Source organism: Ovis aries, chromosome 18 (genome assembly GCF_016772045.2).
Source record: "Ovis aries strain OAR_USU_Benz2616 breed Rambouillet chromosome 18, ARS-UI_Ramb_v3.0, whole genome shotgun sequence".
In the NCBI taxonomy this organism is placed as follows: Eukaryota; Metazoa; Chordata; class Mammalia; order Artiodactyla; family Bovidae; genus Ovis; species Ovis aries.
Window position 1 is genome coordinate 28441093 of NC_056071.1, and position 103095 is coordinate 28544187.

Here is a 103095-nt window from a genome sequence, read left to right on the forward strand (position 1 = left end):
CTGAGCTCATCTCCCACAACACCTCCCACCTGCCTCTCTTCCCTTCCCTGCTGCCCATGTTCTACCTCCTGCCCACAGATTTTGGACAGGTTGTTCCCTCAGCCTGGGACACACTGTCCCCACGTATCGTCTAACTCCCTCTACATCCCTTCAGTGTTCACTCAGATAATCACCTTCTCAGTGAGACCTTCCTCAACCACTGCAGCTAAACCTATACCCCCACCCGGCACCCCACTCTCTTTCTGTTTATTTTTTCTCCATGCCTTCACCATCACCTCATTTCAGGATACTCTGCGCGTCAACATCTATCTGTCCCCTAGGCTGCAGGCTCCTACAAGGTAGCAATTCTGTCTCTTTAGTTCCTTTCTTAAGAACAATGCCTAGTATTACTATCTATAAAATAAGAACTTCCTGCATAGCACGGGCAACTCTACTCAATACTCTATAATCACCTATATGGGAATATAATCTAAAAACGAGTGGATAAATGTACACTGATCCACTTTGCTATGCACAGAAGCTAACAGGGCATTGTAAATTAGCTATACTCCAATAAAAATTAACTGAAAAAAATAATTATACAACTGCTTAAAACTGGGTTCCTAAAAAGAAGGCCTGTGAGGTCATTTTGGAAAATAAAATGTAACCTTTCCACTTCTAAAAAAGAGAAAACAAAACAGTGCCTGGGAGAGGGTCAGTGCTAACTAAATGGCGGTCAAATGAATAACTTTTCAAAAAAAGCTTGGAGTAGAGCTGCTTTGCGATGTTGTGTTAGTCTCTGCTGTACCACAAAGTGAATCAACCATATGCATCTGTGAAAGTGAAAAGTGTTAGTTGCTCAGTCGTGTCTGACTCTTTGCGACCCCATAGACTGTAGCCTGCCAGGGTCCTCTGTCCGCGGAATTCTCCAGGCAAAAATACTGGAGTGGATTGCCATTCCCTTCTCCAGAGGATATTCCCGACCCAGGTCTCCCACAATGCAGGAGGATTCTTTACTGTCTGAGCCACCATGGAAGCCCCAAGAATACTGGAGTGGGTAGCCTATCCCTTCTCCAGGGGAACTTCCTGACCCTGGAATAGAACTGGGATCTCCTGCATTGCAAATGGATTCTTTACCAGCTGAGCTACCCAGGGAAGCCCGTATATGTCTATCCCAATCTCTCAGTACATCCCACTCCCCCTTTCCCTGCTTAGTGTCCATACATTTGTTCTCTATGTCTGTATCTCTATTTCTACTTTGCAAATAGGTTCGTCTTTACCATTTTCTAGATTCCACATATCAGTTCAGTTCAGTCGCTCGGTCGTGTCCGACTCTTTGCAACCCCATGTATCACAGCACGCCAGGCCTCCCTGTCCATCACCAACTCCCGGAGTTCACTCAGACTCATGTCCATCGAGTCAGTGATGCCATCCAGCCATCTCATCCTCTGTCGTCCCCTTCTCCTCCTGCCCCCAATCCCTCCCAGCATCAGAGTCTTTTCCAATGAGTCAACTCTTCACAAGAGGTGGCCAAAGTACTGGAGTTTCAGCTTCAGCATCATTCCCTCCAAAGAAATCCCAGGGCTGATCTCCTTTAGAATGGACTGGTTGGATCTCCTTGCAGTCCAAGGGACTCTCAGAAGTCTTCTCCAACACCACAGTTCAAAAGCATCAATTCTTTGGCACTCAGCTTTCTTCACAGTCCAACTCTCACATCCATACATGACCATTGGAAAAACCATAGCCTTGACTAGATGGACCTTAGTCAGCAAAGTAATGTCTCTGCTTTTGAATATGCTATCTAAGTTGGTCGTAACTTTTCTTCCAAGGAGTAAGCGTCTTTTAATTTCATGGCTGAAGTCACCATCTGCAGTGATTTTGGAGCTCCAAAAAATAAAGTCTGCCACTGTTTCCACTGTTTCCCCATCTATTTCCCATGAAGTGATGGGACCAGATGCCATGATCTTCGTTTTCTGAATGTTAAGCTTTAAGCCAACTTTTTCACTCTCCACTTTCACTTTCATCAAGAGGCTTTTTAGTTCCTCTTCACTTTCTGCCATAAGGGTGGTGTCATCTGCATATCTGAGGTTATTGATATTTCTCCCAGCAATCTTGATTCCAGCTTGTGCTTCATCCAGCCCAGCATTTCTCATGAGGTACCCTGCATAGAAGTTAAATAAGCAGGGTGACAATATACAGCCTTGATGTACTCCTTTTCCTATTTGGAACCAGTCTGTTGTTCCATGTCCAGTTCTAACTGTTGCTTCCTGACCTGCATACAGGTTTCTCAAGAGGCAGGGCAGGTGGTCTGGTATGCCCATCTCTTTCAGAATTTTCCACAGTTTATTGTGATCCACACAGTCAAAGGCTTTGGCATGGTCGATAAAGCAGAAATAGATGTTTTTCTGGAACTCTCTTGCTTTTTCCATGATCCAGCGGATGTTGGCAATTTGATCTCTGGTTCCTCTGCCTTTTCTAAAACCAGCTTGAACATCAGGAAGTTCACGGTTCACTTATTGCTGAAGCCTGGCTTGGAGAATTTTGAGCATTACTTTACTAGCATGTGAGATGAGTGCAATTGTGCGGTAGTTTGAGCATTCTTTGGCATTGTCTTTCTTTGGGATTGGAATGAAAACTGACTTTTCCAGTCCTGTGGCCACTGCTGAGTTTTCCAAATGTGCTGGCATATTGAGTGCAGCACTTCCACAGCATCATCTTTCAGGATTTGAATGCATTAGTAAATGGTATCTGTGGTTTTGTTTTTTTTTTTTCTGACTTCTCTCTGTGTGACAGTCTCTAGGTCCATCCATGTCTCTGCAAATGGCTCAATTTCATTCCTTATGGCTGAGTAATAATCCATTGTATATACATACGTACTGTATCTTCTTTATCCAATCCTCTGTTGATGGACATTTAGGTTGCTTCCTGGCTATTGTAAATAGTGCTGCTAATAAACATTGGGGTTCATATATCTTTAGGAATTATGGTTTTCTCTAGGTATAGTCCCAGAAGTGGGATTGCTTGGTCATACGTTAGTCCCGTTTTTTGTTTTTTAAGGAACCTCGATACTGTTCTCCATAGTGGCTGTATCAGTTTACATTCCCACACCCTCTTCAGCATTTATTCTTTGTAGATTTTGTTGGTGATGGTCCTCCTGACCAGTGTGAGGTGAAATCTCATTGTAGTTTTTTTTATTTGCATTTCCCTAATAATGGGTGACATTGTTGTGTATCTTTTCATGTAACACTTGGGCATCTGTCTTCTTTGGATATTTAAAGATATTAAATTAAAATTTTTAATAGATAGAAATTTAAAGGTATTAAAGATATTAAAAAGAGATTTATCTTTTTAGGTCTTCTGCCCATTTTTTGGGGGGTGTTGTTTGTTTTTTTGATATTGAGCTGCATGGACTGTTTGTATATTTTGGAGATTAATCCCTTGTCAATTGCCTCATTTGCAAATATTTTCTTCCATTCTGAAGGTTGTCTTTTTGTCTTGCTTATGGTTTCTTTTGCTATGCAAAAGGTTGTAAGTTTAATTAGGCCCCATTTACTTATTTTTGTTTTTATTTTCACTGCTCTATCAGTGGGCCAAAAAAGATCTTGCTGCAATTTATGTCAAACACCATTCTACCTACGTTTTCCTTTAAGGGCTTCCCTGGTGGCTCGGCTGGCAAAGAATCTGCCTGCAATACAGGAGACCTGAGTTCAATACCTGGGTTGGAAAGATCCCCTGCAGAAGGGAGTGGCTACCCACTCCAGTATTCTGGCCTAGAGAATTCCATGGAAAGTATAGTCCACGGGGTCACAAATAGACATGACTGAGTGACTTTCACTCTCACTTTTCGAGAGTTTTATAGTGTCCAGCCTAGTTCTTTAATCCATTTTGAGTTTCTTTTGTGTATGGTGTAGTTGTTAGGGAGTGTCCTAATTTCATTCTTCTTTTTTTTTTTCTCAGCTGGGTCTTGGTTGCAGCATACAGGGTCTAGTTTCCTAACCAGGTAATCTAACCCAGGCCCCCTGCTCTGGGAGTTCAGAGTCTTAACCACTGGACAAACAAGGAAGTCCCTCTAATTTTATTCTTTTACCTGTAATTCTCCAGTTTTCCCAGGACCATTTACTGAAGACTGTCTTTTCTCCATTGTTTATTCCTGCCTCTTTATCATAGATTAGGTGACGGTAGGTGCATGGGTTTATCTTTGGGCTTTCTACTCTGTTCCATTGATCTATATGTCTGTTTTTGTGCCAGTAACATACTGTCTTGATTAATGTAGCTTTATAGTATAGTTTGAAGTTTGGGAGCCGAATTCCTCCAGTTCTGTTTTTCTTTCTCAAAATTGCTTTGACTATTCAGGGTCTTTTGGGTTTCCACACATACTGTAAAATTCTTTATCCTAATTCTATGAAGAATGCCGTTGGTGATTTGATAGGAATTGCATTAAATCTGTAGATTGCTTTGGGAAGTATAGTTATTTTCACAATATTGTTTCTTCTAATCCAAGAACACGGTATATCTCTCCATCTGTGATGTCTTTGATTTCTTTCATCTGCATCTTATGGTTTTCTGAGTACAGGTCTTTTGCCTTCTTAGGTAAATTTACTCCTGGGTATTTTTTCTTTTTGTTAAATGATAAATGGGATTGTCTTCTTAATTTCTCTTTCTGATCTTTTGTTGTTGGTGTATAAGAATGCAAGAGATTTATTTGCATTAATTTTGTATTCTGCAACTTTACCAAATTCGTTGATTAATATTGGTAGCTTTCTGGTGGCGTTTTTAGGGTTTTTCTTTATACAGTATCATGTCACGTGCAAACAGTGACAGTTTTACTTCTTTTCCAGTTTGGATTCCTTTTTCCCCTTTTCTTCTCTGATTGCCATGGCCAGGAATGCCAAAACTATGTTGAATAATAGTAGTGATGTGGACTTTCTTCTTTTGTTACTGACCTTGGAAGAAATGCTTTCCATTTTTCACCATTGAGAATGATGCTTGGCATACGTGGCTTTTACTATGCTGAAGTGGGTTCCGTCCTATGCCCACTTTCTAGAGTTGTTTTTTTTTTTTTTTTATCATAAATCAGTGTAGAATTTTGTCAAAAGCTGTTTCTGCATCTATTGAGATAGTTTTTATTCTCCAATTTGTTAATATGGTGTACCACATTGGTTGATTTGTACATGTTAAAGAATCCTTGTATCTCTGGGATAAATCCCACTTGATCATGGTGTATGGTCATTTTCATATGTTGTTGGATTCTGTTTGTTAGCATTTTGTGTCTATGTTCATCAGTAATATTGGTCTATAATTTTCTCTTTTTGTGATATCTTTGTCTGGTTTTGGTATGAGGGTGATGGTGGCCTTGTAGAATGAGCTTGGGAATATTCCTTCCTTCACAATTTTTGCAAGAGTTTGAGAAGGATGGATGTTAGTTCTTCTCTAAATGTTTGATAGGATTCATCTGTGAAGCCATCTGGTCCTGGACTTCTGTTTGTTGGAAGACTTTTTAATCACAGTTTCAACTACATTACTTATGTTTGGTCTGTTCATATTATCTGTTTCTCCCTCGTTCAGTCTTGGAAGGTTGTACTTTTATAAGAATTTGTCCATTATTCCAGGTTGCCTATTTTCTTGGCATATAGTTGTTTGTAATAATCTCTTAAGATCCTTTGTGTTTCTGCAGTGTCAGTTGTAATTTCTCCTTTTTTATTTCTAATTTTTATTGATTTGCATCCTCTCCTTTTTTTCTTGATGAGTCTAGCTAAAATTTTATCAATTTTGTTTATCTTCTCAAAGAACCAGCTTCTAGTTTTATTAATCTTTGCTGTTGTTTTCTTTGTTTCTCTTTCATTTACTTCTGCTCTGCTTTTTGTGATTTCTTTCCTTCTACTAACTTTGAGTTTTGTTTATTCTTATTTAGGTGTAAGGTTAGGTTGTTTATTTGAGATTTTTCTTGCATTTTTTTGAGGTAGAACTGTATTGATGTAAAGTTACGTCTTAGAACTGCTTTGCTGCACCCCATGAGTTTGGGGTCACTGGGCTTTCATTGTCATTTGTTTTGATGTATTATTTCCTCTTCAATTTCTTTAGTGATCTCTTGATTATTTAGTAGCATATTGTTTAGCTTCTATGTGTCTGTGTTTTTTTTGTTTTTTTGTTTTTTTTTTACAGTTTTCTTCCTATGATTGATTTCTAACCCCATAGCATTGTGGTCAAAAAAGATGCTTGATACGATTTCAATTTTCTTAAATCTACTGAGGCTAGATTTGTGACCCAAGATGTGATCTATCCTGGATAATATTCTATGTGCACTTGAGAAGAAAGTGTGTTCTGCTGCTTTCGGATGGAATTTCCTATAAATATCCATTAAGTATACCTGGTCTAATGTGTCATTTAAAGCTTGTGTTTCCTTATTACTTTTCTGACTGGATGATCTGCCTGTTGGTATGAGTGGGGTGTTAAACTTCCTAACTAGTATTGTGTTACTGTCAATTTCCCCTTTAATGGTCATTAACATTTGCCTTATGGGTTGAGATGCTTCTATGTTGGGTGAATAAATATTTACAATTGTTATATCTTCTTCTTGGAATGATTCCTTGATTATTATGTAGTATCTTTCCTTGTCTCTTCTGACAGTCTTTATTTTAAAGTCATACTGTCTGATATGAGCATTGCTACTCCAGCTTCCTTTTGATCTCCATTTGCATGGAATATCTTTTCCCATCTCCTCACTTTCAGTCTGTATGTGTCCCTAGGTCTGAAGCGGATCTCTTATAGACAACATATATATGGTCTTATTTTTGTATCCATTCAGCCAATCTGTGTCTTTTGGTTGGAGCATTTAATCCATTTACATTCAAGGTAATTATCAATATGTATGCCCCTGTTGGCTCTAGGTCAGTGATCACACCATCATGATTATCTGGGTCATGAAGATCTTTTTTGCACAGTTCTGTGTATTCTTGCCACCTCTTCTTAATATCTTCTGCTTCTGTTAGGTCCGTACCACTTCTGTCCTTTATTGAGCCTATCTTTGCATGAAATGTTCCCTTGGTATCTCTAGTTTTCTTGAAGAGAGCTCCGCTCTTTCCCGTTCTATTGTTTTCCTCTATTTCTTTGCACTGATCACTGAGGAAGGCTTTCTTATCTCTCCTTGCTATTCTTTGGAACTCTGCATTCAAATGAGTGTATCTTTCCTTTTCTCCTTTGCTTTTTGCTTCTCTACTATTCACAGCTATTTGTAAGGCCCTCTCAGACAGCCATTTTGCTTTTTTTGCATTTCTTTTTCTTGGGGATGGTCTTGATCACTGCCTCCTGTACCATGTCATGAACCTCATTCCATAGTTCATCAGGCACTCTGTCTATCAGATCTAGTCCCTTAAATCTATTTCTCACTTCCGCTGTATAATTATAAGGGATTTAATTTAGGTCATACCTGAATGGTCTAGTGGTTTTCCCTACTTTCTTCAATTTAAGTCTGAATTTGGCAATAAGAAGTTCATGATCTGAGCGACAGTCCACTCCTGGTCTTATTTTTGCTGACTCTATAGAGCTTCTCCATCTTTGGCTGCAAAGAATATAATCAATCTGATTTCAGTGTTGACCATCTGGTATGTCCATGTGTAGAGTCTTCTCTTGTGTTGTTGGAAGAGGGTGTTTGCTATGACCAGTGCATTCTCTTGGCAAAACTCTATTAGCTTTTGCCCTGCTTCATTTTGTACTTCAAGGCCAAATTTGCCTGTTACCCCAGGTGTTTCTGGACTTCCAACTTTTGCATCCTGGTCCCCTATAATGAAAAGGTCATTTTTTGGGGGGTGTTAGTTCTAAAAGGTCTTGTAGGTCTTCATAGAACCATTCAACTTCAGCTTCTTCAGCATTACTGGTCAGGGCATAGACTTGGATTACCATGATATTGAATGGTTTGCCTTGGAAATGAACAGAGATCATTCTGTCGTTTTTGAGATTGCCTCCAAGTACTGCATTTTGGACTCTTGTTGACTATGATGGCTACTTCATTTCTTCTAAGGGATTCTTTACCACAGTAGTAGATATAATGGTCTGCTGCTGCTGCTAAGTTGCTTCAGTTGTGTCCGACTCTGTGCGACCCCCTAGACGGCAGCCCATGAGGCTCCCATGTTCCTGGGATTCTCCAGGCAAGAACACTGGAGTGGGTTGCCATTTCCTTCTCCAATGCATCAAAGTGAAAATTCAAAGTGAAGTCGCTCAGTCGTGTCCAACTCTTAGCGACCCCATGGACTGCAGCCTTCCAGGCTCCTCTGTCCATGGGGTTTTCCAGGCAAGAGTGCTGGAGTAGGGTGCCATTGCCTTCTCCAGATATAACGGTCATCTGAGTTAAATTCACCCATTCCAGTCCATTTTAGTTTGCTGATTCCTAGAATGTCGATGTTCACTCTTGCCATCTCTTGTTTGACCACTTCCAATTTGCCTTGATTTATGGACCTAACATTCCAGGTTCCCATACAATATTGCTCTTTACAGCCTCAGACTTTGTTTCCATGACCAGTCACATCCACAACTGGGTGTTGTTTTTGGTTTGGCTCCGCCTCTTCATTCTTTCTGGAGTTATTTCTCCACTTATCTCCAGTAGCATATTGGGCACTTACCAACGTGGGGAGTTCATCTTTCACTGTCCTAACTTTTTGCCGTTTCATACTGTTCATGGGGTTCTCAAGGCAGGAATACTGAAGTTGTTGGCCATTCCCTTCTCCAGTGGACCGTGTTTTGTCAGAACTCTCCGACATGACCCGTCCGTCTTGGGTGGCCCTACATGGCATGGCTTATAGTTTCACTGAGTTAGACAAGGCTGTGGTCCATGTGATTGGATTGGTTAGTTTTCTGTGATTGTGGTTTTCAGTCTGTCTGCCCTCTGATGGAGAAGGATAAGAGGCTTATGGAAGCTCCCTGGTGGGAGAGACTGACTGAGGGGGAAACTGAGTCTTGTTCTGATGGGAGGGCCATGCTCAGTAAATCTTTAATCCAATTTTCTGTTGATGGGTGGGGCTGTGTTCCCTTCCTGCTATTTACCTGGGGCGAAACTGTGGTGGAGGTGATGAAGATAATGGCGACCTCCTTCAAAACATCCCATGTGTGTACTGCTGCACTCACTGCCCCCAACCCTGCATCAGGCCACCACCAACCCACGCCTCCGCCGGAGACTCCTGGACACTCATGAGCAAGTCTGGGTCAGTCTCTTGTGGGATCACTGCTCCTTTCTCCTGGGTCCTGGTGCACAAGGTTCTGTCTGAGCCCTCCCAGAGTCTATTTCCCAGTCCTGTGTAAGTTCTGGGAGCTCTATGGTGGGTTAATGGTGACCTCCTCCAAGAGGTTGTATGCCATACCCAGGTCTGCTGCAGCCAGAGCCCCTGTCCCTATGGCAGGCCCCTGCTGACCCGTACCTCGAGATGCTCAGACACAGTTCTGTCCCAGTCTCTGTGGGGCCCCTGGACCCTGCTGCGCACAAGGTTTGTGTGAGCCCTCTTAGTGTCTCTGGTGGGAATGGGGTTTGATTCTAAACACAGATTTGCACCTCCTACTGTCATGCTGGGGCTACTCCCTTGCCCTTGGATGTGGAGTATCTCCTCTCAGCCATTCTAGCACTGCACAGCTGCTGCTCTCCACTCCAGTGCTACGCAGGATGTGAAGAATCTTGGAATATGAAGTCAAGTGAGCCTTTGGAAGCGTCACTACGAACAAAGTTAGTGGAGGTGATAAAATTCCAGTTGAGCTACTTCAAATCCTAAAAGATGATGCTGTGAAAGTGCTGCACTCGATATGTCAGCAAATTTGGAAAACTCAGCAGTGGCCAAAGGACTGGAAAAGGTCAGTTTTCACTCCAATCCCAAAGAAAGGCAATGCCAAAGAATGCTCAAACTGCCGCACAATTGCATTCATCTCACACGCTAGTAAAGTAATGCTCAAAATGCTCCAAATTCTCCAAGCCAGGCTTCAATAATATGTGAACCATGAACTACCAGATGTTCAAGCTGGTTTTAGAAAAGGCAGAGGAACCAGAGAACCAATATCCGCTGGATCATCAAAAAAGCAAGAGAGTTCCAGAAAAACATCTATTTCTGCTTTATTGACTATGCCAAAGCCTTTGACTGTGTGGATCACAATAAACTGTGGAAAATTCTGAAAGAGATGGGAATACCAGACCACCTGACCTGCCTCTTGAGAAACCTGTATGCAGGTCAGGAAGCAACAGTTAGAACTGGACATGGAACAACAGACTGGTTCCAAATAGGAAAAGGAGTACATCAAGGCTGTATATTGTCACCCTGCTTATTTAACTTCTATACAGGGTACATCATGAGAAATGCTGGGCTGGATGAAGCACAGGCTGGAATCAAGATTGCTGAGAGAAATATCAATAACCTCAGATATACAGATGACACCACCCTTATGGCAGAAAGTGAAGAACTAAAGAGCCTCTTGATGAAAGCGAAAGAGGAAAGTGAAAAAGTTGGCTTAAAGCTCAACATTCAGAAAACAAAGATCATGGCATCTGGTCCCATCACTTCATGGGAATTAGATGGGGAAACAGCGGAAACAGTGTCAGACCTTATTTTGAGGGGCTCCAAAATCACTGCAGATGGTGACTGCAGCCATGAAATTAAAAGATGCTTACTCCTTGGAAGGAAAGTTATGACCAACCTAGATAGCATATTAAAAAGCAGAGACTATTTTGCCAACAAAGGTCTGTCTAGTCAAGGCTATGGTTTTTCCAATGGTCATGTATGGATGTGAGAGTTAGACTATAAAGACAGCTGAGTGCCAAAGAATTGATGCTTTTGAACTGTGGTGTTGGAGAAGACTCTTGAGAGTCCCTTGGACTTCAAGGAGATCCAGCCAGTCCATCGTAAGGGAGATCAGTCCTGGGTGTTCATTGGAAGGACTGATGTTGAGGCTGAAACTCCAATACTTTGGTCATCTAATGTGAAGGACTGACTCATTTGAAAAGACCCTGATGCTGGGAAAGATTGAAGGCGAGGAGAAGGGGATGACAGAGGATGAGATGGTTGGATGGCATCACTGGCTCAATGGATATGAGTTTGGGTAAACTCTGGGATTTGGTGATGGACAGGGAAACCTGGCGTGCTGCAGTTCATGGGTTGCAAAGAGTCAGACACGACTGAGGGACTGAACTGAACAGAACTGATGTCCCTGTTACCATTTTCCTGATTGTTTTGGGTTTGTTTTTTTTAGGTCTTTTTTCTTCTCTTGTGTTTCCTGCCTAGAGAAATTCCTTTAGTATTTATTGTAAAGCTGGATTGGTGGTGCTGAATTCTGTTAAATTTTGCTTGGCTATAAAGCTTTTGATTTTTCCACTGAATCTGAATGAAATCCTTGCTCGGTAGAGTAATCTTCATTTTAGGATTTTCCCTTTTATCACTTTAAATATATCCTGCCACTCCCTTCTGGACTACAGAGTTTCTGCTGAAAAGTCAGCTCATAACCTTACAGGATTCCCTTATATGTTATTTGTTACTTTCCCCTGATGCTTTTAATATTTTTTCTTTATATTTAATTTTTATTAATGTCCTTAATATGTGCCTGGTATGTTTCTTCTTGGGTTTATTTTATATGAGACTCTGCACTTCATCTACTTGGGTGGATATTTCCTTTCCCATGTTTGGGAAGTTTTCAACTATAATCTCTGCAAATATTTTCTCAGATTCTTTCTCTTTCTTCTTCTAGGACCCCTATAATTTGAATGTTGGTACATTTAATGTTGTCTCAGAGGTTTCTGAGACTGTCTTCATTTTTCTTTTTTCCATTCTTTTTCCTTTATGCTGCTCTGCAGCAGTTATTTCTACCATTCGATCTTCCAGCTCACTTACCCATTCTGTCTCAGTTTTTCTGCTGTAAATTCCTTCTAGTATATATTTTTAATTTTAGTTATGGCATTGTTCATCACTATTTGTTTGTTCTTCTCAGTTCAGTTCAGTTCAGTCCTCAGTCGTACCCAACTCTTTGCGACCCCATGAATTGCAGCATGCCAGACTTCCCTGTCCATCACCAACTCCTGGAGTTCACTCAAACTCACGTCCATCGAGTCAGTGATGCCCTCCAGCCATCTCATCCTCTGTCGTCCTCTTTTCCTCCTACCCCCAATCCCTTCCAGCATCAGGGTCTTTTCCAATGAGTCAGCTCTTCGCATGATGTGGCCAAAGGACTGGAGTTTCAGCTTTAGTATCATTCCTTCCAAAGAACACTCAGGACTGATCTCCCTTACGATGGACTGGCTGGATCTCCTTGCAGCCTAAGGGACTCTCAAGAGTCTTCTCCAACACCATAGTTCAAAAGCATCAGTTCTTTGGCACTCAGCTTTCTTCACAGTCCAACTCTCACATCCATACATGAACACTGGAAAAACCATAGCCTTGACTAGACAGACCTTTGTTGGCAAAGTAATGTCTCTGCTTTTGAATATGCTATCTAGGTTGGTCACAACTTTTCTTCTAAGATGTAAGCGTCTTTTAATTTCATGGCTGCAGTCACAATCTGCAATGATTTTGGAGCTCCAAAAAATAAAGTCTGCCACTGTTTCCACTGTTTTCCCATCTATTTCCCATGAAGTGATGGGACCAGATGGCCATGATCTTCGTTTTCTGAATGTTGAGCTTTAAGCCAACTTTTTCGCTCTCCTTTTCACTTTCATCAAGAGGCTTTTTAGTTTCTGCCATAATGGTGGTGTCATCTGTATATCTGAGGTTATTGATATTTCTCCCGGCAATCCTGGTTCCAGCTTGTGCTTCTTCCAGCCCAGCGTTTCTCATGATGTACTTTGCATAGAAGTTAAATAAGCAGGTCCCTGTTAAACATTATTTTCTCAGCCCATACTCTTCATTCTATTTCTAAGATTTTGAATCATATTTACGTTTATTTCTCTGAATTCTTTTTCAGGTAAGTTACTTATTTCCTCTTCATTTACTTGGCCTAGTAAGTTTTTACTTTACTTCTTCATCTGTGACATATTTTTCTGTTGTTTCATACTTTGGCAATGGATGGGGCTGTTTTCCTGTCTTGCTGATTGCTAGGTCAGAGGCATCCAGCACTGGATCTTGTAGGCAGTTGGGAGGAACCTGGTGCTGAGATGAGGACCTTCAGGAGAGCTCACACTGATTACTATTCCTTGGAGTCTGAAGTTCTCTGGTGGTCCAGTGGCTTGGATTGGCACTATCATGGGGGCTCAGGCCTCACCCCTGCCCTGGGAACCAAGACCCTCCAAGTCATGGGTTTGCACAAAAAACAAATAACAAAAACAAAACCTCCCAAAACAAACAAAGGCCAAAACAAATGATTAAAATGTAACAGAACAAAAAATAAAAACAAACACACAAACAGAAAAGAACACAAACAGACAAATGCAATCCTAGACAAACAGCAAAAACAAATCCAAGCAGCCAAAAAGCAAACCAACAAGTGAAAAAAAAAGGAAAGCAAAAACAGGCAACCCAAAGAAACATGAGCTCCCAAATCAAGACCAGTAACTAACCTAAACAGAAAACAAAATTTTAAAAACTGAAAGAAAAGCTAAGAGGACAAAAGACAAACACATAAAAATGACAAAAACAAAAATAAAAAATAAAATAGATAAAAGCAAGATTAAACAACACAAAAATATCAAATGAACAGATAACAACAAAAAACAAAAACAGACAACGGACAGAAAAGAGCAGAATAACAGAATAAAAGATAAAGTTAGAAAAATAAAAATATATCAGAAAAAAATGAAGCACCAAAGCAAAACACAATAGCAAAAAAAAAAAAAGAAAACAAAAGAAAATAAAAAATAAGATTTTGTATATGTAAGAAAATTAAAAGTTCCCTGATGCCTCCACTATTGGTGTTCTTATCCCCATGGAGTGCTGCATCTAACCCTGCCTCCCTAGGAGGCCCTCCAAGACCTTGAGGTAGGTCCCTGGACCCACTGTGTCTGCCCCATCTCTGCAAGTGTTCCTTTCGCTTGCATCCTGAAGCACACATGCCCACACAGGCCAGCTGGGGCACAGGCTCCCACAAGCTGGAGGAGGCCTGTGGTGGGGGGTGGGGGGGGTGGCAGATCAACTGAACGACTTCTGATCTGTGAGTGTAGATGTGGCCTCTAACCACTGCAACATAATCAACATTTCTTGGGTATCTCCAGGCAAAAAGGGCCCCTCCACGTAACCAGTGGGATGACTGAGACAATGATTAAATCTGAAGATGTGCTGTTTGAGACAAAAAAAAAAAAAGAAGGGTGATTACACTGAGAGAAACAACTTGCAGAAATAAATGGTGCAACAACGAAAGTGAAACACTTGGAAACAATTAAGTGGAAGAAGACAGGGCTGATAGGTGGGTTGGGCTGCATCCTGCAGGTCTGCAAGACGGCTACTTGCCCAGCCTTGAGACTGAAGAAAGAGCCTGAAGTTTGTGGCAGAGACATCGATGGTCTATTAGGCAAGGGATCTTGTATGTCTCAAAGAGTCCTGGGACAGCTTCACTCTGTGGGCTGCACCTGGCAAGCAGGAAGTGGCAGCCCTCTTTGTTACACTGGGGAGAAGAGGCTACCATTTATAGGGGGAACAGATATCAGCTGGGCTAATTAGTTACCAGGGACTGAGTAAGGCCTATAATTAAGAGGATTGGATAGTCACGTGAATGAAGCAGGGACGAGTCTAGCAGGGGATGTACAGAGAGCAAGAGAACAGCCATCTTGAATGACCTGACCATACAGTGTTCTCAGTGCTGGCACATTGCTTCTTGAGAAGCAACGGTGTCCCTAGGCTCCGGGACACCCGATTACAGGAGGAAACATCATTGCGGTTTGCGGCTAGGCTCAGCAGAGGAGAAGTACTGTCATAGCAAAGCAATTGCTGTGCCAGCTATTAATCGTTTTTGAATTTGAGAATCAAAACCAGTTTTCCAATCAATCTCTTAGCCCTTTTATGATTTTTCCTACATCTGCATGCCTTGGGTGTTTACCATCATTTAATATTTTTCTTCACCTTAACTCAGTTTTAACATTTAGGAATTGACTCTAGCTTCATCCTAAGCAATTAGATTTGTGAAAACACATACCGAAGGACTCATTATATACATGCATACATAATGCATATTAAAATAAATGTAAAACAGTTTTGTAAAGTATTTGTCCATGTACCACACGCTCACAATGCAGGGAGCCCAGGTTCGATTTATAATATTTGATATATAGGATATATATAATAATATATATATATATATAATATTTGCTCATGGGATACTTTTGGAAACTGCTATAGAAAAAGCTTGGAAATTTGAATTTTGTTTTCATTAAAGAATGTAAATGTTATTCATCTGAACAAAGTCAGAGTTAAGGGCCAGCTGACAGAAGTCACAGGATAGATGGGATTAGGGTTCTCTCAGACTTTCATCTTACACTGAGAGTTTTGAGATACTGTGGCAGGGGGATGGAACAAGAGATAGAGAGATAAGATGCTGTTTGCTGCTGCTGCTGCTAAGTTGCTTCAGTTGTGTCCTACTCTGTGCGACCCCACAGACAGCAGCCCACCAGGCTCCCCCGTCCCTGGGATTCTCCAGGCAAGAACACTGGAGTGGGTTGTCATTTCCTTCTCCAATGCAGGAAAGTGAAAAGTGAAAGTGAAGTCGCTCAGTAGTGTCCGACTCTTTGTGACCCCATGGACTGCAGCCCACCAGGCTCCTCTGTCCGTGGGATTTTCCAGGCAAGAGTACTGAAGTGGGGTGCCACTGCCTTGTTTAGAGCTACAGAAATGAATAGCAGAACCAAAAATTGGAGTCAGTGATCAAGCACTGGAAGGAAGTGTGGAGGGGAGCTAAGTATATGAGTGTAATCATTGTTCACAGGTGTCCTTTGTGAATACAAATCGAACTCTAGAGAGATAAGCACATCCTAGAAATGAGTGAGTGAGTGTCACAGTCATGTCTGAATTTTTGCAACACCATGGACTGTAGTCTGCCAGGTTCCTCTGTCCATGTAATTCTCCAGGCAAGAATACTGGAGTGAGTTGCCATTCCCTTCTCCAGGGGCTCTTTCCAACCCAGGGATCGAACTCAGGTCTTCTGCATTGCAAGCTGATTCTTTACCATCCGAGCCACCAGGAAGCCCTAAACCTAGAAATCTTTATAGATAAGCAACAAGGATTTACTGTATAGTACAATGATATTTATATTTTGTATTTATATCTATAATAACTTGTAATAACATATAATGGAAAAGAATCTGAAAAAGAATTATATATAACTGAATCACTATGCCATATACCTCAAAGAACTAACACAACATTGTAAATCAACTATAATTCAACTTTTTAAAAAGCTTAAAAAAAGTTTAAAGAAACAGCTAGAAAAAAAGAAGAAAAACAGCTTTAAAAAAGCCCAAACGGTTTGTCTCTGCTAACCCCATGCCTCTCATTTGTTTCTCCCCACTCCCAGTCTCCTTTGGCAACCATAAATTTGTTTGTGAGTCTGTTACCATTTCGTCTACACATTCGTGTTATTTTTTAGATTCCACATATGAGAGATATCATACAGTATCACCACATGTTAAATCAACATACTTCAGTAAAAATAAATGAATAAATTCCCTGGTGGCTCAGACTGTAAAGCGTCTGCCTACAATGCGGGAAACTCGGGTTTGATCCCGGGGTGGTGAAGATCCTCTGGAGAGGTAAATGGCAACCCACTGCAGTACTCTTGCCTGGAAAATCCCATGGGAGGAGCCTGATAGGCTACAGTCCATGGGGTCGCAAAGAATCCTACAGGACTGAGGCGCTTGACTTCGCTTCAATGCAGAACACCTCCCACACCCACCCCACCAGGTGGCTCTGGGCTTGGGGAGGGGGAGCATCGCTGTATATTTTCTGTATCAGTTCTTCTGGGCTCCTTTTTTGTTACCATGTATATGTATTTCATATGTAATTTTTTTTTTTTTTGAAATGCTGCATCCTGGGGCTCTGGCTTGAGGCTTCATGGGCCCAGGGCTTGGAAGGGCAGGAGACCTTCGGGCCTCTGCTGACCCCTGCTGGCCACAGTGCCTCCCAACTTCTCTTTTCTCGAGATCCATGGATCTTGCCATCACCACCCCCACCCATAGAAACTGTCTTCCTCCATCCCCGCGGGATACCTGTGTCAGCCACCGCAGTGTGCCCTGGACATCGGGCCCCAAGGCCTCCGCTGTGAGACCCCTGTACACCGGAGAGCGCCGTGGCCCCGGGCTGCAGCCACATCCTCTCGGGTGGGTCCCTGTCTGTGATGAATGGGGGAGGGGGTGCAGAGGTCGGTCCTGGAATCAGAGCTGAGTTTCCTCCAGCTGCAGACAGAAGACAGGGATTTCTGAGGTTCAGTCTCCTCTCCAGGGACTCAGCTTCTCAGAGACTCAGGCCACCAGGGTAGAACTTTTCTGAAGGCAAGAGCAGAGGAACATAGGAGCACAGACAACTCTATAGATAACAAGTGGGAGAAGACTGGAAGGGGTGACAGGGCCACCTAGGATCAAGTCCTTTGGTGGAAGAAGTTAGGGCAGAGAGGAAGGAAGGGAGCAAACTCAGATGCCTGCCCCACGTCTGCAGAGGACACATCTTCTCCCCTTACCCTGATCCTCCCTCACCTAGAGAGGCCTGGATGGAGGGCCGCGTGACCCTCATGCTCAGGGTCTGGATGGGACAGGCCAAGTTTGAGCACACTGGTTTCTGGATTAGCTATGTGACCCAGGCTGAGTCATCTTCCACTCGGAGTCTCAGTCTGCTCATCTGTAAAATGGGGACTCTTGGTTGCCAGGGACCAGAAACCCTGAATGAAACCAACTGAAGCAAGAAGGACAGCAAAATGACCTACACAATCCAAGACAAGGTTAACAACCAAACACGGGAGGATGCAGGGTGCTGGCTGGGACCCGGCTCCGGTCTGCCACATGGATGGCTGGCTCTCACCGCTCCTGTCCTTTCTCCTTCCTGGTCACCACACGCCTCACTCTGCATGGGCTCCTTCTTCTGGACACACAGGAGAAAGCTTGCAGTGAGTCCCCTCCCTTCCTCCCCTCAACGGAATGTTCCCAGGAGCAGAGCACAGGGCCTGTCCAGACGTCCTCCATGATGTAGCAAAGAGCTGTGTTCTCCTGTGGGATGGTGTCTAGCTCAGAAATGCTCTACCTACCTTGTATTTGCTTTCCTCCCTTGTCTTCCTTCCTTCTTTCCCCTCTCCTTACTTTTGTGCCCTACAATGCACTCCCAGCAAAGCCTTAGAGCATAAGCTTTGCTTTAGGCTCTGTTCTCTAGGGAACATGGGGATAAGACAGCTGCTTACAAGCTGTGTGACTTAGGCACATCACTTAACCTCTCTGTGCTTCAATGTGAATGCATGCTAAGTCGCTTCAGTTGTGTCCGACTCTTTGTGACCCTCCAAGCCTGCATAACCCTCCAGGCTTCTCTGTCCATGGAATTCTTCAGGCAAGAATACTGGAGTGGGTTGCCATGCCCTCCTCCAGGGGACCTTCCCTATCCAGGGATCAAATCCGGGTATTTTACATTTCCTAGTATTGGCAGGCAGATTCTTTATCACTGGTGCCACCTGGGAAGCCCGTGGCTCAGTGTTCTTATCTGTAAAATGGAGTCACAATAATTCCTAACTCTTAGGGTCATACTGAGTTAATACACAGAAAGCACCAACAACAGAGTGGAAGCTTTCAGTAAGAACGAATGTTTATTATTTTTGTTACCCTAAAGCCCAGGGAAACTGTAAATTGGGACAGAGTCAGGCCATCATGAGAAAAACAGAGGTTTGGACAACTTTCTTCAGGGTCTCTCATCAGTTACAACCTCAGGGCTGAGGTTGTGGCCTGGGCTGCACCCCACTGGGCTGGTGCCCCTGAGGGTGGGAGAGTGGGCCGCGATGGGCAAGGGGCTGAGAGCCAGCATGACTTGCTTTCAGCTTGTGTGACCCTGGACACGGCCGTCACGTCTCAGAACCTCCGTTTCCTCACCTGACAGTGACTATAACGTATACACAACTGTTTCTGAGGCTCCTCCCCTGGGCAGGAGCCAAGGGTGCTCCAAAAGTTCAACCCAGAAACCCAGTGAGCACTCGGGTGAGGTCCGTAACTTCAGACCTGAAAGGCCGGGAGTCGACGTCTTCTAGCCTTCTGCCTCCATTTCGCAGATGAGGAAACTGAGGTCCAGAGAGGGGAAATAACCTGGCTGACATAAGGGAGAGGGGCTGTGGCGTTGGACAGGGACAGAGGTGTGCCCTGGGGGAGGGGCACACAGGTCCTCCTCTCTGAGCCTGAGCGCTGGCCTGGGAAGACCCTTCTCTGGGGCACACCCCAACATAAGGGAGTGAGCAGCGGGGTCTCCTCTGAGCCTGGGGCCTCACCATTGTCTGCCTGGACTGGCTGTGTCTGTGACCTCCCCAGGGGATGGCCAGGAGTGGGAACAACAGACAATCGGCCAAGGCTTCAGCATCCCGGCGAGTGGCCCGGGCAGCCAGGAGTCAGGCCCAGGCAGGCTGGGACAGGTCGGCGCTGCTCCCCAGGAGGGCTGAACACCCAAGCGTGGAGAATCTGCTCCCGGATCAGACCCAGTGTCCTGCTAAATGACAAACCTCCAAGGCCAGGCTGTGGGGGGTGAAGAGCCCTTTGTGGGGGATGAAGAGTCTTTGGCTGAGCCGGGCTGTGTCTCTCTCCTGTCAGGGTTGGGGTGACCCTCTTCTCTCCCAGGACCTGCTCCTTGATCTCCAGAGGGCCCTAGCTGCACCAGAGAAGCTCACAGTCAGGTGCGAGTGATGGCTTTCTAATGGTGCTGGGAGCCCCAGCCTTCTGAAACAAGGGCAGAAGGCAGGTTACCCCGGTGCTGTGTTTGCCCAGAGCCATGCCAAGCACCCTCATCCAAGGCTCATGTGTGCCTCATGACAGCCCTGCCAGGAGGCATTATTACCCATCCTCCAGGGAGGGACACTCTGAGGGGTGGAACATGTCGAGGCCCACAGCTAGCTCTCACGGACGTGGGATCAGACCCCAAGCAGCGTGACCTTCAATCCAGGCCTTGGTCTCCAGTGCCGAGGGCCAGCCGGGCTGTGGTGGGAGCCCAGAGGAGGCCTCTGCAGCCACAGCATGGGGAGCAGGTGCAGTGACCCAGGAACGGGATCTTCCCTGCTTGTTCTCTGAAAGCCCAGAGGCACTCACAGTGCAGGGCAGGGTTTCAGGTGAGTGAGCTTGGGCCTCTTTTCTGTAATGTTGCCCAAGTGTCCAGAAAATGATTTTTTTTTCTTTTCCCAAATAGGAATCTGGTCACCCCAATAAACCACTCTTGCCCTGGTAGAATCTTAGGAGCTCTTTTCTTCAGGGGGTCTTTCTGAGGCAGAGCCCTGACAGACCTTGACTCTCCTCCCCTGCCACCAAGAAGGCCTGGAGGAAACAGCCCCCAACCCTGGCTGAGCGGGAACAGCCTTGATCAGCCTTCCGTGGACCCCTGGTCCCAAAAAAGCCATCTCAACCCCAGGGACCCTCTCAGCACCTATAAACCAGCTTCTCTTGGGCTTTGCCACTGTTTGAAAGAATATTTGCACTGCAGGGCCTGGGAGGCTGGAGAAGGTGATATAAAACGGCAGACAGACAGGGAGGGCCCAGGGAGAGAGGCCAGCTGGCCCCTTGCCTCGCTTCACTCCAAGCTTCCCACACTCACCTTCTCTGGGAAGCTCTCCAGATACCCCTACATTCTCCAGCTTTCTTTGATACGTTCCGTGGAGACGCCTGTCTGCCCCTGACAGCTAAGCTGCCACTTCTGCTCAGCCTGGGGCCATAGGAGCCTGCTTCTCCTGCTGGCTCCAAGGGTCTGATCACACTCAGCTAGATAATGGCAAATAAAGTGGCCACGCATCCATCCCTTCATCCCTCTCATGCAGATCACCCAGCATCTGTGACTGTGCCAGGGGGCCCCTTGGGGGCACAGGGATGAGTAGCACTGGTCTGCTTATGAGTTACAGCCTTGCACACCAGTAACAATGGAAATAGGACTTCCTTTCTTCCTTTTAAATAATGCAAGTATTTTTAAAAATTAATTTTTATTATATTTTGGCTGCACTGTGCAGTATGCAGGATCTTCATTCCCCAACCAGGGAATGAACCCACAACCCCTGCAGTGCAAGTGCCGAGTCTTAACCAGCGGACAGCCAGGGAAGTCCCCAGGACTATTTTTTAAATCAAGTTTTTATTGCATACCAGGCTCTGTGCTGAAGCATCTTGTGTACATTGCCTCATTTAACCCTTATACAATCTTATAAAAGCACCACTATTATTCATTAAATTTTTTTCTAAATTATAGATGTTATATATGAAGAGACACTAAGACACACAGACGTTAACTTGCCTGAGGTCACACAGGCAGCAAATGACAGAGCCAGGCTTTGAACCTGACCAATGCCACCTGTCAGAGCCATCGCCCAGGTGTGACCCAGGAGGGGGGGGGCCACTCTCATCTGGGGGATCAGGAATGGCTTCCTGGGAAGCTGAATTTTCAGTGGGGGCTTGAAGGAGAGACTGGGTGAGAGGCACTGGGTTCTGGGGTGTGAGAATTCTAGGAACAAAGGTGTGGGAGGCAGAAAAGTGCCACATATGCAGAGTGACCAGGGAGGAGCATGTGGGCCAGGAGAAGAGGGTGTGGGTGTGGACTGACCAGAAGAAAATGCAAGTTCTTAGGTTTGCAGCCCTGACTGGCAGGCTAAGGGTTTGGGGCTTGCGGCTGGCAGTATCATGGCTGTTGAAGATGTCCATGTCCTAATACCCCAAACCTGCAAATATGTTACATGTTAAAGGCACTTTGCAGATGTGAGTAAGTGAAGGGTTTTGAGACAGGAAGTTTATCCTGGATTATTCAGGAAAGCCCACTCTAATCACAAGGGTCCTTATAAGAGGGAGACAGGAAGGCCAGAATGAGAGGAGGGGATGTGATGATAGAAAAAGATGAAAAGAGATTTGAAGACGCTGTGCTGCTGCCTTTGAAGGTGGAGGAGTGGGTCATGAGCCAATGCAAGCGGTTTCTAGAAACTGGAAAAGATGAAGAAATGGATCCTTCCCCTAGAGCCTCTAGGAGGATGCAGTCCTGCCAGTATCTTGATTTAGTTCAGCAAGACTGGAGGTTTCTGACCTCCAGAACTGGAAGAGAATAAATATGTGTGGTTTGAAGCCACTGGATCTGTGGCGATTTGTTACAGCAGCTGTAGGAAACAGACACAGAGCTGAGGCTGAGCATAGCACAGGTTACCAGGACTTTCAGCCGCATCACCCCATTGTCATTTTAGAAAGCTGGATCCAATCCCACAAAAGTTTATGAGCACCTCCCACGTACCATGATGAGCCGCAGGCAGATAATGGCAAGAGGAACTCTGCAGTCCCTGCCCTGGGAGGAGCTACAGTTGTTCCAGCCCCCATATCGGGGTAGAGGCTGGTGTAAGATGAGCTGTGGTTATCACCAACTGGCAGGCTGAACAGGACTGGTTCCCGACTGGCAACTGCAGGGCCTTTGCTTAAAAGGAGTTATCTGAAGAGCTCTGAGGAGAGCACTTCTCAGCAGATGTGCCAGAGCCAGCCAGGGAGTTGGGGGTGTGAGAATTCTAGGAATAAAGGTGTGAGAGGTAGAAAAGGTATGGCTGCATTGCAGCAAATTTGTGTCCAAGCCTCCACAGCGCAGCCTGAGGGTCTCATGGGCAACAGGGGATGTGTGTGGGCAGGGCCCACAGGGGATTTCTCAAAGCAACAAGTAGGAGTCTCTATTGTGTGTGTGTGTTGGGTTGGGGGGCGGTTGCAGGGGGAAGGCAAGAGGAGCAAGCCACCCCCAGCCCACTAGCAATTTCACTCCTAGGGGTGTACCTAACACAAGTATGAACATACATGCACCAAAACATGTACACTGGAAGGCTCATGGCAGGACGGCAATGACCTCTGGTGCCCCCAGACGTCCATCAGTAGTGGGGCAGATGGCTGCTGTAGTAGAATGGACCACACACTGGATGGCGGTGAGAATGAACAAATTACTGCTCAACCCAGTAACACTGATGATTCTCACCAACCTAATATTGAGCAAAAGAAGCAAGGCACAGAAGAATACCTATGACCTGACTCTGTTGATACTGGGTTTACAAAGAGGCAAAACGGATCTGTTTTAGACATCTGAATAGTGGTTCGTTCCCCTGGGGGCTGGGGGAATGGGAAGGCATAGTGATTGAGAGGCACCACAAGGGCGCTTCAGGAGAGCTGGCAATGTTCCAATTCTAGACAGGGGTAAAACACAAGTGCTCACTTTGTGATAATTCACTGGACTGCACACTTGTGACTTTTGTATTTTCTACCGGTATATTATGGGGTTTCCCAGGTGCTCACAGTGGTAAAGAAACTGCTTGCCAAGCAGGAGATGGGAGTTCAATCCCTGGGTTGGGAAGATCTTCTGGAGAAGGAAATGGCAACCCACTCCAGTATTCTTGCCTGGGAAATCCCTTGGACAGAGGAGCCTGGTGGGCTACAGTCCATGGGTTTGCAAAGAGTCGGACATGACTGAGCGACTAAATAGCAGCGGCAGCATGGATGTATTATATTGCAATGAGAAGTTTGGTTTTTAAATTATTCATGAGCATACTATAGTAATTAGGGTATTCTGGTGGCTGGGAATTACAAGGCTCAGGTTCTAGACTACCTTCCTGAACGAAGATGGTGTGTGACCCTGCAAGCTATGGCCTCTTTTCAGGTCTCGGCTCCTTATTCCAAAATTAGGAATGTATGTGAATTATACAATTTTTTCAGAAACTCAGCAAAATGCTTGAACTATGGTTAACCTGACTCCTCATTTAAAAAAAGAAAGAAAAGAATCTAAGGTTTGGTCGGAGCTGGAGCTGTTTTTCTGTTCCCTTGTTAGAGTGGTCATGTGAAGATTTGGCTCTGTTACTTACAGCCCAGCTATCTGACCTTGGCCACAGAAGCAGGTGTGAGGTGGCCTGGAAAGAGCATGGTGGGCTTGGGATCATTTAGTCTGGGTTAGAGTTCTGGCAGTGCTCCTGTCTTAGTTGTGTGTGAGCTTGGACAAGCTACTGAACCTCTCTGAGTCTGTTTCCTCACTGGTGAAATGAAGTGAGTGTCCCCTCTCTTCTGGACAGGTATGAAGGTTAAGTAAAAGGTGCCTGGGGGTGTCCCTGGTGGTCCGGTGGTTAGGACCACGCTTCCACTGCATGGGACACAAGTTCGATCCCTGGTTGGGGAACTAAAATTCCACATGCCGTATGGTACAGCCAAAAAAAAAAAAAAGTACCCAGCCCTTAGTAGGCGTATCTGCTTTCCCTATACTCCATGAATTCCCTGGGTTAGCTAGGTGTCCTGCTGGGACCAGGCCAAAGAAGATGTCTATCTGACCATTCAGACACGTTGTTAATCCAGACTAAACAAAGCATATATAAAATGGACTGGGAGCCGTTGGAGAGCAGAGCCTCCAATGGTGGTGCAGAGACTGTGTCCTGGGGTCCTTCTACCCAGGGGCCTGCCCATGAGGCCTTGGGAGGCTGGGGCTTGGACAGGGATCAGAGCAGAGGGAGGGGCACAGGCCAGTGTCCTGGGGCCTGCGTTTGTGGACTTCCCAGTGCCTCGTCGATGTGCTAACCACAGGTGCCAGGAGGTCAAGCCTTTCACAATGTGTTCAGCTCGGCCCTGCTCTGAGTGGCTGTTGACAAACAGGACTCTGAGGAAGGGTCCTGGGGGGCATGGAAGGATCTTGACACATGAGGGACAGCTGAAGGAACTGCTGGGGTGGGGGCAGTGTAGCTCAGGAAAGATTCTAGAGCCTAGGGTCATGATTCTAGAGCCTAGGGTCATGACTTTGCTAACCCAATGGGCTCTCTGAAGCTCCTGGCCAGATATGTTTTATCAGTCAGAGTTTTTGATGGTAGGCAACAGAAACTGGCTTTGGTGGTCTCTATCAGTTAGGATATAGTTAGCTGCTGTATTAGGAAAGTCCCCAAATTGCAATAGTCTTACATAGCATAGATTTACTTATTGCACATATAAAGCCCCAAATGGCTGTTCCTGAGAAGTATGGGTATGTGTGTTGGTGGGGAGCGGCGGTGGGGGGGGGGCAGGGGAACTCTGCTTCACACAGCCATATAGATGCCCAGGCCTAAGGTGGTTCCACAATTCCACAGGTGGCTTCCGAGGAGGTCAGCGGTCAATTAGCAGCCTGCAGAGAGAGAAAGAGAGTGGAGGATTATGCAGGAGGATTTTGTGGGCCTGAAGTTGTGTCTGTACCTTCCCTTAACTTTCCATTAGCCAGGAATCAGTAATGTTGCCCCACTCAACAGGAAGGCTATAGAAGGCCTTACAGAACTGACAGGATGAGGGGGCCCCAGCCTTGAGAATGAGGTTTTTCAAGATGCTCCAGGGAGCAAAGAAGCAGGGAGCAATAGATACGCTGACTACTTCATAGCCAGGCAGGCTGGCCACTGTCACCCTACCATGGCTGCCAAGAATTGCCTCCCTTGGCTCCTGGGATCACTGCATAGAAGCAAAAGGGACAGAAAAGAAAATCCACTCCTCAATTTGGAGGTGTTTTGCCCTCAGGGGATCTCACTCCATTATTTTCTGCGTCCTTGATCTATCTGCCCCTGTAAATTCTGAAACAGTAAGTACATAAAAAGTTGCTCAGCATTTTTAGTTCTCAGGGAAATGAAGATTAAAACCATGATGTATGACTACACATTCACCAAAAAAGGATTAAAGTTAAAAACATTGACAAAACGTAGTGCTGACAAAGACAAAGGCAACTGGAACTCATACACTTTGCTGGTGGGCGTATATCATGGGGGTTGCTGTTGTTTATCACTCAGTCGCCTACAACTCTTTGCAACCCCATGGACTGTATAGCCCCCCAGGCTCCTTTGTCCAAGGGATTTCCCAGGCAAGAACACTGGAGTGGATTGCCATTTCCTTCTCCAAGGGAATCTTCCCGACCCAGGAACTGAACCCTTGTCTCATGCACTGGCAGAATTCTTTACTGCTGAGACAACAGGGAAGCCCCAGAAAGGAGTAACTAGGAAACACTGTTTAGCAATTAAATATACACCTATGCTATGACCGAGTAAGCCCACTCCTGGGTATTTGCTGATCAGAAATGAAGCCATGTGCATGTGTGTGCGTGCGCTAAGTCACTTCAGTCATGTCTGACCCTTCATGACGCTATGGACGGTCGCCTGCCAAGCTCCTCTGTCCACAGGGATTCTCCAGGCAAGAATACTGGAGTGCTTAGTGAAAGTGAAAAAGGCAAATGTGTACAGTAAGGAATTTTAAGAGAGATGACATTCACATAAATTTTACTACAGTGTGTTGTAGCCATTCCCTCCTCCAGGGAATCTTCGCGACGCAGGGATTGAATCTATGTCTCCCGCATTGGCAGTTGGGTTCTTTACCCCTAGGGCACTTGGGAAGCCCTGAAAGGAAGACATATGTTTAAACAAAGATTTGTACAGCAGCTTTATTCATGACAGACTACAATAGGAAACATCGCAAAAGTCCATCATCAGGATAATGGATAAACAACTCTTGCCTGGAAAATCCCATGGACAGAGGAGCCTGGTGGGCTGCAGTCCATGGGGTCGCTGAGAGTCGGACACGACTGAGCGACTTCACTTTCACTATTCACTTTCATGCATTGGAGAAGGAAATGGCAACCCACTCCAGTGTTCTTGCCTGGAGAATCCCAGGGACGGGGGAGCCTGGTGGGCTGCCGTCTGTGGGGTTGCACAGAGTTGGACACGACTAAAGCGACTTAGCAGTAGCAGCATTCTATCCAAACAACAGAATACTTCTCATCAGTGCAGATGAACTACTGATACATATATAGCCATAGATAAATCTCAAATATACAATGAGCAAAAGTAACCAGACCAAAAAATATACATACGGTATGGCCCCATGGATGTGGAGTTCAACAGTAAGAGCTGACTCCATTTGCGGTGACAGCTCAGGATACAGTGCTTGCCTCTTATCTGTAGGCACATTCGTTCCAAGATCCCCAGTGGATGCCTGAGACCAGAGACAATACTGAGCCACACATATACTATTTTTTCCCATGCATATATAACTGTGATAGTTTAATTTATAAACTAGGCACATTAAGAGATTGATAATAACAATAATAAAATACAATTAAGGTGAGCATTTCCATAGTGTAGTTGTTATCCTTTGTCTCACAAGCAAAAGGTCCCCAGCTTGAAACTGGATGGAAATGTGTAAGGCTTCCTCGGTGGCTCAGATGGTAAAGAATCCACCTGCAGTGCAGGAGACCTGGGTTTGATCCCTGGGTCAGGAAGATCCTCTGGAGAAGGAAATGGCTACAACACACTATAGTAAAATTTTTGTGAACGTCCTCTCTCTCAAAATTCCTTATTGTACAAATTTCATGCCTTTTCCACCTGCACTAAGACTTGTCGTGTATGGTGACCATTAAGTCTTTTTTTAAAAATAATTCTTTTAAAAGGATATTTATTATTCTTATTAAAATAATAAATATTTATTATTTTATTGACCGTGCTGCAATGCATGTGGGATCTTAGTTCCCGGATGAGGGATCAAAGCTGTGCCCGCTGCAGTGGGCACTCAGAGCCTTAACCACTGGGCCACCAGGGAAATCTCAGCCATAACTCTTGCAGTTTGAGAGGTGACGGCAAATCTAGCTCAAATTTCTTTTTCCTTCTTCACAATTTCACTGATAAAAGATTCCTTCTTATCTTAGATCTCAGCAACCTCAGCATACAATTTGTTTTCTTTCCTGATTGAGACCTTTCCCTTTTCCCTTTCAGGAGGCACTTTATGGCCTCTCTTTGGTGTTATCTCAACTGTCAGCATCACTATACTTTGGCCACCTGTTCCAAAGAGCTGACTCATTGGAAGAGACCCTGGTAAGATTGAGGGCAGGAGAAGGGGACAACAGAGGATGAGATGGTTGGGTGGCATCACCAACTTGATGGACATGAGTTTGGGTGAACTCCGGGAGTTGGTGATGGACAGGGAGGCCTGGCGTGCTGCGGTTCATGGGTCGCAGAGTCGGACATGACAGAGTGACTGAACTGAACTCTTGGGCTTTGGGGCCATTAAGTAAAATAGGGGTTACCTGTACACAAGCATTGCGATACTATGGCAATTGATCTGATAACAGACATCGTTACTAAGTGACTAGCAGGTGGGATACACAGGATGGTGTGAGAATTCATTATGCTACTCAAAATGGCATGCAATTTAAAATTTTTGAGTTATTTTTGGAATTTTTTGAACATTAAAACTTTGACCTTAGGTTAACTGAAATGGTGGAAAGTGAAACCATGGGTAAGGCGTGACTACTGTCATGAAACCTTCTAGGGTGATGAAAATGTTCTCTCTCCATCTGGATGGTGGTCACTGATCAGATGACTGAGAATTTTACTATGTATAATGTATATTTTAATAAAGTACACAAAACTCTTAATATGATAAAAGTTTGGCCTTTTGAGGGGTTATGATGGTCCCTCTCAGGTTAACGGGGGGATTTTCTGAGCTCTGCCTCCTGTCTCTGGGTGTATAGTGGGATGTGCTTCTTGTGAATGCTGCAAGTGGGACATGGACCCAAGTTCAAGACACCTGTCACCTGGCCTCATGGCACTTTCTCGCTCCACTGCACAGCGACCAGAGGTTTCTGCAGAGATTCAGCCTCTCCTGGCCCTTGCTGGCAAACAATATGCCTTGCTGCTGTTTAAACTTCCATTTCTTTGATGAGTGGTGAGGCTGAACTTCTGAAGGATGGTTACTGGCCATTTTCATTTCTTTGTTCAGAGCCTGATGTTTTCTAGGGCCCTCTTCCACAAACCACTTGTCAGCTAACCAGAAAAGAAAAATATATTTCTGACAAGCAAGCATTTCTAAAGGATCTCTTTTTGCAGCAAAATTGTTTTTTCTTCTGTGTTTCTCCCAGGAGGTTTTTAGAGGGTATTTTTTTGGTAATGACAAAAATAACAATTATAAATGAAACTAAATGATCATTAAAGCAGGTAAAATAGGCTCAAATCCCCCAAAATGGACAGCCTGTAGTATTCTAGAGCTCTCCTGAAAACTTTTATGCTTCCCAGAGGCTAAGGGTCCCTGTATAATATGCTCAACCCCTTCTTCCAGATCTACCCTACACACACACACACACACACACACACACACACACACACACACCCTTGCACACATGCATTAATGTTACTCACTCACAACCCCCCTGCCCACATTTGTGAGTTTAGAGGCTAAAGATGGGTGGGTGCGGAGGAGGTCAGGAGACAGAGGTGCTGACAGCCCCTATCATTCAAGCCGCTCTTCGTCTTACCAGCTCTCTGCCCTCTTCTCTTCTCCACACTCCTTCCTCAGGATGTAAAAAGTCTTCCTGTGTGTCATGCCAGGTGATTTGCCATTGTCTTTTAAGGCCTTGCCCAGAAAATCTCAAACTCCTCTCTAATGTGTTTCCTGACATATTTTTTTCAAAGATGGTGTCCGTTCTGAGAACAGCTCAAAGCCAGGTACTGAGATGTCCATGTTTCTTTAAATGTTATGTCCCCGTCATCATAATAGAACTGCAGCGTCTCTCTGCTTCTGAACAAATTCCAGGCTTGTTCTCCCAAGTCCTGAGCTGGGGAACAGCACTGCGCTATCCTGACAGTACAAATAAGGGTTCTGAGCTTGGAGCCAAGAAGGGTGAGCCGGGTTAAGACCATGGAGAGACTTCAATGCCAAGGGAAAGGATTTGGATTTGATTATCCTGTTCAAGGATCCATCAGACGATTTAGACCTGGGCTGTGACTGGAACAGAACTGAGCTTCTGGAATTTCACCATTTGGCTGCTGCATAAGTAGCTGGCAAGGAAGGAGAACGCTTAGAGGGGGCAAGGCAAGGAGGACAGGGCTTGCCTTAAGCCAGAGGACAGACCTGGGAGACTTCTCTGAGCAGCAGCCACAGCCTCTGGTAATGGGGAGAGAGAGAGGGGAACTGATGACAGCCTGAGTGTCTAGGGGAGACGCCAGCTCCTCCTCCTGGTCTGGGAGAGTCTGTAATTTGCTAGGCACCATACTTAACCTGAGATAGGACCAGCCCAGGACATGCACAGATCTGAAGAAACTATTAAGTAAGAGTGGCATTAACTAGACACACACGGTATCCGACAACAGCATCATCATTTGGTGAGTGTCTCAGTTCAATTCCCTTGGAGAAGGGAGACAGATTTCAGCTTTCCATCCTACGAGGCTTTTTGTATTCCCCCATGTGATACTTCTAGGCAAATGCATTTACACAGCTCTCTGCATCAAACAGCAAGGGCCAATATTTATTGCATTCTGTGCCAAGTACTAGCTTAAGGGCTTTTCATTTGGATAATTTATATATGTGCATGTATCATCATATATATAATCTTAGATATGCCTCACAGACCATCTTTCACGATGAGAGACCGAGGCAGTGAAATTAAGTAGCTTGCCCAAGGTCACACAGCTCGAGAATGCTAGAGCAAGCATCACACCCAAGGGTGCTAATGGGTTTCTTTCCTGAAGAGAACAAAGTCAGGACACAGCAGAACAGGCTTCTGGGCCCAGCTGAGCAGCTGACTAGTGCAAGGGGGCAGGTCATCTTTTAAGTGTATGCTCTCATGACGGTGGACAGTGATGAATGTTCACGACCTTAAGGCTGATAGTTTCATAGATATGCACATATATCAAACCTTACAAATGGTACACTTTACTACATGCCTGTCATTATGTGTCAATTACACCTCAATAAAGCTGCTTTAAAAATCTGGTAACTGTATGATAGAATTAAAATATTTGTAGTTTCTACAGGAACTCTTATGTGACCCCACTGCAATGTTTGAGTATGATGCATAAAATTTGTGATTCACTTCTGAATCTAAGTGCTGCTTTGCTCAGAAGAGCAAAGTGTCTCCAAATTAAAACTTGGAGCCACAATGACTCAAGAAATGTTTTGTCATCTGGCATTACTGAAAATAGAACACAAAGTATGCAGTGAGGCTGTTTATAACAATATAGCAATTTTGTTGCAGTAAAGGAAAACAATAAATATGATGGAATAAATATACAACAGTTTCTTAAAGTGCACCACTTAAAGCCCTGTGGGGGCTTTAACACCCCACTCCATCTCTGCTCCAGAAACACTGATTATTTGAAAAGGTCAAATTCTTACACCTTGAAGCTTCACCTGGGCCGTTGTCTATGCCTGGAACTCTTTACCAGTGGACCACAGGGCAGTCTCCTTCTCAACCTCTAGGTCTCAACATGATCATCACATCATATACACACACACACATACACACACGACCTCCATGATCACTCAGATCTCAAGAGAATACACACACACACACACACACACCCCCCTCCATGATCACTCAGATCTCAGATCTCAAGAGAATACTCCTCCTTCGTAGCTCTCATCACAACTCGGATGTGGAGGTTTAGCTCCCGGCTGGCCCCTGTGGGCTCTGAGTCTCTTGGATTTTCTTGCACTCCTCCCCAGTGCTGGGAGGCAGAACGTACTGTCCTGACATGTGAAAGCATGGATACACGTCCTCTCTGGGCTCTGCGACCACACGAGATGGGGTGCCCTGGTGGGAACACTGTAAAGTATAAATATGGAGCAGGCTGACCACTCCCTCACTTTCTTTCTTTCTCCGCCACAATGGGAGGCCCCCCCTAACCTCTGGGGGCAGTCGCTCTGTGTGCGGGCTGAGTTCCAGGAGGAAGTGGGCTCTTGGAGACCATGCCCTCAAACACAAACATCACAGGAGCTTGGGTTTTGTTTGTTAAAGCACAATGGCAGTGGATACCTATCTCAATATGAGTTCTTGGAAAAACTCTAGGAGTGCTGGCAAAACGGGCCCATGCTGGGGGTTACCCAGAGTGCTTAGGTTCAGGTGCTCAGGCCTGGCCAGTCTGTGAGCTCCTCCAGGGCAGACCCGGCCTGTGCTGTACTGCTGCTGCCCAGCACAGAGCTAGGCACACAGTGCGTGCACATCAACCATCTGTTTTGGTGTAACCAAGAAATCCCATCTTGAGAGCACTGGCTCTCTTCTAGGAACACATTAAGTACTTTATATATACTTGTCCCTATGACTCTTTACAATAAACCCATGAAGTCGGTGTTCTTACCCTCATTTTACAGAGGAGGGAATTGAGGTTCAGAGAGAGGTAGTTTGCCCAAAGGCACACGCCCAAAGGCTTGGAGAGGCAGACTCTCTCCAAGCAGAAGTCCCTAGGGATAGTCAAACAATGGCCTAGAGTGACAACTGCTGGTTTCAGTTCAGTTCAGTCGCTCAGTCAAGTCCAACTCTTTGCAACCCCATGAGTCACAGCACGCCAGGCCTCCCTGTCCATCACCAACCCCCGGAGTTCACTCAAACTCATGTCCATTGAGTCAGTGATGCCATCCAGCCATCTCATCCTCTGTCGTCCCCTTCTCCTCCTGTTCCCAAACCCTCCCAGCATCAGGGTCTTTTCCAGTGAGTCAACTCTTCGCATAAGGTGGCCAAAGTATTGGAGTTTCAGCTTCAGCATCAGTCCTTCCAATGAACACCCAGGACTGATCTCCTTCAGAATGGACTGGTTGGATCTCCTTGCAGTCCAAGGGACTCTCAAGAGTCTTCTCCAACACCACAGTTCAAAAGCATCAATTCTTCAGCGCTCAGCTTTCTTCACAGTCCAACTCTCACATCTATAAATGACCACTGGAAAAACCATAGCCTTGACTAGGCGTACCTTTGTTGGCAAAGTAATATCTCTGCTTTTCAATATACTATCTAGGTTGGTCATAACTTTCCTTTCAAGGAGTAAGCGTCTTTTAATTCCATGGCTGCAGTCACCATCTGCACTGATTTTGGAGCCCACCAAAATAAAGTCTGACACTGTTTAGGGGCCAACAAATTACTATCCTGCCAGTGAGGAAACCCTGCGACCCCCTGCCCCCACCCACACCAAGCACCAGCTTCACGGTTCCTGGCCTGGCACCACCTGGGCACTGGCCCTCTGCCCCTTTCATCCCTCCGGCTCTCACGCTGCAGCTCCACTCCACACGCAGGTTTCTCCTTTCGCTCTCTGATGGCTGTTCTTCCTCCTCCCACTTCCTAAAGGCAGGTGTTCCTCACGGCTTCTCCTTGACACCATCTTCTTCCCTCTACACATCCTCTCTAGGCCAGCCCTTGTCAGCTCCATAACTGCATGTCCAGCTCAGACCTCTTCCAGCCCCTGGTGACAGCTACTGCTTATTCCTCCCAGAAGGCTGCCCCTGCTCTGAAACCTTCAGTGGCTCCAAGGAGCTATTAGAAGAGGAACAAACTCACAAACTGCTCCCCGAGGCACTCAGGGCTCGATGGCACCCATCTCCACTTCTCTCCAAAATCAGAGGCCTTCATCCAGGCCACTGTGCTCTCTGCCTTTATTCTACTGTCCCTTCAGCACGAACCCCTCCCTCCCACCTCTGTGCCAGGCGGCTCTCACTCCCTGGTCTAAGCCTCAGACCCTCCCCCAGAAGTCCTTCCAGCCCCCTTCCCCATTCATGGATGGCTTTCCCCCTTCAGCTGACTCTACGGAGAACCTGTTCCAGGCAGCTTTGGCGAGAGCTACTTCTCTGCCTGCTTTGGCTCTCCTGCCACCCTGGGTCACAAGGGGACTCTGATACTGGAAGTCGGGGAGATGCCCAGTCTATGCCTTTCAGTTTTGCCTCTTCATCTAGAAGTCTCCTCAGCTGCAAAGTGACGGGGGTGCAATTGGATCGGCATTTCCCTAGTTTCCAAGTACCACAATTCTTGCTTTCTTCTGCGCCACCCGCCCTATCATATACTTACTTATAAGTTATTACTTACCTTACATATTTATCTACATTTTTAACCTGAATTAAAAAAAATAAAGAGGAAACTTTACATTGCTTTCTGTGACTCCAAAACCAATGTCATTTTCAATAAAGGTTGCAATGAAGAAAAAGTGAATCCTGAAAACAAACAGAATGGATAGAGTAAGTAATGTCTATACACAGCCTCAAATCCTCCCATGCATAGGAGGCAACAAATGTCCTAGAACTTCAAAGGCTTTGTAAAAGGTAAACAAACCTGGATGCTAGCTGAAGTGGTAGAGAGAGACTGTAATCAGTAGTAACTACTGCAATAAGGAAAAGAGACCAGCATGAACTGAACTCTGCTTTAATCTGCACAGAAATAGCTGGCTATTTTAAAGTGAAAATGAAGGAGAAGGGAGGGAGGCAAGGGGGGCGGTGCTCAGGAGAGTCAGAGACGTGAAAAATTACCACAGGTCAAGTGTAAATTCAACTAGGCCAACAGCGTCTGCTAGCTGATATTACTGAAGTTAGAATTCAACTGTCCCACGGAGATCAGAAGAGTTAGAATTCAACTGTCCCACGGAGATCAGAAGACAGAGGCCCCGCCCTCAGGGGCTGGCTGGAACAGACAATAAAAATCTTTGGCAGCCCTGAGTTTTCCTCAGGCAAGCAGTCTGGGGCAGTGTTGGTGTCATCTTAGGGAGGCAGTCTTGAGCAGTTAGAAACTACGTTAGTACGTGTTTGAGTCTTTACAGGTCAAGGTTGAGGCCAAGGTGGAGAAAAGGGCTCCGAGGAGCCTGGCTAGAGTTTCATAAAGGAAAGAATCTTTGTCAGCTTCTTCAGCTTAGATAGGGCTTCCCTGGTGCCTCAGTCGGTAAAGAATCTGCCTTCAATGTGGGAGATTCAGTTTCAACCCCTGGATCAGGAAGATCCCCTGGAGAAGGAAATGGCAACCCACTCCAGATTCTTGCTTGGAGAGTTCCATAGACAGAGAAACTGGTGGGCTACAGTCCATGGGTCACAAAGAGCTGGACATGAGTGACTAACACTTTTCAGCTTAGATAAAAGCAAAAAGAACAAAATGCATCATGGTGCGATGAGACCATGTGCCAGCTGCTTGAGGAGGTCGTGAGGCAGATACTGTTAATATTATCCCTATTAAAAGGCTGAGGAATCTAAGGCTCAGTTAAATCGCCTGCCCAAGGGCAGGCAGCCTGATGTAGCAACTGGAACCTAGGTCTCACTGATTCCAGAGTTCACAGTCCCATTCTATGCATCTGGGCTCTGACCACTCACATAGGCCCTTCCTGCCAGTCGCTGGTTCAGACTACTGAATCTGGGTAAATGTGTGGTGTAGGGCAGTGGCTCTCAGCTCTGGCTGCACGCTGGAATCACCTGGAGAACTTGAAAAGGACTGACACTTGGGTTCCACCAAGAGAAGTTTGGATGCGATTAGTCTGGGGTGCAGCCTGGACACAGGGATTTTTAGACGCGCCCAAGTGATCCCCATGAACAGCCAGGTTTGAGATCCACTGTCTTAGAAGCCTTCAGTCATCATCCCATTTGATCCCTGCAAGAGCCCCGTGGGGGTGGCAGGCAAGTGGCAATAACCATGTCCTGCTGATGAAGAAACAAGTTCAGAGAGGCTAAGGCTTATCTAGTTAATAACATCTGGATATGGAATCAAGCTTGTTGACTTCCAGCTCTGAGCATTCTCTGCTCTCCAGTGGTCTAATTGAGAGGGGAAAAGCAATGTTTCCAAGAACAAAAATGAGCAGCTTAATTTCTCTCGGAAGTTAAAAGTCATTTCTCACCCCCACTGACTACCTGGAGGAGGGTATGGTGCTCGCCTCAGCCACAGGACCCAAAACGAGGCCAAGGGATCCCAGGAAGGTGAGCAGCGGCCTCCCCTTCCTGACAGCGCTCCACCCGCAAAGTCAAGGCTGGGCTGGAGCAGAAGGCCTGCAATTCTCTGATAGTGCTGCCTGCCACGCCCACGTCACTACAGTGAGTAGCGATCCTGGTTCCCAGGCACCCACCGGGAGCTGGGCACAGCGGAAGAAGTCAGGGTCTTGTTACCGCACCAGGCAGGGAGGGTCCTGCTGCAGTCTCCAGAACCACTCTCCTACCCGACTCCCCACGCCCATTGCGCCCACCAGCCTGGACCAACCTGGGTGGTTCGGAGGAGGAGGGGTCTCTGCCCACCTTTGGGAGACATAGGGGATGTCACTGCTCCTATCTAACGGGCGTCATCTGGGGGACGTCACTGCTTACTCTTGGGAGACTTCAGGGGTTCCCAGTTGTGGGTAGTTGAGAGACCACCATCCACAGCTGGGGCCAGCAAAGCACCACTGTACGCACCTGGAAGGGCTTTGGCTCACCTCAGCCTTGAAGATGCCCCAGGGGAGGTGCCAGCAGCTGCAGGGCCTCGGGAAATGCGGCCCTAGCACAGTAGAGGGCCCCTACCCACTCAAAACCCCTAAAAAAATGCAACAATACGAGGCAGGCCTCAGGGCGCATCCCAGCCATGACCAAACAAGAGGACGGCCACACCCCCAGGGAGAGGCCGGGTGGGGAACGCGGGGCGCAGCCCTCCCAGTCCAACCCCTTGGGGCAGGGTTCCCGCCGACGCTGCCCTCCAGACCACCCGATCCTCGAGCCGGCCAGACCCACGGACCCGCGGAAGGGAAAGGGGACGGCCTCGCGTCGGCGGGACGGCCGTCGGAAGGCGCCCTCCACGCCGAAGCCGTCTTCCAAACACCCCAACATGGCCCGGGGCGGCAGTCAGAACTGGAGCTCCGGGGAGTCAGACGGGCGGCCGGAGGAGCAGACGACCGAGGATACCGGGTGAGCCGGGGGGTGTCGCGCCGGGCCGGGGCGTCGGGAGTCCCGGCCGAGAACCTGTCGCCGCGCCCCAGCCCACCAGGTCCAGGCGCCGCCGGAACCTCCGCGAAGGTTCTGGGCCTTTGTGGCGTCACTGTCTCCTTGCGGAACCTTCCGCCGGCGCCGGATAAAACCCGCCGCGGAGGAGCCGGCGGCTCGAGTGCGGCGGTGCCGGGCGCGGAGGTCGGCCCGGCGCGGGCGGGCGGGAGGGCGGCGGCGGCGGCCGTGACCGTGACGCGCGGGCGGGCGGCGGGGGCGCGGGCCGGGGGCCCGGCGGGGGCGTCCGGGGCGCGCTGACCGTCCTGCCCGCCCCACCCCGCAGAGACAAGATGGTGAAGGAGACCCAGTACTATGACATCCTGGGGGTGAAGCCCAGCGCCTCCCCGGAGGAGATCAAGAAGGCCTATCGGAAGCTGGCGCTCAAGTACCACCCAGACAAGAACCCGGATGAGGGCGAGAAGGTGCTGGCCGGGCTCGGGGCGGCGCGGGCCGGGCTCGCGCGGGGCCCGCCGTCAATTATTCAGCCCGCAGCTCGGGGGCTGTGAATTATTGAAGGCGGCGGGGAACCCGAGCCACGCTTGCTGAGGAGGCGGTCGCCAGGTGCCGCGAGCACCCCGCCGCGGGGCCGGGCCGGGCCGGGCCCTGGGGTGGCCCGAGGCCGAGGGGGCGCGGCGCGGTCAGATGGAGGGCACTTCGCCGAGCCCCAGGCTCGCCGGGCGGAGTATCAGGACTGGTGACCCCTGGCGACTCCCCGCTCGGCCCATTCATTCCTCTGGTCGCTCCACAAGTGTTTAGGGGGCGCCTCTGAATGCGGGGGAGGGCCGGGACGGAAACGTGAGGGCCCCCGTTCTCCTAGGGTTTACGGACATTCCTCTAGGAAAGGCTGCCAGCACGCAGGGAAACTGAGGCACACGCGATCAGAAGTTGTGTTCCTGCTGGGAACGACTGGATTTGAGTTAGTCTTGTTCTGTTTTTCTCTGTTGATGCACAAGCCTTGGAGATGAATTTCTTTAATCTGAGCTAGTACCTTGGACATCCCGGTGTCCCTCTGGAGAATAGCTGACTTTGTCCTGTGTGCCTATGTCCTGCCCGATCAAGGTTGTCAGACACTGACTAATCACCTTTTCTTTATTAGACAGAGACATGGAGATCTTTAACCTGACATCATTTTATATGAACATTCTGGGTTTTCTGTGACCGATGACCCGCAGTTGACCTTAAGGACCAATAATAGGCTAAACAATGCTCTGCATACATAAATGAAAGGCCTAAGTGAAACTTTTTCATCCTGTTCATAGGAGAGAAGAATCAACCTGCTTTTTATGCCCGAGGCTTGTTACCCACCAGAGCAGGTGTTTAGAAGGATGAGGCATTTATCCTTGGGAAAGCTTATTGGCCTTCTCACTCCTCCTCTGACTTCTTGCTGTTGTCTTATAAAACTTGGGATGTCCTGGATGGTTGTTGGGAGGTGGGGTTTTGTAGTAGGTGATAGCGATGACACTTGGACCACTTTTGAAGCTGTAGTTCACTCCTCTAACACTTAGACTTGCCCGAAACAGCGCCAGGATCAAAATACCTGTCTGTGGGAGCGTTTGCAAGCTGGAGAAAGCTGCCTAAGAAGGTTGGCTGGGTGGCAACAGTGATAGAATGTTTATATTTAGCCACATGTGCCGAGTGTGGCTGTCACAAGTTTAAAATGCTTTCCTGTAAGACCATTTGTCTGTTACTTGTGTTCTTTCTCATCTATATTTAGGTGGCTTACTGTAGCTTTGAAAGTCACTGGCTTTTTATGTAGTGTTGGTGATTCATAGATTTGCTCCCTCTATTCATTGTAGGCTGTTTCTGAGAACATCCTTTAAGGAGAGCACAGCCAGGCTTCTAATTTCACGTTTCAGGGGCAGCGTGTGGGACAGCCTCTGACCCCGGTTCAGGTCAGATCTCAAAGCTCTGTTCAAGCGTAAATCATGGCTGTGTGCCTGCAGTTGGAGTGAGTCGGCTGCTGGTGTTCTGAAGCTTTTTTTAAAATTAGACTTGACCAGTAATACATTTCTGTAGGTGTTGCCTTGCATATCTGAGCAGAGATGGTTGATTTGTTTTAAACTAATATTTATAACCAGGTATTGAATTAGTGAGACTCTTGAAGTGTCTGGCAGGTCCCTTTCAGCTTAGAGGGAGGTAGGGGAGGGGTTCTATGATGTTTCAGGAATACAGTACTTCTCTCTCCCCACCGTCCATGAAGGGGATAAAGCCCTTTAATTTAGTTCTCAGCTAAAACTTCTTCCAGGGGACTGCCTCTGACCATAGTGAGAACCACTTGTCCTCAACCTCCTTTAATTATGCTGCCCATATTCCCCAGAAACGAAAGGGGTTGAGGAGACTGGGGACAGAGTTTGTAGAAACTCTACTATAGGTTGCCTAGAGAGGACTCATGTGTTCATTCACCAGATGACTCCTTTCTGGTCCTTCTATGTACTGGGCACAATGTGTCAGCCTTTGCTTCTTTGTGCGAGCCTATTTGGTTCTTGTCTACTTTATTTGCCATAGGCGGGACCTTCTTTATTTTTTTCCTGCTAAGTTAGTCACTGTACTAACGTCTCTTCAACAATAGACTAACCCAGTCCCTTGCTCCTTGCTCCGGGGCCACTGAGAAGGCTGCTGGGGTGTTGGCCTTTGTTTTGGGCCCTGTTGTCCTGTGTTGCTAAGCACTGGGTGCCTGTGCTTGTTGTCAGATGCTCTGTGTGGAGTCTCTACTTTTCTGCAGCTGGTTTTCTGAAAGACACACAGGCAGTGTGTCGGTAAGCGAGTCCCTTTCAGGGGCTGTGACTGGGGTGGGTAGAGTCGTGGCTGTTAAACCCAGCCAGCTTTGGAGATGAGTTTGCTCGTTTGGGCAATTTCATTGTAACTTTCAGTTTGAATGACAGACGTTCAAATTCAAAAATATGAAGAGGGCAGCACTGTACAGGAAATGTCAGGATATTGAGGAAAACCCACTATTACACATGACCCTCACTGCTGTGGCTGTGCTTCCTTCCAGCCTTTTTCCAGAGTGACTATATACGGGCATCTGGGCACATAGGTCTTTTTCCCCTCACCAGTTAATATTTTACCATCAGTGCTTTCCCAAGTTGCTGCATAGTCTCCAAAGCCATTTTTCCAGCTGCATAATAATCTTATTAAAAGTCTTGTGGCAGGGACTTCGCTGGTGGCCCAGTAGTTAAGAATCTGCCTTCCAGTGCAGGGCATGAAGGTTGTTGGATCCTTGGTCGGGGGACTAAGATCCCACATGCCACAAGGCTGTGAAGCCCACACGCTGCAGCAGAGACCAAAGGAAAAAAAAAACCAAAGCAGTCCTATGGCAGATTATTACTGTCTGAAAGGTGAGCTGGACAGAGTACTAATCTCCTGCTGTGAGAGTGGGGTCAGGCACGGACCTGAATTAGACTCTGGAGTGCTGAGACCCCCGGGGTTGTGGGAGCCCCATGCCCTCCTGAGATCTGGCTTCTGGTTGAATGCCACAAGGAAAAGGGCATTCCTTTTCCTTTGTAGATTAATCACCTGTTCTGTTAAGTGCAAGTGTCTTTTCAAGTATCCATAATATTTGGTGAGTGTTTCTAGCGGACATGAAGTGTATTTACCTAGTGACTATTTACCTCGTGAATATACTTCCCTAGTATATTTACCTAGTGAATATACTTCATGAAGTATATTTACCCAGTGCAGACCCCAGGGACTCTCTCGGGGCAGCCTGGCCTGATTGCTTTCTGATCTTCCGTGCCTTGCACCTCATCCCTAAACCTTCTTTTTCTGCTGTGGAAAGGAGTAGTAGTGAATGCTGCCTCTTTCTTTACAGAAATGGGTGCAAGAATCAATATATCAAAAGACCTAACTACCTTGAGTATGACTCTGATATCTCTGAGACAGTTTTTTAAATTACTCAGTTGTTAGCTATTACTTATTAGCTATCATTGATTATTTATTATTACTTATTAGATCTCCATCCAGGATCTGCAGTACAGGAGAAAACCTAGTGTCTCTGTCATTTCCATATTTATATATTCAGAGCACTTTTTTCCCTGTATGCTTTCTGGAGCCATCTACAATAGGATGTTTATATAGACATCTGTCTCACAGACTAAACCATACCTCTGAAGAACCAAGACTCTATTTCATTTATTCATTTCTCAATTCCCAGAATCGAGCCATTCATGTAACAAGTATTTCCCAAGTGCCTTCTACATGCTCGGCAGCGTTTTAGGCTTGGATGTGCTAGTGGACACAGCTGACCTAACTCCCTGTCCTCGGGGAACTGACATTGCAGTGGGGGACACAAACCCCTACAGTAAGTGCTCAGGTGTTGGGGAACAGTGAGGAGGCCGGTAGAGCCCAAGCAGAATTTCAGGGAGCTGGAGGCAGTGGTGTCAAGTTGAGCTTGTAGATGAGGATAAGAATTAGGTTTTACTCCAAGTGAAATGGGCCCCTTGAAAGGCTTGAGGCAGAGGGTTGACATGATTAGCTGGCAAGTTCTGGCTGCTGGGCGCAGAAGACTGAAAGCTGGGCTGAGGGTGGAAGGTAGGAATCCACTAGGAAGTCACTGCTGTTATCCAGGCCAAAGAGGGTGGCCTGTGCCTGGGCAGGCAGTGGTGGTGAGAAGGGATGGATTTTGGATGTTTTATAGTGATTTATGTTAAAAACTTCTCTGTATCTACAGAGAAGACAAGAATGGTACAACAAACATGTGTTTCTTTCACCCACTTTCACTGATTATAAGTATGTCGCCACATTTGCTTTCCCCATCTCTATTACTATTATCTGCTAAAGCTTTTGAAAGTAAGTTGCACACATCATAACCTGTCAGCCCTAAATGTTTCTCCTGGGGAAAACAATATCTTTTACATAACCGTAGTTATGTAAACCATAGCCAGACTCCGCTATCCATGGGATTTTCTGGGCAGGAATACTGGAGTGCCATTTACTCCTCCAGGGGATCTTCCCAACCCAGGGATAGAACCGGCATCTCCTGCATCGGCAGACGGATTCTTTACTACTAGCACCACCTGAGAAGCCCCACATAACCATATTACAGTTATCAAATTAACATTGAAAAATTATCCAATTAACATTGAGAAAAAATTCCTGTTTTTCCAGTTGTTCCAATGTCCTTTGTAGCCATTTTTTTCTCCAGTGTAAGATTCAATACAGAATCCAATTCAGGGTCACATGTTACATTTAGTTTTCCTGCCTTTTAGTTTTGCAGTGTGTGTGTGCATGCATGCTAGTCACTTCAGTCGTGTCTGATTCTTAGCGACCCCATGGACTGTAGCCTGCCAGGCTCCTTAGTCCATGGGATTCTCCAGGCAAGAATACTGGAGTGGGTTGCCATGCCCTCCCCTAGGGGATCTTCCCCACCCAGGGGTTGAAACCAGGTCTCTTATGTCTCCTGCATTGGCAGGCAAGGTCCTTACCACTAGTGCCACCTGGAGTTTTGCTACTTCAGTTTGGGTTCTCTGATTCTTTTCTTACAGTTGGATTACAAAATACATTTTTGGCAGACTTGGGTGTTTTGTCTGTCTTAGGGCACTGGAAATAGACCTTTGAAGGTAGCATCAGAAGGATTTGTTGACAGATGAGATGTGAGGGAGAGGAAATGAGGTTTTGGCATTGCCAATAAGTGAGATAGGAGGGAGACTGCAAGAGGGGAGGGACTTTGAGGGGCCATCAGGACAGTATTATGCATGCTGTCTGCAGCCCGAATGCAGAGTGTTGCTCACAAGATGTTTGTAGTTGAATTTCATGCTAGTGAACTAGGAAAGCAGCCCTCCTGAGCTGGAAAGCCAGCAGTATGCTGGGAGCTCTGGGCCTTTTCTGGCTGTAGGTTAAGCCCTGGCCTGGTCTTGTGGCATCTTAATTCTGCTCCACTTCTTCCTGTCTGGTGTAGCCTGAGGAGGCAGAAGGTCCTTCCTACGCTCTGTATCCTTACCCTCTGCAGAGAGGCAGTGGTCCTGCCTCTCATCCTGTAGTAATGCATGCCCTATGTATCCCACGCTACAAGGGGATTGATTGGCAAAGTCAGGTTCCAAATAACATATAGACCCACCAGTTTTGGGGGGTTGGATGCAGAATCCCTTTGTTACTGCATTCGTATGGTGAGTTTGCTTCATAAACAACTCAAACCTTCTCTCTCTCTCTTTAATCTTTTTTTTTCTTTCTTTTAAAGTTTAAGCTTATATCCCAGGCATATGAAGTGCTTTCAGATCCAAAGAAAAGGGACATTTATGACCAGGGTGGTGAACAGGCCATTAAGGAAGGAGGCTCGGGCAGCCCCAGCTTCTCTTCTCCCATGGACATCTTTGACATGTTCTTTGGTGGCGGAGGACGGATGGCTCGAGAGAGAAGAGGTAAATAAAGACGTTAAGCAAGTTTTAGTTTCCAAATTGTATGTGTTACTGGAATCAAGAGGGATCTTGCCTTAGAAGGGTGTAGTTACCGTGTTTGGGAAATCATTAACTTTAAGTAGTTCATCACTTGCCTAGTATCCAGGCTACCCAGAGTCTCTTAGTACAGCTAGTAGTTAATTGCCTGACACTCTCCAAACCCCACATATAAAGGAGCAGATGGTGAATTCCCTGGTGGTCCAGTGCTAAGGATTCCTCCCTTTTACTTTTGGGGCCTGGGTTCAATTCCTAGTTGGGGAACTAAGGTCCCCCAAGTGGTGTGCTCCACCCCACTCCGCCCCCACAAAGGGGCAAATGGTGGTGAGGAGGAAGGAGGAGGGTCAAGATTACCTTGCCCTCCTGTTCTCTCCTGTTGGGGTCAGACTCCCAGTGTCTAAGAGCCGTGATGCCAGCTCCTGTGGTTAGTGCCGATGACTCTGCTGAGTGCGCGCCTCCTCCCTGAGGCTCCTGACCCGGGTGGGGCCGGCAGGCTGTTTCTGGCTGGTGTTCTGCCATGCAGAGTGCAGCCTCATTTCCTCAGCCTCCTCAGGAGATCCTCTGGTAACAAAATTTACCTCTTGATGTTTGAACATCTTTGTGAAAGAAACTACCTTGCCCATCTCTTCAGAATGCATTAGGACTAGCAGCTTCATCCCCAGAGGTGAAAGAGGAATGTAGCTCTTGGTGGAATGGCCCCAGGGCTCTGTTTTTGAATTCTGGGGTTTGTTCTTCCTAATTTTTCTATCTCTTACCTCCTGACAGGCTCTAGCTGTCACCTCTGACTATTACCAGTGGTCTCTTATAGCCCCCTTCCCCTGTCCAGCTTGCAGCTGGTACTCTGCTTTAGACCTCAAAACCAGATAGATAGCCAAGCTTATTACAATCCTAAATGAAATCAAAATAAACAAGCTCTGTATTGAGGTTTAAGAAGGGTGGTTTGGTGTCAACAAGAGGCCCCTGGATGAAGAAGGCTATACCGATTCTCACATTATAATTGACTTTGGGCTTTGAAAACCTTGGCTGTCAATTCTGTGAATATAGCGTGCTAAAAATCACAAAGTGTTTATTAGGCAAAAATCTTTACCCTGTTGTCTGGGTGCATTGCCTGCTCATATAATTGACGGTGTGGATGTGATTAAAACCTTTGGGTATCCTCTTGCCCAGCTCTCACTGTCTTGAGATGAACAGCTTCACACCCTTAATTAAGTCCTCTCTCAAGGTTGACAGCGAATAACCAAGGACAGCATCTCAGTCCTTGACATGAGGACTCCTCTCAGTCCATCTTTCAGACCTCGAGAGCCCTGTGGGCACCAGAGGGGGACCTGATGCTATGGGTCCTGAGAGGCTGGGATGGCACCAGAGCAGACAGATGCCCTCCCTAAAGATGAAAGGCCCACTGTCCTGGGTGAACAGACAGGACTTCCATGGATGAAAGAGTTTGCAGTCAGTCACAAGTCACAGAAGGGCTCAAAAAGTAAAGGGCATTATGTTCAAGAAAGAGTTTCAGTTGAAGGTCCAGAGACTGACTGCGTGTGTCATCTGTAAGGAAAGGTCTCTTTTCATGGGGAGCCTACTTCACCAGTCTCACTGGTTAACATAATGGGTTTCCTCATTGATCTCTCATTCTCAGATTTGTTCTTAGAAAATAAAGATGAAACGTCTTTGTTGACATCTATAAATGATTGAATAATTAGCCCATAGCTGGAAAAGGTATTAGTTCTCATATTGGCAGAGGGCCAGAAGGTGGGCCAGGTGTAACTGAAGCTTTGCCTCCCCCAGCGAAGGGAATGAATGACAACGGGCACAGTCCGAGTCTCTGGAGACTTCATAAAACTAAAGGTCATATACGTGGTATTTAATACAGTGATATATTTGATACAGTAATGCTAATTGGTTTCTTTCTCCTCCGTAAGGCAAGAATGTGGTACATCAGTTGTCTGTAACTCTTGAAGATTTATATAATGGAGTCACAAAGAAACTGGCTCTCCAGAAAAATGTAATTTGTGAGAAATGTGAAGGTAAGGATTCATTTCTGAATGAATCTCATAGTTCTGGTTCCTCGGATCTGAAAACAATTCTTATTGTTTTACAGTTCAGAGAAAAACAATTGATCTTTTCAAATGTGAAGGTCAGAAATTAGAAACAGATGGCCTGAGGGCCAAACCCATTTTATTTGGTCCTGTACATTTTTTATTTGGATTGCACATTTATTTAATGTGTTGTCAATTATTTTAAAAATATAAAGATGAAGATAGTTCACCCAGCCCTAGGGGTCAGCACACTTTTGCTGTAAAGGGCCAGATAGTAGATATTTTGGGCTCTGTGAGCCATACTGTGTCTGTCGTAACTATTGAACTCTTAATGCAAAAGCAGCCATAGACAGGAAATAAACAGATAAACAAATAAACAGATGATGCACCTGTCTAATAAAGATTTATTTACAAAACCATGTAGCCGGCCATAGTTTACTGTCCTCGACTTAAATGTAAATGTAATTAGCGTGGGTTTTTAAAATCTAATTTTGCAAGAAAAGTCAGATCCAGTGACTTCATCACACGCTGTCCCACAGAGAAGTGGCTGGGCTGGGTAGCTGTTCCTGTGGGCAGGGATGTGTTCTCCAGCCTCCGTGGTCACGTGTAGGCACGGGGGTTTTTCCACGCTGGGGTGGAAGAAAATCGTTGGTGACATTACAGTGATGAATTTGCCTTGGCACAGCCAAAACCACAAATATTTGTGATCGCATGTTAATATCTGGATATTGTCTGCTTGGCTAGAATCATCCAGACTCTCCCACATGGCTTTTTATGACTGTGAATAGAATTCAAACCACAGTGTCCAGTTTCATGGCTTATCACCCTTCTGTGGTGGCATCCAGCAGAGCCTCTTTTAAGGGAAGAGTACAGCCTTGTTCCTGTCTCCCCGCAGGCGTTGGTGGGAAGAAGGGGTCTGTGGAGAAGTGCCCGGTGTGCAAGGGGCGAGGGATGCAGATTCACATCCAGCAGATTGGGCCGGGCATGGTGCAGCAGATCCAGACCGTGTGCATCGAGTGCAAGGGCCAGGGGGAGCGCATCAACCCCAAGGACCGCTGCGAAAGCTGCAACGGTGCCAAGGTCGTCCGAGAGAAGAAGATTATCGAGGTGCATGTGGAGAAAGGTGAGGCAGCACCGCACGAGCACCCCAGGCTGGCAGAAGTGCCCCTCAGGTGCTGAGTATGGAGCACGCAGGTTAGGCATCAGGGAGAGGAGCCACAGCACAGCTGGTGTTTAGATACCCTTAGTGTGTGCCATCAACTCTTCCAATCCAAAGAAATTTCTTTTTAAGGTTTTCTGATGCTCCGAAAGTCACTTGACCTTGATTTTGGAAAATTGGCCTCCCTGGCAACTTCTTTTAAAGGTTTTCTGATGCTCCGGAAGTCACTTGACCTTGATTTTGGTTAATTGCCCTTCCTTGCAATTCTCAAACCATCCTGTAGAGTCATTTGGAGTGCTCTTGCTAATGGCTTTTGTTGTGCATTGGTTGTGAGAGCTCACGTACGTCTGCATAGCTGTGCATCCCTTTCCTCCACACATTTCCCCTCTGTTGCAACAGATTCTGCCAAATGCAGCACCTTACCCCTGCTATTCATTTTGCCAGGGGCATCATTTTAAGGGCTTTTCCCCTCTTAGCTACTCCCCTGATTATTTTGTGTCTTTCTAATCCAGAGAATATATTTTAGGTGAGAGATGAGACCAAAGTACACAGTTCAGTACCCAAACCGACACATAGGTTGAGGGACTTGGCCCTGTGCCTGGGTGCACACAAGACTTGTTAGAGCGCTGCTTGAGCGTCAGGAAGGGGACGTGTGTTCACAGCCCGCTGCCAGCTGTGGTGTCGGGGCCTGGCAGACAGTGCACGGCTGCACCGTGCTCGAGGTGGCAGCCTCGTTTCCCATTCTCCCTGCTGTATGCTTGGCTGAGGACGCGGGATATGTGGAGGGGAGTGGGCCTCTTTGTCAGTGGTATTCCAGCCACCACTCCCAGCCCCAGGCCTGCGCAAAGTTGGGAGGTTTGACGAGTAAAGAAGCCCCCAAAGGGCTCTGTGAAGCCTTCTTCAAAAGCTTTGTTGAAAGTATGGTTTTTAAGAGAAATGGCTAATCAGAAAGGGATGATGTTCCATAGGTATGAAAGATGGGCAAAAGATACTATTTCATGGAGAAGGAGATCAGGAGCCCGAGCTGGAGCCCGGTGATGTCATAATTGTGCTTGATCAGAAGGATCATAGTGTCTTTCAGAGACGAGGCCATGACTTGATCATGAAAATGAAAATTCAGCTTTCTGAAGCCCTTTGTGGCTTCAAGAAGACGATAAAAACACTGGATGATCGAGTCCTTGTTATTACATCCAAATCAGGTAATGTTTCAAATGTGTGTTTCGTTGTAGTTCCTCTGTTTGGCCCGATGATCCTGGTAACTTAACCTTGGTTTCACATTCAAGTTAGTGTGACTTGATTTTTTGTAAATTTGAAGTCATCAGTAGAGACTCGTGAATTTTGTGAATTTCTTTTATAGTCTGCTTGAAAAAAACTTCAGAATTGGAATCTCTGGGGATCTAAAATTCTACCTGGAACCTGCCAATCTGACTTAAAATTTTTTAAAAATTAACTTTTGTGTAATAAAACACAGCTAATAATAGGTGGTTTTTTTCCCTATCACGTGGTGATCTGTGCTGAATCATCCACATTCCTCTAGCCTCTCTGTTGTTGATTACATATGAGACATTTTAAAATAGAATATTCCTGAAAAATGCCATCGCCTGCCAGCTTACCGTTGGTGGCATCTAGAGAACTGCTTATCTGCACACATGCACAGGAGCCGGAGGGAGCTACCTCTGAACCAGAAGGATTCTCACGGGCCTGAGAGCTCAGCCTGCCAGCACGTGTCTAGATGTCAGGCTCCCAGCTCCCAGGAGGGCTAGTGCTCACTGCAGCTAGGGCCTCAGAGCACCTCCCTGGAAGGGGCTGCGGGGAGAGGGGAGAGTGACCAGGCTGGGACCCTTGACTTGAAGCTGCCTGTGAACAGCACTTCAGGTCAGTTGTCCATGTCAAAGAATGTCCAGATGGGTGCAGTGGTGGCTGAGCCACCCGGATGCTCGCGACCCCATCACTGGCCATGAGCAGTGCTGTTCTGGTCCCCTCACTGCTGGGGAGTCTAACTTTTCATGTGGGCATCTGAGATTTAAAGCTCGATGGGATGGGTTCAGGGCTGAGCTTGGAAGTAACCAGCCAGTGAGCCTGTCCAACAGCAGTGGAAATAATCAAGACCCTGCAGTCCAGTGGGGTGAGCCACCTGGTCTCCCCAACCACCTTCCGGGCCTTTCCTTCCTCTGTATCCATTTCTCTCTTTCCTTTTCTGGCCTGTTCTCTTTCTCTGCCACTTTCCTTTTTGGCTCTTTCTGTTTCTTCTTTCTCTGGGTTATAAATGAAATGGAATTATATGCCCCAGTCTTGATCAGAGGTTTTCTTTTGTCTTTTACATTTTATTTGGAAACAATTTCCAACTTATCAAAAAGTTGTGAAAATAAAAGTAGCATGATGCCCACCAACACATGATTTGCCTATTGTTAAAATTTTACCAGTTGATTTTTTGTTCTGTGTTTGCACATAGATCTACTTAAGGATTGAGGGAAAGCACTGCACTATAATACAAATATGCATGAAAAGCTTAAATACAACATCTTCCTTTAGATTCCATTTGTAAGCCTCCCAAGGTACCCAGTTCTTCCTCTCACTTGTGTAGGAGAGTTTGAGGATTGTAGTTTGCACAAAGCCCTAGGTTGTGAGTGGGTGTGTGCCCAAGACCCCTGGTATCATGTCCAGTGTCCCCTAACATTACCTCAACCCTGATTCCAGCCCTTCTGGAAATAGGAGCTGGGTGACATCTTTGGGATGCTGTGTGACTTCTTTGGGAAAGCTCCCGGGAGCTGGGGCCCGTGCCATGGGATGGGAGCTCAGGGCTCCTTGCTGCCTCCCAACTAATCCCAGCCACAGGGACAGGAGAGAGGAGGCGAGCCCCAGAGGGAAAGAAGTGGTAAACCCTGAGAAACCCATTTCTTTGCTTAGTTACAAGGGGGGCAGGGTGTCCAGAAAACCTCCTGCTGGAGATTTCGCTTGTTTTTTCCTTTTGACCATTTGTGGGTTTTTTTTTTGAGTCCTCCCCTTTTCTTTTCAGCTCTTCCCCTGTTGTCTTGGCTTATTTCTCTTTCCTTCGTGCATTTCCTCTTCCTTCCTGTGCTATTGTATTGCCTTCCTCGCTAGAGCCCCTTAGGCTGTCTTGAAAACGGCTGAGAATCTGGAGGTTAGAGAAAAAAGTGCCTTAAGAGCTTCAGCAGGTTGTGATCCCCCTGCCTGAAGGTGGAGCTGTACCTCACAGAAGAGCCAAGTCATCCTCTTCTCCCTGTCTTATATGTGGTTGTCCATACTTGGCCCCAGGGTTTCCTTGCCCTCAGTGAATTAAAGCAGAAGCCTGAGGAGCTGTGCTGAGAGCAATAAGAAGTGACACCTGATAGGAAGAGACAGAAAGCTATTTAAAAACAAAATGAAAACCATGACAAGCCCAGCAGCATGGGGCTGTTTGGCTAAGGCTGCCATCAGCAGCTCTAAGGGCCCTGAGTGAGCCATACAGCCCTGTGCTGAATGACCCCCAAGGAGAGAGTTCTCCGCACGCTTTATTTTGAAAAATTCCCATGAGATACTTCAAAAGATCTCCTCTGCAGAGCATTCATCCAGGAGAGTGGGATGCTGAATAAATAAGTGTTCGCCCCCCGCCGTTCATATTTTTTCCTGGGTATTTATTTCTTTACCCATTTTCACTACTGAGCTGAAAGGCATACTTTAAAAAAAGAAACCCTTTTATCTCTCTTCATATTTGGAAGGAAAAAATATTTTTAAATTTGGAGTGAACCAAGTGCTCTGGTGGAGAAGGAAATGGCAGCCCACTCTAGTACTCTTGCCTGGAGAATCCCAGGGACAGGGGAGCCTGGTGGCCTGCCATCTCTGGGGTTGCACAGAGTCGGACACAACTGAAGCGATTTAACAGCAGCAGCAGCAGCAAGTGCTCTGGGGGTGCTGAGCTCCCATGATACCTTCTGAAAAAGTGTAGAAATGTAAGACCCAGCGAGTGCAAGCCAGGCCAGCTCTGGCCCACGGGTGTGTGAGGAGACCTCTGTGCCTTTTGAGCTCTCCTCCCAGGCTCCTTCGAGGCCACTTCCTGCTCCAAGCTCTGCTCGAGTCTGTGAGGAGGAGAATCTCCTCCCATTCGTGGGAAAGTCATTTTGCAATATCTGAAGAGGCAGGCTAACATAATAGCCCTGTTTTCCCAAACTGAAGGTTGATTCCTAGTTCCCGTCTTTATACCCGCTTTATGATGGAGGCTGCAGCCCCTCTCCTTGCATACACTGCAGGAGCCCGGCGCATGGACCAGAGGGTCCCACTCCCACCCTCCTCTCACTGCCTTCACCCAGCCAGTTCCTCTGACAGGGACCATTCTGCCTGGGACCAGCTTTCTAGTCAGATGCTCCATGACCCCTGCCTTAGCCTGCTGCGCTAAGGGGGCTCGGGCCTGCCCCAGGCTCCAGGCCGCTGTCCATCTTCCTATTTCATAAGTAAGCCTTTTTTGTGTGTGTGTGTGACAGGTGAGGTGATAAAGCATGGGGACCTGAAATGTGTACGTAATGAAGGAATGCCGATCTACAAATCACCTCTGGAGAAAGGGATTCTGATCATACAGTTTTTAGTAAGTGCCTGTATGTGTGTGTGTGTTATTTCCATGGGGCATAAAATTAAATGCCTTACTTGGGAAGGGAAGAAACAACTACTTTTTTCCACCTCACCCTTCACAGGTTATTTTCCCTGAAAAACACTGGCTTCCCCAAGACAAGCTTTCCCAGCTGGAAGCTCTGCTGCCTCCTCGACAGAAAGTCAGGGTTACAGAGGACATGGATCAGGTGGAGCTGAAGGAGTTTAATCCCAGTGAGCAGAACTGGCGCCAGCACAGGGAGGCCTACGAAGAGGACGACGACGGGCCGCGGGCCGGAGTGCAGTGCCAGACGGCATGACGCGGCCCTGTGCAGCGTGGCCTGGCGGGACTAGCACATCATGAATGTAAAGTTGGCACAATGAAAAATGGCATCGCTTTAATGGCCTCGTGTTTGGGGAGTCCTGTGTATATGTTCAGCATTCTCAACTGCTGAGTGTCTTTTGGTTTTTGTTTTTCTTTTGGTTGTAACTTAAGTTATAGCTTAATTTATATTTAAATGTTTTAAGTGTAAATCACCTCTAGTCTGCATATGGAATCTGTTTATTTACATTTTCAGGATACTTTTGAGATGCCAGTGAACGCACTGACACTTTGTGCTTCTAGTGGCTTTGCCATAATTCAGTTCCACCAATAAAGCACAGCCCAGACAGTAGCACTCAGCCCCCGCGCAAACCTCCAGGCGCACAGTGGGTGACCTGGCCCATGTCCAGCTCTGCAGTTTCTTCCCCTCTGCACCTGCCTCCCAAGGCAAAGTTACGGAGGACATGATCTCAGGGCTGCTAATGTGACATTTCTGAATCTAGATTCTAGATGGTTCTCAAGAATAAAAGCACATCTGTGGGCTGGATTTGGCGGCAGTGCCTGGCTCACACTGAGTGGGCTGCAGGGCCAGCTTGGTTCCCACTGTCTTATGCCCTTGAGTGTTTGAGTGGGGTGGGTCTGATCATCTCTCTTGGAAGCTTCCTGAGCGTTCCAAGCCTTGTGGTGAGAACAAACGAGTGTTTTAAATGAAACACTGATGAAAACTATTTGCCTGTGACCCCTGCACCTTGCCTTTTGTTGTTTTCTGTTGACAGCATTTGCAGTGCTGTCCCACCAAAGTGCTTACTTGTAAAAATGAAACCATCCACATCCCCAGCAGCCTTAGTGCAGCGACTGAAGCCGTGGGAGATGCTGGTGACTCAGCCCTATGGCACGGCCAGTTTCCCTGCCTGACCAGTGATCCTGGATGACTTGAGGCTCTGGGAAGGCAGGGGACATCTCAGTGTTTTCCACCTCATTCTCCCAGATTCAGCTCCCTTCCAAAGGATGGATGGTTCATCTCCTTGTACAGCCATATCACAAAGGGCTTCCTGCTCAAGGGATAAAGTTTCAGTGAGAACTTAAAAGTTCTACTCTGGACTGCAGTCTGTATGGACTACCACTGTAAATGATAACTTGTTCGGAAAGATACTAGTTACTTGTTTACTCCTGGCAGGTAGACAATATAAATTTAGATTCCTCAGCCTTCAGCCGTTACTGCTCCTTTCCTTCACACAACAGTCACAAAGAAAAACTGCTGCCTTCTCAGCTGCTGGGTTAAAGCAGAGGCCACTTTTCAGATCCACCCTTACTTACCTGCCCTACCTGCAAGTCTGACTCAGACCAGGGACCTCCCCAGGAGGGCCAAACGGCAGATCAGACCCCCGGCAGGTAGGTTCAGCGGATGGACCACTCTAGCAGAACACTGCTGGCTGGTGGGTGGGCATGATTTACCCAAGATAGGTACAGGAGCAGCCTGCCTGTCCCACTTTGACCACTAGTCAAGAAAGAAAGAAAATCTATTCTTCCAGCTAAGCCTGTATGAAAATCAGTTTACAGATGGACCACAACTCTAGGGTGTTCTGTTTCTGTGCTGTGACTTCCTAAAGAATTATTGCCAGAAAACTACTGTAGTTGATAAGGCAAAATTGCATTCAGCTCCTTGTCATGTAAATGGGATCTGGAGGGTGTTGCTTAAAATTTATTCCACCTGTACATTTGTCACTTTAAAATTAAAATTGAGCTGGTATGAGACAGATGGTTTTGTTTTTATTTACTTTCATTTCCAATAACCAGTGCTAAGGTGCAAGTTTGCCTCACATTGGTTGATAAAATGGAATGAAGTTTCTACTCTTACGGGGCTTATATTTGGGGTGGGGATAAATACATCAGGCAATGATGACTGCAGTGCCGAATGAGAATAATGGGAAAGGGACCAGGGGAAGGCCTCTTATTGGGAGCAGACACCTGAGAACAACCTGAAAGCAGTGAGACCTATGAAAGTCTGAGGAAGGGACGTCTGAGGAAGGCAGAGGAAATGGCCAGGGCTATGTGGATGTGATCTCGCGTGGCCTCAGGCTGCAGCATCTTGAAGTAGGGCCTGGGTTCCCAGAGACTGAGGTCAGGTCATGGCAGGGAGAGCACCAAATCCTAACCACTGGACCAGAGTTCAGTGAAAGGGGCCCTGGCCCTTTGGCTTTGCAGAAAAGAATTTCCACAAAGGCAAAAAACAGTAAAGCAAGTAAAAGGCTGGGGGGCGGGGCAGGGTGGGGGAAGAATAGCACGTGTAGATAGATACATGGGCAGACTCAGAGAAGAGTCCCTGAGTCACACTCTCCTGCAGTCTGAATGCCTTTTAAGGGGCACTTTTTCTGGGTTTCCTCTGGCCAGTCATTTAGAGTTGCCCGGTTCACAGTCCATATTTGGTGTATCTCAGGATCTTCCTCTATGTGTGTGCACACATCTCTTAGCCAAGATGGATTCTACTAAAGAGGCCTATGGGTACAACATCCCTTGACATCCCTCCCCTTTGACCTCCAAGGAGCCTTTCTGTGCATGTGTGGTCAGGGAGGTCTCCTGACTTTGAGAATGAGAAATATGTGGTATGACCAGGGCCCAGCTTCCTCCCTTAATTATCCTGCTCTTCTTGTCTTGCAGTTTCAGTCCACAGGGAATGAATCTCCAACTGCTTTACTCTGGTTGGGGGCCTATCTACTTCCTGCTTCAGTTATAGGAGGGTGAACAAGGCAGAGAGCGGCAGGAGAGGGAAGAGAGGCTGGGCTGGATTTAAGGGTTATGGGGAGTCTGGAGGAAAAGCACGGGGCCTGACATGAAGCATATGAAGTTACAATCAGGAAAAAGCAACAGACTTCGGAGTGTTAGCTACTTACACCTTTCCTGTTACATGCAGACCATGTTTCAAGTGGGCCACTGAGAAAACTGAGGTATAGAGCTCAGGGATAACTGAAGTAGGGCTGGAAGTCAACCAGAGTAGGTACAGGCTTGAGCCTGTAAACATTAAGGCAGCAATACCCACCAGCAGGTTACAGGTTTCTCTGAAATTAACAGGGTGAAAAACAGTGTGGCATGGAGCATTTTTAATCTACCAAACAGAAGAATGCTCAGACAGGACTAAAGAATATTCCCACCCAGTCAAATAACCTGTTTCTTTCAGGATCACATTCTAAAATAGATCAGCTTCCTATCACAGCCTCTGCATGGCTCATCCCCGGGAAGAGTGAGCCTAAATTTCTATACTGGAAAGTTAGTACATGCCTGGATGTCCTCATTTCTGAGGCAATACTCGCTGTCACAGAATGATGACAACTCCTCTTACTGCTCTATCAGTAACGGGGCAAATGAGAAAGAAGCATGTTGAAGAACATGAGTGTTTGCATTAAGAACACTTTATGTTAAACTATGAATGGCATTTCCAATAAAACATGAAAAGATTCATACGTATCTACAAAATTTAAGTTTTTGATAAACTTTTTAATAAATGCTATATTAACAAGCTAGAAAGGTAAGGAATGTCATAATCAATCTATACGTTCTCTGTAGCATTAGCCTGGAAGATGTTGATGTTCAAATGGGGCAATCATAGATGTGAATTTCCTGGTCATCTCCAACAGACACAATTTTTGAGCCATTTCCATTGTATTTTACTCCCCAGACCTGTAAATAAAAAGAAAAAGTTCTACTAACACCTTTATTCTTTATGAACAAATACCCTTACCCTACTCTCATTATACTGAATCCAGAAAAACAGTAGGATGAGGATGTTCTCATGCTTTCTCAACAGTGAGAATGGGGCTTTTCCTTTAATCAGGCAGCTTCTATTACTACTGTTTAATTATCATCACACTCACCTCCCAACTCCAGATAATTCATTTCTAAACATTTAAATCAAGGTATTCACAAACCTTTCAAAGATTCACAATCGAGGAAGTGGCCTAATGTGAAGATGGAGCCCACGAGGGACCAGCACGGGTTCCCAGGTCTCCAGGAAGGAAAAGGCCTCACAGCTACCCTGAGGTCACTGCCTACAGGGGTAACTGCAAACTGTGCTCCTCGTCCACCTCCTTGTGCCCACAACCCACCTCAGCAACTCTCTCTCTCTTATTAGAGGCCTATAGCACCTGCCCGTCCCCAGGAGCTAGGTAACTTGGTGTTGCAAGTCATTGATTCCATTTCCTACATGTTCAATTAACAGATTCACACCTCCTTCCCAGACAGAACTGATGTGGTAGGAGTTTTATCATGTCAAGCCTGTCACTCTATCCCTGAGGTGGGTGTTCTAGCCCTAACTTCAATGCTGTGAACAGGCCAGGTGATGGCTTTATTTCCACTCCAAATGTCTTCCTCTGAGGACTGCACCACACACTGACTCTCTCACACAGGCAACATAGCCAGCCAGGACTTCCTTCCTGAGTACAATGTTTAAATCCAGGAGTGAAATGTCAAGATTAAATCTTCTCAACTTCACTGGCAACAATGTAAGATTAAGTGTAAAAAAGCATGAACATTTGTTAACTTTAAAATGCATTCCAAAGAGATTCTATGAGATCATCTTAAGAACATACAAAATACATAATTAATAAAAGATGACTTTATACTGCCATGGGTATTTTATTTTTTATACTGCTTCCCCAAGACCCTTGCTATTCAAAGTGGTTGGAACTAGCAGTGCTAGTCTCACCTGAAGCTTGGGACAGAAACTCAGGCACAGGCCAGACCTACTGAATCTGTATTGTTACCAGATCCCCAGGGTACATTAAAGATGGAGAAGCCCTGCCCGAATGCCTTAACATTTCACATTCATCTCACCAGAAGACTCCTGTGAGAATAGAGCCTCTTTTTCCTAATTTAAAGGCTGAAATAAAACTTAGCAATATCTTTAAAGTCAAACAACCTGTTAAGGATTTCTGGCTTCAAGTATATTCAAAGGAAAAAAAATCACATCACTTCTTTGGGCAGCTCCAAAAGAGAGAGTGACGGCTGTGGGATGGAATGGAAACTCCTGAGGAAGCGAGTCCTTCCCGAGACAGCCATGGCCCAGCTGCACCCAGAAAAAGGCCCAGGCATGCCCTAGGCGTTGCTGCAACATGTTTCAAAGAAGTCATTTAAAGGCTGTGCAGCCAGTGCAAGTTTTCCGGTCTACCCATATCATGGGTAGACATACCATGCCCTGTGGGTTTCCAGGCTACCAACACATCCCCAGCCTCTGCACCCCAGAGGAACACAGGCTGGATGGACATCCAAGCAATCAGAGCAGCTCAGCTCTGAAGGTCACCAATCTTGACAACCTCAACAGGGAGGTTAGGAAAATGAATGAGTTTTGGCATAGCAGTCAGACAATGCTAGCAATCCAAAGACAAAGAAATTTAAGTGTTAATTGTGCCATACCTGATCCTGGTGATCAAAGAAGGTGTGAACACAAGTCCTCGTTCCAACATCCCAAACTTTAACACTTTTGTCAGATGAACTATTTTAAAAAAGGAAACATCAGTATCAGAAAAGTTTTCAGACCGGTGCGAAGTTGGAAAGAATCTGACCAAAAATTCCACACTCCTTGACTCAACCTACCTAGAGGCCCCCTTGGTGCGTGTGTGCACAAGCGGCTGACCTGGTCCCCAAAAGGTGGTCAAGAATGTTGGCACAACTGGCTGGCATTCCCCACTCACAGAGCAGCTATTTCCCCAAACTTCTGATCTGCTTGGCCCTCATATTAAATATTCTTGTCAGGAGTCTCGGATGAGAGGCTCCCTCTGGATGGGAGGGAGACTGGTTAAAGCTTCAAAATAAAGGCTCTCAGAGTCTTCTATAAACCTCTGTGCAGTGCTATTAAGCTATCCACCTCCTGGTTTTCAACTGTGTTGGCCATCCTGGGCCTAAACAACATTGGGGTCTCAAAGCATAACATTTTACAGATTTTCATATCTATAGTTACTATCAGAACACAGGTATCCTTATAATGGATACCTAGCTACTGTAGGTAGAGGCCTAGATTTATAAGGAAGAAATAAGAACTGAGTTGCTCAAAAGAATCCATCTTTGTTCCAGCTAAGAACAATTAACTTGACAATTTAAGAAACACTGAAGAAAACAAAGGCTACCTGAATAAGAAAAGGGTCACACCATCTTCAAATTTTAAGGCAATTCATACAAGATGACCATCTTCATCTTCCTAACATTTTAGGAACTGATAAGAGTCATAAGTACCTGGAAACAAAGTGTGTGTCATCAGGACAAAATGCAACGTTCAGCACCCAGGATGCGTGGCCACTCAATGTGCCAGCCAAGTTGGCATGTTGTCTGAAATGGGAAAGTTTCAAATAAAATGGAGATGTTAACTTTTAGAATATAATCACTGAAATGGAAGGTATACTGTGTCCATTTAATTGGACCAATTCTGCTATCCTTGAAATGACAGTATTAACACAGAAATTCTCTTTTCACTGAAGTGCAGTTTCAGCGTTAATTTTTTCATCATTCTCTTTTCACATACTGCAGAAACAAAATTTTCAATAGCATTAACCCCAAATATGTCAGAGCCTACAAGAGCCAAAAATAGGACCCTAAACAAGCAGAGCTTAGAAGTTCAAAATAAAGAAGGCTCAACAAGCCAATTCCTAAGGTGAGGAAATAGAACCAGCAGGCAAATAGCCATCTCAGAGTAACTGCAGGTTCTGACCCCTGCCCACCTAGCATCTTTTCCATGTGGAGCCAGTGCCTGTGTCTATGGAAGGTATCAAAATGTATTCTTTACAATAGGTGTGACTTGGACAGACTATTTTTAACTTAACCAAGAATAAGACAGGTCTAATGACTATAGTCATTTTCACTTCTAAAAAAAGTGAAATCAAATCACCCTGGCAGGAGAACAATCCTAAGAGCTGACTAAGGTCAGCAGTTTCACCCCTGAAGCCAGCAGAGTAGAGCAGACCCCAGTTAAGAGGAGAGGTGACCTCAGTAGAAAGCTGGAGGACCATGAGAAGGTAAAAGTCCCAAGTGTTCATTCAGTATCAGCACCTTGGCCAAACCACCACCTCAGCTTGGGTTCCTCGCCTGCAATATGACTGGGACCTTAACCTGTGCTACCTCACCGTTAGTTGGGAAGATGATGAAACTGTAACAGTGAAAGCCTTATTAAAGAGAGCTGAACACTTAAGAAGTTGCTAGTATTTATACTGGCCCTGCTGTTGACAAGCAAGCACAACTTGAGACAGGCATCTTTTCTTGGACCCTAATAGCTCATTCAGCTGTAACTCTAGAAACTGCAGTTCTAATTCCATGTCTACTTGACAACTTCCTGTTGTCCAAACGCTCCCAAGTTTAAACTCCTGCAAAACTCTCATAGGCCCACAAAGTAACATGCATGTGGATGGTCATGGTGTGGCACCCATCGCTGCGGCACAGAGAAGGGTGACGGATGCACCCAATGGATTAGAATGCCACATTCAGAAGCTAGAAACCAGGCACACTGACTGCAGTACTGAGTTAAAGAATCAGGGACACACGTCAAACACCTTATAGGGGAGACCTCAGTGGGGAACAGGGTGGGGACTGAGAAATATAGGAGAAAAGGAAAAGAGAAAGGGCCCATGCACAGGCTTACAATGAAAGTGAGCTGTCAACTGAAGATTAACTAACTCACTTTTACACCTGCGGTCAAAAACCAACAACAAAAAAGCTCCCTTATCTAGACTTGCTGTAAGCTGGCTTATAAACAGACAACTCCCTAACTAGGGCAGAGGAATCCCTTCTAGAACGTCACACCCTCAGAAAACAAATGTTCTAATTTTTTCATCATTACTTCAAGCTAGCTACAGCCCATGGCTCTATCTGTTCATCTGTACACTACTCACCTGTCCAGAAGAATTTAAAATCAGCATGCCCCACAAGAGACAGGATGTGGAAAAGAAGTAGCAAGTAAGCTGATCCTAGTTGGTAACCCACGTACGTCCTCCTCTGTAACATCCTAAGCGCAAAGCAGGGATACTGACAGGGGAGGAATGACTGGGGAGACTACAGAGTCTAACAGCCTGAACACATGTCTTTCCTAGACATAAAGAGGGAGCAGCTCACTTGCTAGGGCTCCTGCTAGTGATAAGAGACAAAACAGGCATTGATATTAAGAGAGAAGTGCTGAATCCCAACAGGTAACTTACACATCATAGATCTTGATGTAGCCATCATCTGAAGCAGTGACAAGGAGCTGTGAATCCGGGGAAAAGGTCAAGGAGCGAATGGGCATAGCATGGCCTGAAATTCACAAAGACTCTTGTTAAACTGAAGAATTACTGTCTCCTATCTCTTCATACAGGTTTCCACAAACTATGTCATCTTTAACGGCTGTTAAGTCACTGAGTTGCACTGCTCAGGTGCTTCAGTCAGAGGCGAGCCACAGACTGTACCCTTCTTCCTAATGCTCCAGAAACATGCACGAAACGCAGGTCCCTCCTCCTGGGAGCCATTTCTCCTCAGATCCCTTCCCAGACCAACTGGACTTCAGGATACATTGCTTAGACAAAACTCCTCTGCCCCTACAGATATGGCCAGACATGGAAACATGCATTGTTTCTGATTTGTATGTTGAACAGATAGGATGCTAGTTCCCTACCAAATCCTTTGTTGTAGGGTAAAGGATGCACTGGAGAGGTCTCCTCCCAACCCTTCCCCTGTCCTAGTACCCCATCCTCCTGCCCAGAGGTCACCAGCACAGAGTGGGCACAGAACTTTCATTTACCTTCAAACTACCGACAAAAAGGGGCTATTTTCCAATCACAAAATTCTTTAGAGCCAAACAGGACAGAAATAAGACACTCATGTAGCTAGGATATATTAACACATAAATAAAAAGTAAGCCTGGTCATCAAAATAAGCATTTAAAACACTGGTACAGAAACTAATATGTCTAGGTTATAACCACAGTGACAAACGGAGAAGGCAGTGGCACCCCACTCCAGTACTCTTGCCTGGAAAATCCCATGGACGGAGGAGCCTGGTGGGCTGCCGTCCACGGGGTCGCACAGAGTCGGACACGACTGAGCGACTCAGCAGCAGCAGCAGCGCAGTGAACCTTAGAGGCATTTCCGATTTCCAACTGAGAGTGATGTTTTGCAAACCTAAGGCTCATTTACCATTTAGTAGCATTTTAAAGAAAGAGTAAGTCTTCCTTTGTGATCTGATAACCCAGTTTGCACAAAATGATGAACCACACCTTCCAGCGTATGCAGAAGTTTCCCAGTTGCAATATCAAAAATATTGATGATTCCGTCTATGGCTCCACTGGCCAGGTATTTCCCATCAGGACTCTGTAGAGAATGTACAAAAATCATTTCAAACTCTATGTTGTTAAGCCATCCCCCCTCAAACACAAGTAATCTGCTGGTTCCAGGTCTAATTGGCTGACTGGCAAATCAAGCCAGCAGCTTCCTAGTGAGACCAATGCAGAATGTTTATCAAGGAATACAACAGGCTACAAGAGTAAACTGAAAGAATCAGACAGAAACAAAGCAATATTTCCTTACATATGCAATACTAAGAATGAATTTTCCTCTTGTGTCCAAAGAATATTCCTTTTTCCCACTTTCCACACCAAAAATGTTCACTTTTCCCACGTGAGTTCCTGTGGCCAGATACTGAGAATCAGGAGAAAAGGCCAAAGTCCAGGCATCCACTGAACAGAAAAAAAGGGAAAACCATAGTGAGAAAAGATCTGACCCTAATTTTAAAAATTTTAAAGCTTTACCAAAAGATACATGTTTTAAAATTGGAGGAATAGTGTCCTGATTCAAAACAGGACATTGTAAAGACATTAATTGTATTAATATGGGCATAGCATGGCCTGAAATTCACAAAGACCCTTGTTAAGCTGGAGAATCACTGTCTCCTATCTCCTCATACAGGTTTCCATGAACTATGTCATCTTTAACGGCTATTAAGTCACTGAGTTGCACTGCTCAGGTGCTTCGATCAGAAGTCCAACATTAATATGCCCAATATTAACATGTTGTAAAGATATTAATTCTATACCAATTTAATGTAAGGGTTTCTTAACTTTTCACTAAAAATGTAGACAGACAGAACAATACCAAGTGTTAACAAGGGTGTCAGTTCAGTTTAGTCACTCAGTCATGTCTGACTCTTTGCGACCCCATCAATCACAGCATGCCAGGCCTCCCTGTCCATCACCAACTCCCAGAGTCCACCCAAACCCATGTCCATTGAGTCGATAATGCCATCCAACCATCTCATCCTCTGTCGTCCCCTTCTCCTGCCCTCAATCCTTCCCAGCATCAGGGTCTTTTCCAATGAGTCAGCTCTTCACATCAGGTGGCCAAAGTATTGGAGTTTCAGCCTCAACATCAGTCCTTCCAATGAACACTCAGGACTGATTTCCTTTAGAATGGACTGGCTGGATCTCCTTGAAGTCCAAGGGACTCTCCAGAGTCTTCTCCAACACCACAGTTCAAAAGCATCAATTCTTCGGCAGTCAGCTTTCTTTATAGTCCAACTCTCACATTCACACATGACTACTGGAAAAACCATAGCCTTGATTAGATGGACCTTTGTTGGCAAAGTAATGTCTCTGCTTTTGAATATGCTGTCTAGGTTGGTCACAACTTTCCTTCCAAGAAGTAAGCGTTTTTTAATTTCATTGCTGCAATAGCCATCTACAGTGATTTTGGAGCCCAGAAAAATAAAGTCAGCCACTGTCTCCCCATCTATCTGCCATGAAGTGATAGGACCGGATGCCATGATCTTAGTTTTCTGATGTTGAGCTTAAGCCAACTTTTTCACTCTCCTCTTTCACTTTCACCAAGAGGCTCCTTAGTTCTTCTTCACTTTCTTCCGTAAGGGTGGTGTCATCTGCATATCTGAGATTATTGATATTTCTTCCAGCAATCTTGATTCCAGGTTGAGCTACCCCACATCCAAGGTAAGGAGCAGCGGCTGAGCTTTGCTAGAGCAGTGGTGAAGAGAGACCCCGCGTCCAAGGTAAGAGAAACCCAGGTAAGATGGTAGGCACTGAGAGAGGGGATCAGGGGGCAGACAGACTGAAACTACAGTCATGGACAACTAGCCAATCTGATCACACGGACCACAGCCTTGTCTAACTCAGTGAAACTAACCCATGCCATATGGGGCCACCCAAGACGGGCGGGTCATGGTGGAGAGGTCTGACAGGATGTGGTCCACTGGAGAAGGGAATGGCAAACCACTTCAGTATTCTTGCCTTGAGAACCCCATGAACAGTATGAAAAAACAAAAAGATAGGACACTGAAAGATGAACTCCCCAGGTCAGTAGGTGCCCAATATGCTACTGCAGATCAGTGGAGAAATAACTCCAGAAAGAATGAAGGGATGGAGCCAAAGCAAAAACAACACCCAGCTGTGGATGTGACTGGTGATAGAAGCAAGACTCGATGCTGTAAAGAGCAATATTGCATAGGAACCTGGAATGTTAGGTCCATGAGTCAAGGCAAATTGGAAGTGGTCAAATAGGAGATGACAAGAGTGAACATCAACATTCTAGGAATCAGTGAACTAAGATGGACTGGAATGGGTGAATTTAACTCAGATGACCATTATATCTACTACTGTGGGCAGGAATCCCTTAGAAGAAATAGAGTAGCCATCATAGTCAACAAGAGTCCAAAATGCAGTACTTGGGTGCAATCTCAAAAACGATAGAATGATCTCTGTTCCAAGGCAAACCATTCAATATCACAGTAATCCAAGTCTATGTCCCGATCAGTAACACCAAAGGGCTGAAGTTGAACAGTTCTATGAAGACCTATAAGACATTCTAGAACTAAAACCCAAAAAAGATGTACTTTTTATTATAGGGGACTGGAATGGAAAATTAGGAAGTCAAGAAACACCTGGAGTAACAGGCAAATTTGGCCTTGGAGTACAGAATGAAGCAGGGCAAAGGCTAATAGTGTTCTGCCAAGAGAACGCACTGGTCATAGCAAACACCCTCTTCCAACAACACAAGAGAAGACTCTACACATGGACATCACCAGATGGTTGATGCCAAAATCAGATTGATTATATTCTTTGCAGCCAAAGATGGAGAAGCTCTATACAGTCAGCAAAAACAAGACTGGGAGCTGACTGTTGCTTGGATCATGAACTCCTTATTGCCAAATTCAGACTGAAATTGAAGAAAGCGGAGAAAACCACTAGACCATTCAGGTATGACCTAAATCAAATCCCTTGTGACTATACAGAGGAAGTGAGAAATAGATTTAAGAGACTAGATCTGCCAGACAGAGTGCCTGATGAACTACGGATGGAGGTTCATGACACTGTACAGGAGATAGGAATCAAGACCAACCCCAAGAAAAAGAAATGCAAAAAAACAAAAGCAAGAGTGTAGTGAAACCAAAATCCTCATACACTGGTGGGAATATAAAATGGTATGGCTACTTTGAAGAACAGTTTTGATAGCTTAAGTGAAAACACACACCATAATACCTAGCAATTCCACTTCTAGAGAAATGGAAACACATCTTCATTAACAGAACTGAACCTAGATGCTCATAGCAGCATTATTAAGAATACTCAAAAACTGGAGAGAATCCAAATATCCATCAGTTGATGAATGAATGAACAAAATGTGGAATACCCCTATAACGGAATACTTACTAATAAGCAATAAAAAGGAACAGACTACCAATACATACTACAACATGGATAAACCTCAAAAACATTATGCTAAAGAAAGATATGTAAGACAATACAATTTCACTTATGTGAAATCTTTCAGAACGGCGAAACTACAGAGACAGAAAGCTGATCAGTGGTTGTCTGAGGCTGAGGGTGGGAGCACAGGTTAACTATATATGGGCATGAGGGAACATTTGGGGGACATGGAAGTGTTCTAAAACTGAATTGGAATGATGGCTACACAACTATGGAAATTTACTAAAACTTGTTAAACTGTATAATGGGTTAATTTCAGAGTGTAATTATAGAGGTGAAAGTCTGCCTCACCAAGCTGCAAATAAATGAAGAGGTACCAGAAATATTCTCATATAAAACTATAATATGACAAAGTATTTATCACAAATTGGCAAGAGAATAAGGACTGGAAAGAGGCACTGTTGTTTTTTTTAAATCAACTGGTTTTTAAGTTATATCACACAATCTGATTTCAAAGCTTCTATTCAGATGCTATTTCTGTATTACAGTGCTTCTGTGTAAAGGTCTCCAGACTCCTGGGCAGCCTGGGTAAGCACATGTGCTTTACACTTCCATCTGGACCACTGATGATATTTCAGCACTTCTTTTCTCAGTTATGTGGGAAACTCTTCATGGGCAATCTCAAAGAGCTTTAGGAGCCTCTGGGGTCAGAGCCTAGAGAGCAAGAAACAGTCCAGTTGCCTGGTGCTGGTCGAGGTCCCTTTGCCCATGCCCAGTCTTATACGGGAATGTTCCCTAAGTCCTGCCCTTCCTGTACGTGCCCAGAAACAGTGCTTGTAAGATCAAAGGGAGAAGAAAGGCTGCTTCCCCAGTCACTCTCCTTACTCCTAGGGGAGGGCTCGAAGAGGTCAAGCCCTTCTCAGCCCACAGGAGAGAGGTCTCCCTGAACGTGACTCATGGCAGATAGGGGCTCCCAGCACAGATGGGTCAGTACCATATACCAGGGTGAGTTTTAAAATAAAAATCTCTTGCAAATTTTAACACACATACTCAAAGTAGTAACTAATTTACCTCTATCACTTAAGAAATACTTGTTTCAGAAAAGAAATAAACTTCAAAAGTGCTCAACCAAGAAGATCTAAAAAAGCTTTTGTTATAATCAATCTCTCACAAGGCTGCTTTTTAGTGTCTATCTAATGACTACACCATTTATTCCAACAGGATTATGTTCTCTTATTCCTATTATAATTAGTTGTTTACAGGAATAATGGTTATTAGAAAATCTGATTATGATTCCTTGAAGTTCAGTAAAATAACTTTGGAATTACTTTTACATTTCCCTTATTAGCCGTTTGATAATATAAAACTTTTAGTGGTGAATGTCCTTTTCCTCGAAATTGAAGGAATGTTTATTCCTCAATTTAAACTTGCACTCTAAAATTTACTTTAACATTTGCGTAATATTTATTTTAATCACTAAGTTCCACCTCATCAGTGAAGAGAGTAACTCTTCTTTACACTGGGACATCCTGAACCATCTGATGTTGAGAGGCCCCTATGCTTGCACTTTCTTCTTTGACATCTTTGACATCAGTTTGCTGCAGCCACAGCCTGGGTGAGGCGTCAAATAAAGGATCTTCCCCGTCATCTTCCCTTTCTTCTACTTCTTCCCTTTCTTCTTCAGGATCTGAGCTCTTTCTCTTTCCTCCTCCTTCTGTTCCTCCTCTCACATTCTCCAGGCATATTTTCAAGGCTGGTATAACGTAAACAGCCATTTGCCTAAATTCATTAGATCTAGGCTTACTAGTTTTACCTTTAGATGAATTCAACTGAGCTGCTCCTCAGTTGTCAATAGCAATGGTTGATTTTATTATTTACTCAAATAACTGTTGTTTAATGGTCTGGTATAGTTTTTGAAGATTCCTATCCAAAAAAGAAAATAAATCCAACTTTATATTCATCTCAGTATCTTTTTTCTTTCCTAACAGTATTCTTTCAATGATCCCTTGCCACAACTGGAACCACTATGTAGCTGACGATACTATTTGTCAGAAAAGGCAAGATGGATACAGACTTCATCCTTTTCCTTAGAACCAATCCAGCACTCATTTCTTCAACTGCAGTGTGGCCAGGGCTACAAAGCCACACAGTGACCTTAGCGTCATGGGAGGGCTTAGGTGCTCACGATGAAGAGGCAGCAATAAATCCACCTCTTCCTCTTCTTCTCAGCTTAACAGACTCTGTGCACTAGTTTGGGGACCCAGGTCCTCCATAAAAGATAGCAATAGGGCAAGGACACATGTAAAAACAATTATCTGGGGAGTCAGAATGTTTGAGTGACTTTTTTCAAATACATATCCTGGCCCACACACCCCAAAACTGATTCAGTGGATCCAAAATAGGAACTGGACATATGTATTCAATGGACATGAGTCTGAGCAAACTCAGGGAGATAGTGAAGGACACGGAAGCCTGGCACACTAGGCCATGAGGTCACAAAGAGTCAGATACGACCGAGCAACTGAACAAGAACAACATATGTGTTCCTTAAAAAGCTCTAACAGTTAAGACTCAGAGATGTCAAATACTGGCACTGAGGGTAAATGAACTCAGTTTTCAGACAACACAGAGTCCCTAAAACCCTGGGACCACCATTCTTTCCAAACTAAGTACAACTTATAGGATGCTACTGAACATAACACAAGAGAAGACTACACATGGACATCACCAGATGGTCAACACCAAAATCAGATTGATTATTTCTATGTAGCCAAAGATGGAGAAGCTCTATACAGTCAATAAAAACAAGACCAGGAGCTGACTGTGGCTCAGATCATGAACTCCTTATTACCAGATGCAGACTCAAATTGAAGAAAGTAGGGAAAACCGCTAGACCATTCAGGTCTGACCTAAACCAAATCCCTTATGATTATACAGTGCAAGTGAGAAATAGATTTAAGGGCCTAGATCTGATAGATAGAGTGCCTGATGAACTATGGAATGAGGTTCGTGACACTGTACAGGAGACAGGGATCAAGACCATCCCCATGGAAAAGAAATGCAAAAAGCAAAATGGCTGTCTGGGGAGGCCTTACAAAGAGCTGTGAAAAGAAGAGATGCGAAAAGCAAAGGAGAAAAGGAATGATATAAGCATCTGAATGCAGAGTTCCAAAGAATAGCAAGGAGATAAGAAAGCCTTCTTCAGCGATCAATGCAAAGAAATAGAGGAAAACAACAGAATGGGAAAGACTAGAGATCTCTTCAAGAAAATCAGAGATACCAAGGGAACATTTCATGCAAAGATGGGCTCAATAAAGGACAGAAATGGTATGGACCTAACAGAAGCAGAAGATATTAAGAAGAGGTGGCAAGAAATACATGGAAGACTGTACAAAAAAGATCTTCACGACCCAGATAATCATGATGATGTGATCACTCATCTAGAGCCAGACATCTTGGAAAGTGAAGTCAAGTGGGCCTTAGAAAGCATCACTACGAACAAAGCTAGTAGAGGTGATGGAATTCCAGTTGAGCTGTTTCAAATCCTGAAAGATGATGCTGTGAAAGTGCTGCACTGAATATGGCAGCAAATTTGGAAAACTCAGCAGTGGCCACAGGACTGGAAAAGGTCCGTTTTCATTCCAATCCCAAAGAAAGGCAATGCCAAAGAATGCTCAAACTACCGCACAACTGCACTCATCTCACATGATAGTAAAGTATGCTCAAAATTCTCCAAGCCAGGCTTCAGCAATGCATGAACCGTGAACTCCCTGATGTTCAAGCTGGTTTTAGAAAAGGCAGAGGAACCAGAGATCAAATTGCCAACATCCGCTGGATCATGGAAAAAGCAAGAGAGTTCCAGAAACACATCTATTTCTGCTTTATTGACTATGCCAAAGCCTTTGACTGTGTGGATCACAATAAACTGTGGAAAATTCTGAGAGAGATGGGGATACGAGACCACCTGACCTGCCTCTTGAGAAATCTGTACGCAGGTCAGGAAGCAACAGTTACCAAATAGGAAAAGGAGTACGTCAAGGCTGTATCTTGTCACCCTGCTTATTTAACTTCTATGCAGAGTACATCATGAGAAACGCTGGACTGGAAGAAACACAAGCTGGAATCAAGATTGCCGGGAGAAATATCAATAACCTCAGATATGCAGATGACACCACCCTTATGGCAGAAAGTGAAGAGGAGCTAAAGAGTCTCTTGATGAAAGTGAAAGAGGAGAGTGAAAAAGTTGGCTTAAAGCTCAGCATTCAGAAAACGAAGATCATGGCATCTGGTCCCATCACTTCATGGCAAATAGATGGGGAAACAGTGGAAACAGTGTCAGACTTTATTTTTTGGGGCTCCAAAATCACTGCAGATGGTGACTGCAGCCATGAAATTAAAAGACGCTTACTCCTTGGAAGAAAAGTTATGACCAACCTAGATAGCATATTCAAAAGCAGAGACATTACTTTGTTGACTAAGGTCCATCTAGTCAAGGCTATGGTTTTTCCTGTGGTCATGTATGGATGTGAGAGTTGGACTGTGAAGAAGGCTGAGCGCCGAAGAATTGATGCTTTTGAACTGTGGTGTTGGAGAAGACTCTTGAGAGTCTCCTTGGACTGCAAGGAGATCCAACCAATCCATTCTGCAGGAGATCAACCCTGGGATTTCTTTGGAAGGAATGATGCTAAAGCTGAAACTCCAGTACTTTGGCCACCTCATGAGAAGAGTTGACTCATTAGAAAAGACTCTGATGCTGGGAGGGATTGGGGGCAGGAGGAGAAGGGGATGACCGAGGATGAGATGGCTGGATGGCATCACGGACTCGATTGACGTGAGTCTGCGTGAACTCCGGGAGTTGGTGATGGACAGGGAGGCCTGGCGTGCTGCGATTCATGGGGTCGCAAAGAGTCAGACACAACTGAGCAACTGAACTGAACTGAACTGAACATAACTGGTGGGAAGCAAATCTACTGGGGCTCCAACGCAGGAAATTACGTTAAGAAAAGCCCTGAGCAGTTCTGTAATCACTCCATGGAGGGATGTGCCAGAGAGGCACCAGGCTCTCTGTACTCCTTCCAGTCATCACCCATTCTGGCAGAACAGGCTCCGCTCATGAAAGCTATATGGTCATATACAAGTAAATATAGGGCCACAAGGAATCTGAAATGTCATGTTGCTTATCCCATTGAAATTATTAATTCCCATTATTTCAGATGTTTATCAAGGCTAGTGGACAAGACTATGCTGTCCTACAGAACTTTAAAAAAATCGATTTGTTTCTTTAGCAGTTTCATGTATCAATCATACACTAGAAATAGGCACTTTAATCATACTTAGTTGAGATTACCATGACACAGATCTAGGAGGACACAGCGCTTTTCATTCTAGACCTCTATAAGTGGATCCATTCAGAATATGGCAGAGAACCTGTGGACCATCCAGACACAGGTCCACAATCCCAAGTCAGCGATTTGAAACCCAAGGGATGAAAACTATAAGTTTTTAGAAATAATTTTAGTACCCAAATTCACTTGGCAATAAAACTGGAACTGATATAAGGCTATTTATAGCTTATCTTTATCTCCTAGTACAAATACTCATGTTTAGTTGCTGAGATACTAGTATTTGATTAGAGTGCTGTCCCAGTCCCACTGAAGCGAAGAGGTGGCAAGAATACACAGAAGAACTGTACAAAAAGATCTTCACGACCCAGATAATCACGATGGTGTGATCACTCACCTAGAGCCAGACATCCTGGAATGTGAAGTCAAGTGGGCCTTAGAAAGCATCACTATGAATAAAGCTAGTGGAGGAACAGGCAGTTCATACACCCATATTACCAATCTCAAATCCAAAAACTTCTAAACACTAAAACACATCTCTCCCTAAAGATATCAAAAAGGGATCGTAAACCTCTAGCATCTTTTCTAAGAGTAAAACGCTTACCAGGTCCTGCATCTATAGACTTTATCTGTTTGCCGTTTTCCAAGTCCCAGAGACGAATATGAGCATCAAGAGAACTGGATGCAGCGATGGGCAGGGTGTGGCTGATGTCCACAGACACCACACCCAGCTGGTGGCCCTCCAGACTCCACTGTAGGTCCAGCTTCTCATCACGCCTTCAGTGGGGGACAGAGAAATGGATTTCTTCACACACAACACATGGTACCTGGCATCTGAAATTTTGGGCTCCTAGAACTATGCATTATCAGAGGTCTGTGAAATACAGAATCAAGACAGGAAATGAAGAGCCACAGAACACCAAATGCAGCCAACTTTTAACCATAGCAGAAACCATATGGTTTCTTTCAACCATAAGGCCTTAACAGTGAATAACAGGAAAACAAGTGAGAAAAAAAGAGTCTGCCTTTTTATACCACCATACCGCCATTGCTTTCTTGCATAGGTAATAGTAAATACTTCTCTGATTGTAACTTGGGAGCCCAGAAGAAAAACCCCAACTTCCAAGGCTGTATTGTAGAGGAAAGAGCACTCACCATTTCCAGACCTTCACCAGGTCATCCAGGGATCCCGTGACCACTGTCTCAGAGTTTTCTTTCTTGTTTGACCCCCAGGCAACTGACCAGATGGCATCATCATGGGCTGGAACAGAAAGTCATTCATATAAAGTCTTCATGCAACTTCTAAACTGAATGTGCTAAGATAAAGCGGAAATACTGTTACACCAATTCTGAGGTTTTTGAGGTAATATCCACCTGTATCTGCTTTACTGTTTTGCAGATGGCTTTCCCACACAGCTTTTGTTAGAACAATGGAGGCAGATAACAAAACCAGAGGTTCTGAAAAAGTCGCTGGTCCCAAAACACAGGTTTACCAGGTGGGGGAGCAGTACTGGAATAATCCAGTGTCCTTTCTACTTTAGTATGCTGTCTGACATGCATTAGTTTGGAATGGCTCTTACTTGACTAAAGTGAAACCCACCTCCCAAAAGAGATCAAACTTGTTAAGAGTAATTTCTTAACAGATGTTTGGAAACCAGTAGGCAGGTCAACTATAAACAGTACAGGTCCGAAAATAAATAACTAAAATAGGCGCCACATGATTTGCCTTTTGCCACAAGTCTATTATGTTTAATGGGCCAGTTATTACTTTAATCCTTTTGTAGGGATTACCTCAATTAACCACAACAACCCTCGGAATAGCATGTTCATGCTACAGATTAACGGAGAAGGCAATGGCAACACACTCCAGTACTCTTGTCTGGAAAATCCCATGGATGGAGGAGGCTGGTAGGCTGCAGTCCATGGGGTTGCACAGAGTTGGACACAACTGAGTGACTTCACTTTCACTTTTCACTTTCATGCATTGGAGAAGGAAATGGCAACCCACTCCAGTGTTCTTGCCTGGAGAATCCCAGGGACGGGGGAGCCTGGTGGGCTGCCGTCTATGGGGTCGCGCAGTCGGACACAACTAAAGTAACTTAGCAGCAGCAGCTACAGGTAAAAATCAGAGGCTTAGAGAAGCCTAGTAGCTCACCCAAAGTCAAAAGCTACCAAGAGGCAGAGCTGGTATTCAAACCTAAAAACCTAAACTCCCTACTAACTAAAGTCCACTTTAAATTCTACGTCTGTAAGCTGTATATCTGGTGGGCCATGCTGGTGGGTCTGCAGACCTGGTATACGAATACAAATGTAACAAGTGCCCAAGAGGCTTTCTTCACACCTGGCAGCAATCCTTCAGGGACACCTTTCCAAGACATGAATACAAGGACATTCAACTTAGACAGCTGTGAGTTACATCTTGGCTTCCACTACAATCCCCACCTGACCCAAGTCTGCCAGCTTGCCCCCGGATGGCATTAGGTGCATACAAGGTAGCTGACTGACAAGCTGACTAGCTGCTAGTTACCTATGCTCGCTAACTTGAAAGAATGCTTTGGGTTTAAACTTCAGACTACCTAAATGTCACTACTTAAAGAGGAAGAGCTTTATTAGGCATTCCACAAATTTCTCCAGGCTTTACGTAACCTATCTAGGCTGTGGTGACGAAATGAGACACACGTGACAGTCCCTGCACACCCTCCTTTCCGTGTATGAAGTCCAGTCACTGGATAGTCACCTTTCCAGACAGACTCTGACCTCCCTCCTTCTCCCATCCCCACCACTACCACTGACACACGCCCACCCATATACTCAGTGGTCTTGACAGAAATTCACCTATTCTATCCTCCTCTTTTATTGAGGGTCAAAGGCCCTCTGTGAGACTCGCTCCACTTGTTAAGTGGAGGAGCCTGAATAAAGGCTCTCACGAGAACTTCTGCGTTCATGGCCAGGCTCAAGTTTACCTCCCCAGGTGAGCTGGTATTAACAGAGTCCTGAGACTCAGAGTTTCCTTCTTTCACTTTGATAGCCGGGAAGCTCAGTCACCTTCCTCAAGCGGGAAAAAGTTTCCTGAGCCCAGAGTTCTCCAATCTATCATTTGCTTCTTGCTCTTTAAGTTAGTGGTTGGCTTTTTTGCTGTTGGTTGTTTGTTCCAAAGTGTATTTGTTTTCAGCTGCCCCTGCCAATTCTTATGTAAAGTGAGTATGGCTGGAACTGCATGTCTGGTCAGCATGACAAAAACCTTAAGCCACGGACAACAGCTTTTCACAGGTGAATATCTTGAACTGGCAAGCTGCTTACCTTGCTCTTGTTTGAAGAGAATACTGTACTAAAAAAGAACAGAAGACACATTAAACCAATGGTCAGATTTCAGATGTGTCCCATCCCTTCCCTAAAACACCTCCCAACTCACCACCTTGTGCCCCAGCAGATAGAATCACCAGTGTTAGGTACCTCCCTTGCTGTGGCCTGACCTCCTGCGAGCTCATGCAAGGTTTGTAGTGTTACTTCTTAAAGAAACTATAGTCTCTTAAAGAAAACAATTAGTCCTTAAAGAAGCTAGAGTCTCTTCTAACTACTTCCACCCACCAAAAAACAGTAAAAAATTATGTGCTTTTTCCTGCTCTCATCACCAGGAAGCTCAAAGTCCAGTTTGCAGCTTAATTTTTGTAGTTGTATAAAACCACACAGCCTGCATAATAACCTGTTAACTCTGTCCCTAATTTTATTACAAAGACATGTTTCTCCCTTTCTAATTTTTCTTTCTCGTTTTTGTGTACGAATTCTTTTAAGCTTCCTCAATCCCTTTGTAAACTGTGGTACAGACTGAAATAAAATTACCCTTCTCTCAGTGTTGTGCATTTTACTAATGCCACCTAACCCTCTGGTGACTAGGTGCCCAGGATACCCTCTTCTTCAGAAGCAGAGCAGATGCTAGTTTTCTGACTACAAACCCAGACAATGTATTGGGCTCGAACCCCCAAAGAGACCAACTGGTACTCTTCTTCTCCCTAGGCCTTACCTGGTTGGTCATCTCCTTAACCAAGGATGAAGGGCTAAAGGCCAGACAGCTCTGTGGAAACAACACCAGGGCTTCAGTAAGAGGCGGCCATCAGGATAGAAGGCTATAGAAGGTTCCCTGGATCAAGACTGTAAGGCAACTCTTGGCCAGAGTTGACCTGACACTTTGCTATAGATTGATCCCAGGGTCCCTGTTCACAAGCCCTACCAGGTGGCACAGTCTTCTTTCTCAACTAATATCTACCACCTCTTATATTTTCTTCTCCTCAAGTTGACTACAGAGAGGATCCAGTCTCCCTCCTTGCTGTTTTTCCAAGAGATATAACCATAGGATCTTTTAATTTAAAGTATTATTTTATTAAAAACTCAACAAGCAAATATGGGGGAGCAAAGTTCTTACGGTCCATGCAGGGATCGCAGCCAAAAATGCATATAAGAGTCAGCAGGAGTGTAAACGAGGGTGTGAGCTAGAGGGAGATTACATGTCTCCCCAAAGCTATAATAAGGCTTCTTAACTTTTGTGTGTGTGCTACAGAATCCTCCCCCCCCCAACCCCAGGTAGCTTTGTAAAGCCTATAAATCCCTTTTCAGGATGTTTTAAAATACATACAATACATAGGATTAGAAAGGAAACCAAGTATAGTCCATTCTCGTTATTCCAGGCAGTTAAGTTCCATAAAGTCAGTGAATACTGAGTTAGTGAACACTGATCCACTCTTCCTGGGAGAGACACTATATTAGGTTCCTGCAAGATTCTGGTAAATATGGGACAACTGATCAATAAGTAACTTTATTTTCTGCGTGTTTCTGTTTAAAGACACCCTATTTTACATTGGCGATTCATTAATATTGAACTCACAGCTAACAGCGACATAATTCATGCTTATATGAAGTTTATCCACAGATGTGTTTTCTCCATAAGACACATCACAGTCTTCCTGGACTTAGGAACACTAAGAGAGCCTTACTACTGTGCTTGGAGGGCTATTTTAAACAGGGAAGTCACCAATAAAACCCAAAACTACAAAAATCCTAACACTAACAGACTGAAAAAAAGACACTTGTTTACAGCATGATAACTGAAACAAGAAAGCAGAGTGCTTCCTTGTTCAACTGCAGCTAAGAATGTGCGTCAGTTGACTCAAAATTTTCACCACCTCGCACACGTCCAAAATCACAAAGTGCTGCAAACGATGATTTGAGGGCTACAAATTTTAGAATGTAGATGAATTTGGAAATACAGAGCCTGAGAATAGTAAGGATCAACCGTATACAGAAATAAAATTTTACCAAATACAAAAATTAGATTTTGTGATAGCATATGTGAGTCTTTATTTACACATTATATAACAAGATTTAGCAGCAAATCTAACAACTACCATAATTTCAAAGTTATGATGAACTTATACAATATCCTAAGATACGAAAATACATGTGATTTCTATTGGTGACAAAGTCACCCTGTTAATACTTGGTTTGCTGACTACATTTATAATTGAAGGAAATGCTAAATTTCAGTTAGAAGTCTGAGAACACAAGGATGCAATTTTTTTTCTCATGCAAGTTCATGGCCCCCTCAATTCTATCCATGGACAGAGGAGACTATACATCTAAGGCATCCATGTTCAGGTTACTTGCTTCAAATTTGCAAACTCAAAAAGACTACTGTGAAGGTTTTCCAAGGATAACAGAAAAAACAATTTCTAAATAACCTTGCCAGTGAAGATCTCAGTCAAGGCGGTAGTGCTTAATTCATTTGTGACCCAAGAACAGTGTCTTGGCAAGGGTAGGAAAGAAAGGCAGGAGGTCAAGCCAGTTTCGCTGGAGTAAACAGTATACAAACTCTCTTGGGCACCAACCTTCTGCCCTTCCAAATCCTGCCTCACATCCCTGCAACAGAAACAATTCCCTGCAACAAGGAGAAACAAGAGTAGCAAGGTCTGCAAGAAGTCAACTTCCAAGAAGCCAGGCTCCTCAAGATAGAGGTGTGCTTCTATCAATGAATGTATGTTTGATGATGTACCATGAGTCAGGGTACCATGATGTACCCTGTTTTACATATCACATGTAGGTTAGCTCACTGAACCCTCTCACCTCATTTAATAGATATTCTTATTATAATCTTTACGTTCCTCATAAAGAAAGTGAGACTTCAAGAGAGGTTAAGGAGCCTCCCCCAAGGTTAGTCTCACAGAAGAAGGTGGATACAAGCTTATAGTATAGGTTACACTACCTTGTGGCTCAGTTGGTAAAGAATCCGCCTGTAATTTGGGAGACCTGGGTTCGATCCCTGGGTTGGGAAGATCCCCTGGAGAAGGAAAAGGCTACCCACTCCAGTATTCTGGCCTGGAGAATTCCATGGACTGTATAGGCCATGGGGTTGCAAAGAGTCGGACACGACTGGGCGACTTTCACTTCCACACTGCCTTTTACATCAGTTTCTTATCTTACAATAATTTCAGCGTTAAGAGGACCCCAAAAGCCCCTTGTGTCACCTTCCTTCTTTAGAGAACTCTCCTCTCATTTCCCAAGCAGAATTCATTGCTTCCTCAATGTTTCCAAAGAATACTACACATGCCTCTATTAAAGTACTCAAGGAGGTCAGTTCAGTTCAGTTCAGTCGCTCAGTCGTGTCCGACTCTTTGCGACCTCATGAATTGCAGCACGCCAGGCCTCCCTGTCCATCACCATCTCCCGGAGTTCACTCAGACTCACGTCCATCGAGTCGGTGATGCCATCCAGCCAGTAACCCGCAATACTACATGGTACTTGAAGTAAAGATAACTCAGCCTGTGCCTGCACCTGTCCAGCTCGCTACCGAAAAAGACAGCGTGGCCTACCACTGGAAAACTTCGGTTAAGACAGTTCTCGACACTGAGACCAGCCCTAACCTCGAGGCTGCACAGACCATCCTCAGGATGCAAGATGAGGCCACCTACCCTCTCCCCTCAGGCCCCACACACCGAGGCAGCCAGAGTAAATGGAGTCACGGAAGCCACCATCCTCAGGCCCTGCGGCGTGGGGCATTCCTGAGCAAACCCTCCTAGAGATAGTCTCGGGCCCACTGTCGCTCACTCGCCCTCCACCTGGACCGTTATAGGCACCTACGAGTGCCACCCCCAACCGCTTTGCGGACCAACTCACCGCCTCACTGCCCGGCTGCACTGCCCCGCGGCTCCTCTGACGCCAGGTTCCGCGCGACCGCGACGCGGGGTGATTAGCTCACGAAGAGGCGGGACATCTCGCCGGTCCCCAAGGCGCAGGCGCACACCGCAGCGCAGGCTGCCTCAATGCGCGCCGGGAGGGGAGGAGGATGGGCGTGGGGAAGGGGAAGAGACCACGCCCCGGTCACCTTGGTTTCCCCCGGGGCGGGGCCACTGAGAACCGGCTTGCGGATGGGTTCCAATTTCTTTATTTGTACTTTGAGATAGACTAAACTTGATGACCACAAGAGTTCTATTGCTTCAAAACTTTTTCAGTGACATAGAGCTTTATATTTCAACTGTAAGGTCACAACCGGTTGTTGTTCAGTCGCTCAGTCGTGTCTGATTCTTTGCGACCCCATGGACAGCAGCACGCCAGGTTTCCCTGTCCTCCCACTATCTCCCAGTTTGCTCAGACTCATGTCCATTGAGTTTGTGATGCCATCCAATCATCTCATCCTGTCGTCCCCTTCTCCTGCCTTCAGTCTTTCCCAGCATCAGGGTCTTTTCCAATGAGTCAGCTCTTCCCATCAGGTAGCCAAAGTATTGGAGCTTCAGCTTCAGCATCAGTCCTTCCAATGAATATTCAGGGTTGATTTCCTTTAGGATTGACTGGTTTGATCCCCTTGCTGTCCAAGGGACTCTCAAGAATCAACTGTCAACTGTCAACACCACAGTTCAAAAGTATCAGTTCTTTGGTGCTCAGCCTTCTTTATGGTCCAACTCTCACATCCATACATGACTACTGGAAAAACCATAGCTTTGACTAGACGGGCTTTCTTTGTGGCTCAGCTGGTAACGAATCTGCCTGCAATGCAGGAGACCTGATCCCTGGGTTGGGAAGATCCCCTGGAGAAGGGAAAGGCTACCAACTCCAGTATTCTGGCCTGGAGAATTCCATGGACTCTATAAAACATTGGGTCGCAAAGAGTTGGACAGGACCAAGCGACTTTCACTTTCACTCCACTTGACTAGACACACCTTTGTCGGCAAAGTAATGTCTTTGCTTTTTTTTTTTTTTTGTCTTTGCTTTTTAATAGGCTAAGTTTATCACAGCTTTTCTTCCAAGGAGCAAGAATCTTTTAATTTCATGGCTGCAGTCAGGGCCCGTGGTGATTATGGACACAGCCGGTTAGGTTACTGTGATGCATATCAGTTTAGAAGCTCATGACCAGCATTTTAAAAGGAGATGGAAGGGTGAAGGCACTGCACCCCATCCTTGAAAAGCTGCCCGGCCCCTCCTGGCTGCTGTTCACTGTCTCAATCTCTCTGGGCAGTAGGGAGTGGAAGTTCTGGGTGGTGGGGGGCGCGCCCTGAAGGTTTAAGCTTTCTTTCAGCTTATCATGAGAGAGAGATCACAGTCTTTCCTGATTAAAACTGGTTTAGAAGTCCAAAAAGAGTCTAGAAGAAGGGGATGATGGTAAAGTATGGTCACAGTGAATGTAAACCCTTGAAATATCCATGTACCCTTACCCTACCCCGCCCACCCTCGAAAGTTAATTTCCCAGCATCTAGTTTATTAAAACATCTTGAGTTCTATGATGATTTCAGAAAACTGTTAGACCATACAACTCTTGTCCATACAACTGGATAAAATCTTTGAGGGCCGTATGAGGAGATTTTATGGCCCAGAAATTTGCTAAATACACTCACAAGGCTCCCAGTGCCTGTTCTCTGGTCCTCAGGAATTCCTTCAGTGATAGCTCTGTCAATGGGAACTTCACCCAGCCCCAGTGGATCCCCTACATGTCACACAAGTTTAGAAAATTTGGGTCAAAATGAGCAGGCTTCAGCTGTTAACCTTGAATTGTCAAAACTCTTACATGGCCCCTGTTAAAAGTCACATTATCCCTGTAACCATTCTGGATATACTTGACCAGAGTGCATTTGTCCCTGAAGCTAAAGAAGAGTGTACAAATTATACCCTCAGGCCAGGAAGCGTGTCTTCAAACTGGAGGCAGTTCCCATCATATTGACCTAAGCGCTGACTGGACCACAGCATTCAGGGAAATTCCACAGGACCCAACAAACAGAAATTGACACTGCAATGGCCAGGATCCAGGTTACTAGAGTGTGGAAAGGGCCTAACATCAGTCCCCAATGCAGTGGCTTTTAACAGCGAAATGAGGAGTGATCTGCTGTCTTCCTGTACAACTGGTTGCCAGTTTTGACCAATCTTGGTTTTTGTCCCTTTAATTTTATTGGCAGAGTTTCTGGGTTTCTCTGGGTTTTGAAAATAGACTGATTATTATATGACTTCTCCTTAACCAGGGCAATTGGGTCATCTTTATTTCCTTTTAGCTTATATAAGAAATATTTTTGAACACTCCTACTTTAAGAATGGTGAAATTTTGTCCAGAAAAGTCCTTACAACTATGTAATTAAGTGAATTTTAATTTGTGTGATTTGGGATTATGTGTTTCTTTTCTTTTTTCTGTGCATTAACTTTAAATATTCCATCTGTAGATTATTCTGAGAGCACACTGATCACTTTCATGCCTTTTATCTGTTGTCAGAACGCTAGGGCTTTCACCTTTTTGTGCCTTCTTCCAAATCCACTACTGTTAATTTCCAATTGAAGCAAATAGTTTGGGGATTAGTTTAATTTTTGTCAGCCATTATAGTTGTTCTGAATAAAAATTTAATTACCATCTCTCAAAAAGAAATACAATAGGTTATAGGAGATATAAGAGTGTATCATGCATTTAAAGATGTCATGCTTTATAAAAAAACTTGTTTCACATAGACAGGTAATGGATCACAAAGGAAAATGCTTTTCCTGCTGTGAGTTATGACCGTGAAGTTTGAAATTCATTGCTCTCTAAAGACTTTCCAACTCTATAATTCTATAGTTATGATAGAAACTCTATCATTCATTCAAAAAGGATGTATTGTGCACCTCCTTTTACCCGTAGAACACTGCTACAGCCTGAGGCACATGACATCATTGGCCTTAGTATCAGGACTGTGGGGCTTCCTGGGTGGCTCAGCAGTAAAGAATCCGCCCGCAAGACAGGAGATGAGGGTTCAGTCCCTGGGTTGGGAAGATGCCGTGGAGAAGGAAATGACAACCCACTCCAGTATTCTTGCCTGGGAAATCCCATGGAGAAAGGAACTTGGCAGGCTACAGTTCACTGGGTTGCAAAGAAAGTCAGCCATAACGTAGTGACTAAACAACAACAAAAACATCTGGACTGTGAAGCAAGGATAGCTGACCTTTTTAAACTATTTGTTTTTAATTGGACGATAATTGTTTTATGATGTTGTGCTGGTTTCTGCCATACAACAACATGGATCAGCTATTTGTTGTTGTTCAGTTGCTAAGTCGTGTCTGACTCTTTACGACTCCATGGACTGCCATGCCAGGCTCTTCTGTTCTCCACTATCTCCGGAGTTTGCTCAAATTCATGTCCATTGAGTTGGTGATGCTATCTAACCATCTCATCTTCTGCTGCCCCTTTCTCCTTTTACCTTCAATCCTTCCCAGCATCAGGATCTTTCCCAATGAGTCAGTTCTTTACATCAGGTGGCCAAAGTATTCAAGCTCCAGCTTCAGCGTCAGACCTTCCAGTGAATATTCAGGGTTTATTTCCTCTAAGATCAACTTGTTTGATCTCTTTGCAGTCTAACGGACTCTCAAGAGTCTTCTCCAGCACAATTTGAAAGCATCAGTTCTTTGGTACTCAGCCTTCTTTATGGTCCAACTCTCACATCTGTACATGACTACTTGAAAAACCATAGCTTGGACTATACGGACCTTTGTGGCAAAGTGGCTCTGCTTTTTAATACTGTGTCTAGGTTTATCATAGCTCTCCTTCCAAGGAGCAAGCATCTTTTAATTTCGGGGCTGCAGTCACAATCCACATTGATTTTGAAGCCCAAGAAAACCTGTCACTGCTTCCACTTTTTCCCCTTCTATTTGCCATGAACTGACGAGGCCAAATGCCATGATCTTAGTTTTTTGAATGTTGAGTTTCAAGCCAGCTTTTTCACTGTCCTCTTTCACCCTCATCGAGGTTCTTTAGTTCCTTTTTACTTTCTACCATTAGCGTGGTATCATCTGCATGTCTGTTGAATATCATCTGCATATCATAAGCTGTTGATATTTCTCCCAGCAATCTTGATTCCAGCCTGTGATTCCCTCAGCCCAGCACTTCACCGGGAAAGCCTGGCATGCTGCAGTCCATGGGGTCAGAAAGAGTCAGACACGACTGAGCGACTGAGCTGACTGACTCTGCATATAAGTTAAATAAGCAGAGTGACAATATACAACCTTATTGTATTCCTTTCCCAATTTGGAACCAATCAGTTATTCCATGTCTGGTTCTAACTATTGCTTTTGACTCCCCTACAGGTTTCTCAGGAAACAGATAAGATGGTCTGTTACTCCTATCTTTTAAGAATTTTCCACAGTTTGTTGTGATCCACACAGTCAAAGGCTTTAGTGTAGTCAATGAAGCAGATGTCTTTCTGGAATTCTCTTGTTTTCTCTGTGATCCAACAAATGTTGGTAATTTGATCTCTGGTTTCTCTACCCTTTCTAAACCCAGCTTGTACATCTGGAAATTCTTGGTTGCTAAAGCTTAGCTTGAAAGATTTTGAAGATAACCTCGCTAGTATGCGACATGAGCACAATTGTACAGTAGTTTGAACATTCTTTGGCATTGCTCTTCTTTGAGATTGGAATGAAAACATTTCCCAGTCCTGTGGCCACTGCTGAGTTTTCAAATTTTGCTGACACAATGAGTGCAGCACTTGAACAGCATAATATTTTAGGATTTTAAATAGTTCAGCTGGAATTTCATCACCTCTGCTAGCTTTGTTTGTAGTGATACTTCCTAAGGCCTGCTTAACTTCACATTCCAGGATGTCTGGCTCCAGGTGAGTGACCACACCATCGTGGTTATTTAGGTTATTAAGACCTTTCTTGTGCAGTTGTTCTATGCTCATATCTTTTTGGCTTCTATGCAGAGTCAGTCAGCTCAGTTGCTCAGTCGTGTCCAACTCTTTGTGACCCCATGGACTGCAGCATGCCAGGCTTTCCCGGTGAAATGCTGGGCTGAGTGAATCACAGGCTGGAATCAAGATTGCTGGGAGAAATATCAACAGCTTATGATATGTAGATGATATTCAACAGATATGCAGATGACACCACTCTAATGGTAGAAAGTGAAAAGGAACTAAAGAACCTCTTGATGAGGGTGAAAGAGGACAGTGAAAAAGCTGGCTTGAAGCTCAACATTCAAAAAACTAAGATCATGGCATCTGGCCTCGTCTTGCCATGGTCCGCTTGAACATGAAGACTTGCCAGGTCTGCTTAATCTCTTCAGTTTCTATTGTGGCAAAGGGTCTTGTGTAACGCAGTGAAGCTATGAACCATGCCATGCAGGACCACCCAGGAAGGATGGGTCATAGCGAAGAGTTCTGACAAAATATGGTCCACTGGAGAAGGAAATGGCAACCCACTGCAATATTCTTTCCTGAAGAACCCCATGGACAGTATGAAAAGCCAAAAAGATATGAGCACCCCGCCCTCATATCCAGTTGGGAGGTGCCCTGTATGCTACTGGGAAAGAGCAGAGGACAATTACAAATAGCTCCAGAAAGAATGAAGTGGCTGGGCCAAAGCGGAAAGAATGCTCAGTTGTGGATGTTTCTGGTGGTGAAAGTAAAGTCCGATGCTGTAAAGAACAATGTTGCATAGAACCTGGAATGTTGGGTCCATGAATCTAGGCAAATTGGATGTGGTCATGCAGGAGCTGGCAAGAGTGAACATCAACATCTTAGCAATCAGTTAACTAAAATGGATGGGAACAGGTGAATTTAAACCAGGTGACCATTATATCTACTATTGTGGACAAGAATCCCTTAGGAAAAATGGAGTAAACTTCATAGTCAACAAAAGAGTCCAAAATGCTGTACTTGGGTGCAGTCCCCAAAATGACAGAATGATCTCAGTGCGTTTCCAAGGCTAACCATTCAACATCACAGTAATCCAAGTCTATGCCCAACCACTGAAGCCAAAGAAGCTGAAGTTGACCAGTTCTATGAAGACCTACAACATCTTCTAGAACATCAGAAAAAGATGTCCTTTTCATCAAAGGGGATTAGAATGCAAAAGTAGGAAATCAAGAGATACCCAGAAAAGCAGACAAGTTTGGCCTTGGAGTACAAAATGAAGCAGGACAAAGGCTAACAGAGTTCTGTCAAGAGAACATGCTGGTCGTAGCAAAAACCTTTTTCCAACAACCCAAGAGACAACTCTATACATGGACATCGCCAGATGGTCAATACTGAAATTAGATTGATTATTTCCTTTGCAGCCAAAGATGGAGAAACTCTGTACAGTGAATCAGCCATCGGTTCAGTTCAGTCCCTCAGTTGTGTCCAACTCTTTGTGACTCCATGGACTGCAGCACCCCAGGCCTCCCTGTCCATCACCAACTCCCAGAGTTTACTCAAACTCAGGTCCATTGAGCTGGTGATGCCATAAGTATACATATATCCATTCCTAAGGAACCTTCCTCCCATCCCCCCACCCCACCCCTCTAGGTCATCACAGAGCATTGGGTTGAGCTCCCTGTTATACAGCAACTTCCCACTATCTATTTTACATGGAACAACAGACTGGTTCTAAATAGGAAAAGGAGTACATCAAGGCTGTATCTTGTCACCCTGCTTATTTAACTTATATGCAGAGTACATCATGAGAAACGCTGGACTGGAAGAAACACAAGCTGGAATCAAGATTGCTGGGAGAAATATCAAGAACCTCAGATATGCAGATGACACCACCCTTATGGCAGAAAGTGAAGAGGAACTCAAAAGCCTCTTGATGAAAGTGAAAGAGGAGAGTGAAAAAGTTGGCTTAAAGCTCAACATTCAGAAAACGAAGATCATGGCATCCGGTCCCATAACTTCATGGCAAATAGATGGGGAGACAGTCAGACTTTATTTTGGGGGGCTCCAAAATCACTGCAGATGGTGACTGCAGCCATAAAATTAAAAGACGCTTACTCCTTGGAAGAAAAGTTATGACCAACCTAGATAGCATATTGAAAAGCAGAGACATTACTTTGCCAACAAAAGTCTGTCTAGTCAAGGCTATGGTTTTTCCAATGGTCATGTATGCATGTGAGAGTTGGACTGTGAAGAAAGCTGAACACTGAAGAATTGATGCTTTTGAACTGTGGTGTTGGAGAAGACTCTTGAGAGTCCCTTGGACTGCAAGGAGATCCAACCAGTCCATTCTGAAGGAGATCAGCCCTGGGATTTCTTTGGAAGGATGATGCTAAAGCTGAAACTCCAGTACTTTGGCCACCTCATGAGAAGAGTTGACTCATTGGAAAAGACTCTGATGCTGGGAGGGATTGGGGGCAGGAGGAGAAGGGGATGACAGAGGATGAGATGGCTGGATGGCATCACTGACTCGATGGACATGAGTCTGAGTGAACTCTGGGAGTTGGTGATGGACAGGGAGGCCTGGCGTGCTGTGATTCATGGGGTCGCAAAGAGTCGGACACGACTGAGCGACTGAACTGAACTGAACTGAACTGAATGTATATGTTTCAACTCTGCTCTTTCAATTCATTCCACCCTCTCCTTCCCCCACTGGGTCCACATGTCTGTACTCTATGTCTGTATCTCTATTCCTGGCCTGCAAATAGGTTAGCTGGCCTTTTTTGTATCATAAACATCTTTGGCATCTCATGAAATCTTAGCATGATGTTTTTAAATGCATCAAAATAAAACACAGATTACAGAGGAAACCAACTATGTCAAAATAATTATCAAAACATTTGTGAAATAGTAGTATATGTGCTTCTTTATGAATGCAGCAAGTCTAATAACTTCTATAATTTCAAAGTGGTGATACACATAAACAATATTTCAAATGATCTGCAACAGCTGTAATGTGATAGGAGAATATCTGTGATTTGTATTGGTAACAAAGCCACAGGTACTACTAATACTTCTGGCGCTTATTGCCTACATTTATAATGAATGGAAATATTAAGTCTAGTTAAAGGTTAAAGAAAATATATAATTATTTTCTACCCAAAATCACAGATCCTTCAAAGGCCAGTAGCAGAGCAAATTGGGAGAGAACTGCTAATGCAATTGCCTGCCATTTAAACATCTATAAGTTGTGATCTTGTGGATCAGGAGGGATGGAAAGGATTTTAGAAAAAAATCAAGTGAAAATCCAAGCTAACTGTGAAATAAGTCAGGTGTACAGTCTGCCCTGAAAAACTCTGCAGAGCGTAAGGGGGCCACCCTGAAAGGCAGCAACCCTGCAGAGAAAGAGCTGTTCCCAGAGAGTGGCTTGCTGCCTTTCCAGCCAGCCCCAGACCCAGCCAGAGGCTGAGGCTGCGGTAAGTGATATAAGGTCACAGTTCCCACTATGACTTCCCACTAGACTCCTCTCCTCTTCCCTTCACTCAGAGTCACAGGTCTGAGCTTTTTTTTTTTTTTTTTTGGCAAAACCATAATTTTTAATTGCCAGGAATTTTATATAGCAAGTTTGTTCAGTAACATAATAAAAGAGGAATAGTACATTGGCAGGAGTGGAATTAAAGAACATAAATATTACTCTGAAACAGTAAAACAATGGGATCACTTTCAAGAGCCTCATAGAAAGCTTGTAATTTAAAATGCTACTTTTTCACGATTAATGGGATTAACATGTGACTTTTCCATGATAAAAATCAGGATACCTGAGTATTATATATATTCAATTCCATGTGATAAACAATATTATAAAGATGAACTTTGCTAATTACTTAAGCAATTGCTTTCAGCTCATTCCATTCTTTGTCTAGCTTGCTGTCGCTACTGCTGCTAGGTCACGTCAGTCATGTCCGACTCTGTGTGACCCCATAGACAGAAGCCCACCTCTGTCACTGGGATTCTCCAGGCAAGAATACTTGAGTGGGTTGCCATTTCCTTCTCCAAGGTCTGAGCATTTTAAAAGGAAAGGAGCCTTGCAGGTCTACCCCACACCTATCTCCCCCTACACAACCCCATCATGGAATCAACAGGCCTCTGGTTGCACACCTCCAAACACAGGGAGCTCACCACTTCCTTGAGAGGAAGAGCTGCCCCTGCTCCAGTCCCAGGAAGACTTTGTCAGCTCCCTAGGAAATACCCGAGTCAGTGGGTGCGGAGTAGGGTGCGGGTGTAAGTCTTGCTTGCTGCTCAGCACAAGTAGAGGGAGGGGGGCATCTCTGGGCTGAGTCTGTCCTGTGAGGGCTCTCAAGGAACTCGAAGCCGGCTTCCTGTGGTCCTTCCCTGAAGCCCATCTGGCAAAGCCTGATGTCAGGAGCCCCACATCAGGCTGTGTGGGATTCATCTTGGCCTCCCCACACTGGCCCCCACAGCTGACCCCTCACTCTCCTCCTCGCTGTCCTCCCTTCTCCTGCCTAACCTGCAGTCTGATCACATGGTGCCTTTCTCTTACGGCCAGACCCCTCACTCAACCTCCAAAGACTCTCCCACTCTCGGATCAGCTTGCCTTCCTTCTGTCCTCCTTGCCCCCACCAACAGGCCCCCAGGCCCCTCTCATTTTCAGATTGGGTATATAAGGGTTAAACAGGGGTCTCTAGGGCCAGAATGCCTGGGTTCAATCTTGGCTGCTCCACTCTGCAACTCTGGGTAAATTATATATGGTAAATAATATACATAAGAAGTTATGGTAAATAACATCTCCGGGTTAATAAGATAATTCCTTTATCTCTAAATTGGGGATAATCATGGTACCTTCCTTTTAGGTTGATGTGAGGATTAAAAGAGTTAATACATATAACGTGCTTAGAACAGTGCCTCTCACATAGTAAATAATAAATGTTCGCTATTATTACTCTTACAATTATTTTCTGGGAAGTTGTAAACATACAGCACAGCCACAAATCACCTTTAGGAAGGTCTCAAAAGTCTCAAGGTCTCCTTCCCTCACTGGCTCCCTGGACACCTAAACATATTTGCATCTCTGAAGCTAACAGACAGGGGAACCCTTAGACATCACCCAGAAATGATCTACTTTGTGCATTTCCTCACAAGGAAACTTCTAGAAAATTATGAAGACCCTTCATCTTCTAAAGCAGTGATCTCACATACCAATCATTAAAAAAATGTTTGTCGTGCACCCCCATATGGAGAAGGAAATGGCAACCCACTCCAGTATTCTTCCCTGGAGAATCCCATGGACAGAAGGCCCTGGCAGTTCTGAGCAATTCCATATGTGACTATCATTTATAAATGATGTGTACATACTACTCTGATAATACATTTGTGTATCTTATAGAACAAATACAGAAATAGAATTTTAAAAAGATGAAATATGGCCTTGCCTGGTGGTCCAGCAGTTAAGAATCGGTCTTGCAATCCAGGGGACGCCGGTTTGACCCCTGGTCTGGGAAAATCCCATATGCCGTGGAGCAACTAAGCCTGTGAGCCACAACTGCTGAAGCCCGTGTGCCCTGGAGCCCATGCTTTGCAACAAAAGAAGCCACCTCAATGAGAAGCCCATGCATCACAACTAGAGAATGGCCTCTGCTCGCTGCAGCTAGAGAAAGCCCACACATGAGTGAAGACTCAGCACAGCCACAAATAAACACACGAATGAATTTTTTTTTAAGATGAAATAAAAATAATAAGGAGGTCTAATATTTTCTTTCCATATCCCAGCGGATGGTCTTGCTCACTTTCTGGTATACACAAATCCCAGATCCTAGCATCTCCAAATTTTTGGTTGTAAACATTTGGAGAGATGCAATGGTGAACGTATGACTGGAGCCATGCACTGAGAAACGCAACTGCGCAGAATGCTTGTGATCATGCTGCACAGGGATTAATGCTGTTTTACACAGAGAAGGAAACTGACCCTCCAGGGTCACTCAGTCAGCAAACTGCAGACTGAAACCCAGGCTGAACTGGGAGATGGCTATATCTTTTTTGATTTCCAATTCCATAGTTTTAGGAGAGGGAAAAGTAGGGAAGAGAAAGTCACAGGAAGGACAGGGGTGGCTGAGAGGGGTGGGGACAGAACTCTTAGCGGGCCAGAGGCAGGAGTTTGGGCTCATATCCAAACCCACAGGGATCCCACCACTCCTTCTCCAGCTGGTCCGGGGAGGCTGAGTCAGGACACTTCCTGGAAAATGGCTTCCTACCAAGCAACCTGGGTCCCTGGGTAGTCCCCACCCAGTCTGGGCACTCCACCCAAAACACAGTCCAGAACTGTGGAGCCACCAGCTTGGGCCTTTACTGCTATTGGCCAGAGGGTGGCAGTCACTGCCTGCCCTTGGTCACTCGGCCCATGCAGGCAGAAAGGGATGGAGTAGCTGAAATCGGCTGTCCTGGGCTCCTCTAGACCCCAGAGGCAGAAACTGCCTACTGCTCAGTCCCTGCTATGGGACCCCAAGCAAGGGCGTCTCAGGCCTCATATTCCTTACCTCGAAAGTGGAGGTCATAATACCATGTCCTAAACTGCTAATGGTTTTCAAAGCATGGTTCCCAGATCAGTAGCATCAGCATCACCTGGAAAATTTTCAAATTGCAAAATTCTCAGGCCCCATCACAGACCTGGGCTGTGAGGCTGGGCCCAGCAGTCTGTGTTAAGAAGCCCTCCAGGGTGACTACGATGCAGGTGAACATGTGCAAACCACTCTTCTCAACCAAACGAGAAGATGGAGGAGGGAGCAGGCTATCAAGGATTATTGTTATGCTCCTTGGAACAGGGTAATGGTTCTCACAAAGCGTGGAGGGAGGAGGATAGAAACCCCATTTTCTTCAGGGGCCTTGGAGACGGAGCTATGGGATTCCCCTTGGTAATCCCTGTAGGCATAGTCTAGGAAGATCCCCCAAGGGAGTGCGAGCAGATGGTAGAAGCAGGGGAAAGAGAGCCTGGCAGGTGCAGCTGAGGCCCTCACCCTCCGCACACACCTGACCTAAGGACTGCAGCCTGCGGAACGGCCTGGGGAACTGATTGGCCTTGCACCCAAGCACCGAGGAGGGTGATTCTATTCGATTCACCAGCTACTGGCCAGGGGTTGACTGTCACCTCCTGCCGAGGGCTATTGTGCCAATGTCCACCAGCTTGGCTTGTATGGGGTTAGGCTGGGAACACACAAAGGCATCAGATGGAAATGCTACTGCTCCCAGTGATTCTCACCAGGCTTCTAGACCATCCTCAAAGGAGTCAGCCTTTGAATCAGAAAAGCCATAGCCTGTCTGCTTTTCCCTACCTCAGAAGTCTAGGAATCACAAGAAGGGAGCTTCCCAACTGGCGCTAGTGGTGAAGAATCTGCCTGGCAATACAGGAGGTGCAAGAGACACCGGTTTGACCCCTGGGTTGGGAAGATCTCCTGGAGAAGGAAATGGAAACCCACTCCAGTATTCTTGCCTGGGAAATCCCATGGACAGAGGAGCCTAGTGGGCTACAGTCTGTGGGGTCACCAAGAGTCGGACACGACTGAGCACAGAGCACACGATTTTATAGAAAAGTTGGCACAGCGAACAAAGTTAATACAGAACACCTGATAAAGCCATGGGAAAATGGGGCTGGGAACCCAGTCTCCCCGAGGCCCTGGGCACGTGGCATCTCTGACCCTGAGGGCCAGAGTCCCACCTCTTCCAGCTACCCGCAGTGCCCACACCACTCAAGAATGGGCAGGAGCCAGGGGCAAACTCGCCATAGACTAGGGGACTGGGCCACACTCCTGGGGAAGTGCAGCTGTGCTGAGGGAGAGACAGGGGCTGGGCAAGCCCAGCAGGATCTAGGATTCTGCCGTAGTTGGGGCCCACACCACGACTTTCTGGGCACTTACCGAGTGACACAGGAAGCAGCAAAGTCAGGCTGCAAAAACAGGCTGCTGAAGAAATAGAGAGTGTCAGAGGATGAGCCAGGGAAGCCAGGATGGTGGGCTGTCAAGAGTAGGCTCTGTGTCCAAAAATGTGGTGGGAATTGGGTGGGAAGCTGTAAGCCAGTCCCACAGTCTGCAGAGAATGAGACGGGACAGGTTGGTAGGTGAGGGTGATGAGGAAGGTAGAGGGCGGGGGGTCTACCTGGATGATGAGAGTCTCAGAGGAGCAGGAGGAGGAGGAGCAGGGGTTCCAGCCGTGGGCTGGTGAATGTTTAACAACAGGCTCTTCAGAGAAAGCATCAAAACCTGGTTCATAACACAGGCCAATTACTGCGGTATAAATATAGCTCCCGTGGGTGATTTCAAGTTACTGACATGATGTCACTGACCAGTGCACAGAATCTGCTCTGGTAAGCTGATATGCGAGGCTCCAGCACACCACTGGTGATGTTTGACCCAGGGTGTGCCCGGGGTGTGCATACCTTGCGGTGTCCACTCCAGAGGCTGCTCTGGAAAGCAGAGTCAGAGTAAGGGACTGAAATTTAGGAATGTTTACTTGCAAAGTTAGGGGGAGTAAGGATTGACAGCAGAGTGCAAAAGGCAGGATTAGAAGGAAATGCTGAGCAGAGGGGCCTGGACTTGGGAGGCAAGGGGGCAAACCAAGCCTTGCAAAGAAGAGAACTCATTGCCAGGGGAACTTGGGGATCTCTTCCCCTCCATATTTAAGCCCACAATCTCTTGCCAGGACAAACAGGTGCCAGCACCAAGCTGGAAAGCTTGGGAAAGCACCAGGTATTCTGTATTGAATGCACTTCTGAGGACAAAGGGAATAAAACAAAACAAAGCAAAAAACAAAGGAGCTCTAAAGCAGCCTTGCCACAAAGCTCCCCACCTCCCACAGCCCTGACTCACGGAGGGAGCTGAGGTCCAAGCCGCACACCAGACAGGAATTTCAAGTGCATTCCTGGGATGCTCCGTTCAGCTGAAAGTATCAACATTTTCCCTTGTCTGCCCCTGCACCAGAGTTAAGAGCAGAAGAATGAAAGCATGGAGAGAACCTGCTGGGCAGTTATATCAAAGATGCCCCAGGAAGCTGTATGATGTGGCAGCCAGGACAGGGGACTTCACGTTGGGAACTGTTATCATTCTTGCCCTTGTTATTGATAAAATTCCGATTTCCTAGCACTTATTGTATGCCATGCATGAAGCTGGCATTTCGCCCAAATTGTCTCCTGCCGCCACTAGAGGATCTGGAAGAGAAGGTCTCTGGCTGGCCTCTGCCAGAGCCCTCTCTGGGCCTTAGTTTCCTCGTCTGTCTGTCCAGGGAGCCCATCTGCTCTGAGGCACCTTCCAGTCTTGACCTTCAGATCCACCTCGGCTGTTCTGAATCAAGGTGTTCTGCCAGCTGGTTGGCCATGTCGGCTGCGAGCTACCCGTGTTGCACACAAGGGTACTTTCTGCACAGCCCTGAGTATCCCTCAGCCTCGCCTCTCAGTCCAGCCACTCCCCCAGGCCCTGCTCAGCCCAAGTGGAAGCCAATGGCATCTCCCCTCTCCATGACTCTCCACCTTCCTGCCTGGGGAGCTGCTCCATGTTCTCCAGGAAGGGTGGGGGGAATCATGGCTGGTGGGGTGGCCCTGACTAATGTGGGGCGGAAGCCACTGGGTAAGTGTTCCCCCAGTTCTGAGACACCTGTCACATGACCCTTCAAAGGCCCCACGGGGTCAAATGCCAGCCGCTGGCTCTGAGGGCCAGCCCAGTAATGCATCCTCGGTTTGGCCTTCCCTTCTCCCCTGTTTCACCCCTGTCTCTCCATCCTGCTCTTGGGATTGCTTTTCTAATAAGCTCCCAGTTTGGCAGTCTTGGCCTCAGGCTCTGCTCTGGAGGGAATCCAGGCTGAGTTTCCAAGGGCCTATGGCTGAGGATAATCCACTATTTGACAAAGCAGGGGTGATTCCGTGTCCTAGTGAAGTTCTCATTCCCCTGCATTCAGATGACTTCTGGAGGAGTAAGAAGGCCCATGGAACCAGGGGATCTCTCAGGAGCCTTGCTCAGCCCTGGGGAAGGGGGTATAAGATGAAGGTCTGGAGCCAGGGGAGATCAGTGAGGAGCCTGTGCTGGGTGGGGAGGAGTCTTGATGAAACGATGAAAACTCATCACATTGGTGGGGAGAGGGGTGGGTCGTTGCTACTGAGGTGTCCTGTGCATGCAGAGCTTAGTTCTTCTCTGAACAAAGGCCTGATGAAGAGGAACTGACTAGGTCCTCTGTAGACCTCAATTCCAGAACCAGGGAGAATGAGGCTGGGGTAGGGGGTGCCAGCCAGTAGATACCAGCTGTGGGCACTCAGTCATGAGACTGAAGGTTCTGCCCTGCCGAGGTTCCCCGGAGGAGAGGCAGTATTCAGGTGCGGGGAGGAGGTTATACTCCCTGGAACAGCTAGCTATAAGACAATAGCGTTGCAAGGAAGGAATGGAGACGCAGATGTGGAGAATGGACTTGTGGCCCTGGTCGGGGAGGGAGAGAGTGGGACAAGTGGAGAAAGTGGCCTCATTATATCTGTACTGTCAGATATAAGATGGATGGCTGGTGAGAGGTTGTGCTATGTAGCACAGGGAACCCAGTCTGGCATTCTGCGATGACCTGGAGGGCTGGGATAGGGGAGGGGAGGCTAGGGGGGAGGGGATATATGTCTGGTTGTAGCTGACTCACGTTGTTGTATGGTAGAAACCAACACAACATTGTAAAAATTAAAAAAACAAAAACAAGATAATAGCATCTTTGACCTGCAGAGACCTGGGGGTTTGGGGTGGGAGTGGAGGTGCCTAAGCCTCCTCCACAGACTTCTGCCAGGCAGTGGTGGGCAGAGGAGTGAATGCAGGCTCTGACCTCAAGGTGGGGCCACAGAGGGGTGTCTGAACTCCCAGCCGGAAGATTCTTTGTCACAAGCACAACCATTCCACGGGGCAGGGACTGCCTCCTAGGAGTGAGCCTCTTGTTCTGGGGAAGATGCACAAGGTGTAGCCTAACAGCCTGATGTGGGACTGGCGGAGCAGAGCGCAGGACCACCACAGCATAGCCTCGGGGCTCTCCCTGCCCCGTCTGTACTGTCTCCTCCTTGGCAGTCACTTTGGATTTGCTCCTGTTTCTGAGCTGCTGACAGCAGGGCTGCAAAAGGCTGAAGGGAGCTTAGACTCAGGACAAACTCTCAGCCCAGCACTGCTCCATCCCCCCAAATCCACTGAATCCACACCAGGATCTTCCCCTGGGTGACCCCGTACTCACAGCCCCCGGATCTTGGGGACCTCTGCTATGCAGAGCTGTAAGGTCCACTTACAGTCCTCCCCGATGGCGTTTGGGACCCTCAGTCTGGAGTGTGGCCCTGCCTCTTTGGCCTTAGCGTTTGCTTTCCCTGCATGCAGATTCCTCCCCCCTCACTGTGGCTTCTCCTCTCGCAGTCTCCAAGTCCAGCTGGTCACCAATGCCCTGTTCAAGCCATGCAGGAATCCTCCTCTGAGGCCCCTTCAGGGGCTCTTTTTGTTCAGGTCCAGGAGTGAAGACAAACCCACTGTGACGGGAAGGTGGAGGGAGGGCAGTAATAGGATTAGATGTGCTCAGGTGATGGACCAGGGGGGTGTCTGGGTGCTGGAGGCTGTGCCCCACGAGGTGACCTCACTCCATGACGTAGCCTCAGGACATGGAACCAGAAAGATAGAGTGGGGGAAGCAAGGCTAAGGGTTTGAGGCTGTTGAAATCTCCATGACAACCAGGCTGAGGCTACCAGAATGTGGCTAACCCTGTTGTTCAGTCGCTAAGTCACGTCTGACTCTTTACGACCCTGTGGACTGCAGCATGCCAGGCTTCCCTGTCCTTCACCATCTCCTGGAGTCTGCTCAAACTCATATCCATCGAGTCGGTGATGCCATCCAACCATCGCATCCTCTGTCACCCCTTTTTCCTCCCATCTTCGATCTTTCCCAGCACCAGGGTCTTTCCCGAGTCGATCTTTCACATCAAGTAGCCCAAGTATTGGGGCTCCAGCTTTAGCATCAGTCCTTCTAATGAATATTCAGGGTTGATTTCCTTTAGAATTGACTTCTTTGATCTCCTTGTAGTTCAAGGGACTCTCAAGAGTCTTCTCCAGCACAATTTGCAAGTATCAGTTCTTTGGTGCTGAGCTTTCTTTATGGTTCAACTCTCACATCCATACATGACTACTAGAAAAACCATAGCTTTGACTAGATGGACCTTTGTTGGCAAAGTGATGTCTCTGGTTTTCAATATGCTCTCTAGTTTTCCCTACTGTGGGAAGGGGGCTGAGGCAGAGGTTCAGGAGGAGAATGGAGGGCTTTCAGCAAGTCCTGCTGCGATGTGGGCTGGGCAGTTCAGAATGGTGAAGCCACACTGTCCTCTCTACCCTGCGCCTCTCCCCAGGGGCCCAGGGCCAGGCCTCCCCACTCTAGAACCACGCTTCTTGCCCTCCTGGCGGTAGCTGGGCCTCTGGAAGTCTGTCCCTCCCTGTTTCCTGGCCCCTTCTCTCTTTGTCCCCAAGCCAGAGGAGTGCCACAGGCAGACTGATGTCCTGAAACTGACTTCGTTGTCAGGCTGGGTTCTAACCTGGATTTGGCCACTACTGAGAGAAGTGCCTTCAGCTATTTATCTCTCAGTTTTCTCATCTGTAAGAGACGAGAACTTCTTGGGGTTGTTATGAAGCTTCAGTTAATGAGATGACTCTGCCACACTTCGCACAGGGCTGGGTTCCCAGAAAGTGCTCCATACGTAGGAGCTATTAGGAGCTGAGTCACTAGTTTTTGTGTCATCTTTCATTTTGCTGAAAGGCAAACTGAGGTCTAAAGAGAGGGCAGGTCTGACGGAGACTCTGAGACGGGCCAGCGGCAGAGCTGAGCCCTTGAAGCCCACTCCATCCAAAGCCCTTTTTGGCTTCAGTGACGGGCCAGCTATGACTTCAGGACTGCTGGCGCCTCCTCTATCCCATCTCCCACCCTCCACATCAGCTCTGTATCTGCTTTTAAGAAGGGCCTGGCTTTCAGGGGTTTTGCCAAGGTGGGGGACCAGGCCCTGGGCTCCAGGGAAGGCCTAGGCTCTGTGCTGGCTCTGTGGGAGGATGGGCTGGAGTCACTGGCCTTGCCCTTCAGAGGATGGGAGGCCCCACTGTGCATCAGAGCCCTTCAAGGCCTCCCCTGGGACTTGTCCATAGAGTGAGGGGAAAGGTTTGGGAGGGCAGTTAGGAGACCTGGGCTCTGGCCTCAGCTCTTCCCCCACCCAGCCATGTGCTTGGACCACATCATGGCCCTCCCTGAGACCCCAATTTCTTAATCACACAAACACAGGCACTCTGCTGTAGCCAAGGTCTTCATCAGCCCAGAAGGCCTGGCAGGGGATGGTTCTGTCCTCACAGAAAGTGACGGCTCCTGGGGCCAGGCCTCTGGGGGTGGGGGTTCCTGCTCTGTGGTGGCTGCCTCAGCAGACCCCCTGTCACTTAATTTGGCAGCTCAGTGTCCAGGGGCAAGTGGTCTTTGAGAGGCATAATGCATCTGTGTCAGAAATGAGTTAGGTGATTCACCATGGGGCCACGATCATGCCTCCCAGCTCTATGCCCTCCCCCCAAGAAGCTTGCTTTGTCATCCGGTCCCTGTATTTGCATGCGCCATTGCCCGGCCACCCCTTGGTCAGCTGGTGGCCACAGGGGACTCGTTGGAGGCCCATTATCGGCCATTGGTTGTAAGGGATGATGGAGGGCAGGCCCATCTGCACACACATTAGGCCTTTGTCTTGGAGGTGGTGGGGAAGATGAATGAGGCCTGTCGCTAGGCTTCTGCTGCCTGGGAGAACATCAGGGGTCTGAGACAGACCCTGGGCTGGGTACTAGAGGGAAGTGGCCTGCACTCACCTCTTCAGACAGAACCAGATGAAAGAGGCTTGAACAGAGATAGCTGGAAGGAGGCGACAGTGAAGAGGCATGCCAGAAAAGCCACCCAAGTTGACTGGAGGCATTCCTGCTGGGCCTGTGCCAGTGCTTCTCCCATTACAGCTGACGCTTGATAGAACTGGGTTCCATTTGCATTGGGTTATGTCCAGGCTGGCAAAATCCTCAGACCAGCTGATTCACACTCTTCAATATGTGGTGGGGAAACTGAGGCCTGAGAAAGCCAGGGACTTGCCCAAGGTAGCTTCAGGAATCAGCAGCAGAACCAGCACATGAACTGTTGTGATGAACTTCCATGGATACCCCCTCTCCATCTGGTACAGAGCTAGTTCAACACACCCCCAGTGACCCTGAAGTTCAGGTTCCCAAGGACTGCAGAGGGCAGAATGCGGCTTTTGCTCATTTCTGGGCCTTTAAGAGTTGAGCCTGAGGCTGGGGTGGCCTCTAGATGTGGGAGGCTGGCTTGTTTCAGAGGTTGAGGCAGGACCAGCAGCCCAGCAGAGATGGGAACAAAGGACCTGAAGCCAAGAGAGCTGCTTCCAGCCTGCCTCCGTCAGCTTGTTATAGCTCACCCATCTCCCATGGACCTGGGGCACAGTCCTAACTCCTTGACCTGGTGTCCAAGGCCTCCTGCCCACTTCACATGCCCATCTCAGAAAGGCAGCTGGTCTCAGTGCCGCTGGCCCTGGGGAATCTTCCTCTAGACTCACAGTGCACTGCTCCAAGGGCTGACATGCTGCCTGGTTTTAAGCAGTATGTCGATAAAGATCATCATTTCCATGCCTCTCCTTTGACTGAATTACATGCACTCTATGCCTGACCTGGTTCCCCAGTCCCGACACCAGCAGAGGAGCTCAGTGAATGAAGGAAGGAAGGACATGACTAAAGGCCCAACCCTTCAGGAAAGAGTTTCAGGCATATTTGCTGAGAGCCCTGGCATGGCCCCACCCTCTGTCTCAGCAATCCCACTCCTGGAACGGTTTCTAAGGAAGTAATCCAAAGACAGAAGGGGAAAAACCTACAGACACACAGATGCTCATTGCAATGCTCTTCATGGTGTTAAAGAAAAAAAAAAAAAAAAAAAGCGCAAGTCCTAAATGTCTAATAGAAGGGGACTGCTTGTTAAGTAAATTAGTGTATATCCCTATGATGGAATTCTCCACTCTGGATATTCTGAAATTGGGAGGAAAAAGAAAGAGGAGGAGGGCATTTAATTCTGGAACATTTGAATATTGTGTAAGTGCATTACGTTTGAAGCGCCACCTTTTTCTTTAAAAAACTTCCTTGTTTGGCTGCATCAGGTCTTCACTGTGGCTCACAGGATCTTTGTTGTATCATGTGGGGTCTTTCCTTGTGGTGGACCAGCTCAGTAGTTGCAGCACATGGCATCTGGGATCTTAGTTCCCTGACCAGGGATCAAACCCACATCCTCTGCATTGCAAGGTGGATTCTTAACTACTGGACCGCCAGACGAGTCCTTAAAGTGCCACTTTTGATCTACTGCTTTTCTACCCACACATGGATACTTTTCTGGATTCTCAGTTTTGTCCTACTGATCTGGCTGTTTATTCCTATGCCAATGCCCAAGGTTTTAAAATACTAAAGATTTCAGAAATATTTTATGTCTGGTGAGATGAGCTCCCCCTCTTTGCTTTTTTAAAAAATTGTTTTGGTGATCTTTGTCTATTTATTCTTCCACATAAATTTTAGAGCCAGCCTTCCAAATATAATAAAAATCCTATTACTATTTTTGATTAGACTTGAATTTATAGAGTATCTTGGGATAGAAAACTATATAATATTGAGACATCCTATTGCATTATTTTTGAAAATTTTAAAAAAGTGAACACCATACTGCAACATGGAAACCGCTTATGCTATAAAAGTAAGAAAATAAATATTGTCCCTATTGGAGGGGAAAATTGGAAAGAAATGTAAAAATACAAACAGGGTTTTTTTCCCCCATTTTCTAATTTTCCTTTAAAATACTTTAATCTTTAAAATATGTGCATATATTTTTAAAACAAAGGACATTGACAAAGGAGAATGTATCTCCAAAATGAAGCCCAGGGTAAGGAAGAAACTCAAACGTGCTTCATCAGAAAAGACTAGGAGGGTGCTGGGGACAGCAATCTTGGGGAGGAGATGGCACGGTCCAGTCACACCGTCTGGCTGAAGCATCTGCATTGCTGCTGTGGCTGAGGCCAGAGCCCCACAAAGGGCAGAACCAGCTGAGCAAGGAAAGATGGATGAGCCAGGCCATCTCACAGGCTGGGCCACTGATGCTCAGTAGCTTGGACTGCCTGAGAGAGGGCGTCTGGAGGAATTGCAGACAGAATGCACAAAAGGTGGAGAGGGTCTGTTCTAGAAGCCTGAGGCCCAGCACAGCCTGGGAATCTGTACGTCTCCACACCTGGGGCTGAGAAGCCCCTCTGCGCCCACACCACTTGATACCTGGCAGTGGACTTGCCTCTTGGAGGATCTCTGGTGAGCAGTGCTAAGGGCTGGTCTGGGTTGGGGAGAAGAGGTCCAGCGCAAGTCAACTCAGAGAACAGCTCGACAGCCGAAAGCCACATCTACACAAGGGTCAGCAGAGCCCCATCTTGGTGATTGAACCACAGACAGCTGGGCAACGTGAAATAGCCCATCATTTACTGATCTCTTCCATCACCCTCCAGAAAGTCGGCAATGCCTAGACGAGATTTCCGGAGGCTCTTCATAAGTTATGCATACGGACTTGATGCCCAGGATGTGAAGCTGTCAGGTCAGGCTTTTCCAAGTGAGCGTGTAAACAGCGGAACAGCGTTGTCATTTTCAGGTTAGCAATCCTGGCATCTAAAAGGCGGGAAGCGCTGGTATCCCCATCCACTGTCTTACTTAACTTTACAAACACCCCATTCGGGGAGGGGTTGGACTCCAAAGTTTATAGAGGAAGATGCTGAAGTTCCTTGAGAAGGGAACTGACTTGCCCCCTGAAAGAAAGCAGGCTTCTTGGTAACCCCACAGCATTCTGTGGTTTTCTAGTGGTTGAAACAAATTTTCAAGCAGACATTTTATTCTCCCACCCAACAATCCCACTCCCCATCCCCACACTGAGGGTGATGCCTCCCGGACAGTCATGTCAGCTGTCAGCGGCGATGGATGTGTCAAGGCAGAGAAAGAAGATGGATGGGCCATGGTTAATGAGTTAGTGAGTCTGATACCCCCTTTGTGGGCTGGGCGGATGGCTCTAATGACTGCGGGGCCTAGCCTCCCTGAAGGCCATCAGCCCAGTCTCTACTATTCTTCATTTATGCCTCCCCAAATGACTTTTCAGGGAACCCCCACCTCCCTTTGTAAGATCCACTCTCCTCATCTCTGAAGCACCCCTGCCAAATAGGAAGAGAGGAATCTGAGCTTTGTTAGGGACAAGCCAAAGGCGGCATCAATAATGGCCACATTTCAAGGAAGGGGAAAGGGCAGGAGGTGGGTAAAGGCCTTCCCAGCCGAAGTGTGAGGTCACCTGGGCCCAGAAGAGCCTCCAACTCAGGTGAAGGCAGGAGCTCCATGCCAAGGGTCTCACTTGCCTCATGAAACCAGGTGTTGCCCCACTTCTCGGATCATATTTTTGCTTCTCTCTACCGTGGGGAAAATAGGACACAGAGAATGATGAAAGGCCTCGGACAAAAGCCCCTAACCACCATTACCAGCTGCCCCACCCCCAGGGGAGGGGCACAGATTAGGAGCCTGATAAGCTCATCAGATCCTGGGGCCTCCCACTGGACTGCAGAGAAGCAGCATTGATTGGAACCGGGCCCCAGATGCATGGGGCTCCAGCCTGCCCCTCTGCCTTCTCCTCCTTGGTCCTGTCCACCCCCATCTCCAGGGCCTTTTGGCTGTCAGCCCTGAGGAGCACAGCAGACAAAGGCCTGGGAAGGCAGGAGGGTGTGCAGCCCACAGAACAGCTGCCCTATGGACGTGCATACTTGTGGAACCGCCAAGAACCCACCTAGAGAAGTCCTCTCATTCAGTCACTGACCTATCTACTCATTGGTCATCACCAAAGTCTGCTCTGTACTGTGCCCTGGGCTGGGCACTCAACCAGAGCTGCTCTTAGACTAGGCAGAACACAGAGGCATAAATATACAGGATGGGGATGCTCTGAGAGTGGTATGATGGGGGCTGCCAGGTGCCAGAGGCAAGGGTCTGGGAAGATTTTAGAACTAGGGACAGGTGAGCTGGGTTTTGGATTGTAAGAAAGGAGTCTTGTCAAGCAGATAGAAGGGGGAGCAGTGTAAAACAGAAGTGAAAAGGGGGGCGGATACAGGGAAATGAGGGGAGGTGGGGTGGAGGGACCCAGATCACAAAGGCGCTTAAAGCTGGGGCAAGGACTCGATGCTGAAGCTGGGGGACACATTAGAAGGGTTTCAGGCAGGGGAGGCCACAGTCAGATCTGTGACCTGTTAAGTGAAGACTGACTTGAGGACTGGGAGACCCTTAGGCTGCCCCTAAGAATCAGGACAAGGCCTGGCCGGGGCAGTGACTGAGGGAGCACAGGGAGGTGTGAGGACAGAGAAGGCCTATCCATGGTAGTGTCCCCAGGGCCTGTCCTCATTTACTGGGTGGATACCCCACAAGGTCAGCCCTACCTGGGCTCTAAGAGAGCTACAGGGGCAGCTTGAGATAGTCCTCCACTCCAGACCCCAAGACTGAGGATATGCCCAGACAACCAGCTGCCTTTGGTCCCCTGCGTGTGAGCACCAGCCCCCAGGCTGCAGCACCCCACCTCCACCCTGGGTGAACACATGGATATTCCTGGCCTGCACTGTGTCTCGGGGAGAAGAGCCCACCCTTGGTCCCCTGGGGTGAGAACCACTGAGCCAATCTGGGAACAGAGCTGAAAGAATGAAATGGTCCATTTCCAAACTCTGTTCCAGAAAAAACCTCTGGTTGAGAGTAAGCCGATCCACAGTCAGTCCCAGTTTTGACTGTGTTCTAGGCATGTCCCTTTCCCTCTCAGAGCCTCAATTTCCTCATCTGTATGGTGAGAGAGTTAGCCCTTCCAGCCTTGACTATGTGTTACATTCCCCAAAATGCACAGAATTTTTTATGGTTTCCCCAGCCCTTGCAGCATCCCATGAGACTGATGGAATAGGTATTAGTACATGCATGATGTAGATGCTGAAATTGAGGTCCGATGACCTACCCAAAGTCAGGAGCACACGGCACCAGAGCCCACAAAAGAACCCCAGGGTCCTGCTCTTCCATCTGACGCTCTTCCCTCAGAGCACCGCCATCTGCCCTGCTCACGCTGGTGGGAAGATGTTTGGTAATTATGGTCCACTATTCTTGTATGTGCTTGTTTCTGAGTGGGGCTAGGGAGGAGACAGGTTTCCCATGGAGTTGTCCCCTTCTCCCTAGAATAACTAGCCTGAGTCAGGCCTCTGCTCCCGGGGCAGGGTGGGGGGGGGGCGCCTCCTCAAAGACCCGTTAATGAACTGTGGTCCAAACCCAACATGAAGCGTGGCCTCTGATTTCCACCCTGGGTTCCATGGAAGGGAAGGCAGGCTGTGTCCAGGCCCGGAGCCCCTACTGCTGCCAAATCCTGCAGGGGCACAAGGTGTGGACGGACCCGCAAGGACGTGGGTGTTAAGCTGCCAGCTGGCTGACTCTGCCTGAGAGATGCTGCAGGCGGAGAGGAGCTCCGTTGAGGTAACAATGCGGCCATGAATCATATTTACAAACACTCCAGTAAGCAGGAGAAAGACATTAATTAAATATTCACATCCTGCAGGGCCTCGGGGAGCCGTGAGGATGAGGACATGATTGCAGCCCAGCAGGAAGCGCCGTGCTGCCGGAATGCGGGCAGCCATTCGTCTCCTTCAGCAGCCGGCAGGTCTTATTATGATGATTAATTTCAAGTTATCAGCAGTAATGCAATCATCCTCCTAGGCCAGGAAAACCCTCTTCATCACTCAAAGCCCAGGCTGGGGCAGCCTCAGGAGGCAGAGGGGCACACTGAGCTTGTCACTGGGGTGACGAGAGAGAAGCAAACCAGCCCCCCAGCTCTCAGGATCGAAGCCCTGCCTGTGCAGGGCCATGTGGTCTGACCCTGAGGCCCGAGGCCCAAGGCCCCTCAGGTGGGGCTCCCAGGGCTCGCCCAGCTGCCTTCTGATGCTCCCAGGGCTGGCCCAGCTGCCTTGTTGATGGGGAGAAGAGAATGGATTCTCCCGGACATCTGGGAAGGCTGAGGCAGCTGTCCTGCCCATCAGCCCCGCAGAAGGAGCCCGGGGGCTTCTATAGACCCACTCGCCCCACATCCGTCAACCTCGATCAAGGAGGGCAGCAGGGAGCTGGGGGCTGCTGGGGCCGCTGCAGCATTGTCCTGGAGACGCCTGGTCTGGGGATGAGGGAGAAGGAGGCGGGCGTTTCTCTCATCTGAAAAACCATTAATCCTGCTACAGTGATCAAGCACCCGTGACGAGCAGGCTTTGTGCTGCGCCCGCACGTGCCGGGCAAGGGGCGGCAAGAGGTAATTGATCAGGGACGAACGGGTCTCTTCCTTTGTGGACTTTCAAAGGCACCATTTGGCATCCCGAGCAGGGCGATCGATGAGAGGCAGCTGACCCCCCTGTGGCCACCTCCAGGCAGCAGGTGGACAGGCCCAAGCGGGGGACGGTCGGGGGCCAGCTCTGTATCACGTGCCGTGCACTGTTAGCTGGGCCGGGGGCCTTCCTAGTGCAGGGCTGTGGGCCATCAATTTACCTTCTCTTTGCACTGAAAGGGAAGCTGGAACAGTTGCCGTGTTTTCTGATAAATTATAGCCAACCGTTCCCCAGCCTTGCAGTCCTGAGGATCCCAGCACTTGTATAAATCAGACTAATGAAAGCTGAGGTTGTCATCTTCGAGAGCAGGCATTCACTCAGTAAACCTCATGGCATGCCCGCTGGGTGCCCGCGCCTGTGCCGAGCCCTGGGGCCATGCAGACTTGCTGGACTTAGTCTCAGCCTACAAAAGGCCCACGGGCCAGTGGGGCAGGCAGATTACCCAAGGCAGCAAACAGGGGGCCTGGTGGGAGGAGACTGTACTTTGGAACAGCTTCACCGTCTCCTAGCTGTGTGGCCTTGGGCCAGTGCTTCAGCCTCTCTGAGCTTTGGTGGCTTCACCTGCAAAGCAGCTGTGATAACGCCTACCTCACAGGATGGTTATAAGAATGAGATGAATGAAATGACAATACAGCACCGGCCTACCCTGGGCTCAATAAAGGGTGAGTTCCTTCCCTTTCTGCTTGACTCCCTCCACCTGTAGGAAACCGCCACGGGGCTGTCGGAGGGCAGAGGAAGAAATGCTTAGCTCCGCCTGGGGTTGGACAGAGAAGGAGTCACAGAGCAGGGGACATTGAGGAAAGACTTCTAGAACAAGGGTTGGGGAAAATTGGGGATATAGGGGCATGGAATATGGAGGAGAGACAGAGATATGAGGAAATAGCTAATGCAGAATGGAGGGTGCTGAGAAGGGGGAGGTGGGGCGTAGGCAGGAGACTGAGGGGTGCCTGAGAGCACAGCAGTGTCAGAGAGCCTCAGAGGTTGCACTGAACTGGCAGAAGTTCAAGTTCAACATTTATGCCCTGAACCTCGAAGGATGGATTGGGACAGAGAACTGTCTGTTGAGATGGTTCTGGGCTGGGCCCAGGCCTGAGGATGGAGAGACGGTGACTGAGAAAGAGCTTCACTGAGGAGTGGGGATGAGTAAAAAGGGCAACTGAGCCACAGGAGGGGCCAGCTTGGCAACAAGTCCACAGCAGGGACACGATGTCTACTCCAGAG

The 103095-nt window shown here is 46.5% G+C and overlaps 2 protein-coding genes and 1 long non-coding RNA gene across 8 annotated transcripts; 1 reads left to right on the plus strand and 2 right to left on the minus strand.

The window, feature by feature from the left end:
• Positions 1-24935: 24935 nt before the first annotated feature.
• Positions 24936-36816, minus strand: LOC121817100 (uncharacterized). 2 transcript variants are annotated; one of them, XR_006056846.2, is made up of 3 exons: positions 36534-36816; positions 26922-36335; positions 24936-25202 (listed from the first exon to the last, which is right to left on the minus strand). It is a non-coding gene; the product is annotated as an uncharacterized LOC121817100 (long non-coding RNA). The 2 variants fall into 2 exon arrangements; XR_009597233.1 differs by having other exon boundaries at positions 26922-36816.
• On the plus strand, positions 36454-53017 carry DNAJA4 (DnaJ heat shock protein family (Hsp40) member A4). Of its 3 annotated transcripts, none has more exons than XM_004017814.5 (8): positions 36454-36703; positions 37062-37200; positions 42954-43134; positions 45084-45188; positions 46096-46323; positions 47328-47558; positions 50838-50938; positions 51045-53017. In XM_004017814.5, exons 1-8 carry the CDS (start codon positions 36624-36626, stop codon positions 51258-51260), a joined length of 1281 nt encoding a protein of 426 aa, XP_004017863.3. In that variant the 5' UTR covers positions 36454-36623; the 3' UTR covers positions 51261-53017. The 3 variants fall into 3 exon arrangements, with proteins under 3 accessions (XP_004017863.3, XP_042091117.1, XP_042091118.1); XM_042235184.2 differs by lacking the exon at positions 36454-36703 and adding an exon at positions 36896-36922; XM_042235183.1 differs by lacking the exon at positions 50838-50938.
• Positions 53018-54733: 1716 nt separating this feature from the next.
• On the minus strand, positions 54734-76464 carry SKIC8 (SKI8 subunit of superkiller complex). Of its 3 annotated transcripts, none has more exons than XM_004017815.5 (11): positions 76427-76464; positions 73284-73334; positions 72563-72590; positions 70418-70523; positions 69867-70039; positions 60796-60944; positions 60486-60579; positions 59434-59527; positions 57485-57577; positions 56669-56747; positions 54734-54937 (listed from the first exon to the last, which is right to left on the minus strand). In XM_004017815.5, exons 2-11 carry the CDS (start codon positions 73293-73295, stop codon positions 54848-54850), a joined length of 918 nt encoding a protein of 305 aa, XP_004017864.1. In that variant the 5' UTR covers positions 73296-73334; positions 76427-76464; the 3' UTR covers positions 54734-54847. The 3 variants fall into 3 exon arrangements, with proteins under 3 accessions (XP_004017864.1, XP_060257678.1, XP_060257677.1); XM_060401695.1 differs by having other exon boundaries at positions 76222-76464; XM_060401694.1 differs by lacking the exon at positions 76427-76464 and adding an exon at positions 75516-75699.
• Between the last annotated feature and the right edge of the window lie 26631 nt (positions 76465-103095).

What these genes read in the sequence shown, in the direction of transcription:
- DNAJA4 (XM_004017814.5), top strand. Translation starts at nt 36,624, where the DNA reads ATGGCCCGGGGCGGCAGTCAGAACTGGAGCTCCGGGGAGTCAGACGGG. An exon ending in AATTTGTGAGAAATGTGAAG is followed by an intron (nt 45,189 to 46,095) that starts GTAAGGATTCAT and finishes GTCTCCCCGCAG; the next exon opens with GCGTTGGTGGGAAGAAGGGG. An exon ending in TTCTGATCATACAGTTTTTA is followed by an intron (nt 50,939 to 51,044) that starts GTAAGTGCCTGT and finishes CACCCTTCACAG; the next exon opens with GTTATTTTCCCTGAAAAACA.
- SKIC8 (XM_004017815.5), bottom strand. An exon ending in GACACACACTTTGTTTCCAG is followed by an intron (nt 56,748 to 57,484) that starts GTACTTATGACT and finishes TTTTTAAAATAG; the next exon opens with TTCATCTGACAAAAGTGTTA. An exon ending in TCTTTGATCACCAGGATCAG is followed by an intron (nt 54,938 to 56,668) that starts GTATGGCACAAT and finishes TTTTATTTACAG; the next exon opens with GTCTGGGGAGTAAAATACAA.